At 46.1% G+C, this 144179-nt stretch overlaps 1 protein-coding gene across 2 annotated transcripts; it reads left to right on the forward strand.

Annotated features, from left to right (window-relative positions):
* The first annotated feature begins 25618 nt into the window (after positions 1 to 25618).
* Positions 25619 to 119746, forward strand: tprn (taperin). Of its 2 annotated transcripts, XM_038781612.1 has the most exons (4): positions 25619 to 28233; positions 110304 to 110502; positions 114551 to 114678; positions 115857 to 119746. In XM_038781612.1, the coding sequence occupies exons 1-4, from the start codon at positions 25672 to 25674 to the stop codon at positions 115917 to 115919; spliced, it is 2952 nt and encodes a 983-aa protein (XP_038637540.1). In that variant the 5' UTR covers positions 25619 to 25671; the 3' UTR covers positions 115920 to 119746. The 2 variants fall into 2 exon arrangements, with proteins under 2 accessions (XP_038637540.1, XP_038637541.1); XM_038781613.1 differs by lacking the exon at positions 114551 to 114678.
* Positions 119747 to 144179: the final 24433 nt, after the last annotated feature.

Raw genomic sequence — 144179 nt, forward strand, 5'->3', positions numbered from 1 at the left:
GCTCAGACCATTGTCTGCTATGGGCGGGGCTCGCCCTGTCTCACCCTAAGTCGTGGTCCGTATTACTTGCTGCAGGACGAGCGGTTCTTGGGCTTGTTTCGTCACTTCCGGACCGGCTGGAGAAGGACGAAGTTGAGTTGATGCCCCCTCCTTGAGGCTTTGGTAGGACATGGGAAAGACTCGTGTGCGTACCTTCTGTCAGGAGGTTGTGAGAGGGTTAACAAAGAGGCAGAAATACAGGATCGAGGAGTTGGAGAAGGAGGCGCTTGACCTGGAGTCACATCTCGGTCAGCCCGATGAGGACCCGGCCCTGCGTCTGGTGTACAGAGAGAAGAAGGACCGCTGCGGGATCTGCAACTTGCCGCGTCCTGCAGCGCTTACGTGACGTCGCGTGTCCAAATTCTCACGGACATGGACCGCAGCGCCCCCTTTTTCTGCTCGCTGGCAAATAGCCGCAGGGTCCGTCAGCAGCTCCTTATGCTGCTGGTTGTCGATGGGTTCCTCGTCTCAGATCCAGGGGGAAGTGAGAGCCCAAACCCAAAGCTCCTACAGCACCCTCTTCTCCCCGGATCTGTCCAGCAAGGGTGCTTGCAGAGTTTTGTGAGAGGACCTTGTGTTCGGTGTTCGATGTCGAGCAAGGAATCTACCAAACAACTTGACTTGTCCAAACCAGGGTTTTTATTGAATCATACGTGATAAGATAATGATCTGTTACCGAGCAAGTTATCAAGGAGTTTCTTTGCACTCCTCTGGAACGACCCTCGGCACGCCTGTCCACTTGTACGTCTTACAACCATCTGGTGATGGCCAGATGTGCCCCCACTTACATTGGAGGGCCTTGTCATATGACCACTGTCTTGATACCACACAGAGTGCCTGTACCGCCACCTGCTGGTTGGAGGTCGCACCACCAACCATCTATGATATTGCTTACAGGCATATCATCACAGACCTACCACAGGTTGGCCCGGAGGGAGCCAGGGGGCTTAATGCCCCTATAATACCGGAGGACCTGACTGGCACCCTCTACATTCTTTCGAGGAACAAAACCCCAGGGCTGGGCAGGCTGACCATGGAGTTCTTCAGGACGTTCTGAGATGTCCTGGGGAGTGACTACGCAGGAGCCTGGGGGAAAATATCACGACCAGGGAGATGCTCTTCTCGTGGCACCGGGCCATGATGCCAAAGAGGGGGCATCTGCACCACCTTAAAAACTGGCGACCAGTCTCCCTCCTCAGCACGGATTATAAGATCTTCGCCAAGTCGTGTGCTGTGCCTTGGCACAGTGCAGGACCACCCTGACCAGTCCTACACGGTCCCGAGCTGCATTATCCTCACCAACATTCATCTGGTCCGGGACCTGGTCCATCATTCCCAGAGAGCTGCTCTGTCGAAGGGACCTTCCTGTCCCTTGATCAGGAGAAGGTGTTTGACACGATGGATCACAAATATTTATTCGGGGCTCTGCAAGCATTCGGGTTCAGGGCACATTTTGTTACCTGGATCCGACTTCTGTACACTGCCGCAGAGTGTCTCGTTAAGGTTAACGGGTCCCTGATGGTGTCCTTTGCTTTGGGAGGGGAGTTCGTCAGGGTCGCCCCTTGTCTGGCCATCTCGATTTCATTTCCATGGAGCCTGTCCTGCGCGTCCTGCAGAGGAGGTTTTCAGGACTGGTTCTGCGCGGGCCGGGCATTGGGGTGTTCCTCTTGGCTCAAGCTGATGACGTGCTCTTCATGTTCACCGACCATGCTGATCTATGGAGGATGAGAGAGTGCCAGGCTGCGTACTCCGCCACGTCCTCTGCCAGGATGAACCGAGTCAAGTGTTCCAAACTCCTGTTGGCAAATGGACCCCCCTCCCAGAGGAGCTCAGGCCTTTCACCTGGAGCAGGACCAGGACCAGCATCCTCGACTTGGGAGTCCACCTTTGCCCAGCTGAGGAATCCTGGCCGGCTAACTGGCAGGAGCTGGAGACCAATGTCACCGCTCGCTGGAGACAGCCCCCCCCCCCCCCCCCTCCCCCCGGTTGTGGCTGTGGTCAGGGAGCCGCTGCTCAGGAATCCGCACATCCACCAATAACATTTTGGTGGAGAGCGAGCTGTGGCTGCCGGGGTGACCAGGATCAGGGAGTGGCGGAGGAGTGGGCTGGATGACACCCACGTGCTAGCTCGTGGCCAATGCCATCCAAGACCTCAAAACGATCCTGCTCGGACCAGATGGTGTTCGCGGTCTGGAGGATATGCAGATGTGCGGTGAAATCCTATCTGCGGTGGTATCCTGTCTGAGCAAACCCCTACTCAGACGGAATTCCACATTGGGCCAATCCCTGAATCCTCTCTGGGTGGCTGGTGCCCCACAATCCTAACCACCTCACGGAATTGCCCTCCATGCCTTGTCGCTCTGCGCAGAGGGGTTTCATGTACGGGCTGCTGCTGGACACCCTTCACCTCCTTACCCACGCCCGTTGCCCGGACACACTATGGCATGCCTTTTCGCCGTCCGGCGGAGGAAGACCCCAACTGGAGGACCCTCTATAGAGCTCTTATTTACTGTGCCTCCTATTTTAATATCGTCTGCAAATTTGGACACCTCTCCCTCCAAACGTATATTCAAATAATTGATTTGCACAGTGCACAGAACCAGTCTTAGAACAGCCCACTCCAATTACTCTGAGAACGCGCCCTTAACACTTGCTAATCTGGTTCCTCACTTCTAGTCCATTCTTAATCCAGTTTTCTACTCCCTCGTATTCTTCAGCATTCTGTGTGGTAGCTTGTCAAAGGTTTTCTGGACGTTTGTGAACACTACATTCAGTCCATTTCTCCCACTAGTGATCTCCTGAAAGACTTCCGCAGGTTTGTGACGTACAATAGCTCTTTTGAGGCTTACTGGCTGTTGGCTACAAACAGAATGGCGCCCATGTTTCGTGGAAGCCTTCCTCCGAACCCCAGAGTCTGCATTTAATTTTCTCCATCTGGAGAAATTCCGATAGGTCAGACAGCCAGTCTGCAGCTTTAGGTGGAGCTGTTGACCGCCAGCCGAGCAGGATTCTCCAGCGGGCGATTAGGGAGGCAAGGGCGTTGGCCCTCCTCCCCATGAAGAGATCTGGCTGTTCCGAGACTCCAAAGACTACCACTCTTGGGCAAGGCTCCACCCTCATCCCCACCACCTTGGACATTGCCTCGAAGATCTGCATTGGTGTTGGTTGAAGTGCGGGGATACTGTTTTCCCTGTATTAGCGGGCTATTTCGAGTAAAGGAGCCTATTTTCGGGTCCATAGGAGGAGAGCCACCAGATGTGCGACTACTCAGCACAACCCAATCATCAGAAGTCACAAGTTACTTTTAATACTGGAGTCACCCTATCCCAAGCTCCTTTTCCTATGTAACATGGAAGCAAAATCCTTGCTGAGTGTTTATCCTCCCTCCACTATCCTCGCCTCTCAAGTCTCACCTCGCATTTAACTTTTTACTGATATTTTTGTTCAGTATGTCACTTTTTAATGATTTTTGAGATGCTCTTCTCATGATCCTTCCTTATATTGTTTAACTCCTCTCCTAACCTTCTTCTCTCATCTTCTTATTTTTGATCATCTTATCAGATGCCTTGGTGGCTAGTGTGTGGATTAACACCAACAGGAATCAATCCCTGTGCCATCATTCGACAAAATAAGGACCGAGAAGCCCGCCTTCAGATGGAGAACCATATTTATAGGCCCCAGATTTCCTCCTCCTTCAATTTTAGTTGGTTTCAAACCTCTTTATTTAGCCGCAGCATTCTCAGACTTAAAGTTTTCTCATTTTAATTGTATGTATTTATTCTGAGGAGCCAATTAGCTCAGCTGGCGAGACAGTTAGCACATGGGTCAGATTAACACAATCCCCATTCTAGATGAGGGATCCAATTCAGGGCTTACTTCCCTACCGGACCCACAGTCAAAAAAAAAATCAGAGTGCCTCGCCGTCGGTTCAGTGAATAAACACCAAGGACCTGCTTTTAAACAGACAATCTCAAAAATAAGAAGATGTTTATTCTGCAATTTTCCATTTTCCTTTTTTAAAAATATCCCATTGTTGATCTGCTCACACTGACACTTTTTCTATTTGAAATGTTGACTTAAATCATGACGGGAAGTTGCACAGGAAGTGCGCGCATTCACATGTTTTTAATAATAAATCAATGTAAGTAATTATATCCAGATTTCTGGGCGATTCCAGTGCCCAGCCCATTCTAGCTCACCACCATGTCCATGAATTCAAAAATAGAGGCATTTTCCAGTTGACTATTTGTACTCTTTCAGCTGAGGTTTCAAAAATAGCGTTGAATGTTATCAATCTTTACACAAACAACTTTGAATGTCGATGCAACTGGGGAGGGATTGACGGTAACAACCCAAACAAAAGGCAAACCACTTAATATTAGAGCTAGGCCCAACAAGATTAGTGTCAGGAAATCCATCTTCAGACAAAAGTCTGGAACACTAGCCCCATTTCCCCCATCTCCACTGTGGAGGCTGGGGGTAAATTGAATATTTCAGAACTGAGATTGTCAGATTTTTCTTGGCTAAGGTGTATTAAAGGTTATGGTCCAAGGCAGGCACTTGAAAGGTATAGTTCAGCCATTAACAAATGTTTTATGTATCTGAGTAATACCATTGGCTGGTGCAATGTCACATGTTACGCAATGACATCACCAGAGCATTTTGCGGGCTTTTGGGGCGTTCACAGTTTTACCAAGTTCAAGCAGCACCTTGTTAATAAACCCCTTACCCCATGTTATACAAACCTGAAGTGTGCCACCTCTGATTCATTCTCTTTGCACCGGCAACAAATAACAGAATTGAATGGCAAGGTCGGCTTGAGGGACATGAACAGCGTCCGTCTGTTCCCATGTTAATAGTTTTCTAGCTGAACATCAAATAGCTATGAAGACAAGTGAGAATAAACTCAAACCTCAACAAAGCCACATGGCCTATGTTACAGCATGCTAATATCATGTGACAGTACTGATATCTCCGTGAATGTACTGGTATCTGATCATATTGCTGATATCTCACTGAATGTACTGGTATCTCATCTAAATGCTGATATCTCAGTGAACAAGTGGACATGTCCCCAGGTTCGGATGGGATCTATCCCAGGTTACTGAGGGAAGTGAGAGAGGAAATAGCTGGGGCCTTAACAGATATCTTTGCAGCATCCTTGAACATGGGTGAGTTACCGGAGGACTGGAGAATTGCTAATGTTGTCCCCTTGTTTAAGAAGGGTAGCAGGAATAAGCCAGGTAATTATAGACCGGTGAGCCTGACGTCAGTGGCAGGGAAGCTGCTGGAGAAGATACTGAGGGACAGGATCTATTCCCACTTGGAAGAAAATGGGCTTATCAGTGATAGGCAACATGGTTTTGTGCAGGGAAGGTCATGTCTTACCAACTTAATAGAATTCTTTGAGGAAGTGACAAAGTTGATTGATGAGGGAAGGGCTGTAGATGTTATGTACATGGACTTCAGTAAGGCATTTGATATAGTTCCCCATGGTAGGCTGATGGAGAAAGTGAAGTCTCATGGTGTCCAGGGTGTACTAGCTAGATGGATAAAGAACTGGCTGGGCAACAGGAGACAGAGAGTAGTAGTGGAAGGGAGTTTCTCAAAAATGGAGAACTGTGACCAGTGGTGTTCCACAGGGATCCGTGCTGGGACCACTGTTGTTTGTAATGTACATAAATGATCTGGAGGAAGGTATAGGTGGTCTGATTAGCAAGTTTGCAGATGACGCTAAGATTGGTGGAGTAGCAGATAGTGAAAGGGACTGTCAGAGAATACAACAGATTGGAAAGTTGGGCAGAGAAATGGCAGATGGAGTTCAATCCGGGCAAATGCGAGGTGATGCATTTTGAAAGATCCAATTCAAGAGTGAACTATACGGTAAATGAAAAAATCCTGGGGAAAATTGATGGACAGAGAGATCTGGGTGTTCAGGTCCATCGTACCCTGAAGGTGGCTGCGCAGGTCGATAGAATGGTCAAGAAGGCATAAGGCATGCTTTACTTCACCGGAAGGGGTGTTGTGTACAAGAGTCGGCAGGTCATGTTACAGTTGTATAAGACTTTGGTTCGGCCACATTTGGAATACTGCGCACGGTTATGGTCGCCACATTACCAAAAGGATGTGGATGCTTTGGAGAAGGTGCAGAGGAGGTTCACCAGGATGTTGCCTAGTATGGAGGGTGCTAGCTATGAAGAGAGGTTGAGTAGATTAGGATTATTTTCATTAGAAAGACTGAGATTGAGGGGGAACCTCATTGAGGTCTACAAAATCATGAGGTATAGACAGGGTGGATAGCAAGAAGCTTTTTCCCAGAGTGGGGGACTCAATTACTAGGGTTCATGAGTTCAAGGTGAGAGGGGAAAAGTTTAAGGGAGATGTGCGTGGAAAGTTCTTTACTCAGAGGGTGGTGGGTGCCTGGAACGCATTGCCGGTGGAGGTGGAAGAGGAGGGCACGATAGCGTCATTTTGTTTTTTAATATAATTTTTATTGGAATTTTTTACAGAAAATATAAAACATAACGACAAACAATGAAATGCAACAAAATAACCCATAATAACTGTAACACCCCCAGACCGTATCGACGCATGTATCCCATCCCCCACCCCCCCAACCCCAATGAACAACAAAAGAACTTAAAAATAAATTTAAATTAAATAAACAAACATAGTCATCGTCCGCCCCCCCCCCTCACCTTTTCCCTCCCCCTTCCCCCCTCCCCCCCGGGTTGCTGCTGCTACTGTCCCCTTACCCTATCGTTGAGCCAGAAAGTCGAGAAAAGGTTGCCACCGCCTAAAGAACCCTTGTACCGACCCTCTCAGGGCGAATTTGACCTTCTCTAGCTTAATAAAACCCGCCATGTCATTGATCCAGGTCTCCACGCTTGGGGGCCTCGCATCCTTCCATTGTAGCAAGATCCTTCGCCGGGCTACTAGGGACGCAAAGGCCAGCACATCGGCCTCTTTCGCCTCCTGCACTCCCGGCTCCACCCCAACCCCAAAAATCGCGAGTCCCCATCCTGGCTTGACCCTGGATCCCACCACCCTCGACACCGTCCTTGCCACCCCCTTCTCGATAGCGTAATTTAAGATGTACCTAGACAGATACATGAATGGGCAGGGAGCAGAGGGATACAGATCCTTAGAAAATAGGCGACAGTTTTAGATAGAGGATCTGGATCGGTGCAGGCTTGGAGGGCCGAAGGGCCTGTTCCTGTGCTGTAATTTTTCTTTGTTCTTTCTTTGTTCTTTGAATGTACTGGTATCTCATCATAATGCTGATATCTCAGTGGATGTATTTGTATCTTGTATTTGTATCTCGTAATACTGAAATCGCACTGACTGTACTGGTATCTCATTGTAATGCTGATACCTCAGTGGATGTATTTGTATCTTGTATTTGTATCTCGTAATACTGAAATCGCACTGAATGTACTGGTATCTCATCAAGGTACTGACATATCAGGCGGCACTGTGGTGCGGTGGTTAGCACTGTTGCCTCACTGCGCCGAGGACCCGCGTTCGATTCTAGCCCCAGGTCCTATTAAATGTGGAGTTTGCACATTCTCCCCATGTCTGTGGGAATCTCTCCCCACAATCCAAAAAGATGTGTAGGGTGTTGACTTCTTTATTTCTATGTGAATCACAAGCTGTTTCTTGTATTGACCGAATGACCACACAACCAGTATATTCGTCCAAAATACAGTTTATTAACAAACACACTTGTTCTATATGCAATGATTCATGCAGCTACGCACTAAACTAAACCTAATAGCTAAGATGACCTTTACTTAATTTCGGAGTGACCGGCTCTAGGCGGGAGATAGGCCTTTATCTGTGTCCACGTGGGTCGGTTGGAAGTCTTCAGGTTCGTCTCGGTTGGGCTCGTCCTTCAGGTAGCGATCGCAGGTCCTTGAACTTGGCTGGTTGATATGCTGCAATTGGTCGCACACAGGCCGGTCCAAGAGGCCGTTCCCTAGGGCGCAGGGCTTCTTCTCCTTCTTCTCGTTCGCGTCCTTATGGGCGGTTCTATCTCTAGCTCCAATGGATCGATAGGGTTTCGATCACCCTCATTGATCCTGGCCAATTAGGGAGCGGATACCTCGGTGGCTGGGCAGGTCCCAGCTATCATTGTCATTGGCCTTTCCAAATAAGGGGAAGTGGCGCCGGTTAGTCTGCTACTGCTGTACCTCATTGATTCAAACCCTGTTATCCTGGGGGAAATGGTGATTGACTGTTAATGGTTGCAAGTGTTGGTCAGGTTGGATTCTTTGCACAATATACAGAGGCTGTGTACTTGGCTGTGTCCAAGCTGACCACAATGACTACAAGGGTATGTGAATGGGCCACGCAAAATTACCCCTTAATTGGTAAAAAAGAATTGGATAATGTAAATTTCTTTTTAAAAAAGGAAGAGGCCAGTTAATATTTTGGGTGTCAGCCTGTGTCACTGTAGTTGCGTGGACGAGTCACACCCAGAACATGAAGAAAGCTGTGTCATTGCATGTCATGAAACTAAAATTGTAAAGCTGACCGACCAGTTGCACATTCTCAGCATTTACTATCTGATTTTTCAGTTCTTTTGACGTTGGATTGAGGTCCACCTCATGTGGGATGGGCTGCAGTTGGAACAGCCGGAGGCCATTCAGCCCTGTGAACACTTAATTCCACAGCTGATTTTTATCTCCATTTACCCTCAACAAACAAAATAAAGTGAGATTTTTGATGACGGTTCTCATCAGGCAGATTTCAGGGCTATGGTGGTATAGTGGTTATGTTACTGATGGAGTCTGCACAGTTAGCGACAGCCAACCTTGTTGGGAGCAATGGTGGAGCCTGACCTTCTCCTGTGCCAGTGCCCAATCCTCGGTCGGGAAGTCCGGGAGCATCTCCCCATGGAATGGTCGCTGCTGCCCGCTCCTCCTGTGGCCAATCAAAATGGCTACCGCCACCTCACGATTTCGGCCCACGTGACACTGACGTCTGACGTCATGCCACCGGTGGCGTGCTCCTGACCACCAATCAGTGACAACCTCAGTCCCAGCGAAGACCAATCAGGGCCTGGCAATGCAGTGAGAATAAGACCAGTGACATCATGAGTGTATGAACTAAGCGCGCAGACAGCTCTGTCTCTCTTGCCTTGGGAACAGCTAAAGAAGTGTAACTGTGCTGCACCTTTGGGTGCTGAATAAACCCATTGAAATTTGAAACCAGACTCGACTCTCTGTGGAAACTAAGAGATCTAACATTCTGGCGTAGTCAGCAGGATCGCAGAGGACCACACTGGCTCAGACAAAGGACCCCATCTTGGTACATGAGGTCAGGACTCCTCTGTACTTAAAAGTCATCGGTCCCCAGAAATAGTCTGTGTAACCCTCTTGCAATTCAAAAATCGCGACCCCATTTATTAAGCTGATCGGCAATTCGGCGTCATTGACCCAGCAATAGTGCCTCCGGCGATAGTGCCTGTGGTCGCAGATGAAAAGGGAACTTGATGGTTTGAGTTATAAGGAGAGGCTGGATAGATTGGGACTTTTTTCCCTGGAGCGTAGGAGGCTTATGCATAATCTTATAGAGGTCTATGAAATAATGAATGGTATAGGTAAGGTAGATAGTCAACATCTTTTCCCAAAGGTAGGGGAGTCTCAAACTAGCGGGCATAGGTTTAAGGTGAGAGGGAAAAGATACAAAAGGGTCCAGAGGTGCAATTTTTTCACACAGAGGGTGGTGAGTGTCTGGAACGAGCAGCCAGAGGCAGTAGCAGAGGCGGGTGCAATTTTGTCTTTTATACAGCATTTAGACAGTTATATGGGAAATATGGGTATAGTGGGATATGGGCCATATATGGGCAATTGGGACTAGCTTAGTAGTAAAAACTAGGCGGCATGGACGCATTGGCCCAATGGCCTGTTTTCATGCTGTAAACCTCTATGACTCTATGTCTGTGGTCCCCTGTTGGCCCCATTCAAAATGAAAAAAGTTAAGTCAAAACGGAACAAGGAACAGACACAACCATAGTTCATAGAATTTACAGTGCCATTCGGCCCATCGAGCCTGCACCGGCTCTTGGAAAGAGCAACATACCCAAGGTCAACACCTCCACCCTATCCCCATAACCCAGTAACCCCACCCGACACTAAGGAGGAAACCGGAACACCCGGAGGAAACCCACGCACATACGGGGAGGATGTGCAGACTCCGCACAGACAGTGACCCAAGCCGGAATCGAACCTGGGACCCTGGAGCTGTAAAGCCATTGTGCTATCCACAATGCTACCGTGCTGGGGTAACAACTCCGAGACTCATGCAGGCCGATCACTGAGCACACATTCCCGCAGATCCTGAAAGAAAATCGATAAATGGCCCAAAATCCTACCACATCCCAAAAAGGGGAGTCTCTAAACCTGGGAAGAGTTGAGTCGACTCTGACATATCTATAGCCTGCACCCCCAAGATGGCGTCCAAATTCTGTCTGTGGTGGTGACAGGCCCTCGGATGGGGAAGTTGCGTCAGAGCCATAGCACAGTGGGCTAAATCGCTGGCTGGTAATACGGAACAATACCAGCAGCGGAGGTTCAATTCCAGTACCAGCCACCCCGAACAGGCGCCAGAATGTGGCGACTAGGGGTTTTCCACAGTAACTTAATTGAAGCCTACTCGTGACAATAAACAATTATTATTATTATGGAGGCCACATGTCGCACTGTAATGGCCATCACAGGTCTGGTCCTTGATCAAAAACTGATTACCATGTGGTGTGCACACACTGCTGTCCATGAACAGGGTGTCTCTCAGGTAACAACAGCTAGGTGGATCCGGTGAACAGCGATCCTGGAGACACCCAACCTCCACATTGTCTATGCTAGCCCAGTTAACCCTGCTACCATGCCCCTGCCTTTGGAGGAGCAAAGGGGGGAGGAAGATGAAGATCATGACTGTGTGGAAACCTTGAAGGAAATAGAAGAGGCCAGCCTCGCCGCCGAAGAACCACTTCCCAACACTGACCTTGTATTGTAGCCCAATGGTTCCTCCATTATCCACAATGGACCCAGGAAGGTTGAGTGGGCAGTATGAATGAAACCGTGGTGAAGGGATGCTTGCCTGCGGGAACTTCCGCCCAGCAAGCAGAACTAAGAGCCCTATCAGAGGCTTGCAAGATAGACATCTACACCGTCTCGCGGTATGCATTCGGGGTTGCCCATGGCTTCAGTCAGTTATAGCAGATGAGAGGATTCCTCATGCCTCCGGACTGCCTATCCGAAAGGGGAAGCAGGTCCGAGACCTGTTGGAAGCCTGGCAGCTACCCCAAAGAGGTACCATTCTAAAATGTAAGGCCCGCTCAAAGGAGAACACCAAAGAGGCAAGGGGAAAGGGGAAACGCGATGATGGACCAGCTTGCCTCGAGCACCGAACCATCGGTGGGAGAATCACGGATACGTAAACCGGAGGAACTGACTAAAGATCTGCAAGTTATGCAGGTGGAGTCCCTGAGGGAGGAACAATGGACTTGGATGGAAGAAAGTATGAGGATGTGTGAAGATGGTCTGTGGAGACAGAGAAGAATTGATATACCGGAAACTCCTCCAGCATGAATGCCATGTCCAGTCCCGGGCAGCAGATCCAGTCATGGGGACACCTGGCTCCACAACAAATGACAACCCGATTTCAGAAGAGCTGGTGGCGCCGGGGATTTAAGAAGTTTGCCCAGACGGTATCGGATAGGTGTGTGATCTGCCAGAAGAATAATGACGGACCCATAACCACCATGCCCCAGCTGATGCCACCGGTCCCGGCGGGATCATTCCTAGAGTTACAAATGAATTGTATATCGCTACCTGGGGGCCAGGAATACCCAGACATATTGGTCACTGTTGATCGATTCTCTCGGTGGGTAGAGGCAATGCCCGTGCGAAGGGGTCACAGCCACACATTGCAAAAGTGCTACGCAAGGATTATTTTCCACTGTGGGGATTTTCCCGATACATAGATTGGGACTAGGAAACCTATTTTACCTGTTTGCCAGCAGGTTGACTATTAAATGGAGTCTGCATTGCCCTCACCATCCGCAGTCATCCGGTCAAGTAGAACAAACCAATCGGACCCTGAAACGACTGGCCAAATGTCAACAGGAAGGTACCCCATGGCTCCAGGCCCAGCTCAAGATACTGTGCAGTATTCGGGCCACCCCAACAGGATTACAGGCCTGAGCCCTTTTGAGGTTATTATGGGGAGGCCGATGACCCTGCCCGGGAGCCATCAATTTATGAAAGCCAATTGCCAACTATTGGGTGATGCGTTGCGAGAATATTGTCAGAAATGAACAAATGCTGTTAGTTCTGCCTCTCAACTGGTATCCCCCACGTGGGGCAACTTGGTCACGGGAGAACGAATGTATGTCAAGAAACTCTACAACAAACTCTTGGCACCAAGTGGGAAGGTCCCTACACGATACTGCTAACCACGCAGTCGGGGGTTAAAAGTCGGGGGAAAAAGACCTTGATCCACACATCACATGTCAAGATGGTGTCCAGCAACTGAATCAGCAAAAAACCCTAACGTTGAATCAGCAAAGTGTCATGGGAGAGGTGTTTTCAGAACCCCAAAATGTATCATGGAGTTTAACCAACCCCCACCTTTAATGGATTGTTGCTTTTGAAACACACGGCTTGTTCCCCAGGTGTAGTATTACATTTATGGACACATGGTTTTAAAAACAAAACAATATTTATTCCATGAATTCAAATTAACCTTTTAAATAAACATTGGATCTCTTAACACCCCTTACTTCAAAGATAACCCCAAAAATAATACAACACTATCCAATCCTGCAAACTGTTCCTTTACACATCCAAAAGACTTAACAAAATCCTTCAAACAGAAGCACATTAGATTTATATTCAATACTGAGATCTTTTTACAATTCCGATTTCACCAAAGGATTAAGAGATAGTCCTTCATGGCAGAGATCACCAGCAATGCAGCTCACAACCACACCCAAGCTTTCTTCAAACTGAAACTAAAACTCCCAAAAAGCAGAAGCGAGCTCAGCCCCCCCCCCCCCCCCCCCCCCCCCCCGTGACATAACTTCAGTAATATGATTAGCTTTATTTCTTAAAGGTACATTTCTTAAACATCCTATTCTTAAAGGCACTCTCACATGACAAAAGAAACAGAACTTTGCAAAATGAAAATTGTAATTTCATCCATGTGTTTTTTGTCACGAAAGAGCCAAGCTCTGCTTAGGGTCAAATGGAAGGCACGTGTCAACACCTTTTTGGATATGTCCTATACCTACGCTAGAGAGGCTAATGTCTCCAGCTGTTGGGTGTTTGCGCACGTGCCAGTGCTGGGCTTCTTGGGAAGCTTCTCGTACAAGGATCGATTTTGTTCTTTGTTATTATTTTTAATTTGTATCTAATAATTGCATTAATCAAATGTCTCGTGACGTGCACAATGTCATACAACATGAGCCCCCAGGTGAGCAGACTGGAGGGGGAAACCAGGTAATCCCCACCTTTTGTAATTCTAGTTGTGAAAAGTATCAAAGGGGGGACTGATGGAGCATACGCAGTTAGCGACAGCCATCTTTGTTGGGGCAATGGTGGAGCCTGACCTTCTCCTCTGCCGGTGGCCGCATACGCAGTTGGTGACAGCCATCTTTGTTGGGGGCAGTGGTGGAGCCTGACCTTCTCCTCTGCCGGTGGCCGCATACCCAGTTGGCGACAGCCATCTTTGTTGGGGGTAATGGTGGAGAACGACCTTCTCCTCTGCCGGTGCCCACATGCGGAGTTAGTGACAGTCACCATTGTTGGGGGCAATGGTGTAGCCTGACCTTCTCCTCCACCGGCGCCGATCCTCGGTTGGGACGTCGGGGAGCATCTCCTTGTGGAATGGCCAACCCCCTCCTCCGGTGCCCGATCAAAATGGCCACCGTCACTTCCTGGTTTCGGCCCGGTGGCCCACGTGACAACGACGTCTGACGTCATGCCACCGGTGGCGTGCTCCCAACCACCAATCAGGGACAATCTGAACCCCAGTCCCAGTGAAGACCAATCAGGGCCTGGCAGTGCAATTTAAATGCACCAATGAGGTTAGGACCGGTGATGTCACGGATATATGAATTAAGCGCACAAACAGCTCTGTCTCTCTTGCCTTGGGAGCAGCTAAAGAAGTGTAATTGTGCTGCACCTTTGGGTGCTGAATAAAGCCATTGAAATTTCACAACTGGACTCGACTCTCTGTGGAAACGAAGAGATCTAACAGTTAATGGATTGATAATCCGGAGATCGAGAGTTCAGATCCCCCAAAACAAACCTGGAAAAGACAGATAAAAGCAAATACTGCGGATGCTGGAATCTGAAACAAAACAGAAAATTCTGGACAATCTCAGCCGGTCTGACAGCATCTGTGGAGAGAGAATGGAGCTTAATGCTTTGAGTCTGGATAACTCTGTCATTCGGAAAAAGACATAATCAATAAAAGTGCCTTTGACACTTCCAGATTGTTGTTGAAAACCAACTGGTTTGGTGATGTCCTTTAGGGAAGGAAAACCCAGTTGCCCGCCCTGGACTATGTGTGACTCCAGTCCCATACCGACACTCTTAACTGGCCACTGAGGTGATCTAGGAGGACACTCAGTTGTATCATATCCACCTCCAAGGGCAATTGGGCAATACATGCTGACCTTGCCAGTGATACCCACATTGCCAGATGAGTAATATGGTGCCAGAGTGGGCCTCTTACACTCTTTTATTCATCCATCATAACAGGAGGGATAAACCACAAACAGTGGATACTATAACATTCTTTCCCTCTGTGCAGACTGGAGTATGTGACATTTTAATTCGAGGGCCCTTTAAACACAGTCCATTGTGTGTGTGTGGGGGGGGGGGGGGGGGGGGGGGGGGGTTGGGTTGGGGGAGGGCTCTTTTCACCCTGTGACCATTACTTTTACCCATTGCATTTGGTATATTAAATCTCGTGCATACCATGGCACCACACTCAGCTCAGCACAACATGCACAATTCCAAGCAAGCAGCAACATCTTTCACGGCTGAGGGACCATAGAAACACAGGCTATCCACTCATAACATACACACGTGTCTGTAGCTGCCTCATGTGAGTCACTCAGCTCTGCTATTCATGACTTAATCGCAAATCTAGATTTTCTATTGTTCACAGTATAAGAAGAAACTAGTTTTTCGAATGAACTGTTTCTATTTTTTCATTACTGCATATATAGAAACAGATTACAGTAAATTCTGCGCAGGGAGTGAATAAGGATGTAACTGTGTGAATGCCATACAGGGGTGGAACTCAGTACAACCTAAAGAGTTCAGCATTCCAGGTTGTTTGGTCATTTGTACATGTTACCAACAGCATTGGGTTGGCAAACAATCTGTTGCGAAGCAGAACTGAAAACATTTAAAGGAGTGAAAAGAGGGTGGATAATTACTATGTGACATAACCTCGCCCTCTATTGCATGATGAGAAATCTCTTAATATTTTGCAAACATCTTAAGGGTCATGTTATAGCAGTCTGACCTCTGACTCAGCAGGTTCAAGCTCTAATTTAGGATTTGAGCATATCATTTAGGTTGTGTGGTCATTTGTAGTGACTGTGCATTTAAGGGCAACACAGCACAAGAGGGTCACCTGGCTTGAGGGACCAATTGGGACTGAGAGTGGGAAATCACCCCAGGAGGTGGAGTCTTCTCTTAGGAGAAGACATAAAATCATTGAATTACTACAGTGCAGAAGGAGGCCATTTGGCCCATCGAGTCTGCACCAACCCTCTGAAAGACCACCCCGCCCTATCCCCGTAACCCCACCTAGGAGCAATTTAGCATGGCCAATCCACCTAACCCGCACATCTTTGGACTGTGGGAAGAAACCGGAGCGTCCGGAGGACTACTAATAATCTTTATTATTGTCACAAGTAGGCTTATATTGACATTGCAATGAAGTTACTGTGAAAAGCCCCTAGAAACCCACGCAATCACAGCGAGAACATGCAAACTCCACATAGACAGTCACCCAAGGTCGGAAATGGACCCAAGTCTCTGGTGCTGTGAGGCAGCAGTGTTTTTTTTAAATATTTTTATTCTCCTTTTTCACATTTTCTCCCAAATTTACACCCAACAATAAATAATAATCAGTAACAAATGCAATGTCAATCCCAATATCAATAACAACGATCCCATCCTCCCACCAAACCCCCAAACATTATCCCGCATGTTAACATAAACAAATGACAAAAAGGAATCAGGAATCACTCATAGTCTCCATTGACACATCCTGTCCCCCTCCCCTCAGTGAGGCAGCAGTGTTAACCAAGGTGGGTGAACTTGAGGCATGGGTTGGTATCTGGGACTTCGATGTTGTGGCCATTTTGGAAACATGAATAGAGCAGGGACAGGAATGGTTGTTGCAGGTTCCAGGGTTTAGATATTTCAGTAAGCTCAGGGAAGGCAGTAAAAGTGGGGGAGGGGTGGCATTGTTAGTCAAGGACAGTATTACAGTGGCAGAAAGGACGTTTGATGAGGACTCGTTTACTAAGGTAGTATGGGTTGAGGTTGGGCGTTTTCTATAGGCCTCCGAAAAGTTCCAGAGATGTAGAGGAAACGATTGCAAAGATGATTCTGGATAGGGGCGAAAGTAACAGGTTAGTTGTTATGGGGGACTTTAACTTTCCAAATATTGACTGGAAACGCTAAACTTCGAGTACTTTAGATGGGTTTGTTTTTGTCCAATGTGTGCAGGAGGGTTTCCTGACACAGTATGTAGATAGGCCAACGAGAGGCGAGGCCACATTGGATTTGGTACTGGGTAATGAACCAGGACAGATTTGGAGGTAGATGAGCACTTTGGTGATAGTGACCACAATTCGGTTATGATTACTTCAGCGATGGAAAGGGATAGGTACTGCAGGGCAAAAGTTATAGCTGGGGGAAAGGCAATTATGATGCGATGAGGGAAGACTTAGGATGCATAGGATGGGGAGGGAAACTGCAGGGGATGGGCACAATTGAAATGTGGAGCTTGTTCAAGGAACAGCTACTGCGTGTCCTTGATAAGTATGTTCCTATCAGGCAGGGAGGAAGTGGTCGAGCGAGGGAACCGTGGTTTACTAAAGTAGTTGAATCACTTGTCAAGAGGTAGAAGGAGGCTTATGGAAAGATGAGATGTGAAGGTTCAGTTAGGGCGCTTGAGAGTTACAAGTTTGCTCGGAAGGACCTAAATAGAGAGCTAAGAAGAGCCAGGAGGGGACGTGAGAAGTCTTTGGCAGGTAAGATCAAGGATAACCCTAAAGCTTTCTATAGGTATGTCAGGAATAAAAGAATGACTAGGGTAAGAGTAGGGCCAGTCAAGGACAGTAGTGGGAAGCTGTCTGTGGATTCCGAGGAGATAGGAGAGGTGCTAAATGAATATTTTTCATCAGTATTCACACAGGAAAAAGACAAAGTTGTCGAGGAGAATACTGAGATACAGGCTACTAGACTAGGAGGGCTTGAGGTTCATAAGGAGGAGGTGTTAGCAATTCTGGAAAGTGTGAAAATAGATAAGTCCCCTGGGCCGGATGGGATTTATCCTCGGATTCTCTGGGAAGCTAGGGAAGAGATTGCTGAGCCTTTGGCTTTGATCTTTATGTCACCATTGTCTACAGGAATAGTGCCAGAAGACTGGAGGATAGCAAATGTTGTCCCCTTGTGCAAGAAGGGGAGTAGAGACAACCCCGATAACTATAGACCAGTGAGCCTTACTGCTGTTGTGGGCAAAGTCTTGGAAAGGTTTATGGATAGATAGGCTTTATAATAATCTGGAAAGGAATAATTTGATTAGCGATAGTCAACATGGTTTTGTGAAGGGTAGGTCATGCCTCACAAACATTATTGAGTTCTTTGAGAAGGTGACCAAACAGGTAAACGAGGGTAAAGCAGTTGATGTGGTGTATATGGATTTCAGTAAAGCGTTTGATAAGGTTCCCCATGGTAGGCTATTGCAGAAAATACGGAGGCATGGGATTCAGGGTGATTCAGCAGTTTGAATCAGAAATTGGCTCGCTGTAAGAAGATAAAGGGTGGTGGATGATTGGAAATGTTCAGCCTGGAGTTCAGTTACTAGTGGTGTGCCACAAGGATCTGTTTTGGGGCCACTGGTGTTTGTCATTTTTATAAATGACCTGGAGGAGGGGTAGAAGGATGGGTGAGTAAATTTGCAGATGACACTAAAGTCGGTGGAGTTGTGGACAGTGCGGAAGGATCTTGCAAGTTACAGAGGGACACAGATAAGCTGCAGAGCTGGGCTGAGAGGTGGCAAATGGAGTTTAATGCAGAAAAGTGTGAGGTAATTCATTTTGGAAGGAATAACAGGAAGACAGAGTACTGGGCTAATGGTAAGATTCTTGGTAGTGTGGATGAGCAGAGAGATCTCGGTGTCCATGTACATAGATCCCTGAAAGTTGCCACCCAGGTTGATGGGGTTGTTAAGAAGACGTATGGTGTGTTAACCTTTATTGGTAGAGGGATTGAGTTTCGGAGCCATGAGGTCATGTTGCAGCTGCACAAAACTCTGGTGCGGCTGCATTTGGAGTATTGCGTGCAGTTCTGGTCGCCGCATTCTAGGAAGGATGTGGAAGCATTGGAAAGGTTGCAGAGGAGATTTACCAGGATGTTGCCTGGTATGGAGGGAAGATCTTATGAGGGAAGGCTGAGGGACTTGAGGCTGTTTTTGTTAGAGAGAAGAAGGTTAAGAGGTGACTTAATTGAGGCATACAAAATGATCAGAGGATTAGATAGGATGGACAGTGAGAGCCTTTTTCCTCGGATGGTGATGTCTAGCATGAGGGGGCATAGCTTTAAATTGAGGGGAGATAGATATAGGACAGATGTCAGAGGTAGGTTCTTTACTCAGAGAGTAGTAAGGGCGTGAAATACCCTGCCTGCAACAGTAGTGGACTCGCCAACATTAAGGGCATTTAAATGGTCATTGGATAGGCATATGGATGATAATGGAATAGTGTAGATGGGCTTTAGAGTGGTTTCACAGGTCGGCCCACATCGAGGGCCGAAGGGCCTGTAATGTTCTATTGTGCCACCGTGCTGCCCATGTAGGGACTGGTGCAGCCGTAGGGGCTGCTCTGCGACGAAGGACTGCTCTAGGGCAGCTGGGAAGGGCTGCTGGCCTCTTTACAGTTTTTCTTATTGATAAATATCCTTTGCGTTTCTAAAGCCGTCTGTGAGCGTGCATCATTACAGTATGACATTATGCTGCCGTACTGAGAGCATGGCATGCTGAGAGAGCCCCGCACTGTCAGAGGGACTGTCTTTTAAATTAAATATTTGACCAGGATCCCATCTGGCTATTGAAATGATGTAATCGGTACTATTTGAAAAGAGTAGTGAGTTCAACCAAAAACAGGTCATTTGTCTCAATTGCTGTTGTGTTTGACTGCATAATAACTGACCAGACTTCAGAAGTATTTTTTTTATTTCTGAAGTGTCTTCAGGACATTCTGAACATGTAAGAGACTTGAATAAAGGCACATTCTTTAATTGTCAGTACTTGCTTTCTCCTTGCCTGCGGAGACCTGCAATTTTGATGCATCAAGAAAATGTGAATTGATAATATCAACTGGGGACAGGTCGGGAACAACTCATTCGGGAAAGCAGGAGGTTGGCACTTGGTACCAGATCTTTCCATCATGATTATCCCTTTCAGGTAGGATACAATGCCAGAGAGTGGATCAGGCAGTCTATTGGGCTAGTCAGACACTTTGTATTTAATAATTTGGGATGCTGCAAACAACTTGTGATCAATATCCAAAGTACACAGGCCAGGAGTGCAACTCTGCGTCCATTTGGCCATGCTCTCCCTCAGCATCTATGTAGCCTGCTGCCACTGGCTGCAACTTGCTGTCTGCAGTATTCCTGCAGTGCATACACTAATATATGGGCTGTTCTGGGATGAGTATTGTTGGGACACCAGGGATGTTTGGTGTGAACAAAGTTCAATAATTAACCTTTGAATCTCATTACTCAGGAAAGTCAACGGCTGAAGGAAGTTTCTTCACGGCAGCATGGTGGCACAGTGGTTCGCATTGTTGCTTCACAGTGCCAGGGTCCCAGGTTCGATTCCCGCCTTGTGTCACTGTCTGTGCGTTCTCCTTGTGTCTGCGTGGGTTTCCCCCCCGAGTGCTCCAATTTCCTCCCGCAAGTCCTGAAAGGCGTGCTGTTAGGTGGCTTGGACATTCTGAATTCTCCCTCCGTGTACCCAAACAGGGGCCAGAATTTGGCGACTAGGGGCTTTTCATAGTAACTTTATTGCAGTGTTAATGTACTACTTGTGACAATAAAGATTATTATTATTATTTTCGACAAGTTGTCAGCACTCATAAATTGGTGTCATGTTAACATTCCTGCCTCTGAATTAGAAGGTGCAGTGTTTGATCCCTGCTCAGACAGGCCCGAATGAAGAGATTACATAGAATTTACAGTGCAGAAGGAGGCCATTCGGCCCATCGAGTCTGCACCGGCTCTTGGAAAGAGCACCCTACCCAAGGTTAACACCTCAACCCTCTCCCCATAACCCAGTACCCCACCCAACACTAAGGGCAATTTTGGACACTAAGGGCAATTTATCATGGCCAATCTACCTAACCTGCACATCTTTGGACTGTGGGAGGAAACCGGAGCACCCGGAGGAAACCCACGCACACATGGGGAGGATGTGCAGACTCCACACAGACAACGACCCAAGCCGGAATCGAACCTGGGACCCTGGAGCTGTGAAGCGATTGTGCTATCCACAATGCTACCGTGCTGCCACTTTTTTTTTAAACAACACATTTAACACATCTGGCTCACGACCTGAGTTGGTAGAGTGCTCTTTCGGAAGGGTGATACAGACTCGATGGGCCGAATGGCCTCCTTCAGCTCTGCAGGGATTCTCTGGACATCCTGAGGGATATTTATGTTTAATGGATAGGAGGGGGCTCCTCTTCTCGTCGCATGTGTTGTACCTACCAGTGCCCAAAACTAACCATTGGTTGGCTGGTATAAAGATGCTAAGGCCATGATAGGAGTATTCACGGCAATGCCTGTCAGACTGTCAACCTATAACCATTCCATTATTTCTCACTACATTCCAAGGAAGTGTGTGAGAATTACACTTGGTGTAATTTCTGACTCTGTCAAGATGCTTTTCTTGTGAATTTCTCATAGAATCAGAGAATTCCTGCAGTGCAGAAGGAGGCCATTCAGCCCATTGAGTCTGCACTGACCTTCTGAAAGAGGACCCTACTTAGTCCCACTCCATTCTCCTACTCCATAACCCCATAACCTCATCCAACCTACACATCGTTCGACGCTGCAGGGCAATTTAGTATGACCAATCCACCTAACTTGCACATTTTTGGACTGTGGGAGGAAACCGGAGTACCCAGAGGAAACCCATTCAGACACGGGAAGAACGTGCAAACTCCACACAGACAGTCACCTGAGGTCGGAATTGAACCCAGGTCCCTGGCGTTGTGAGGCAGCAGTGCTGACCACTGTGCCTCCATGCCGGCCCCTGCATATGTCATGGCCGTCTCCAAACTTTCTTGAATTGCTTTTCTGAGTCTTGTTCTGTTATGTTACATCCTTTGCCTGTGTCCATCAGATTGTAAAGGTGTGAACTGTACCAATGAATACACATGGTGGGAGAGCAAGGGAGAGAACGTCAAAGGCAGAGCTGTTGAGCAAACCAACAGAGACACTGAGGGTCAGGGGAGAGGGAGTTGATAAAAGATCTGTGGTGAAGACCAGTTGGATTATAAATACATCTGGAGATATGGGGGTAAATTTTCAGGTCCTGCCTGCTGCAGGAATTGTCATCAGGGTGCAGGAATTGTCATTGGGGAGGAGAAGGGAGGCACCATTTAAAGTTCCATTGACCTCCGGTGGATATTTTCTTGGGGCAGGCGTGCCCGGAAAATGCCTTGTAAAGGAGAAGAAGTTAAAGGCAGCTGAACACTGATCCTAGGTATCATTTGAACATTGGAGAGGTTCCACTAGTTTGAAGAATTAGATTAAAATTTATTTAGGCTATCTTTAAAATTGACCAGACCCCAACAGTGACTGGACAAAACCCCAATATGTTATTTAATTTGTAAGACTGTGAGGAAAGGATACGTCGCTCCAGGAGTGATTACATGAAGAAACAGGGATATGATGTATTAAAACAACCTTTATTACGAACACAGTATTAAAATATTTAACATCACACCAGAAAATAACTTACAATTACACCTGAAACAATGCTACTCAACCCTTAACTGCTATCTTTATTCCCACTTAAGCAACAAGACAAAAAATTGTATCAGCTCTTGATCCACTGTTAAATACCACTAACATTCAGGAATACTCTGTTTACAGAGATGTTCTTTGAGATAGAGAGATCTCTTGACACTACTTTGAAGAAAAGATCTGACTCCTGTCAGAACCATGCAGAAACTCTGGCTGAAAGCAAATTACTGCGGATGCTGGAATCTGAAACAAAAGAGAAAATGCTGGAAAATCTCAGCAGGTCTGGCAGCATCTGGAGAGAAAAGAGCTAGCGTTTCGAGTCTGATGACTCTTTTTCAAAGCTGACAGAGAAAGTGGGAAATATTTAGACTGTGGAGTGAGAATGAAAGATGAGTCATAGCTACAGAAACCCAGGGAAACTGGGTGCTAATAGCCACAGAAAGCAAGGGGAAAGAGTGTGATGGCAGTCCCCAGAGAGGACAAAAGGTGTGAAAGGTCAAATAGCAGGGAAACTAACATCAGAGGATGAACTGTAGATGTGGGGGGGAAGGGCAGGGAGAAGCAAAGAGTGGAAAGGTGGATAAGATTGGGGGGCGGGGGGGGGGGGGGGAATTAAATATATATTAAGAAAGAAAGAAATGGTAAAAGACAGTAAAATGAAATGAAAGCAAATGGGTCGAGGTGGGGTAGAGCTGATCATCTGAAGTTGTTGAATTTGATGTTCAGGCCGGAAGGTTGTAGCGTGCCTAACTGGAAGATGGGATGTTGTTCCTCCAGCTTGCGTTGAGCTTCACTGGAACATTGCAGCAGGCCCAGAACAGACATGTGGGCATGGGAGCAGGGTCCTTTGTTAAAATGGCTAGCAACAGGAAGGTCAGGGTCCTGAATGCGCACAGACCGAAGATGCTCAGCAAATCGATCACCCAGTTTATGTTTGGTCTCTCCGATATAGAGGAGACCACATTGGGAGCAGCCAATGCAGTAGATCAAATTGGAAGACATTCAAGTGGAATGATGCTTAACCTGGAATGAGTGTTTTGGGCCTGGGATGTTAAGCATGGAAGAGATAAGGGGCAGGTAGAACATAGAACATAGACCAGTACAGTACAGAACAGGCCCTTCAGCCCTCGATGTTGTGCCGAGCCATGATCACCCTACTCAAACCCACGTATCCACCCTATACCCGTAACCCAACACGTCCCCAGAACGAGGGGGACTCTTACCCTAGTTCTGGGAGGGAGTGGAGGGGGCGAGGGTCGTGGCGTAGGGCGTGGGAGATGGACCGCACACTGTTGAGGGCCCTGTCCACAACTGTAGGTGGGAAATCACGGTTGAGGAAAAAGGAACACATTTTTGAAGCACCATTTTGGAAAGTGGCATCATCGGAACAAATGCGACGGATCAAAGGAGTTGAGAGAAAGGGATGGAGTCCTTATAGGGTGTAGGGTGCGAAGAGCTGTAGTCCAGAAACTCTGGCTGTCTGTCTTCAGAAGCTGTCTCAGCTGCTTTCTTCACCTTTGCAACCGCACTGCTCTTCTGTCTGCAGAAATATCTTTTAACTGAACTGCCAGGAGAAAACAGCTTGACTTGTGGTTGCAGCTTCATCCAGCTGACAACTCCACTGACCGCAAAATGCCTGATAACTTAGCTTTGCCTCGTAATGATGTCATCTTACCAAGCTGAAAGCTTATTAACCCCCACGGGGAATCCATTTAATCAAAACAATATTCCATTAGCCCAAGCTTTTTACGATAGTTTAATTGCACCCTGGCTCCTAAAATATACATGTTTTCCAAACTCGGATTTATTTTAACACATGATTGCAGCAGTCACACACACACACTAACCCTTACTGCAACAAAAACCTAAAACACAATATATTTAAAACTCCTATATTAATCACAGAGAGAACAGATTGGAGGGGTTGAATGTTCTCTTCCTCTGCCCAACTCGACTCAAAATAAGAGAGGCAAAGAGAGAATATGGGAAGAAAATGACAGCTAACATAAAATCCAGACGTCTTCTGTCGAAATAGAAACACCAAAAGGGTGTAAGGATAAGCCCAGCAACTCAGGCCAGTCAGTTTAACAGGTGGCAGGAAAGTTTTTTAGCCAGGACAAATTAACAGTCATAGGGCAGCATGGTAGTACAGTGGGTAACACTGTTGCTTCACAGCTCCAGGGTCCCAGGTTCGATTCCCGGCTTGGGTCACTGTCTGTGTGGACTCTGCACATTCTCTCTGTGTCTGCGTAAGTTTTCTCCGGGTGCTCCGGTTTCCTCCCACAAGTCCTGAAAGACGTGCTGTTGGGTGAATTGGATATTCTGAATTCTCCCTCCGTGTACCTGAACAGGCGTGGAATGTGCTGACTAGGGGCTTTTCACAGTAACTTCATTACCGTGTTAATGTAAGCCTCCTTGTGAAAATAAAGATTATTATTAGTGTTGAATAATTAAGGGAAGCCAGTGTGGATGTATTAAGGACAAATCTTGTTTGACTAACTTGATTCCATGTTTTGAAGAGATAACAGAATTGGTTGGTGAGGGTGCAAAAGGCAGTTGATAAAGTACACATAAGGTTGAAGTGCTTGGAATGCCAGGAACATTGGCTTCATGAGTTGAAAGTTGGCTGAACGACAGGAAATAACAGTGGTTGGCTATTTGTCAGGCTGCAGTGGGGTCACCAGGGGTCAAGCCTAGAACCACTGCTCTTCTGTGAAGTGATTCAATTTAATAGGAAGAATGAGGGACAATTTCCTATCTCTGCGTTTTCTCCCAGTGGCTGAAATGGGCTTGCTTTCCAAGGAGGACCATGGTGTTTATCAGTGGTGGGCAGACATAATGTGGCATGGTGCTGGCATTGGACTGGGATTAGCACAGTAAGAAGTCTTACAACACCAGGTTAACCTGAGGAAGCTGAGGAAGGAGCAGTGCTTGGAAAGCTCGTGATTCGAAACAAACCTGTTGGATTTTAACCTGGTGTTGGAAGACTTCTTTCTGTTTATCAGTGGAGGCTTTGGAGGGAATTGGAGACGCAACTGACCTCTTCTCTAACAGATGCAGGGCGACAGGAAAGTACGGGGGAGTAGGACGAGCAGAGTTAATCTGGCAGAGCTGTCATGTACACGAGGGGCCGAATGGTCACCTCCTGGGATGGAATCATTCCGAGTTGCTATGCGGGTCCCTTCCGGCAGGTGGCGCGGTCTGAGCCCCACCCCCTTCTGCCGGCTTCTTGCGGTTTCCGTGGAGACGGAGGGGCGTGTCGGGGCGCGGTGGCTGGCGGGACGGTGGAGGACCGCCCGCCCGCCGGCCAGTCAGTCAGTCAGTCAGCGAGCTCGCGGTCGGCATGTCGGTGAGCGAGCAGAGGCCGGCACCGCCGCCGTTCTCCCCTCCTCAGCCGCGCAGACAGGAGGAGGCGGCGGCCAGTCACAGCGCCAGGATGCCGGCCTGGAAGAGGGAAATCCTGGAGCGGCGGAAGGCCAAGCTGGCGGCGGAGAGCCGGAGCTGGACCCCGAGCCGGGCGGCGTCCCATAGCAACCGGGCGGGGGAGGCGGAGCGGGCCCTCGCGGGCGGTGAAACGGACCCGGGGGGCGCCGTGCTGCTGGAGAGCATCGCCCCCATCCAGGAGAACCCGTTCATCCAGCGGGAGCGGCGGCGGAGGCGGCTGGCCGAGCGCGAAGCCCCGGGCGCCGGCGGCGGCTCCTCAGCCAAGCAGCTGCTGGAGCTGTACAGCCACATGCCGGGGGTCCGCACCATCCAGGCCGACAACATCATCATCATCGAGTCGGACCCGGACTACTTCACCGAGGCCGGCCCGGCCCGGCTCCACACCGTCAACGAGCTGGTATCCCGGGCCGGCCAGGGCAGCGTGGCCGAGATCCGAGCCGCCGAGGTGCTGGTCTACCAGAGCCCGCTGAGCCGCAGCGAGGACAACCTCAGCACCCTGGCCGCCGACGAGCCCCGGCCCGCCGAGCTGCAGGGCAAAGTCAGCCGCCTGCTCGAGAAGTTCGACCAAAACTACGTGAAGCCAACTCGGTCACGGAGCACGGAGAATCTGCTGGACGGCTTCTCCCCCTCCCAGGGCCGCCACAGAAAACCACTCCTGTTGCCAAAACCCCCCTCAGTCAGCCAGCAGGAAGGGCCGCCCCCCAGGGGGCTGAGCTCTCTTGGCCCCCACTTGGGCAGTGTGTCCCCGCCTCAATCCAAATCCTCACCGCTGTCTTCGCCCACCAAACCCTCTGGTCCTTTGTCTCCTGGCCACGCACCTCCTCTTCTCACTGTCTCTTTACACGATCAAGGGAACGCTAAAGCGAGTGTCAGTGAGAGGACTGTGCCTGAAGATAGACCCTTTGCTGTGTCCTCTTATTCGAATGTCAGTGATGGGATTGTGCCTGAAAACAGACCCTTTTCTGTGTCGTCCTCCTCGAATGTCAGTGATAGGACTGTGCCTGAAAACAGACCCTTTTCTGTGTCCTCTTACCGTAAGCAGTTTGAGAATGTACCCCCTGATGGGTGGCAGCTCAGGCAGAAAGAGTTGCCCCCAAGGAAAGCTCCGTCTCACAGGAGCCAGGAGAACACCTTGAAGGATTGGACCACCAAGGAAGATAAGTTAGTAGAGAATGGTCACCTGGATCTCGATTTAGTGGGGACTGATTCATGCTCTGTGAATGAAGGAGTGATGGACACTGAATATAACGTGGATGGATTTGGGAGTGGCCAGGTGCCTCCTTCTGTCAGTGCTTCAAGCAGCGATAGTACGTGGAGGCCAGAGTATGAGGTAAATCAGAGGAAAGCTTTGAAATCGAGTCCTGAGACGCCCCAGCCTGCTGCCGAAGATGGTTCCAGACCATCGTCTGCAAAACCCAGTGCCACTCCCTCTGGGAAGTTGAAACCGAACCACAAAGTGGAAGGTTCAGCCAAAGTATCTCCAAACCAATGCAATGGTGTGTCTGCTTCCACCAGCCTGAACAACTCCTTTGCAATCGTACCTGCCAAACCTCCAGATTTTTCAACCATTCCAGAAGATGATATCCAGGCAAGAGCACTAGCAAACCTCAAAAAACAGTCCAAGAACTCCTTTATTGTGATTCCAAAGAAGAGAGTAGATGCCTCTGTGGCAACCAGTGAAGTTCGTGATACTAGGGAAACGAGCAAAATTTGTGAAAAGCCAAAAGTTGAAAATGGTGCTTCCACTACTAATGCTGAAACAAGTAGAATTTCAGCTGTTTCTTTGGAAAGGATCAGCCCATCTAATAAGCAGAGTAAAGAAGGAAAATTACCTGTCGGAGAGTTGCTGCTCCCGAAAGTAGATTTCAAGCCAACGGTGGAAGGGACCGTGACAAAATCTGCATCATGTGGTAGCTATGATGTCTCTTCTAAACATATGGATGCTCAGCCCTCAGATTGGAATGAAACAACAAGCGTGTTACCAACTGAGATGTCCGAAGCAGAGCGGAATGCTGAATCCACTGTAATCATTCGAAAAGTGACATATATTGACGAAGACCTCCCCATCACTAACATAGATGATGTCTTGGTAACAGAAGAGAAAGAAACTTCCAAGCAACCAACCAGGGCCAAATCAGCTGTTGCAAAGGACAAGCCTCCCGAAGAATCGTTTGGTGGCCCACAGCAGCCCTTTGTGCAGCGTAAGAGTGGAAACACCTTCACCATTGTTCCTCAGCGGAAACTAGTGAGCAAAGACCGGCAATCCTCTGACAAAGCAAAGGAGATTTCTCAGGGAAATAGAACTGATGAGCAGTCAGTGGAAGATTCTGAACCATCGCTTGCCAAACTGGGGGTGTTATTAAAGAAGCGTTATCCACTTGCTGAGGAGATACAGGTGATTGGAGGGTACCTGTCTTTGGAGAGATCCTGTTTGTCCAAGGCTGGTTCCACGAGGAAGAAGGTAGGCTTACTCTAAATAACATCTTGGCATAAGAACACAAGAACTAGGAGTAGGCAATTCAATGCCTCGAGGCTGCTCTGCCATTCACTATGATCATGGCTGACCTCATGGCCTCAAATTCACTGACCTGCCTGTTTCTCCATAATCCTTCAACTAATTAAAAATCTGTCTATCTCCCCCCTCAAATTTACTCATTATCCCAACATCCACCACATACTGGGGGAGTAAATTCCACAGATTTGCGAGATATAATTTCTCCTCCTCTCAGTTCTAAATCTGCTACTTATCATAAAACTATGACGTCTCGTTCTAGATTTGTCCACAAGAGGAAGCATCTGCTCTACGTCTACTTTGTCAATACATTTCATCATCTTGTATACCTTAATTAGATCGCCTCATTCTTCTAAACAACAGAATATAGGCCTAAACTGCTATGTCTCTCTTCATAAGGCAAACCCATCATCCCTGGAATCAATCTAATGAACTTCCTCTGAACTCTAATGCAACTACATCCCTCCTCGAATAACGGAACCAAAATTGTACATAGCACTCAAGGTGTGCTCTCACCAATGCTTTGTACAGTTGCAGCAACACTTCCCTCCTATAATACTCTATTCCTTTAGCTATAAAGGCCAACATTCCATTTGCATCAATTTTTAAGGAAGCAGAATGGAGCTGGCACCAATTCTCATGGATTTTCCCCACAGAAGACTTCCTGGGTGAAAGGTTGCTCATTTTCTTTTCACTGTATCCTTGAACATGCTAGAGTGCAGCAATCAAAGTGGTACTCATTTGTGAAACATGTAGCATGCAGAGTAGAGCTGTAGCTCATTATTACTCTTTAACCTTAAGGTAAGACCCCTGCTGCTCCCCCCATCCTGTCCCATGCAGTAGCGAGCATTAGTTAGATCCCACATTATACTTGTTTTGTGCTAACGGCCAATGGGTCAGAAAGACGCCATTCTCACTTTTTATTCCTACATCAGTGTTTTTGAAAGTACATACCTAGATCAGTGATTGATATCCAATGAGTAATAGAGTGAGGTGTTTGTTATGCATGACAAGACCATTATGGTCAGCAATCCATAAAGATCAGGAGACAGCCTGGGGGGAAACCTTTTTTAACAAACTGAGGTGAGGACTTGTGATGCGTTATCTTAGAATGTGTTGGCGGCAGATCTTGTGACTTTGAAAAGGGGATTGGTTCATTTTTTGATGAGAAGAAATTTGCAGGGTAACCGGGAAATGGCAGGGCAGCTGCAAGGGACCCAGCATGGACATAATAGGGTGAATGGTCTACTTTTGTGCTGTTAGCATTCTATATGACTATGTAAGGGGAGCACAGTGGTTAGCACTTCTGCCTCACAGCACCAGAGTTCAATTTCGACCTTGGGTGACCATGTTAGAGTTTGTATGTTCTTCTTGTGTCTACATGTACTCCGGTTTCCTCCCACAGTCCAAAGATGTGCACATTAGGTGGGGTTAGGGGAATAAGGTGGGGGAGTGGGCCGAGGTGAGGCGCTCTTTCAAAGGGTTGGTGCAGATTCAATGGGCCAAATGGCTGCCTCCTGCACTGTAGGAATTCTTATGATGTCAATCGTTATTTGAGCAGTATCTGATTTCACCCGTGAAGGGGAATTTTTTTATTTGAATTTGAATATTGACTGTATTCTATGACTGCCTTTACCAGGAAGACAACTTGGAGCCGCTCAAAGTTCATCTTTGGTCACTTCAGAAACTGCAATTTTATTTGAAATGCAGTGGCTTTTTTTAACCTCTCTGAACAGTTTGCATCGCTGTTGCTGCACGACTTCTTGAGAGAGATTCTTTCAGAGCAGTCAGAAACTGGGACTGAACAAACTTGCCTCTATGTATTAGATGTTTCAGGGATTGTGATTCTTGTGGATTCTTAGAAACTGATTCATGAGTAGGATCATCGGGAGAGCTAGCATTTATTGCCTTAATTGCCCTTTACCCAAGTGATCTGTGTAGTATCAGTGCTCCCACAACAGGGGCCAAAATGACACTCTCAATGGCTCTTTTGGAGATTTGTTCGGGGACTACCTTTTACTTTTGCAGGCGCTCATGACTCGGATTTGCAAACTTGCCCTATGCTTCCATTAAAGATGATGTGGAGATGCCGGCGTTGGACTGGGGTGAGCACAGTAAGAAGTCTTACAACACCGGAAAGCTCGTGTTTGAAACAAACCTGTTGGACTTTAACCTGGTGTTGTAAGACTTCTTACTGTCCTCCATTAAAGGATATTAAAGCAAGGAAAGACTCTGTGTTGGGCACGTAGCTAAGAATCCAACAGCAATTAAACATTTTCCTTCATTCCCTCGCTCCCACTTCTCCACGTCGACCTCCTTCTGCGACTATTAAAGTGCACTCGGGGTTGGGCTCTTCTGGGTCGACTGGACTCCCAACTTTTTCTGTACATCAAAATGTTATTTTTTTAAAATGGAAAACTGCCAAAAACGTCTGTATACAGACAGAGGGCTCGCGAGCAGGAATGTTTACAGAAAAGCCTGTGGGCAAGAAAAAAAACCTGATTTGCCCTGCAAAAGGTTTTCTCCCACTATCCCAGATGTCTCTGTTAAACTTTAATTGCAAAATAGAAGAAGAAGAAAGCCATTTTGTTTGGTTGTTGCTCCAGCAGTGGTTTGCACACTTGAAAGCCAGGCAGGAGAAGGGTTTTAGAAGGAGAAATAAAAAACTTTAAAAACAAAATGTTGGGAACTCCTATCCACACATAACTAATTTGTCCCATATGTTAGGGATTGTGCCCTTTTCCCTGAACACAACAAGCAGTTAAAACTGAGACAAAGTGTGATTCTCATTGTTGATGCTATTCTTTACTTGCACCAAAGTTCTTTGAGAATGGACTTTACCAATAAATAAATAATAAGGAAGGAAACAAGTGTCAACTATCCGTTGGCTTCCAAGTTCCGAGGCTCTGCTCCGACAAGAATTGTTTCTGCCTTTTTCTCCCCCTCTTCAACTTGCTGAACAGTTGGTTTTGATTCTCCAGTTTCCCACGTTCGGTACTCCAGCCTCGTTCAATCACAGATTTTCTCCACCCTACCCTTGCGGCAGAGCAATAGGAGCAAGGAAAGTCAAAATCTGAGATTGGAGGGGCATCTCCTCACAGATTCTGTCTGTCCTACACTTGCTGCTTCACTCAAACGCTGCTTCCTGCTCCCAATGAGACATTTGTGCCTGCAGTTCTTCAGTCCTGTTCAAACAACAAAGCCATAACGAAAGATAATATTGCTTGAGGATGGCCTTTCTTGAATTTTTCATCCCGTCTTGTTTCTTTCGGGCTATTGACGTTTTGAACTGCTGCTCCTGTGTTTTTTGAACCATGTCCCACGCTGCAGTTAAGAAGGGAGTGCCAGGATTTTGATCCAGACACAATGAAGGCATAGTGATATAGTTCCAAGTCAGGATGATGTGTGGCTGAGAGGGGAAATTGTAGGCGGTGGTGTTCCCCTGCATCTGCTGCCCTTGGTGGTAGAGGTCGTGGCTTAGTGAGTTGCTGCGATGCAACTTGTGCACACTGCTGCTACTGTGTGTAGGTGGTGGAGTGAGTGAATACTAATGAAGCTTTCTGCCTATTTATAATCCGGTGAAATGTTAATAAGGCCAGAAGGGAAATTATGTGATGCCTGTGTCTGTCGGAAACTATTTAAAATTGGATTTCACCAAAGGGCTAAATAAATAGAGGTCATTTTGGAGGACTGAAATTTGGATTGAGATATTAAGGTTTTTTATTTCTGTTTTCCAAATTCAGGGTTCCGAAGCTCCCAGTGTAGAAAATTGTAGAAATTTTCCTTTTGCAGAGCGTATTATAGGGAATCTCACCATGCTCCTGTTGGAGTTCTCAACCTGACAACAGCACACACAGGGCGTCAAGTGCCCTTAATCCATTGTTCCTTAGTTTAACATTTGTATTGAGATGACCTGTGATATGGAATAAACCTGTACATGAGGTATGGTTGCCAAGCATGTGGCACTCTATGGGTGAGGGCCTTGCACTGATGCAAAGTAGATCTGCATGTGGAAAGTGTGTACTCAGCCATTTCATACACCAAGTATGAGGGACTGGGGCATATTTACTTCACAGGTATTCGGTGTATGCTGGGGAAATGCATTGAGGAGTAGGTATTGAGATATATGATATAGTTTGGGTTGCTATAAAGGGTGGGGTGGTAATATTGAAATCTTACTGGAAATGCTTCATCATTTTTTATGCTGATATGTAATACATTCGATTATTTTGATTTGGAGGTTATCTGCAGTTTGTTATCTTCTCACTGTGCCTCTTCCTGTTTGATCAATGTGCTTTGATATATGGAAAGACCATTTTATCCTTCCCATTGCCCAACTGTTTGAATATTTATGAAAAATATTCTGAAAATGTCTCAAAGTATTACTTCAGAAGATAGAGCAATGGTTTCTACATAGTCATTTATTTAACAAGGGCAGTTTGATCAGCTTTGCATTTCACCATATGCTCACGGGCAGATGAATTTCACTAGAGAAAATGTGAGCGTGCTAAAATCCTGTGCTATATCATCCTTCTTAACTAATCACTTAGTTGGATCTCATGGTGACATGTGGCAGGGTCAAAAACCATTCTGTTCATTATGTGTAACCAAAGCTTCAAGAGCAAAGGCTGTTTCCCATTGAGCTGATATAAATAACTGAGGCGTGGCTTCCTGGTTTGACTCTGTGAAACATCAGCAGTACTGCGTGGAGTCTGAGGGACCACCTTCAGTTTCTGGTTAACCTGATTTCAATGTGATGTTGAAGGGCTGGAAGCTTAAATCAGCAAAATGACTCGTCTGTTCTTGGTGCTGTCTACTGTCCATTTGTTGTTGGGATTAGGAAGGTGGAGCTTTTTTAAATATTCATTCATGGGACATGAGCACCTTTGGCCAGACTACAATTTATTGCTATCCCTAATTACTGTTCAGGTGGCGATGAGCCACTTGCAGTCAATTTGGTGCAGACAGACTGTTAGGGAGGGAGTTTCATGCTTCCGACCTACGAAGAGTGAAGGACCGTTATACATTTCCAAGTAAAGATGGTTTGTGAGCTGAAGGGGAACTTGCAGTTTTTGGTATTCCTGTGCATCTGCTGTCCTTGTCCTTCTAGCTGGTAAAGTTTATGGGTTCAGACCTAGAAGATTGTACAATCCACAGATTCAGCGGAAGCCTACCTGCACTCATCAGAGCAGGACAGAGCAACTACTTGGCCTAGGGACTTTGCATTCGCTAAATAAAATAAGTGGTTTTGAAGGTGCCTTGGCAAGTTGCTGCAGTGTAGCTTGCATATGGTGCACGCTGCTGCCACTGTGTGCTGATAATGATGGGAATGGCATTTAACAGGATTACAGAATTTACAGTGCAGAAGGAGGCCATTTGGCCCATCAAGTCTGCACCAACCTTTTGGAAAGAGCACCCCACCTGAGCCCGCACTTTCAATCCATCCCTGCAACCCCACCCAACCTATTTGGACACTAAGGGCAATTTAGCATAGCCAATCCAGCCAACCTGCACATCTTTGGACTGTGGGAGGCAACCGGAGCACCCGACGGAAACCCATGCAAGCACGGGGAGAACGATTAACAGTCATTTGGCAATAAATCAAATCAAGGCATTAATTAGATCTCAACAAGAATATTGTGTCCAGTTCTGAGACTACATGAAAATGCATTACAATTCAAATAGGCTGTTTCTATTTTTCAGAATAGTCATTGGAAACGAAAAGCTTGCAGATTATTAGGTGGCAGTGCAATTGCTGTCTTGTGCTTGATTGTGTTTCTACAAGTTGTAGGTGTTGTTTTCTTAGTGGGATCCAGACAGCACTTGTATGAAGCGACGCAGGCAAATATACTTTAGATTACATGTGATTGAGTGTCTCCATTGCTATCGTGATTCCTCTGCACATTCCATCTTTGTCCAAGTTTGGTTATGTTTCAGGTGCATTTCCAATGCTGTTCGCTGCAGCATGTCACAGCTCAAATCAACCGCTGGAAATTCAAACAGACTTCTTTCCTTTCCAATTAGAACATGCTGTAAGGAGAGGTGGTGGGATGAATGTTAAAATGGGTCAAAAGTTTGGTTTTATTTCCGTGAGACTGCTACCAGTTCCTGTAGATTGGTACCATAAATGTTTTCAATTCTGCAGCATTGGACACTGCCTCCTTGTTTATTTTGCTGGCCATTATAATCCTGTTCAACAGAACTTTATATTTAACAAAAAATAATTTTGAGAAATTCCATTACAGAACATTCTTGCCCTAGGGATCTGTAAGATGGGAATCAGTGTGGATTTGGCATCTCTGTTGGAGCAATTACTATCCAAATATAATACCCAGGTTGACATAGTGAGGGCACCTGACCAGTGAAGGTCTGCTGCAGCCTTGAACTTCTGGCCTAAAGCAAAAAGAAAGATCTTGTATTTATAAAGCACCTCTCTCAACCTCGGGACGGCACAAAGCACTTCATAGCCAGTGAAGTACTTTTGAAGTGTAGACATTTTTAGAATGTAGGTAAATGCACAGCCAATTTGTGCACATTTGGATTTCCCAATTGGCAATGTGATAGCAGCAATCTGCATTTATATATTGCCTTTAGTGCTAGTCCAAAGATGTGCAGGTTAGGTGGATTGGCCACGCTAAATTTGCCTTAGTGTCCAGGAAGGTTAGGTGGGGTTACTGGGTGACGGGTATAGGGTGGAGGTGTGGGGTGTTCTTTCCAAGGGTTGGTGCAGACTCGATGGGCCAAATGGCCTCCTGCACTGTAAATTCTACGTCTTAACGTAACACTACAGGGAGGCTGTGAACACATTGGAGAGAGTGCAGAAGAGGGGTACAGGAATGAGATGAGAAACTTCAATTAATGGGGATAGATTAGAGAGGTTGGAACTGTTTTCCATGGCGAGAAGGCTAAGAGGAGATTTGATAGAGACATTCAAAATCATAAGGGCTGTATTGTTAAGGAAAATGGGGCACAGTTTTAAAGTGATTAGTAAAAGAATCAAGTGTGATTCAGAATTTGTTTCATACGACTGGCTCGAGTCTAGAATGCACTGTTGGAAGTGTGATGGAGGCAGGTACAATCGAGGCATTTAAAAGGGCATTAGATGATTACTTGAATAGAGACAATATGCAGGGGTACAGGGAAAAGGTAGGAGAATGGGACAAAATCATAATAAACATTTGGCTAGTTGGTACAGACACGATGGGCCGAATGGCCACCTTCTGCAGCATCACAGTTCTGTGAAACACCCCAAGGCGCAGGATTGTCATCACAACATTGATCTTGAAAGTTTGTAAGCTGGAGGAAGTTACTTGGATGGGAGGGGTGAGGCTATGAAGGGACTAGAAAGCAATAATTAAAATTTGAACTTTGCTGGCCAGGGAGGTCAGTGAGCACAGGTGATGGTTGAACTGGACTGGGTGAGTTTGGATGCAGGCAGCAGATATTTGGAAGAGCTCCAATTTATGGAATGTGGAAATCTGGCCAGAAGTGCATTGGAGTAAAGTAGGCATGGATGAGAGTTTCACCAGCAGGGACCGAGGCAGTGTTGGGCAGTGATATCAAGGTTGTCTAGTTCTGCGTCAGGTAGTTGTCAGGAAGAGAGATGAAGTCAGTGGCTGGGAAATAATGTGTGTGGCAGGAAGGGAAGACAATGGCTTCAGTCTTCCCGATGGTTAGTTGGCAGTTCCTGCTTGGATGTCATACATGCAGTGTGACAAGTACTGTAGAAGGGTCAAAATACTGACCAGATAATCCACTGTGTTGGTTGTTGGTCAGGACATCCAGGAGTACATTGAATAGTGTCATGGGATCCTTTTCACCCACCCATGAGAACAGATGTGCTGTTAGTGTTATGCATCCTCCCAAAACATCTGCTCTGTCAGTGGAGTTCCCTCAGTACTGCTTATTACCCTGGGTGTTGTGCTCATCTCCCTGGAGAGGAACCTAAACCCACAACTTTCTGACTCTAAAATGAAGAAAGCGTTACCAACTGAGCAATGGCTAACGGAAATCTGAGGTTGCTAGATTGCAGGCGCTCACCAATGTCCGAGCATGAGGACGACATACTCAGGTTTTATCTGAAATGTTGGCCTTTTCCTGAGATCTCTAGAACAGGGCTTGAATTCATGGCTTCCTGCTTCAGAGGCAATAATGCCCTGAGCCTAAGCAAAGACCTCTTTGATATTTTAGACTCCCTTGTGAAACAGTTAAACAATGTGTTCACAATTCTCACCCGGCAACACTGCTAAGGGAACTTGTGTGCAATAGGAAGTAGTGAGAACTGTGTTGGGGTGTTGAGTCTAAACGCCTTTTTACTGCTGAAAGGTCATTGAAGTTCACATTTTGTCTAAATTTTTCTTCACTGCCATTTTACAGAAATAAGTTACAGCAAACTAATTATCAAAGCCAAGGTGGAACTTCACCAGTCTCTAGGTTCTCAGGTTAATGTGGAACAAACTGCAGTACTTCCTGCAGAACCTGATGACCTGTTGTTCTCAACCTTTGTCACCACTTCTCTTGTTTTGTTTCTTTGTATCTCTGATTGAATCATTGAAAATGATCAGTCCTGACTTTCTCGATCGAGTCATAAATTTCTGCTGAGTACGCAAAGTGCCCAACACCTGACTTTGTTTGTGATGACTCGCTTACTTTGGGTTAAAATTTCCATGCAGGGATGTGGTTTGAGGTTTGCAAATGCTCCTCTTGGACTTCTCTCGCTGAAGTTGCATGTGAAATGTTTCTGGAGGCTTTTTCGGATCGACTAGATTCCTGTGAGAGCACACATTGAATATCCCAATGTCTGCAGGGGAAACCTCCTTCTCAAAAGAACCCCACCAGCTGACACCTCGAAGCACTCCCATTGACAGACCTTAATTTAAAAATCCACACGTTTGTATTAATTCCGATAGCCTTACTGGCATACAGGCCACACCCTACAAACTGACAACAGTACCACCTCTCAATGCCTGCAACATCAACCACGGCCTGGTAACTGACCCAAGTGGTGAAGCCCCAAGTTTTAACCTTGCACAGAAGATCCAGTCGACCCTCGACAGTTTGAGGTCGGCACAAGGAAACTGTTGCTGCTTGATCCACAAGTGGAACATGAAGAACAGCTCAATTTGTGACTGTGGCTGCCTGAGTCTGACCGTTGCCCATATACCGAATTTGAGTGATCCATTCCTGGTGGTGTCATAGCCATTCGCACTGCGTGAGCTAACTTCAACGTCAAACTGACTGTTCCCTAGCCATGCGACTAATAAAACAAATTGTGCATCAGTATGGACAGATTTGGATTAGCCATGGAAAAGGACATGTCTCATTTTTAAAAAGTGCAGTGAGAGGATTGTTGGTTTTGCTGACATATTGAAAGGAAGCTTGTGGTTGCACGCCTGCACAGAATAGAAATGCTGAAATGCTATTTTAAGATGTTATTTTTGCGTCTCTGGAATACTCCTTAGTTGTGTTGTCAGCTGAATACCTCCTTATTTATTTGTGTAACTTTGTGTCTGTTCCCCTCCCAAGTTTATAAACAGGAGGAGGCCATCTGCCACTGAATTGCATTCAGCCCGATTAGTAACTGAGGCCAACCTTCCCTTCATCCCTTCGTACTGTTGTCCCATTCCTTGTCCATTTCCAAAGCTCCATTGACATTCCGCTGGAATGGTTCACTTGACTCCGAAGCATCCACAATCTTTCGTGCAAGGTGCTTCCAAATTTCTGATTGTGGAAAAGGTGACTTCTGACTTCACACCTGAGTAACATTGCTCTAATTTTTGGATTGTCCTGTTCCAGTAAGCAAATACTGAAGTTATAGTCTCTCTAATATATCATTTTAAAAGAGCCAGATTAGATATTTCCTCAGTTTTCTGAACTGACAGGAATACAAGACTAGACACCCTCTCCAAAGACAGTATGTCAGCCCTGAGGTTTAGGTTCCCAAGTTCCTGAAGGATCATCTTAAGGCTCTGTACAAGTGAAGGGGAGTCTACCCGAGGCTCTGTGCAAGTGAAAGGGAGTCTACCCGATCCTCTGTGCAAGTGAAGGGGAGTCTACCCGAGCCTCTGTACAAGTGAAGGGGAGTCTACCCGAGGCTCTGTACAAGTGAAGGGGAGTCTACCCGAGGCTCTGTACAAGTGAAGGGGAGTCTACCCGATCCTCTGTGCAAGTGAAGGGGAGTCTACCCGAGCCTCTGTGCAAGTGAAGGGGAGTCTACCCGAGGCTCTATATAAGTGAAGGGGAGTCTACCCGAGGCTCTGTACAAGTGAAGGGGAGTCTACCCGAGGCTCTGTACAAGTGAAGGGGAGTCTACCCGAGGCTCTGTGCAAGTGAAGGGGAGTCTACCCGAGGCTCTGTGCAAGTGAAGGGGAGTCTACCCGAGGCTCTGTGCAAGTGAAAGGGAGTCTACCCGAGTCTCTGTGCAAGTGAAGGGGAGTCTACCCGAGGCTCTGTACAAGTGGAGTCTACCCGAGGCTCTGTACAAGTGAAGGGGAGTCTACCTGAGGCTCTGTGCAAGTGAAGGGGAGTCTATCCGAGGCTATGCAAGTGAAAGGGAGTCTACCCGAGGCTCTATATAAGTGATGGGGTGTCCTTTAACTGTAACAAGTGGCATTGAGTTGCAATGTCCAGAAAATAATGCTTTTTGGTAAAAGTCCTGCTGCCTAACTTCATGATTTTGGAATAGAACAATTGCAAGTTATTCAATGTTCCTGGTATCATTTTAAAAACAAAACATATATTGGAAATAGATGTCAGGTGCATGGACAAGTTGAGCCAAAGGGCCTGTTTTCATGCTGTAAACCTATAGGACTCGAGAGCCAATTATTGTCTCATCTGTAACTTTCCCAATTATACTTCCCACATTTCAATGTTTTAAGTAGGTAAATTGGTAGTGAACCAGTACCACATCTGCCCCAGGGACAATGTTTCTTTCTAAGGTGCTGTACCCAGAACAGAATTCAATTATTCTAGGCTGTCCCAGTGCGCGGAGACTGGGGCTCCTGACCCTGTATTCTGGATTTACATCGAGCAGCAGCATCATGTCCAGTGGGTGTGGGTGCCACTTCGTTGGGGTGTGGGAGACTAGAAACCCCTGCACTAAGCACTCCACTGACTGTATTAAAGGTGGTTAGGCCACGGAAGGAAATTTCATGTTGTGGCCTGACAGCCTGTGAATCCTGTCTCTACGTCACATTGTGAAGAACAAGGGAGTACAAAAATGGTTGCGTGTAATTTAGGCACTATTAACACAACAAAACATTTAGCAGCATTTAAAAACGATGGGCAGGAAAAGGCTTCCTGGTCCATCCAACCAGCCTAATCGAGACATTGTGCAGTCTCATGCACCATTAGATCCCCTGCCTCTGTCTCATCAGAGGCACAAAAGCGTAGATACCCAACCGTTACCTTGTTTAGGAAAAAGCTCTGTGAAATTCAGCGTGAAGCATTCTCCGAGAGACTACAGAATGGCTCCAAAATACCCTATTATCTTTAAATATCAACAGATGGTAACTGCCACAGGACCTAGTCTAGCTCCCATTAGATCACTGAGTGATTCTGCACTGACTGATCGGATTTCATTTAAAGGCCATTGTTGGAAAAGCTGGTTGCTGGCGCAGAATGAAATTTCCAGGAATTGCAGCAGAGAGAATCAACAAAGGCCAATGACTGCAGCAGGTCATAATGATGGGGAAGTCACATCTTGAGCTGGTAAACCCTGCTGTCACACTAGGATCAAACACACTGCTGTCACACTACGTTCGAACACACTGCTGTCACACTACGTTCGAACACACTGCTGTCACACTACGTTCGAACACACTGCTGTCACACTACGTTTGAACACACTGCTGTCACACTACGTCTGAACACACTGCTGTCACACTACGTCTGAACACACTGCTGTCACACTACGTCTGAACACACTGCTGTCACACTACGTCTGAACACACTGCTGTCACACTACGTTTGAACACTGCTGTCACACTACGTTTGAACACACTGCTGTCACACTACGTTTGAACACACTGCTGTCACACTACGTTTGAACACACTGCTGTCACACTACGTTTGAACACACTGCTGTCACACTACGTCTGAACACTGCTGTCACACTACGTTCGAACACACTGCTGTCACACTACGTTCGAACACACTGCTGTGACACTACGTTCGAACACACTGCTGTGACACTACGTTCGAACACACTGCTGTGACACTACGTTCGAACACACTGCTGTCACACTACGTTCGAACACACTGCTGTCACACTACGTTCGAACACACTGCTGTCACACTACGTCTGAACACTGCTGTCACACTACGTTCGAACACACTGCTGTCACACTACGTTCGAACACACTGCTGTGACACTACATTCGAACACACTGCTGTGACACTACGTTCGAACACACTGCTGTGACACTACGTTCGAACACACTGCTGTGACACTACGTTCGAACACACTGCTGTGACACTACGTTCGAACACACTGCTGTCACACTACGTTCGAACACACTGCTGTGACACTACGTTCGAACACACTGCTGTCACACGAGGATCAAACACACTGCTGTCACACGAGGTTCAAACACTGTCACACTAGGTTCAAACACATTGCTGCCACACTCGTTCACACTAGGTTCAAACACACTGCTGTCACACTTAATCACTAGGTTCAAACACACTGCTGTCACACTTAATCACTAGGTTCAAACACACTGCTGTCCCATTTACACAGTGAGTACAACACTGTTGTCCCATTTACGCTGGGATTCAACAAAAAGCTGTCCCACTTTGTTCGTCACTGTTGTCCTATTCATTAAGATTAAACACTAGTTGGCGATGTTGGTAGTGGTCTGCAGCAAAAGGCACCGACCCACCAACATAATGTGGATACAAACATTCCCTCCTATGAAATACACAATCAGGACAGAGTTGGAGCCAGTTTCTGAAAGGTAAGGTTGGACGTTTCCTACATGTGCAAAAGCTGAGTGGAATAAGGATGCATGCTGATTTATGATGTTGGGATACTTTCGTTCTTTGTTTATTCCTTGTTTTGCCTGTGAGATGTTGAAGATGTTTCATAGTTTCTGTTTAGTCAAAAGGCTACTTGCTCCCTGAGGGAAGTCCAAGTATAATGAGCTCAGTTGTGCGTGGAGCATGTCTGTGTTAAGGCGTGGCTCAAAGTACCTTCACCCTTGTCATTTAATGCCATCCTAAAATAGCCAAGAATTGTTCAGGAAATTGCTTTATAAAGTAATGGGTGGATTCCCATTGTACGCATCTATTGCTCTCTTGTTAATTCTTTTATGTCTGACATTTAGTGTCTGATTGTGGATTCTGCTTTGTTTCATTGACCCCATGCTTCTGATGGCCTAACATTTTAATTCTCCATCTTGCTTTGACTAAGATCTGTGATTTTGGCTTGCTTCTTGAGGAACAGAACCTCATCTTTGAATTAAGCACAATACAGGACTTCTATCATTTCAGATAATCTCTGCATCATTTAGTTTCTCTTTCTTCGCTTGTCCTGTTTATTTTCTTTCAGTAACATATTTGCTCCAGCCACGTTTTTCTGTCTCGGTTGCTTTTCTTGCCCCAACACAATTCCCTTTGGCCCTATAATTCCAATGCCTCTTCCATTCAATCCATCCCATTTTCCACCCTATCGCAGACCTTCCTTTGACCGATTCACCGGCCCCTGGCTCAAAGCCTATGAGATTTTACTTTTCCCGGTTCCGATTTAAAAGGCTATCAACCTGAGACTCTGACTCTAACTGAAACTCTGACTCTAACTGAAACTCTAACTCTAACTGGGGATGGTTTAGCACACTGGGCTAAATCGCTGGCTTTTAAAGCAGACCAAGGCAGGTCAGCAGCACGGTTCAAATCCCGTACCAGCCTCCCCGAACAGGCGCTGGAATGTGGTGACTAGGGGCTTTTCACAGTAACTTAATTGAAGCCTACTCGTGACAAGCGACTTTCATTTTCATTTCATAACTCTTGTTTCTATCTCCACCGACGCTGCCTGACCTGCTGAGTATTTCCTGTTTTCATTTTATAAAGAGCAGATGGACTAAGCTCAGGATATGCCTGTGATTGAACCAACGCCAGATGATTTAGCATAGCAGCTAAAAGTGTTGCCCAGGTGTTGCTGCTGTTGTATTAAATGTCAACTGTTGATGAATCGAGTCAGTGGAATGAGATACACTACTGATTTTAGGGATTGTTATTGTGCTGTTACGCAAATGAAGCCGGGTGGAGGACTAAGTGGGTGGCAGAGTAGATTGGAACAGCGTCGTCCAAAGGACTTACTTTGAATGAGATTCGGACTCTGAATAGAGCTTACTTTGTCAATTAAATTCAGTTATGCTTGGAGCCAACCTGATAAAGTTTTTCATTTGTTTTCAGGATGTGGGCAAGACTGGTATTTTTTTAAAAACCTTTCTGCAAGTGTGGGCATTGTTGGTTGGGCCAGTATTTTGTATTGCTACTTGTCTTAACTAAGTGGTGGTTGATGGTGTTGCCAAGTCGATAATTCCAGGACCATGATGATTCTTTGGCTCAAAGCCACAGTAAAAGGTCTGTTGATTGACATGACCTGAATTTTCCAGATTTCAGATCATCCCTGCGTCATTTGTTTTAAAGCTTGTGTATAACAATCATTTTCGACAACATTTTCCTGTCTTGCTATTTCCGTCCTGACTCTCAATCATGCTTACGCATTTTGGTATGAAATGCTCAGTCTCCGGGGTAAATGGTATTATTCTCCAGTGTAACACCAATTTCTGGTCTGTTTTCAAAACTTGCCATCCTATGCTTCTCTCAGCTGTTACTGCTGAAAATGTAGATGTAACATAATTTGAATCCTAAAATACACTCCCGTAATGATTAAATTACACTTTCATTGCAAACATCATAATCCTGATACTATAGTTCTGATACTATATTGCACATTTTATGTCTGATGTAAAACGAGCGTGTCCTCAGATGTTGTGAATAAATCATCAATAGTACATGTATTTCTATTTCCTTAATTTTTCATATGAATTTCTAGCTAGCCCTGTGTAGCATCTTTGGCTAACAGTTCCAAAGTTAAGTGCCTCTGCAGCTAGAAGTGGATAATTAGGCTTTGAAGGTTTTTAACTCTGTTGACCAAATTGTGGATTATTTTGAAGTACAATGTATAGTTACTTGTAGATCCCAATCTGAATTTTCGAGCCTGTTACACTTTTATTTCTTTGGCTGCACCTTCAGAAAATATGCTTTGTATTGAGGGACATAGGCCAGATGTTTTGATTTGTAGGTCAGCCAGTATAGAGCGTGAGTCTGATTACACCTCAAGCTACCAATTGGCTCGGAAGAGCTACACATATAAGAACATAAGAACATAAGAACTAGGAGCAGGAGTAGGCCATCTGGCCCCTCGAGCCTGCTCCGCCATTCAATTAGATCATGGCTGATCTTTTGTGGACTCAGCTCCACTTTCCGGCCCGAACACCATAACCCTTAATCCCTTTATTCTTCAAAAAACTATCTATCTTTACCTTAAAAACATGTAATGAAGGAGCCTCAACTGCTTCACTGGGCAAGGAATTCCATAGATTCACAACCCTTTGGGTGAAGAAGTTCCTCCTAAACTCAGTCCTAAATCTACTTCCCCTTATTTTGAGGCTATGTCCCCTAGTTCTGCTGTCACCCGCCAGTGGAAACAACCTGCCCGCATCTATCCTATCTATTCCCTTCATAATTTTAAATGTTTCTATAAGATCCCCCCTCATCCTTCTAAATTCCAACGAGTACAGTCCCAGTCTACTCAACCTCTCCTCATAATCCAACCCCTTCAGCTCTGGGATTAACCTAGTGAATCTCCTCTGCACACCCTCCAGCGCCAGTACGTCCTTTCTAAAGTAAGGAGACCAAAACTGAACACAATACTCCAGGTGTGGCCGCACTAACACTTTATACAATTGCAACATAACCTCCCTAGTCTTAAACTCCATCCCTCTAGCAATGAAGGACAAAATTCCATTTGCCTTCTTAATCACCTGTTGCACTTGTAAACCAACCTTCTGTGACTCATGCACTAGCACACCCAAGTCTCTCTGAACAGCGGCATGCTTTAATATTTTATCGTTTAAATAATAGTCCCGTTTGCTGTTATTCCTACCAAATGGATAACCTCACATTTGTCAACATTGTATTCCATCTGCCAGACCCGAGCCCATTCACTTAACCTATCCAAATCCCTCTGCAGACTTCCAGTATCCTCTGCACTTTTCGCTTTACCACTCATCTTAGTGTCATCTGCAAACTTGGACACATTGCCCTTGGTCCCCAACTCCAAATCATCTATGTAAATTGTGAACAATTGTGGGCCCAACACGGATCCCTGAGGGACACCACTAGCTACTGATTGCCAACCAGAGAAACACCCATTTATCCCAACTCTTTGCTTTCTATTAATTAACCAATCCTCTATCCATGCTACTACTTTACCCTTAATGCCATGCATCTTTATCTTATGCAGCAACCTTTTGTGTGGCACCTTGTCAAAGACTTTCTGGAAATCCAGATATACCACATCCATCGGCTCCCCGTTATCTACTGCACTGGTAATGTCCTCAAAAAATTTCACTAAATTAGTTAGGCATGACCTGCCTTTTACAAACCCATGCTGCGTCTGCCCAATGGGACAATTTCTATCCAGATGCCTCGCAATTTCTTCCTTGATGATAGATTCCAGCATCTTCCCTACTACCGAAGTTAAGCTCACTGGCCTATAATTTCCTGCTTTCTGCCTACCTCCTTTTTTAAACAGTGGCGTCACGTTTGCTAATTTCCAATCCACCGGGACCACCCCAGAGTCTAGTGAATTTTGGTAAATTACCACTAGTGCATCTGCAATTTCCCTAGCCATCTCTTTTAGCACTCTGGGGTGCATTCCATCAGGGCCAGGAGACTTGTCTACCTTTAGCCCCATTAGCTTGCCCATCACTCCCTCCTTAGTGATAACAAGACTCTCAAGGTCCTCACCTGTCATAGCCTCATTTCTATCAGTCACTGGCATGTTATTTGTGTCTTCCACTGTGAAGACCGACCCAAAAAACCTGTTCAGTTCCTCAGCCATTTCCTCATCTCCCATTATTAAAACTCCCTTCTCATCCTCTAAAGGACCAATATTTACCTTAGCCACTCTTTTTTGTCTTATATATTTGTAAAAACCTTTACTGTCTGTTTTTATATTCTGAGCAAGTTTACTCTCATACTCTATCTTACTCTTCTTTATAGCTTTTTTAGTAGCTTTCTGTTGCCCCCTAAAGATTTCCCAGTTCTCTAATCTCCCAGTAATCTTTGCCACTTTATATGCTTTTTCCTTCAATTTGATACTCTCCCTTATTTCCTTAGATATCCACGGTTGATTTTCCCTCTTTCTTCCGTCCTTCCTTTTTGTTGGTATAAACCTTTGCTGAGCACTGTGAAAAATCGCTTGGAAGGTTCTCCACTGTTCCTCAACTGTTCCACCATAAAGTATTTGCTCCCAGTCTACCTTAGCTAGTTCTTCTCTCATCCCCTTGTAATCTCCTTTGTTTAAACACAAAACACTAGTATTTGATTTTACTTTCTCACCCTCCATCTGTATTTTAAATTCCACCATATTGTGATCGCTCCTTCCGAGAGGATCCCTAACTATGAGATCATGAATCAATCCTGTCTCATTACACAGTGACATATGTTTCACTTTTGTTCCTGTTCTTGGTTGATTGACAGATCCATGCGAAGGCACCTCATCGGTTTTGGTTGTAATACTGTTGGTCATCTGAAGTTTAGTCTAATTGAGTTTCCCCAAGACTTTGAGGTGTAATTCTATTTTGCTTTCCTTTAAGATGCAATGAAAGACTTAAAATTAATTTTGAAATGCTTGATTGCAGATCAAGGTTTAAAGCATTGGTGCAAATTAAATACAGTATTTCTATTAATCTAGTGGCAGTTTAAATTAGTGCTTCAATTAAGTCAGGTTACCGTGTTAACCTGAACCATCTGGTCTGGCAGTCTGTTATTGCCTCTCCTATCATGGCATTTTGATGAATGTGGTATGTGTCCCAGGTGTCTTCAATTCAAAACAGCATTGGAGCAGCACTCTGCTCTCTCCAGTCTTCTCTCATTCAGTTAGATAAATGCTGATCTAAACCTCCATTTTCTTTACACACCTAACGCAATAGAGAATTCAGAAGAAACTACTTTATCCAAAGAGTGGTGAGAATGTGGAACTCGCTACCACAGGGAGTGGTTCGCATTCAGTAAACTCCTGTCATTTGTGACCCCCTCTATCACACATTTATTTACCTGCATAAATGTAGTTGTGCATATAGCCCCAAAACTTCTCTCATCCACAATCATTCCACGTCATTCTCACAATGAGAACGTGCACTGTGCATGTGTAGGTTTGCTGTTCGTGATTCCGCACATCGAGAATTTGCAGGAACTAGACAAGCACTGAGGATGAAGGGAAGGAGGGTTATAATGGCAGATTTATATCAGAAAAGATAGGAGGCTGCAGTGGAGCATAACGGCTGACGGACTGGTTGGACTGTATCTTAGAATCGCTAACGTGCAGGATGACCTGTTTGTGTGTAGTTTATTCTTTGCAAATCTGTGCAATTTCTGCTATTGCTCCATATTCCTGATATCTTTTCTTATGAATTTATTGATCTCAGCCTTAAACTCCAGCTTCCTTGCATCCGCAGTGCTTTGGGGGGAAGGATTCCAGATTACCGCAGTCCTCTGTTTTTAAAAAATAGTGATTTTTTTTTTCCCTTCCTAAATGACATGACTTTAATTTTAAGTTCATATCCTGAAATTTTTGATTTCCCCGCACCAATCTACCTGATGAAATTCTTTTAATATTTTGAACATTTCTATCAGATCTTTTAATCTTTTATACTCGAGGAAACAAACATTCGGGAAGGGACAGTTGCTAATCTTGTGGCACAATAACTGTACAGAGTTCATACATTAATTTGATAGGGATTGTGGGTTAGACTGTGGAAAATATGTAGTTGCTGTCGGTGTGAATTAAATTTCTGTGAGAAAGAAGAATGATAATGAGTAGTTTTCTTTAAAAATTGGACTGATGTACTAAATGGGTATCTCACTTGTACAATATAGGGTATCTGAGATTGTGGCTAATGCACCTTGTTTAGGGCATGGAGTAATCAGTATTGTTACTTGTTTCATCCCAGCTATACGTTGTGCTGGAAATAAATCTAATCAGAGTATGAAGAGAAGGAAGAAAATAAACCCAAGCTTTAGTTTAAGGGTCAGCACTTTGCTCATTCTAAATTCTGCATGGCGATTGATTTCGTCTTCGCAGCACTCAATGCTCCTCCCCTCCACCCCAACTATTTGCATTGCCACATGCATCTTACTTTCTTCTCCACGCCCGTTGTCTTCATTCTTCAGATCAGCCAATTGGAAATGGAAGCAAGTTCATCCTTTCATTAAATATAATGGATGTTGCACCGTCAGATAACTGTGCTTCAAGTGAATGTTTCTCTCCTGGGTTTAAACATTGTAATTAACATTTTTGCCCCCTTTGCTAGAATCTGACTTCCGACCAGTATGGAATGGATGAAGTGATATCACTTTGAATGGTGCCCTTAAGTTGATGCGAGGAGTCCTGATACGAACGATAGTAGGAGTCACTCAGTGAAATGAGATAAAAACATGGGAAATGGCAAATTGCAAAACAGGGCATTAGATTTGCATTAAACTTTGATATTTTGGAGTGTTAGCATTGATTTGCTCTCTTTCGATTGAAGAAATGACTTTAAGGCTGTATTTGTGAGCTATCAGGATCAAATTTAGGTTGTATTTATTCATTCAGTGACGCCTGCATCCTATGGCTGGGCCGGCATTTATTGCCCATCCCTAATTGCCCTGAGCTGAGTGGCTTGCTCGGTTATTTCAGTGGGTGTTTCAAAGTCACCACATGAAATGAAATGAAAATCGATTATTGTCACAAGTAGGCTTCAATGAAGTTACTGTGAAAAGCCCCTAGTCACCACATTCCGGCTCCTGTTTGGGGAGGCTGGTACGGGAATTGAACCGTGCTGCTGGCCTGCCTTGTGGATCTGGAGTCACATATAGGCCAGACCTGTTAAGAACAGCAGATTACCTTCCCTAAAGGGAACCAGTGAACCAGGTATGTTTTTATGACAATCAGCAATGATTTTATAGTCATCTTAAGATTTTCAATTCCAAAATTTTGTTGAATTCAAATTTCAGCATCTGCTGTGGTGGGAACCCGAACCTGGGTCCCCAGATTATTGCCCTGGGTCTATGGATTACTAGTCCAGTGACGATACCACTATGCCACTGCCTCTCCACTTTTTGATCAAAACTTTTGAAATTGAACTCGTTTTGCTTTGACCATTAAAAGACACCTCCAAATGTAGCTGCAGTAACTTCACTTTCACTGGGTCAAAATCCTGGAACTCCCTTAACAGCACCTTGGGTGTACCTACAGTACATGGGATGCAGCACTTCACATAGGAAGCTCACTGCCGTCTTGTTGACGATAATTAGGAATTGGCAATTAATGCTGGCCTAGCCAGCGATGCTCACATCCCGTGAAAATAATTGGTCACAACAGGATGGCCACCACTACTGGAATCCAAACTCCTGCTACCTTACTGCTCAGAACAAGCAAATATTGTTACATGTGAATGATTATTTCTGATACTTGGGTTTCTAGAGGAATTCAAGGCTCCAAATTACTTTCTATCTAATTCAGGCGCTTCTCAAGCTGTTTGATTCTGTCCAAGTGTGCAGCACTGGAGCACAATGGGTAGCACTATTGCTTCGTTGCTTCTGGGTCCCAGGTTCGATTCCCGGCTTCCTCCCACATGTCTTGAAAGACGTGCTGTTGGGTAATTTGAACATTCTGAATTCTCCCTCTGTGTACCCGAACAGGCGCCGGAATGTGGCGACTGAGAGCCTTTCACAGTAACTTCATTGCAGTGTTAATGTAAGCCTCCTTGTGATAAAGATTATTAGTGATTCATTGGTATTTTCCTCAGTAGGATAGGTTCTTTGTTTGGAGAGTGTGAACAGCTGAGTGACGTTAAGTATGTCAGCATGCTGTGTTTGGTAGCACACTCCTCTCTTGAGTCCCAAAGTTATGGGTTCAAGTACCGCTCCAGCACCTGGGTAACCAAAATCAAAGCTGATGCTGTGGTGCATTACTGAGGGAATGCTGCACTGTTTGAGGTGCAGTCTTTCTGAAGATTCTTTAAGCAAGGTCCTGTCTGCCTCCTAAGGTGGACATAAAATATCATGGCTCCATTTCAAAAGACAGGTAACTTGTTTCTGCTTATCTGGCCAATATATATCTTTCAATCAACATCATATAGATGGATTACTTGGTGATTATCACGGAGCTGTTTGTAGGATTTTGCTGTGTGTAAATTGGTTGCTGCATTTCCTACATTACAACACTGATTACACTTCAAAAATATTTACTTTGCTGTAAAACACTTTGGGATGTTTTGTGGTTGTGAAAGATGCAATAAAAATGCAAGTCTTTTATTGACTTGTGTCTCTATGATTATTCCTGAGTTTGACACAGCATCTAGGTTAATCAGCCAGCATGGTGGTGTTGGAGTGCTGCATTGTCAGAAGTGCCATCTGTGGAAAGATTTTAATGTCACTTTTTAAAAGACGAACAATGGAGCTCTCTTTGTCCGTGTTAACATGAATCCCTCAACCAACATTAGAAAAAACAGAGGAACTGGATAGTTACCTACAAAATATCAGCAATTGTCTCAAAAATAATTTGTTAGCTGTACGGCATGTTGATGCATATAAAGAACATAAAAGTTACAGTTATACTCTCCTTGCTACCTGTTTCTGGTTTAAATGCCACCAGAATAAATTTTATGACTGACTGACTTTGCCCCCACATGTTTCAAAATTCTGATTCCATGACAGCTACGAAATATAGCCTCCTGTGTTTCCCTTTATGTTCTTGCTTGTGTCATTCTGTTCCCTATTAACAATTATATCTTCATTTTCCCTATGTTGACTATCTCAGGTGTGGCAGTGTCTTATCTCACTTGGTTACTCAGAGCTCCTTGGTCCCTCTTTAGGATTTATTAAAGAAGCTTTTTCCCAAGGTGGAAAAGTCAATTACCAGGGGACATAGGTTTAAGGAGCGAGGGGCAAAGTTTAGAGGAGGTGTACGAGGCAAATTTTTTTACACAGGGTGGTGAGTGCCTGGAACTCACTGCCGGGGGAGGTGGTGGAAGCAGGTACGATGGTGACGTTTAAGAGGCACCTTGACAAATACGTGAATAGGATGGGAATAGAGGGATACGGGCCCGGAAGTGCAGAAGGTTTTTGTTTAGATAATCAGCATGGTTGGTGCAGGCTTGGAGGGCCGAAGGTCCTGATCCTTTGCTGTTCTTTGTATTGATTGTTGGTAATTAGGCTGGATGGAGTTGAGTTTTTGAAACTTCAGGTAAAGGGCTGAAATTTGTTTTTACCGTATATACTCGCGTAACATACGACCTTTGAAGACCTAAATTTTGACTTGAATTTGGGGGGTCGCATGATACGCGAGATACAAAATTTCGGGTGTGAAGTACTGGTCAAGATTAGGCTGTTAAGCAGACCGTATCCATTAACGGAAAGTCAAATGGACATTATTATGGACATAATGAAATATAAAACAGGAATACATATGTAGGTTAATTAACAAACTTTAATAAAACTTTAATAAAAAAAACTATTAAAACAAACTTTTGCAGGTTAACTAAAATCCGTCAAATTCGCTTTCATTGCTATCAGTGTCATCATCAAATAAAGCTTGGAATTCTTCTTCATCGAGGCAGTCGTCATACTGATCATCTTCCAGGTCTTCAATATTTTCATCCTCTTCTCCTGCATCTTCGAATATAGCATCATCTTCACTTCCATCCAAAGCATTTGCTACTCCACATTTTTTAAATGCTTTAACAATCAAATCTGCATCTATCTCAGCCCATGCTTCTTTTACCCAACGTCAAGTGGCTGAATGACGCTAGTCAAGCCAGCTGGACGATTGCTATATCGGTGTTTGATTCGCGAACAGCTTTCACAACAGAATCCATGCGATGTGACCTAAACATATCCCACACAAGTAAACTTTTTGGGCGTTGTAAACCACCTGCTCTTGATTCCCAAACTCTCTTCAGCCAAATCTTGCAACCATTATCGTTCATCCAACCTTTTTCATAGACATGGACAACGATACCATTTGGAAATTTTACTTTGGGCATTAATTTCCGTTTAAAGATAACCATTGGAGGAAGTTTCGTCCCATCTGCCATACACGTTAGTACAACCGTAAAATGTGTCTTTTCATGCCCTGTAGTTTTGATAAAAATACTTTTCTCACCGACTTTATTAACGGTTGAGTTTGATGGCATATCAAAATTCACGGGTGTTTCATCCATGTTTCCAATGCACGATAACTGATAGCTGTTAGCTTTGCGATGTTTGATTACAAATGTTTAAAAACTAGTCACTTTTTCTTCTAATTCTTTTGGGAGTCTCTGTGCAATTTTTGTTTTTCTTCTTAACACAGTCATGTCTTTTCATGAACCGCGTACACCATCCAGGACTTGCAGTAAACTCACGAATGCCCATGTTTCTTGCTTCTCGTAAAGCATAAAGTCTAATTTTAGATCGAGTTACAATATAACCATTTTCCCGATTTCCGGACACCCATTTTGAGACGTTATCTTCTAATTGCGGCCAATGACATTTCGACCCGCGATTAGCGCATTTATAGGAAGGACTTTCCATCAATTTCTCTTTCTGTTTTCTCCAGTTGCGGACACAGCTTTCTCCGACACCAAACAGCGTTGCAGCTTTAACGTTGTTGCTGTGTTCCGCTTCGGCAACGACTTGCAGCTTCAATTTGGCAGTATATTTCTTGGAAGATCTTTTCTCCATAGTGGCTAATGGTAGAATGTATTCTACCGTTATGTGTTGCGCGTTAGTTAACTGCTTATTACCGTGATTAGAAACCGCAAAACAGCTGGTTGTTTACGGCGGTTGTTAACTGCGTAATTTGGTATCTCATTTGGTGTCTCAAAAAAGTGACTCGCATGATACATGAGGTATAGCATAAAATCATGTTTTGGGGTCTAAAATTTAGGGGTCGCATGATACGCGAGATTGCATGATACGCGAGTATATACGGTAATTCTATTGCAGGTGAAAAGACGAGATCACTGGTTGAGCTGTAGCTCCGTGTTTTACAATACATCATTGATGAGAAAGGTACAGGACCAGTGTTAGAGAAAACTAGGACAGGTTCAAAAGATGGGTCAATAGTGGAGGTCATCATATCCATACAAAAGAACAGTTCCATCATCACAAAGTTCACCCACCGTTAAATGATGCCAGAATTTCTATCTGCTACATCGTCCTGAGACTCATTCAGGTGTTGATAACTCTGCATGAAGAAATCTTTCCTGACGTTAGTCCTGAACATGTCTTTTTAGCAACTTGTATTCCTGTTCCATTGTCTTACAGGTGTAGTCTTACTTACAAATCATCTTGCGTTAGGTTGCAAGAGTACTCCATGTGAAATCAGTCTGGATACTTCCAATCCAGTTTCTGGTGGTCATGTCCTCATGACTGAGAGCTGCTTAAATTTGGCTTCATTTTGAGTAAAATAACTACTGAATTATAAGGGCTATTCTTCAGTGGTTGAAGGAGAGTAACGCTCAAACTGAAGTAAAAGTAAAGTCGTCATAGTCCCAGATGACCATAGGCTGCTTTCCCCTTTGAGGAGAGAGGGTGGTGATTTAACCTGAGGATCACCACATTTCAGGTGAGGGGCAAGGTTGAATAACCCCTCTATTCGACCAAGTAATGCTTGATGTTGACTCTTGGTACCACAAAAGGGGAAATGTTTCATTTGCTACCAATATGCCTAATCTTAATGAACATTAAATTTACCAGAAAAATGATTATAAAAAAAGCACTAGCTCCCCATGCCTTTCTCACCAAATCATGGCTCAGTAAATTGAAGGTACCTGTTGTGCTTAATACAATTAATAATCAAGGTTCAGCCTTATCAGCATCTGATGAAATGGCCTCTCTATTATTCTCTTTGCGTTTGCCAGTTTTTCTAAATCATTGCAGTCTTGAATAAATGTCCCCTTCTGATGGAGCATTGATATCTTCCAAGCTCTCGTCATTTAAGGTTTGTCGACCCAAAGAGTACAAGGGCATCAATTTGTGTCCTGTGTCCTTGCAACCCCAATACAGTATGTAAATTTTACCTATAACAAACTGGGCATTGAGTTCATTCTGCTCTCATTGCCTTCTCTGAATCTGAACCTTGGTTTGTTATTTTCTCCCACATTAGTGTCCCCCAGCTTTTCCCAATCCTCGCAGAATAAGGATTTATTTCCTATATGACAACAGCCTTTTCCACTGACCGATTAATCGAGTTTAAATAAAAATGATTGAAGTACAAGTCACCAAAAACAGTTCCACCAAAATCCTCTGTGCTGTTTACTTGCCGTCACAAAAAAACGTCATTTCCACCCTATGAGCATGATGTGTGGGTGTTGAGTTGCTTACACAAGTGCTATATGTGAGAACATTTCTAAAGGAAAAAAATAAAGACTTGCATTTATATCGTCATTTTTACCATTTACAGTTAATGAATTTTGCAGTGTCGTCGCTATTGTAGGAAGCTCAGCAGCCATTTGGCAATCCTTCCAACTGTAGATAATCTATTTTTGTTATGTTGATTGACGGATAAATATTGTTCTGGACACTGGGATAACGTCCCTGCTCTTAAAATATCTGATCTTAATATTTTTATGCCCACCTGAGAAATGAGGGAGGTCTAGGTTTAACATCCCATCTGAAAGACCGCTCACCCAGGGCAGTACGGTGGCGCAGTTGTTAACACTACTGCCTCTCAGTGCTGAGGACCCAGGTTTGAACCCGGCTCCGGGGCACTTTGTGTGGAGTTTGCACATTCTGCCCATGTCTGTGTGGGTCTCAAATAATTGCGTACTCTAAATCTTTACAAAAAGACCACTCACCTGGCACCGCTGCTCCTTGGGCAGCCCCCCTGGAGATATGCGAGTCCTGGATTTGAAGCCATTATCTTCTGACTAAAAGGCTAGCACACTCCCATATGAGCTACAGCTGTCCCTCCATAATGATCATCTCACTCTTGAAACCCAATTCCTGACCACTCAACTGCCCCCCCCCCCCCCCCCCCCCCCCCCCCCACCGTGTCTCTCACTAGTTGCACTTGTTAATGATGCCGTTTGCTCCAGTCCTCTTCCTTTCAAAACCAATTCCATCATACCCTTCCTCCGAAAGCTCATCTCGGCTTCTTTAGTTATTGCACCACCTTGAACCTCCCTCTCTTTTCCAATTTATTCTTGCCACCCAGCATCTCTGCCACGACTACTGTCTGTATCCCTTCACTTTGGTTTTAACCTTGCGAATCATAAATTACAGCCTAAGTAACCGTAATCCTGGTGCCTTAGCTATCCTCGTCATCAACCACAACATCCTCCTCGGTAATTTCCCCTCAATTTTCTTTCTTCGTATGACTGTCCTAAAATGTTGCTGCGCCTTGCCTGTCTGAATGGAACCAATGTTTCTCGCGCAATGATTTTGATCATCCACTGCAATCACACCCAGAGTCCCCCAAAAATCCTGCCTTGGCCCCTTCCTGCTCCTTATCTTCCCTTTGGTCACATCATCCCTTGGTCTGGAACTGATTTATATGTATGTGTTGATGATGATCCCCTGGTGCCAAGTCCACATTGTGAGGTCCGACATCAGCGATTTCTTGATCTGAATATTGGGAAAGTTCAAAGCATCGCTTGCGCTTCCATAAGACATAGGTGCAGAATTAGGCCACTTGGCCCATCGAGTGCTACGCCATTCAATCATGGCTGATATTTTTCTCATCCCCATTCTCCTGCCTTCTCCCCATAACCCCTGATCCCCTTATTGATCAAGAATTTATCTATCTTTGTCTTAAAAACACTGTGATTTGACCTCCACAGCCTCTGCAGCAAAGAGTTCCACAGATTCACCACCCTACCATGGCTGAAGAAATTCCTCCTCATCTCAGTTTTAAAGGATTGTCCCTTTAGTCTGAGGTGTATATATACTGCTGCATTGAAGGCACATGTTCTCTCAATACAGCAGCTTCCAGATCCAGTTGAGCCTAGATGTGAGTATGGGCAGGTTATTTGACAATAAACGAGCATTTCTGTCAAGACGTAACTTTGCTTGATTTAACATTGATATGGGAGTATGCTGCTTCTGCTTTAGTTGTGTCAGCATCATAGATGTCAACATTTTCTACGGGTAGCACTCACTAAACCAGGCATTACCTGGTCAGATGGTGGCCCTGATAACAAAAACTTTTACATGGAAATAATCCAAAGATGGGTCATAAAGTTTTCAAGTGATGGAGCTGTGATAGTTTCTTTTGGCAGCTTGTTCCATTGTGGGATCGTCCTGGGGAAGAAAGATTGTTGATCTACTCTGTCTTGGAAACAAATGGGGCGTTGTAGTTTGAAACAAAAATAGAAAATATTGGACACTCAGCAGGTCTGATGGCATCTGGGGCGACCTCTCCACAGAGGCTGTGAGACCTGCTGAGATTGCCCAGTATTTTCTGTTTTTATTTCAGATTCCAGCATTTGCAGTAGTTTGCTTTTATCTTCAGGGCTTTGTAGTGTGTGTGGATGGCTGCCTTGTGTTTTATCATTGCTGGAAGGCACCAGGTAATCATTTGTTAATTCCCCCCAAGCCATTCCATATTTTGTAGAACATGGTCAGTGTTATTTCTCCCTCCTTTGATTTATGATCTGTGCAGGTTCGTGCAGCACATCTTTGAATTGATTCAACCTTATTATGTCTCTCACAATATGAGGGTCCAATACATAACTTGCATTCTCCAGGATTGGACAAACAAATGTTTGGGAAACTTTGACTCTAATATTGGAATTAAGATTCCTCCTCCAAAATCCAAGAACTCTGTTTTCTTTGCACATTTCGCAAATAACATCCAATCTCCATTGGCTATTGTTTTTTAGATGTACCCCCAGGTATGGTGTGCATCTGCCTGTTGGGAAGTTTGATTACAGAACTTAAACCTACCTACGCTTGGTGAATCCTTTTATTGGTGTTACACATTGTTATACTTCTGACATTGAATGCCATCTCTCATTTGTTCTGCCAGTTTTCAATTCCAACAGATCATCTTGTAGTGAATTGATATGTGTTTTCCCTGCTGCATGAACTACGCATTCACCAGCAAATAGTCGCATCCTGTGTTTTAACTTGTGGGAGGGTCGATCAAGACTCAAAGGCTCCAAAAGTGTTCCCTGGGGCACTGCGGAGTGGCCATCGCTCGGAGAGGATGATTCCCCATCACATGCCACTCTTTGCTTTCTGTTGTAAGGAAGTGCCGGATCCAATTTAATAATGTCCCTTGATTCTCCTGTAGTGAAGATTGGGCAAGAGCTTTTCATGAGGAACTTTGTCAAAGCCTTTTAAGAAACCTAGTGTTGTCACGTGAGTGGTTTAATCATGTGAAGCTAGGTGACGGTTTGTAAAAGTTGTGTTTTGGTGTTTTGTTTCACCCAAATACCATGCTGACTATCTACCATGGTATTATGAGCTTCAAAGTACTTTTTCACCTGACATTGAGCAATATGTTCAAGCAATTTGAAAATGATGCTGGTGAGAGATACCAGACTGTGGTTTTCTGGCCGACTTTTATCCCCATCGTCTGAAAATGCCACAGTTGTTATCGTGTCTCCAGCGGCCTGGTAAGTATTTTAGAGCTTAGGTCTTTGGATGGAGTCTGGGGATCCACTCCAGCACAGCCTTGGTGATCAAACCTGGAGCATCTGATGGATGAATCTCAGTAGGCAAGGTGTTTCCCTGGAGTTCTGGAAATGACCTGTTAGAATCTGTTCCCTGAGCTATTGCAGCAGAAGATTCACCTGCATTTAAAACCAGTTGTAAAAAATAATCAAAAAAATGCTCCTGATATTGTGACAGTAGCGTGGAGTTGAAGGGAAATATATTTGCATGGGCTAGTGTTGGAGGTATCTTCATTAATCATTTTAAGCCCTAACTATAACTAAGGGAACTTGCAACGGCTTGTTACTCTGAGAGGTACTTTAAAATAGTGCTACGTAGGTTTGAGTTAGGAGGGGTTTCTGTGCTTTCAGGTCTGAACACTTGCCCACTTTATTAGCAAATGTTTCCAACTGCAGCTAGTGGCAGTAAACTGTCCACATCAGGATGCATTTGCATTTATCAGAAACTGAGTAGTAAGCAGATGATGCTTCCTTCATACAACTGTTGTGCCATTAGGGATTTATTGATTGCATAAAAAGTTATGGATCCTAGCAAAGGATTATGTTATGACTAGGATATAATACAGTGAATACTGTTATCGGGACTTGGCTATCGTTCATCCTATGATATGTTTAATGAGCAATGCTGATAGAGAATGGAATAAGGAAGAATGATTAAAGTAAAAGGTGCAGTACAAGTGATCTCTATTCCCAAGTCTGTAACTCTAGCTGAAGAGATTGTAATTGTAGATAACGCTTTGTTTAAGCACAGCAATTTATATAGAAGTGCCCTACCCACTTAATAAAGACATTTATTTGTAATGGTTTACCAACACCGTTGTGTACCAGTCAACCTTTGCCATTCCTTTGTGCAGTAATTGCATTCAGCAGTTGCTGTTCAAAGTTCAATGTGGCTTCAAATCGTGAATGGAGGGCTGTGGGCATCAAAGGATACATTAAACCGTTCAAAATGATTTCGAGGCCTGCACACTCTTTCCACCACCCCCCTCCCCAATCCAAGGGACCCCGTGTTCTCAGGTGTAAAATGTATGTGCTCTCAAGAGTAACTTCCACAAATGTAACACTGGGTTTAAAATCATATTTGGATACTGTTCAGGGTGGGAGATATAGGAGGGATGTCCAAGGTAGGTTCTTTACTCTGAGAGTGGTTAGAGTGTGGAATGGATTGCCTGCTGTGATCGTGGAGTCGGACACTTTAGGAACTTTCAAGCGGTTATTGGATAGGCACATGGAGCACACCAGAATGACACGGAGTGAGATAGCTTGATCTTGGTTTCGGACAATGCTCGGCACATCGAGGGCCAAAGGGCCTGTTCTGTGCTGCTGTACTGTTCTAAATATTCCTTGATATCATGGAATCCCTACAGTGCGGAAGGGGGCCATTCGGCCTATCCGGTCTGCACTGACACTCCGAAAGAGCACCGTACCTAGGCCCTCGCCCTGTAACCTGCAAGGGCAGCACGGTAGCATTGTGGTTAGCACAATTGCCTCACAGCTCCAGGGTCCCAGGTTCAATTCCCGGCTTGGGTCTGTGTGGAGTCTGCACGTTCTCCCCGTGTGTGCGTGGGTTTCCTCCGGGTGCTCCGGTTTCCTCCTACAGTCGAAAGATGTGCAGGTTAGGTGGATTGGCCATGCTAAATTGTCCTTAGTGTCCAAAATTGCCCTCAGTGTTGGGTGGGGTTACTGGGTTATGGGGTTAGGGTGGAGGTGTGGACCTTGGGTAGGGTGCTCTTTCCAAGAGCCGGTGCAGACTCGATGGGCCGAATGGCCTCTTTCTGCACTGTAAATTCTATGATCTATGATCTTTGGCACAAGGTGCAATTGATCATGGCCAATCCATCTAACCTGCAAATCTTTGGACTGGGGTTGGGACCAGAGCATCCGTCCGCAGGTAATCCATGCAGACATGGGACAAATGTAAAAACTCCACACAGTAACTCAAGGCTGGAATTGAACCCAGGTTGCTGACGCTGTGAGGCAGCAGTGCTAACCACTGTGCCAAGAAAACAAATGACAAGATACGGCGAATATTCCTTGCCTTGAAGAAACATGAACTCTGTACAATTATGCATTAAGGCACCTTAAGGTTAAGCAGGAACTCTACATGTACTCTCTGATTTCATGTTGGAGTGCACAGACAGCTTGTTAAGTGTGCAGCCTCTTCAAATTTCTTTGGGCGGTAACTGAGAGGATCTGAATTGTGCAGGGCCTGCATGAGACCTTTCAGATTAATGAGCAACTGTGCAGCTTGGAGGAAAAGTGTTGCAAAGTATATGCAGTCACTACCCTCTAACCCAGAATATGTTTTCGTTGTCTAATTTAGTCACAAGTGGAGACTGCAGAAGCAGTATCAGTCCCAGTCTCAGAATCCTAGAATACTGTTTGACTCAGTATTAATCCTGGTGATACAGTATCCCATTAATACAGTCCGGCTCAAGATGTGCAGGTGAATTGGCCAAATTAAATTGTTCCTTAATTGGAAAAAAAAAAGAATTGGGTACTCTGAATTTATTTTAAAAATACAGTCTGGATCAGTATCAGCCCTGTCTTTTGGTATCCCATTAATACACTGGATCAGTCTCAGTCTCTCAGTATCCCATTGATGTAGTCTGGATTAGAATTTGTTCCTGGCAGACTGTAACTGTCGAGCACTGCCTTGTTGCTGAAATAACAGCGAGTATCACCCTTTCTAATATTTAGCTGCAAATGCTAGAGCACCGTCCGGTGAGGGATGACATGTTGAGTGTGCAAGTCCAAGTTGCTATTCTGGTGGAGCCCCTCCTCAGTTATATTTGTGAAAATGATATTTTGCTGTCTGCCATTGTTGAAAAGCATTGAATGAGGTGTCGTTCATTTCAAAGTATATACACAAGCTAAACTCGCCACACAAAGATGAATCTTGTCCATTTTAATCTGAGTACCCATTTATGTTAATAATGCCAGCCACTCGGGCACTGAAAATATTTACATGTGTGGGGTCTGATTTCTTGAGGTTTTAATTGCTGCAGATTTAAAAAATATAATTTTCCAAGTTTAAAAAAAAACTTTTCCCTTTTTTTCTCTCCTTAATCCAGTTTTTCTCTTCGTCTTCATTCCTCTGCATTATATTTGACGTTGAATTCACCCACTCTAACTTTACGCCCGTTTCTCAGTCCATGCACAGTTAATAACCTATTGATCTGATTGGTTGAGGAGCCTGTCCTGTTCATGCAGGCCCCAGATGCCCTGATTCACCTCGTTGCAAAATTGTTACTTCACTCAATCAGCAACTTGCCAAGCAAAGAATTTCCAAAACCTCAGCATGTAAGGACAAGCCTGTCGGCAGACAGTTGGATGCCCTACCATGGCAACTTGTGCCCCATCCTGTTTTTTATTTTACACGAAGCACCATGGCTACTGGTGATTGATTTGCTACAAAACTTGGAAGTCCTCTTTGCCTTGATTGTGGTTGCTAGTTGAGAGGAGCATGATTATGCCTGTTTCTTTGTTCCAGCTGAAAGCTGACTCGAGTGTCTTATTTGAAGTACATCATCTTTACAGTCTTATGTGGGAAATAGATTCAGATTCTCTCATTCCAGTCTTTCTCTCTCTCACCATCCAGTTCCCATTTCCTCTTCCAAAATAATTCGGCGAACACCTCTTCCCTTCAGTGAAAAATATTCCCAAAGGCAGAGGTTAATTGCTAAAATAAACATTGCAGGTTTTTTATGTCTTGCCTGGAGAAACGTGGAGACCTTTTAATTTAATGTTCACACGCACGCTGTTTGCCCAGCCTTGTACATGGGCCACTGTGTATTACATTCCTATTTAATGTGCCATGGCCTGCTGGAGTTGTACTTCTTCTACATGTGAACACAGTTGATGTGATTATGAGCTCTGACCTGAACAGAGTCCTGTTTTTTGATGCTTTTGCTTTTGTTTGTCTCATGCTCTGCAGCTGAAATTCAGAAGGAGCTGATTCATATGCAGCAATTGACAGGGTGACAGTGACTGAAATTGAACTGTCCTGACAGTTCTCCTCGGCTAGTGAGTGGGCCGCATGAGTGGCCCTCCTTCATCTCAGTGGGCCGCACGATTGAAATCAGTCTTTGTTCACTAACCGTGACCTCATGAACAAGATCAAATACGTTTAATACACACCAAGTATTTCATAACGAGTTATGGAAAATGCTTCATAATTTATATATTAATGGAACTATCATCAACTTCAAATGATAAAACTAGAAATATTTACCCTTCGGAAGCAGAGGGGAGTGCACGACTCTCACTGTTGTGTGAAATCCCCACGCACCTCACTTGCCCTTGCTTTATCTGCGTATCATAGTGGTGGGAATGAAACTACATGGATGGAAATCAAAAGAATGTGGTAACCGTGCGCATGGGCAACGGGTCAACAATATGCTTTGTGGGCCTCACTCAGAACCCAGACAGGTTGCATGTGGCTGCCGGGCCGTAGGTTGCCCACCACTGGTTCTGACTGCTGATTTGTGAATGCTGAGTGAATATATTTGTGATCTTTATGGATCGCAGGTTACTCTTCCCAACTGTGTTAAATTACCAGACCTCACACACAAGTGCTATAAGCTAAGCACCTGCAGTTTTTCCAATGTAGCTGGCTTTGCCTTGAAGGACTCTGAGGGGGAAGGTGGAGGACAGCACCTTGGCACAGAGGTTAGCACTGCTGCCTCACAGCGCTTGTGACCCGGGTTCAATTCTGGCTTTGGGTGAGTGTGCGGAGTGTGTACATTCTCACCGTGTCTGTGGGTTTCCTCCGGGTGCTCTGGTTTCCTGCCACACAAATGTTAAGTGGACCGGCCGGCCATGCTAAATTGCCCCTTTGTGTCCAAAAAGGTTAGGTTGGGTTACGAGGATATCGTGGGGGCGTGGATCTCTGTCGGGTGCTCTTTCGGAGGATTTGTGCAGACTCGAAGGGCCGAATGGATACATTCTGCGCTGTAGGGATTCTACGATTCTATAAAATAAATTGTGTGAGAGCCCCCCCCCCCCCCCAACCATTGTTAAACAGAACAAACACCAGCTCAGCCATCTCATAAGACGGAGCAGGTTTGAGCACCCTGACAAAATTGGAATGTCATTGTAAACAGTTTGTGGACATGTGATTTGATTGCGTTTGTTACCGAGTGAGACTGACAGGAAGGTTCAACAGCATCACTGATTCAAGTGAGTTTGAAGGGTCGTCTTCTCCAGATGAATTGTCTAATAGCAGATTAAATTACACTCACTGCTCTGTATTTGTATCATGGCTGCAGATGAGGGTTTCTTCTTCTTCTTTTCTCTCTCTCTCTCTATCTCTCTCTCTCTCTCTCTCTCTCTCTCTCTCTCTCCCACTACCACCACCAAAAGTGGGATATTCAGAAAAATAAAGACTACATTAGTGGATGATTCATGTCAGCTCCCTCCTGAGGTCTCTTACCTGACAAATCTTCAGCTAATTTGATTCACTCCAGCTGATATCAAGAAATTGTTGAAGGCTTTGGATACAGCAAAGGCTATGGGTCCTGACAACATTCCATAACCAAAGTGTTGTAGTCCAGCTACAACGCTGGCATCTATTTGATAATGTGCAAAATTGCCCAGATATGTCCTGTCCACAAAAAGCAGGGCAAATCCATCCGACCAGTTATTGCCCCACTGGTCTGCTCTTAAACAACAGCAAAATGATGGAAGCTGTCACCAATAGGGTTATCAATCAGTGATTATTCAAAAACAACCTGCTTACTTGGGCTTTGACAGGTTCACTCAGCTCAAGACCACATTACAACTTAAAAGAGAGCTGAATTTCAGGGGTGAGTTGCGAACATGGCGTCAAGGAGCTCTGGCAAATTTTAAGTTGATAAGAATAGGGCAAAACTCACCACTGGTTAGAGTCATACCTAGCACAAAGGAAGATGGTGGTTGTTTTTCTTTTAACATATTTTTATTCTCATTTTTCACATTTTCTCCCAAATTTACACCAACAATAAACAATAATCAGTAACAAATGCAATGTCAATCCCCATATTAATAACAACGTTCACATCCTCCCACCAAACATTAGCCTGCATGTTAACATAAACAAATGGCAAAAATAAATCCGGAATCACCCATAATCACCATTAACACATACAGTCCCCCTCCCCCAACCCTCCCAGCACCCCCCTAATGTTCGATGTATTCCACTTCTCGAAAGTGCATATTGAATAAAGCCCATGAATTGTAGAACCCCTCCATCCTTCCCCTCAGTTTAAATTTGACCTTTTCAAGAGTCAAGGATTCTAGCAGGTCCCCCCCGCCATGCCAGGGCACAGGGTGGAGAGGTTGATCTCCACTCTAACGGGATCTGCCGTTGGGCGATCAACGAGGCGATGGCTACAGCATCTGCCTCCGCACCCATTTCCAACCCCGGCTGGTCCGACACCCCGAATATGGTCCCCCGAGAGCCCGGGTCCAGTTTCACATGCACCACTTTAGAGATTACCCTAAAAACCGCCTTCCAGTAATCTTCTAGCTTTGGATAGGAAAGATGATGGTTATTGCTGGAGACCAATCATCCCGGCGTGAGGCCACAGCTGCAGCAGTTCGTTGGGGTTGTGTCTCAGGCCCAACCAACTTCTACTTCATCAATGATCTTCCCTCCAACATACGGTCAGAAGTGGGTATGTTCGCTGATGGCGTATAATGCTCCTGACTTTGCAGTTAATGAAGCAGTCCGTGTCCACGTGCAGCAAAACCCGGACAACATCCCGGCTTGGGCTGACAAGTATCAGGAAGCTTTGTGGCAGACAATGACATCTCCAACAAGAGAGAATCCAAACATCTCCCCATGGCATTACCATCACTGAATCCTCCACTATCAACATCCTGAAGGATACCATTGGTCAGAAACTGAACTGGACCAGCCATATAAATGTGGCTACAAGAGCTGGTCAGAGGACTGGAATTTCTGTGGTGAGGCTCTTGTTTCTTGACTCCTTCAAAGCCTGTCCACCACCAGGTACAAGTCAGGAATGAAATGGAATATTCTCCACTTGCCTGACTGAACACAGCTCCAATAGCATCTCAAGAAGCTCGACACTATTCAGGGCAAAGCAGCCCGCTTGATCAGCCTACACACTCTGTTAAATGCCATTCCCTTCATTATCAGCACACAGTGGCAGCAGCGTGCACCATCTCCAAGCTGCACTGCAGCAACTTGTCAAGGCACCTTCTAAAGCCACTTATTTTAATTTGCAAATGCAAAGTCCCTAGGCCAAGTAGTTTCTTGGGTCCTGCTGTGATGAGTGCGGGTGGGCTTCCGCTGAGTCTGTGGATTGTACAATCTTCTAGATCTGAACCCATAAACTTTACCAGCTAGAAGGACAATGGCAGCAGATGCACAGGAATACCAAAGCTGCAAGTTCCCCTTCAGCTCACACACCATCTTTACTTGGAAATATATAGCTGTCCTTCACTCTTGGTAGGTCGGGAGCATGAAACTCCCTCCCTAACAGTCTGTCTACACCACATTGAATGCAAGAGTGGTTCATCACCGCCTGCTGAAGGGTAGTTAGGGATGGCAATAAATTATGGTCTGGCCAAAAGTGCTCATATCCCATGAATTAATATTGGAAAAAAAGATGAGAAAAATTTGTCAATTCAAGGTCCATGCTGCACCCCCTCCCCGTTATTACATTAAAATCCTTCCCCTAATCTGGATCAAGAGCAGGAATAATTCCAACAGAAAATCCAGGAAATCTATCAAAAATTGATCTTCGCTGTCCCTGCAACGAGATATACCAGGCAAATTTACAGTGCTTAATATGAAGCACCTTAAACTGCTACATTAATCTCTCTGGCTGTGCTGTGTTGTCTCTCTGCACTCTGTTCACTGTAACCCTGATGATCCACAATTGGAAATACCACTGCAGGAACCTTCATGTGTAAAAGATTAGAATTGTGCAGGAAGATCATTCTTCTGTTGTGCCCTGAGCTTGGCCTGCTCGCTCAGCCCGTTCCAAAGAGCCTTTACTCTGGGGAGTGTCACCAACTGAACCAGACATGGGCCTCAGCAACTAATATTGTATTCATCCAGGAGCCTCTTAAATTAATGAGTTTCTTTGGACCCCAGAAGTGCCATGTTCCTCATCTGTGTTATTTAAAGGACGATGATTTAAATAAGGAAAACATCTGATCATGGTACCCATTTTGAGGGAGGATTCTGCACATGGTGTAATTCCAATTTGATCGTTTTGAATTTAAATATGATAGCATTTGGCAATTACATTACTGGTAAATCCTGTCTAAATTCAAAAAGATGCATCCCCATGCAATCACTTACTTTTATTTTTAATTGCACTATTGTCAATACCATTGAGCTATTTTAGTTGTGTGGAACAGCTGCTGCCTCTATCCTCCTGAGGATTGTGGTGTACAAATTGAAATAGCTGAAGTAGAGAGTTGAATTGCGCACTCCTGCACAATTGATCTCGGGGAAAGACGGTGAGTGCAAGGGGACTTGAACAAGAAGTTGGTTTTCTGAAGTGTGCTCCTAATGAGCACCTCGTCGCCTGGCATCTGACTGGTTATTGCAGATCAGAATCCTGTTTATCTCCATACTCCCAAAGTTTGCATTCCAGGAAATGCAATGCAGGAAATGCAATGTTGTTAGCATATGAAATGTCATAATTCTTGAGAGAAAATTCAGTTTCAGCTGAGGGGCTTCATTTTAGATGTTGCCACTCTGGCACAGTATAAGTGAGGTTCAGAAACTATCAGCTTGCTATCTAGGCATCCCTATCCGATACAGTAAATAATGTAAGTGTCCGTGAAACCTGCTGAATGGTAAAGGATCTCCCTGCAGGTGTTTGTGCTTTAGTGCCCATCTGTGTTAATGCATATCCTGGGTGGAATTGTCTTTCAGTTTGAAAGGTACTTGCCTGGGCTAATGAGATTCTGCTCCCAGATGCAAATTCAACCATCCAGTCCATCAGTAAGAGTATTCCCAGGCTACAGCCTCTTCACCTTCTTAGTGAAAGTGAATAATTAACAGGCTGAACCATAAGCGGCAGCCAACGTGCACCAGGCTAACAATTGACTACTTTCTCTGTGACTGTCGGTGTGATATTGTGTTTAAACTGGGTGAGATCATAACATTGGTGTTCTACTCAGCACCAGGGTTCAGCCTGTTGGAAATGAGATTAGCATTCCTTTCTTAAATCTAATCCCTGTTGGGTAATTAACGATTGCTTTATTGCCGCAGTCAGCTGAGAGCAATTCCTGCTCATTTGATACTCTCACGGAGAGCTGCCTTCTGGTTTCTACAAAATGCTTGACCCTGCAATCAGCTGCAGTTCTGGAGAGGCTGGTCCCATTCAGATGTTTCCTCTAAATCGTCCTAGACAAATGGAGAGTCTGTGTGGAGAAAATATATTATAAGAAACTCCACTCCACTAAAGAGTCCACCATCTTCCTTCCTCACCTCACCTCCCCAATGAACGCCATGAATTGTCTCAATACGAGTAGTAGTGGATGCTGGATTTGCTGGTGCTAGTGCACTCCTTAAAAATAACTTTGGGCTACTTTAGAGATTTTGTGATGTGGTCCAACTAAGGAGGGGCAGGGAGGCTGAGTGTGGCTCCAATTGGAGCCCTTGGTTTGGGTTTGAGTGATCTGAGCCATTTTAACTCTCCCTTTATCTGATTTCCAGCTGATTCTGAAATCTTATGTGGCTGGATCAGACATGAACACCACCCTGGTGCTAGTGTGCGGTCAATTCCAGTCCAAACACCCCGGAGTCCCAACATAAGTGAATTAACCAATAATGTGTGTATTTTCCTGAGATCTTTGATCCTTGACCGCTCCAATGAGTTACAGGCACCAGATTTGTAAGTATTTAAAAAGCTGTTTATTTATAATAAGGAAAAATATGAACATATAATACTAAGAATGGAACAATGTTCTGTTAATCTAACTATTCCTCAAACCCTGACCCACCCTCCACCGAGACACACACAAGACAGTTCGAGCAGGGAAAGGATTGAAAATAACAGGGATTAAACGGGCATGAGATGGCTGCCGAGGTAGCGTACTTTTTGCCAGTGATCTTCTAGTGGTGGTCTTCAACTAGAATCTGCAGGCTGCAGAGTTCTCTCTGGAAAGTTACTTTCACTTTTAACAATCAGGATATTCACACTGAGAATCCCCTATCTGAGATCGGCTCAATTCTGACGGGCCTCCATCAGCAGATTGACTCCCAGTTTCACTGAGACCATCTTAGAATTCTCTATCTGAGAATTTAAACAAAGGTTGTCCGTCCGCTTCACACACCGACTGCTTGTCTGGGGTGTTTGCAGATCAAGATCACTTCTGATGGAACTTACACGGGTTAAACTGACTGCAGAGAGGAAGGTCAGTTTCCGCTCTCACGCTTTTCAATCGGATTTAAACTTTCACAGACCTGATAGGGCGAGCGTTCCTGGTTGTTCTTGATGTCTGACCAGAACTGAGAGACAAACTGGAGCTTGCGGGCTTTCCAGAATCTTCTGACAGGCTCCACCAATTCCAATCAAGAACAGGAAGATGTCCCAGAATTTTGTGTGCACCAATTGCCTGCTTTCCAAGCCCATCAAAATGATATCACAGGTTATAGAATTATAGAACAGTACAGCACAGAACAGGCCCTTCGGCCCTCAATGTTGTGCCGAGCCATGATCACCCTACTCAACCCACGTATCCACCCTATACCCGTAACCCAACAACCCCCCCTTAACCTTTTTTAGGACACTACGGGCAATTTAGCATGGCCAATCCACCTAACCCGCACATCTTTGGACTGTGGGAGGAAACCGGAGCACCCGGAGGAAACCCACGCACACGGGGAGGACGTGCAGACTCCACACAGACAGTGACCCAGCCGGGAATCGAACCTGGGACCCTGGAGCTGTGAAGCATTTATGCTAACCACCATGCTACCCTGCTGCCGCAGAGTGTTAAGGGAGGTCCTGGGTCAGTACATGAGACCAGTTTTCAGTTTGACCAAAGTCTGTACTTTAAAACAAAATCCTTACGGTTGCAGGACAGGAATTAAAAAAGAGATGCACGAAGCAGACAATGATACATAGAACATAGTGTAGAAGGAGGCCATTCGGCCCATCGAGTCTGCACTGACCCACTTAAGCCTTCACTTCCACCCTATCCCCGTGACCCAATAACCCCTCCTAACCTTTTTGTTCACCAAGGGCAATTTATCATGGCCAATCCACCTAACCTGCATGTCTTTGGACTGTGGGAGGAAACCGGAGCACCCGGAGAAAACCCACGCAGACACGGGGAGGACGTGCAAACTCCGCACAGACAGTGACCCAGCGGGGAATCGAACCTGGGACCCTGTCGTTGTGAAGCCACAGTGCTATCCACTTGTGCTACCGTGCTGCCCATTGTGCTACCGTGCTGCCCAAATCTGATGTAGCAGGTTCCTTACAGATTCAAAGACTTTCAAATGCTCTGGGTGGCTAGTCTATCCTTTATGACACTATTTGCTTTTAAACTGCTGGTTACAACATAACAGTTAAAAAATTTATGTTTACGACCAGAAATCACTTTTACCAGTTATTTTTAAAAGGCAACCCTCTGGTCACTTGCCCCCTCCTGTACAGCTGAATGCCCATCTCCTCCTATCTTCACACTCTTAACACTAAAGTCTGTGTCAGTTGATTTTAGGATTCCTGTCTCCTTGGAGTCCATTCATGAAACTTCTGAATTTCATGGAACCAGTCCAGATCTGTCTGTTTTTAGCTTTAAACTGTGTCCACTTTTTCTTTACGCCCAATTTAAATTTAAGCAATTGGTAATAAAACTTTAATTTACCTTTTTCATTTCCGTAACTCATTTCTATAATTCTTTCAGATCTTCTCTCTTGTGACTCCTTTCTGCATGTGCTTCCCATGCCCCGAATGTGTCGCCATGACTCGGTAACCAAACTGGATGTAGCACTCGAGTTATGGTTTAACTAGAGTTCTGAACTGTTAACATAGGACTGGTATATTGATTTCGTTCTGGTCAGGGTTATCTAACCATTGATTTTTGTTTTAACCAACGTCTTAAATTTCTCCAATTAGTTTTGGTGCAGAAATGCTATTTTAGTCTATGAACAATAAACTCAATGAAGATAGAACCATAGAAAAGTTACGGTGCAGAAAGAGGCCATTCAGTCCATCATGTCTCCGCCGGCCAGAAAAGAGAAACTATCTGCTCATTTTAATCCCACGACCAGCACTGGACCATAACTTTGCAGGTTGCAGCATTTTAAATGCAGATCAAGGTACTATGAGTTGTGTTTTAGCCTCAGCGCATTCCAGACGCGCCACCCCCCCACCTCGTCTTCCACCCTCAACTGCCCCATCTCCTCTTCATGTCTCCTTTTTCTCTTGCTCTTTTTCTCGTACTCTTCCTTTTCTAGCACCCACCTCCTATATAGAGATTGGGGAAATAATGATCTGTGATGCTGCTGCCCAAGGTGGAGACTTTGTGATGGACAGGAGCCTGTAGGAAGTTGTGGTCTTGCCCAGGGAAGATGCTGAATGGACTCACTGATCCTGTTGTGTTTGGATGGTGTTAGAACAAGATTTAGCAATCAATTTATGTGAAGGATATTTTGAGATGAAATGGGTAATTGGAACCATCCTGTTTCTCGTTCATTCGATACTCCCAGCATTCGGGATCTTGAGTGTCAGTTTGATGAAGGCTACGTGGAGATCGTAATGTTGGGAAATGAGTGTTTATTGGTTACTCTCTATCCAGGTAATGGAGATCTCTGAAACTAATCAGGTGTGACCTCCAGCTATTTTCAGTGTAAGATTCTCTGATCTGGCAGAGAAGGAGGGTGTTGATTACATGAAGAACGAGCACAGAGTAAGAAGAAACTGGCTGAATCACTGGGATTGTGTAATTGGTCAATGTAGGCAACTGTCGGACACTAGGGTTCAGTTTGCCTCCTGGAGATAAACAGTGCAACCAACACTGGGAACTTATTGTGCCAGCAATGTAAGCCTGCAACAAAAAAGGAAGCATGTTTTCCAAATGAGCCAATTGAATGTATAATATGCTTTATAAACATTTTGACTGTGGTGTGCACGGTAATTGCCCTAAGAAACTCTCCAGTTTGCATCTCTCCCCGCAGGCAGGTTATTACAGAGCAGATCGGTTCAGTTATAGAAACAAGCCCAATTTGACAGTCCATGCTAAATCACCCTAAGACCATCAGAAATCAGATCTGCATAAATTGACGTCAGAGTAGAGCAGTGATTCCCAAAAGTGTGCCGTGAAAAAGATTCAAAATTCATGCAATGAAAGTAAAACTTACCTTTGTCTTCAGCTCTGTGTTTGGCATCTCTAAGATCCAATGAATCTTGGGCCACCCGTGCATCTGCTGGCCAAGAAACATTAAAAACATGTTTGAACCCGCTCCGCCATTCATTATGATCATGGCTGATCATCCAACTCAATAGCCTGATCCTGCTTTCCCCCATATCCTTTGATCTCCTTCGCCCTAAGTGCTATATCTAACTGCTTCTTGAAACCAATAGAAAGAGCCGCGCAGGCTGTGCTTTAGATGTTTTATGTTGGTCAAGCCCATGACCAACGGGATTTGGGGCTGAAGAGAAAATCCTATGCTCTTGCACAAAAAGTTAAAACTCAAAAAGGGCACCATAACCCTGGGAGAAGCGAAAGAGATGGGGAGAGTTTAAAAAGAAAAACAGGAGCGAGGTCAGGGTGGAATTAAAAACCAAGTTCCCAGTACATTGTACTGGAATAGGAGTGTACCTGACGTTCTGTATATGGCATATGGCTGAGTCTCCTGGGCAAAATAAAAGCAAAACAGGATCTCAGATGAAAAGATGTTCCTGGTAGGAACCTTCAGCCAAAGATGATCCCATCTTTTGCGCAGCTGACCCACTTAGTGAGAACATTTGCTGCTTAGATTTCAGATTTCGAGCATCTGTAGTTTGTTCTTCTACATTGATCCCCACGGGATGTGGACACAGGTAAAGAGGGTTCATTCAACATAGCGTAGCATCTAATTAGAGTTTTAATTTTTATATCAAGTTGTGCTGTAAACTTTTAAATAATAACACAATCTGTTGTCAGGGATTCATCCTGAGAAGAGATTTGTGGAGCGTCTGACGATTTAGTCAAAAACTCAAAAGTGGCTAGAAACTGAATTCCAACCCTCCCCCAGACTAACAGCAAATATCATCAGCATCACCACAGGGCCCTTTGAGTCCCAGAATCATTACACTCGCTCATTTATTTCTTGTAAATAGAAAGAGCGCAGGAGCAGAGGGAGGCCGTTTAGCTGATTGAACCTGTTCTGCTGTTAAGTGAGATCATGAGTGATCTACAACCTAAGCCACATAACTGCCTTCGCCCCATATCCTTAATACGTTTGACTAATAAACTTTATCAAAAAGCAAAGAACAACACAGCACAGGAACATGGCAGCATGGTAGCACAAGTGGCTAGCACTGTGGCTTCACAGTGTCTGTGAGGAATCTTCACGTTCTCCCCATGTCGGCCTGGGTTTCCTCCAGGTGCTCCGGTTTCCTCCCACAGTCCAAAGACATGCAGGTTAGGTGGTTTGGCCACGATAAATTGCCCTTAGTAACCAAAAAAGTTAGGAGGGATTATTGGGTTACGGGGATAGGGTGGAAGTGAGGACTTAAGTGGGTCGGCGCAGACTCGATGGGCCGAGTGGCCTCCTTCTGCACTGTATGTTTGATGAACAAGCCCTTCAGCCCTCCAAGCCCGTACTTGTCATGATACCAACCTTTGTCAAAACCTTCAGCACTTCCTTGTGCCATATCCCTCTATACCCATCCTATCCATGTGTTTGTCAAGATGCCGTTGAACGCCGTTAATGTATCTGCTTCCACAACCTCTCCTAACCCCTCCACCCTGGGAAAGAGTGCCTGCCCATCCACTCTATTCATGCCCCTCATAATCTTGTAGACCTCGATCAGGCCATCCCTCAACTTCCGGCTTTTTAAAAAGAAATAAACAATTTTATTGAGGAATTTTTGGCATATAAAACAATGACATTGTATAGTACTGTACAGATGGTTGCCACCTTCGGGCGAACCCCGATAGTCAACCTTTCAAGGCGAACTTAACTTTCTCTAGACTGAGAAAGCTCGCCATGTCCGATAGCAATACTTTTCCATGTCCGATAGCAATACTTTGGTCTTCGGGGGGCCTTGTGTCCCTCCATGTCAACACTATTCGTCACCGAGCTACCAGGGAAGCAATGGCCAAGACGTCGGCCTCCTTCTCCTCCTGGACTCCCGGGTCCTCCGACACCCCAAAGATTGCCACCTCAGGACTCATTGCCATCCCAGTTTTCAAAACCCAGGACATGATATCCGCGAATCCCTGCCAGTACCCCCTGAGTCTAGGGCACGACCAGAACATGTGCACGTGATTAGCTGGCGCATCTGGCACACTTGTCCTCCAGCCCGAAGAATTTACTCATCTGGCCCACCGTCATGTGGGCCCAGTGCACGACCTTAAACTGGATCAGACTGAGCCTGGCGCATGTTGCGGTCGTGTTTACTCTGCTCAGAGCTTCTCCCCAAATACCGTCCTCCATCTCTCCTCCTCTTTCCCCCCCCCCTCTCGAGCTCCTCTTCCCACTTAAGCTCCTGGTCTTCAGGCTGTGTATCCTCTGCTCCTATTAGTTCTTTGTAAATGTCTGAGACTCTACCCTCACCTACCTCTCCCTTCGATACTACCCTGTCCTACTTCCTCTTTGGCAGGAGGGAAGTACGGCACCAGCCTGCGCACGAAAACGCACACCTGTAAGTATCTAAAGTAATTCCCTCCCGCCAGCCCAAACTTCTCTCCAACGCCCTCGTGCTTGGGAAGCTCCCTTCCAAGAACAGATCACCCACCCTCGCAATCGCTGCCCTCCGCCGCAGTCAATACCCACTGTCCATGTTCCCCGGGGCAAATCGATTATTGCCGCAGATTGGGGTCCACACTGATGCTCTCACTTCCCTGATATGCCCCCTCCACTGGCCCCAGATCTGAAGAGCTGCTACCACTATAGGGTTGGTGGAGTACCGTGCCGGTGGGAGCGGCAGAGGCACCGTAACCAGGGCTGCCAAACTGGTGCTCCTGCATGAGGCAGCCTCCATCCGCTCCCAAACCGACCCCGTACCCACCATCCATTTCCTTATCATCGCTATGTTGGCCGCCCAGTAATAGTTACTAAAGTTCAGTAACGCCAGCCCCACTTCCCCTCTGTTCCTTTCGAGCATCACCTTCCTCACCCACGGGGACTTCCCCGCCCAGACAAATCCCAGTTTTTATACTCGATGCCCCGTTCAATGGAGGCAAGCATTCCGTCTGATTTCTTGATTACCTTTTTAAAATTAAAAAATATTTTATTGAAGCATTTGTAATTTTCACAGTTGAACACATTAATATTTCTTAAACAACCGCATGGGCCGACGCATGCAAAAAAACTAAAAAAAACAATGCCCCTACTGCCCATGCCCTATTCCCTAATTACCAGTATACTGAGTTCCCTGTCCTTATCTAGCACTGCCATGCCTCCTATTTCCCCCCCCCCCCCCCCCTCCTTACTGCTGACGTTAAATTTTCTTTGAAGTCGATGAACGGTTGCCATCTCTGGGCGAACCCTTGAGTTGATCCTCTCAAGGTGAACTTGAAATTTTTCCAGGCTGAGAACCCTGCCATATTGCTGACCCACACACCTGACTTCGGGGGCTCCAAGTCCCTTCATCCCAGCAAAATCCGTGTCCGGGCCACCAGAGAGGAGAAGGCCAGGACATGAGCCTCCCTCCCCCACTTGGCCCCCGAATCGTCTGATCTTTCTTGATTACCTTGTCCACCTGTGTGGCCAGCTTCAAAGATCTGTGGACCTGCACGCCCAAATCTCTGAATTTCTATATTCCTAAGAGTTTTGCCATCTTAGTTTTAAAATGAACAATTGATCTAGCATGAATTGCCCTCTGGAAGAGAGTTCCAAACATGGGAGAGCGTATTTAGAACTCTATCACCATCTTCAGGGTGACCCAAAGTGCTTCATAGTCGGTGAAGAATAATATTGCATGTGTGTCATTTTGTCCATTGGTATGCCTGGAGGATATGTCTTCGACTTACGGAATCTGGTGAGACTGCAATTGTGGCTGCTGATTTTTGATTTGTTTTAATATTCATTCTTGGGAGTTGAGTGTCACGGACTAGGCCAGCATTTATTGCTTATCGCTAATTGACCGTGAGAAGGCGGAGCTGAGCTGCCTTCTTGAATCATTGTAGTGTATGTGGTGTGGATGCCCCCACAGTTCTGTTGTGGAGGGAGTCCCAGGATTTTGACCCAATGATGATGAAGGAACGTCAATATGGTTCCAAGTCAGTTGATGAGTGACTTGGAGCAGAACTTGTGGGTGGTGGTGTTCCAATGTATTTGCCTCCCTTGTTCTTCTCCGTGTTAGATATTGTGATTTTGAAGGAGCTTTGGTGAGCTTCCTCTAGGTTGCTGCTGTCATTGCTGTGTTTTATTAACTCATTTGCTCTTCAGAAACAATTCTGGTGTATATTAGAATTGTCTTTGAGAGTCGACGGTTAAGGGTGTGCTGAGCTAGTGTGTTGAGCTAGTTAGTCCCCGCAAGAGTGGAAGGAGGAGTGCAATATTTGACTTCAAGTCACAGAATTAAGGTTTCGGTAACGGATGTGGTTTTCAATCTTGATCAGTAACTAGTGACGAAAGGGTGAGGCTGAATTTGGCAATGGTGCCCACTTCCCTCAACACCGACCAGATCGCCTGAGAGGACTACTTCATGTTCAATCTCCCCAGTTATTTTGTTTTTCAAAAATGTGTGTTGTAATAATGCATTATGACAATGAGAAAGGCTTGCTGGACTATTGCGATGCTGGCCCTTTGGGAAAGGATGTGTGTGGGGAGCTCAAGTGACGTACTATGGGCAGGGGATGTGTCTGTGGTGAAGTTTCTATTTGCGTTCAAAGAGAAATACTGAAAGTCTAAATGAGAAGAGGGAGAACTTCCAAGGATGTGTTCTGTGATCGTAAAATTGGAATGCTCCAGTTTTCAGTTGAACAGAGTATTTTTAAGGTGCTTTATATAGAAGGTGACAGCACCAAAGAGATTCCTTCTGAAAACCAATGCTGAATCAATTCATGCTATTTTGTAATATTTAATCTATTTTCCTGTAAATCAGTTGCTTATGATCAGCTTTTACGCTCACATTGTTAAATGTTCTGAAATTGCATACTTTTTTTTAAGAATATAAAAATTTGCATTAAGAATGTATAGAGAGACCAGATTGATTGAGCTGGTCCCTTCACAGTTTCCTAAAAATATCCACTTTCACGCATCAAAAATAATATCTTGCCCACCTGTCTCTGAACTATTCCTTCACTATTGTACTTGTTTTCCAGATCTAATCCACAGGGTAATAAAACATCAAGCCAGAGAATTAATCCTAGCAAGAGAACTTTGAGAGCCAAAAATGACCACAAGCTCTTTGTGCAATAAGATGGAATCTGTGGGAGCTTTGTTTTCCCCAGCACTGGCCCCTTGAGCACTGGTCAGCGATGCATAGAATTAACTGTCCATCTGCCTTGGGGTAATCAGTTTAAGGATCCTATTCCATGATTCCAGGAGGCCATGGGATGAATGGCCTCCTGCACCAAGAGGATTCTATTCCATGATTCTATGAAAGCCTATTTCTGACCATCTGTTTTGTGCACTGTAATTGAATGGGAGGAGCTCTATTCTGGACAGTGTTGCAAAAAGGGTGAGTATTAAGTTAATGGTGAGAGTAATGTGAAATTTAGCAGTATGTTTCCAGATGTGCACCACATTTTGCTGTTCAAAACACTGCACATTTTTGATGTTGTTAGGAGTGCTGTTTTTTCACGTTGACCTGTAACCTACGAAACAGGGTAGTAATTTTGAGATAGATGATAGTGTGTCAGGGCACTGCTCCTTATTCTCTTGCCTTGAATAAGAGTTGATAGTGTAAACTTATAAAATAAACCAGAGTTCACAGTTCATTGTTGACACGCTGCAAAAATGTCTGGGAGTGCCGACACCTTCCGAAAATAACTCCACCTACTTTGCATTGTTGAAATACCAAATGGTCAAAGTATAGTTACCTCATTACGGTTACAAAGTCTAGCTGGCATGACAGCCCTTGAGCCTTGTTAACTGGATTTGTGAAGCAAGTGCAGAGTTCATAGGTTGTGCCTCAATGCAAGCACTCTTGCACTCACTGACACAGACCCAGCAATATCAGAAACAGAAAATCAGGAACACAGCTGCTTAAAATGCAGATTGAAAGGTGTCTCAGATATCTTTTTGCATCACACTCATTCACAGGAAGTCCAATGCTGAGAGAGACCATTAGTGAACCTCAATATATTTCAGTCTGCATTTTAAGCAGTTGTGTTCTTGATTTTTTTGATTCTGATATTGCAGGGGTTGTGTCAGTGGGTGCGGGGTGCTTGCATTGAGGCATAACCTATGAACTCTGCACTTGCTTCACTTTTTATTTGTTTGTCTTAAGTGAATTGGAAGTGGCCAAATACAGCAGCTAATTGCTGACACCATTCTGCCACATTGAATTCCTCAGCTGCCTGATCTTCTTGCAGGAGTGAACTATATTGTTTACAGTAATCTAGATAGTTCCAATGGTAAGCACTACATTGGCTTGTTTCTTCATGATTTCCCTGATATGTCAGGAGAGAAAGTAGATATATACTCTTACTCTAACTTCAGAGCTCTGGTCAGAACTCGACTGCATAGCATGTTACTGGTTAACTGGGGGTAATGTGGGCTTCATCGTCAGTTTTGCTGTGTGTAATGTGCTGTTTGCAAATGTTAGGGCTAACGTGAGGTGCATTCAGTGTTGCAGAATTTCAGAATACTCTCCAGATTACTTCATTCAGAGGAACTCAAAGCTCCTGTGAAACAAGGGGAGGAGAATGCTGGCAAAGCCCAGTAACACCTCGAGCCTTTGCCGTAATCTTCAGCTAGAAATGTCGAGAGGATGAACTTAAATTCCTACGGTCCTCAATATGTCTTCAACCAACTGATTCACACCATTTGACAACAAGAAGTGGCTGTGCCGTCAGAGATGCAGCAAAGACACGGGCCCTGCCAAAATTACAGCCATAGTACTGAAGACTTGAGCTACAGAACTAGAACATAGAACATAGAACACTACAGCGCAGTATGGGCCCTTCGGCCCTCGATGTTGTGCCGACCTGTGAAACCATCTGAAGCCTATCTGACCGACACTATTCCATTTTCATCCATATGTCTATCCAGTGACCACTTAAATGCCCTTAAAGTTGGCGAGTCTACTACTGTTGCAGGCAGGGCGTTCCACACCCCTACTACTCTCTGAGTAAAGAAACTGCCTCTGACATCTGTCCTATATCTACCACCCCTCAATTTAAAGCTATGTCCCCTCGTGTTGGTCATCACCATCCGAGGAAAAAGACTCTCACTGTCCACCCTATCTAACCCTCTGACTATCTTATATGTCTCTATTAAGTCACCTCTCAGCCTTCTCCTCTCTAACGAAAACAACCTCAATTCCCTGAGCCTTTCCTCGTACGACCTTCCCTCCATACCAGGCAACATCCTAGTAAATCTCCTCTGAACCCTTTCCAAAGCTTCCACATCCTTCCTATAATGTGGTGACCAGAACTGCACGCAGTACTCCAGGTGCGGCCGCACCAGAGTTATGTACAGCTGCAGCATGACCTCGTGGTTCCGAAACTCAATCTCCCTACTTATAAAGGCTAGCACACCATATGCCTTCTTAACAGCCCTATTAACCTGGGTGGCAGCTTTCAGGGATTTATGTACCTGGATGCCGAGATCTCTCTGTTCATCTACACTACCAAGAATCTTGCCATTAGCCCAGTACTCTGCATTCCTGTTACTCCTTCCAAAGTGAACCACCTCACACTTTTCCGCATTAAACTCCATCTGCCACCTCTCAGCCCAGCTCTGCAGCTTATCTATGTCCCTCTGTATCCTATAACATCTTTCAGCACTATCCACAACTCCACCGACCTTCGTGTCATCTGCAAATTTACTAACCCATCCTTCTACACCCTCTTCCAGGTCATTTATAAAAATGACAAACAGCAGTGGCCCCAAAACAGATCCTTGCGGTACACCACTAGTAACTGAACTCCAGGATGAACATTTGCCATCAACCACCACCCTCTGTCTTCTTTCAGCTAGCCAATTACTGATCCAAACCGCTAAATCACCTTCAATTCCATACTTCCTTATTTTCTGCAATAGCCTACCGTGGGGAACCTTATCAAACGCCTTACTGAAATCCATATACACCACATCAACAGCTTTACCCTGATCCACCTGTTTGTTCACCTTCTCAAAAAACTCAATAAGGTTTGTGAGGCATGACCTACCCTTCACAAAACCGTGTTGACTATCGCTAATCAACTTGTTCTTTTCAAGATGATTATAAACCCTATCTCTTATAACCTTTTCCAACATTTTACCCACAACCGAAGTAAGGCTCACAGGTCTATAATTACCAGGGTTGTCTCTACTCCCCTTCTTGAACAAGGGGACAACATTTGCTATCCTCCAGTCTTCCGGCACTATTCCTGTCGACAAAGACGACATAAAGATCAAGGACAAAGGCTCTGCAATCTCCTCCCTGGCTTCCCAGAGAATCCTAGGATAAATCCCATCTGGCCCAGGGGACTTATCTATTTTGACATTTTCCAAAATTGCTAACACCTCCTCCTTTTGAACCTCAATTCCATCTAGCCTGGTCGACTGAACCTGAGTGTTCTCCTCGACAACATTGTCTTTCTCCAGTGTAAACACTGACGAAAAATATCCATTTAACGCTTCCCCTATCTCCTCTGATTCCACACACAACTTTTCACTACTATCCTTGATTGGCCCTAATCTTACTCTAGTCATTCTTTTGTTCCTGATATACCTATAGAAAGCCTTAGGGTTTTCCTTGATCCTATCCGCCAACGACTTTTCGTGTCCTCTCCTCGCTCATCTTAACTCTCCCTTTAGGTCCTTCCTGGCTAACTTGTAACTCAAGTGCCCTAACTGAGCCTTCATGTCTCATCCTAGCATAAGCCTTCTTCGTCCTCTTGACAAGTGCTTCAACTTCCTTAGTAAACCACGGTTCCCTTGCTCGACAACTTCCTCCCTGCCTGACAGGTACATACTTATCAAGGACACGCAGCAGCTGTTCCTTGAAAAAGCTCCACATTTCGATTGTACCCATCCCCTGCAGTTTCCTTCCCCATCCTATATATCCTAAATCTTGCCGGATCGCATCATAATTGCCTTCCCCCAGCTATAATTCTTGCCTTGCGGTATATACATATCCCTGCCCATTGCTAAAGTAAACATAACCGAGTTGTGATCACTATCACCAAAGTGCTCACCTACATCTAAATCTAACACCTGGCCGGGTTCATAACCCAGTACCAAATTCAATGTGGCCTCGCCCCTTGTTGGCCTGTCTACATACTGTGTCAGAAAACCCTCCTGCACACACTGCACAAAAACTGACCCATCTATAGTACTCGAACTATAGTATTTCCTGTCAATATTTGGAAAGTTAAAGTCCCCCATAACAACTACCCTGTTACTCTCGCTCCTGTCGAGAATCAAACTAGCTGTAGCTCCAGCCAAGTTGTTCCAGTACAGCTACAATTCTGGCATCTAGTGGAATGTGGAACATTGCCCAGAATTTCTTGTTCATAAAAAGCAGGACAAATGTAACCTGGCAAATCTCAATAATCAGCAAAGTGATAGAAGGAGTTGGAAGTGGCACTTCTTCACAAATAACTTGGTTGCCAGTGGCCAATTTGGGTTCTGCTAAGGCCTCCAGGCTTCAGACCTTGCTGCATCCTTGGTTGTCACCATTGACCAGAAGCTCAACTCGGCCAGCCAGTTAAATGTCAAATTTGGGCATTTTCTAGTGAATAGCTCATTTCCAGGCTCTTAAAAGCCTCTACCACCTGAATCATAGAATTTACAGTGCAGAAGGAGGCTATTCATCCCATCAAGTCTTCACCGGACCTTGGAAAGGGCACCCTACCTAAGCCAACACCCTATCCCCACACCTCCACTCGTACCCCCACCTAACCTTTTTTGGGCACTAGAGGCAATTTAGCATGGCCAATCCACCTAACCTGCACGTCTTTGGACTGTGGGAGGAAACTGGAGCACCTGGAAGAAAGCCACGCAAACACAGGGAGAACGTGCAGACTTTGCACAGACAGTGAATCAAACCGGAAATGGAACCTGGGACCCTGGAGCTGTGCTAACCACTGTGCTACCGTGCCTGCCCTTCAGATTCCTGCCAATCAACAATGAATAAATCCAGGTTCTGATGAAATATTCTCAATTTCCCTGATTTTGTGTAACAGCATGCTCCCTACTCCAACCCTAAACTCAACATTATTCTGGACAATGCACTCAACTTAATCATCAGCCCATCCACCCTTTCAATTACTGGTGACCCTGGTTGCAGAATGTGCGATGGTTAGTAGCAGCCGCAACCTGCACCCTCCACCATCACCCCATATCAGGCCTACCTTGTGAGCTGCGTCCAGTTCTAGTCAGCAAGAGATGCGGAATGTACAAGATGTGGAGGCAGAGTAGAGAGAGCCATGAGTCTGATCACTAATCAAGGAATTGAGTAAGAAGAAAGCCTGGAAAAGCTTGTGTATTTTGGCTGTATGCGAGATAACCTGAAGGAGCAGGGCTTTCCAAACTTGGAGGGGGTGGGGTCTGATTTGGCGGAGCTTGGGTAGAGATTTGAGAGTGACATGGGAGGGGGGATTTGACCTTTGTGAGAGTGAGGGGGACATGAGGTGGATTTGGGTGAAGGGATTGGAGGAGGGTTTGGGGTGCCAGGGTTGTGACGTGAGGAATTGGGGTGGCAGGGATACAAGGGAAGGGATTGGAGTGGCGGTTGCGAGAGGAGTAATAGGAGTGGGGGTGCAAGAGGAGGCAATGGAGTGGCGGGGATGCAAGGGGAGGGATTGGGATGGGAGCGATGGGGGTGCGAGGGGAGGGGTTTTAGTGGGTAGCATGCAAGGGGAGGGGTTGGAGTGGGGAGCATGCAAGGGGAGGGGTTGGAGTGGGGAGCGTGCGAGGGGAGGGGTTGGAGTGGGGAGCGTGCGAGGGGAGGGGTTGGAGTGGGGAGCGTGCGAGGGGAGGGGGAGGAGGGGAGGGGTTGGAGTGGGGAGCGTGCAGGGGGAGGGGTTGGAGTGGGGAGCGTGCGGGGGGAGGGGTTGGAGTGGGGAGCGTACGAGGGGAGGGGTTGGAGGGGGGAGTGTGCGAGGGGAGGGGTTGAAGTGGGGAGGAGGGGAGGGGTTGGAGTGAGCCAAGTGTTCGTATACTGAAGGTTTTTAAAAAGAAAATCCTTTTTACTTTTTTGGGAGCAGGAATCAGGCCTGAAATTGATCAGCGAAGTCAGATCCACCATTAGAAAGGGTAAGCAATGATTTTATGGGGCTTCTTGGCTGTTAGTATTCAGTCTGACTTCCATGGCAGGTATTGCGGCCTCTGTTAGCAAAGCCAAGATGTCCTCAGCCCACAGTTTGGAAGGTCCTGTTTTGGAGCTATATCATGTAGTAATTCGAATGGAAATGGAAAATTTGAATGTTACTTTAAATTCATTTGTGTGATTGGAACAAGGGGGCATAGGATTAAACTGATGAATTAAATTTAGGGTTGATATTGTGAATTTCTTTGCGCATTGAATGAGCCCCTAGGTAAATTCAATGTCATAATTTAAGAGCTGATTGCTGCGCCTGTATAGCCAACCTTGTGTATGTTGAGGTAGATGACATCGGTGGACTGAATGGTATTTCTTCCCATTGATTGCCATGCTTACGTGTCCCAATAAATTCACTCTTCGGTTGTTCTGGTTCTAGTCTGTATCCACAGTGACAGAAATTAAACCTTTTGTCCAATCTTCCCACTCCTCTAGTTTCATTTTGAAAATTAAAAAAATGTTGAGCTGAATTGGAAAGCTGACCATTGTCCATTGGTTGGCTTTAGTTGAGCAGGTTACAGGCATGATGAAATGAAGTGACCACTGTATGCTAATACAACCTTGCATGGTTGATAGGTGGCACAGTGGTTAGCACTACTGCCTCGCAGGACCAGGGACCGGGTTTAATTCTGGTCTCTGGTGACTGTGTGAAGTTTGCACTTTCTCCCCGTGTCTGCATGGGTTTCCTCCGGGTGCTCCGGTTTCCCCTCACAGTCCAATGATATGTAAATTAGGTGGATTGGCTATGCTAAATTTCCCCTTGGCGTCCAAATATGTGCAGGTTAGGCGGGGTTACGGGAATAAGGTGGGGAAGTGGGCCTGGGTAAGGTGCTCTTTCAGGGGGTCGGTGCTCCATTGCAGACGGTAGCCTTGTGGATAGCACAATTGCTTCAAAGCTCCAGGGTCCCAGGTTCGATTCCGGCTTGGATCACTGTCTGTGTGGAGTCTGCACATCCTCCCCGTTTGTGCGTGGGTTTCCTCCGGGTGCTCCGGTTTCCTCCCACAGTCCAAAGATGTGCAGGTTAGGTGGATTGGCCATGATAAATTGCCCTTAGTGTTGGGTGGGGTTACTGGGTTATGGGGATAAGGTGGAGGTGTTGACCTTGGGTAGGGTGCTCTTTCCAAGAGCCGGTGCAGACTCGGTGGGCCGAATGGCCTCCTTCTGCACTGCAAATTCTATGATATCTTCCTCTTATTTGTTGGGATTCTATGATTCTATCCCACCAAAATATTTCCTGCTGTATAATTGTACAGTTAATTACCTGTCTGAAACCTGATGATTATTTGTTTGTAATTAGCGTACAAGCCGTTTAAAACTCATTTGGGCTATCTGCAGGGAAGCATGTAAAGGAAATCGCTTTTAGCTCAAATACCAACCTTCATTTATGCAATTATATGTTTCACAGCTGTCCGTTTTTGAATAGTTCTTGTCAGGCAGCTGAGGAGATTTAAATTCAGTTAATCAAGTTGTTAAATCTGGAATAAAAACCTTAGTCTCTGTCAAGATCATGGAACTACCAGATTGGTATTAAATCCACCTGGTTTACTGACGTGCTTCAGGGAACAAAAACTACCGTCCTTTGGCGAGGTGGACACGCGCTCCAGACTCTCAGCCCTGTGGTTGATTCTTAACTGTCCTATGAAATGGTCGAGCAAGTCACTTGCAATAGCAGCGACAGAAAAAGCTGAACAAGAATAAAACCAGATGGACCACCCCAACGTCCAACTTGGGCACCGGAAACAACTGAGGCACACCCTGCCTAGTCAACCCTGCAGAGTTCCGCGCACTAATATTTGGGGACCTGCACCAAAGTTGGGTGAGCTGCCCCACCCACTGGATATGGAGATGGCAATAAATGCTGGCCTTGCCAGTGACACATGAGCGAATTAAGAAAACGGCAGTGGGAAATTTCACGAATAGCCAATTTCTCATTCAAACTTCGCTTCACAGATGTTAGCCAGAGGTACACCTCAGAAACTAGCAGAATTTCAGGATGTTCATTTTTTGGGGGGAAGATTTAAAGTTTCAAAATCTGTGTTTGTTCATTTGAGTTTCCTTCTCAACAAATCTAAATCATAGACTTCCCAGGATAGTTGGAGAGTGTGAGTTTTCCAGTGATTTTGTCAGCAGTGTATTCATGCTTTTGTTTATATTTTGTATGAGTCATGCTTCAGTTCATAGAGGTCACGAGCTTGCTTATGGGGAAGGTGGTGTATGTGCATGAGTAATGTCACCTGGAGAACATTCAAATTGTGAGCACGGGACAGCCCTAAGACACAGTGGACATTGATTGAACTGCTTTCTCTCAACTGCTGAGCTTACCGAAGCAGAATGAAAGGGTTGCATGGGTATAAATTATTTTTGTTTGAATAGCTTGTGGTTAATCAGGCTAGCAGGGTTTTGTAGTTAATGCAGTTGACAAATAGGTAGAGACCTATAGGTAAAGATGAATGCTGCACATTGTACAAATTAGAATGTGATCAACAATTCCGTTATGATTTGAGGGTAGTCAATGGCCAAGGATAGTTCCCACAAAGCACCAACTTCATAAATCAGGGTTACAGGAGCTTGCTCAATGTACCGAGTAATTCCCGTAATCCTGGTACATATTCTGCAGGTATTTTCATTTTTAACAGTAGTGGTTTGACTCCGATTCAATGATGTGAAGAGTTTGTCCTCTGGCTTTTTGTGTTTTATATTTTAATTAGCTGATATAAAATCAGCCTTTGGTTTCACATTGGTGTGTACAGCTCTCTGCTTTTCATACTCTGGTATTTATATTGATGTGTTATTGTGTTTCATGACTTGAGTTCTTTGTTACTTATCAATCAGCTTGTTTGCATGTAGTACCAGAGCTGCTTCCTGAAGTTAATCGAGGTGCAAGTTCCTTGTTATTCTGCTGGATGATCAGCTGGCGACTGGAATTTCAGGTCCTCCAGACATGTACTGCAGTGTTTTTCTATCTCACTCCAATCAGGTTCACAATATGCAGATCAGGTGCAGAATTCAGCCAGTTCCTTTGTGCCATCTTCATATTTGTGAAAATGGAAAATCCAACTTTGCACATGTAGGTCGCCATGAAGGGAAATAGCAACAAAATGCTAGTTTTACTCAGTGCCGAATACTCCTTGGAGGTGCTGTTCCAGAAAACTGACAGACTCGTGGGCTTTTGATGTGTTTTTAATGTGGTATCACCGTTCAGGTACAACAGCATAGCTGCTTCATTTGGAGTCACCTGTAAGTTAATAACTGGCTCTGAAGTCTCATCCTTTTCTTTTGCGTTGTGGGGGTGAGACCCATGCAGGCACTGGGAGAGTTGCAAACTCCACATTGCCAGTGACCCGGGGCCGGGATCGAACCCGGGTCCCTGGTGCCATGAGGCAGCAGGGCTGACCACTGTGCCACCGTGATGCCCATTGTTCTCAGAGTTAATCATTTTGGTTGCTGTGACGCAGACTACTTGAAGAAATTGTTGCGTTATCAGTTTCAGATTTACCATGGTCAGTGTCTGGGATTCTTAAACTCTGCATCTGAATCTGTCCTGGTCCACTCACGTCGACGCTATCACCAAGAAAGCACAACAGCGCCTATACTTCCTCAGGAAACTAAGGAAATTCGGCATGTCCACATTAACCCTTACCAACTTTTACAGATGTACTATAGAAAGCATCCTATCGGGCTGCATCGCAGCCTGGTATGGCAACTGCTCGGCTCAGGACCGCAAGGAACTTCAGAGAGTCGTGAACACAGCCCAGTCCATCACACAAACCTGCCTCCCATCCATGGACTCCATCTACACCTCCCGCTGCCGGGGGAAAGCGGGCAGCATAATCAAGGATCCCTCCCACCTGGCTTACTCACTTTTCCAACTTCTTCCATCGGGCAGGAGATACAGAAGTCTGAGAACACGGACGAACAGACTCAAAAACAGCTTCTTCTCCACTGTCACCAGACTCCTAAATGACCCTCTTATTGACTGACCTCATTAACACTACACCCTGTATGCTTCAACCGATGCCAATGCTTATGTAGTTACATTGGATATGTGGTGTTGCCCTATTATGTATTCTCAGGTATTTTCTTGAATTTTGTTTAATTCCCTTTTCTTCCATGTACTGAATGATCTGTTGAGCTGCTTGCAGAAAAATACTTTTCACTGTACCTCGGTACACGTGACAATAAACAAATCCAATCCAATCTCAGAATATGGTGATAGGATTCCAGACAAAGGCATTTCCTCATGCAAGTGGGGCAGTGAAACTTTGTGCATTGAACTTAATCATAGAAGCCCTACAGTGTAGGCGGAATCCAATCGGCTCATTAAGTCTGCACTGATGCTGTAACCCCACTTGACCTTTTGGACACTATTTAGGGGACAATTTAGCATGACCTAACCTGCACATCTTTGGACTGTGGTAGGAAACCGAAGCACCTGGAGGAAACCCATGCAGACACGGGGAGAATGTGCAAACGCCACATAGTCACCCAAGGCCGGAATTGAACCTTGGTCCTTGACACGGCGATGCAGTACTGCTGACCACTGTGCCACCTAATAGGAGAAGGCCGAGGCTGTACAGTTACTCGAGGCAGCTCCATCATTCAATAAGATCATGTCTGATGCTTTAAACTCTACTTCTTTACCACATCCCAACTTCCTTGATAAAAGCAAATTACTGCAGATGCCAACTTCGTTCATTTCTTTAATGTCCAAACATTCATTGATCTGTCTTGAATAAGCTTCTCTTGCTCTCTGAAGCAGAGAATTCCAAAGATTTACTCCCCTCAGTGCAAAAATATCTCCATCTCTGTTCTCAACGGCCTATCCTGCATTCTGAGACTGTGGCTACTAGTTCTAGACTCCCCAGCAGAAATTTTCAAACTGATAATCATGTGACTGCTCGAACAGCCTTTGTGCATGCTTATAGACACACAAGTCTGACTGCAATAGCATGTGTTGTAGAAGATGCGGGTTTGTGGCCGACCAGGATTTCCTACAGATGCAGGTTCCTGTAAATCTGATACAAACGGCAGTATAGGTGGGAGATGAAGCTGCCAAAATTGTCAGCTTGGGTGGTGTATGAAACCAAGTCATATATTAATGGCCACAAGAAATAGAAGGGAAGAAAAGCAGTGGGGTATGCAGGTCAGTGTGCGAAGGCATTCAGCAAGGTCTCTGTTTGTCAGAATGATATCATTAGTTTGGAATTTTTCCGACTTTCTTTGTCTCAACGTTCCTGTGACCGGGCCGAGAATGTCACAGAGTTCCTGTGCGACATGAATCTGGTATTATGGCATTGAGTTTGGCAAGATTCAACCTTGGCACAAACAGATATGAAAGAAAACACAAACCAACAGTAATGTTAATCTACAGCAGCACAGGACAGATGCCTGTACTGTCTGTCTGTGGATGTTCAGTAAATCGGGGTACATATTCTGTACAGGTGGGATTTGAGGGCAGGCATTGTAAATCTAGAATTCTTTCATCCCAGAATCAGCAGAAATAGACCCATGGGATGTGTGCCTTTTATTTTGCAGGAACTGGAGAAGAAAGGGCAGGAGTGTGATGCATGCAAAGAGGAAGAGGGATGGGTCATACGTACTGGAGCTGAGCTCCTATCAGATTATAGTTCTGAAAATGTGGAGAATGTTTTTGGCTGCTTTCAGTTGTTCACTTAGAAATATTGTTGCTTTAAAACTATTTTTCCTAAAAAAGGAAATGTTGGCTTCGCACTGATGTCATCTTGTTAACAGCACAGACTTTCGAACAACCAAAGACTTCTATGGTAATAGAGTCTTTGCGATATTAGAAGTCTCTAAAATGCCTCTTGCCTAATCCCACCTCTGAAGTGGTGTCACACAGCTCGCCCTTTGTTTAGTGTTTTCCTTGTGGGGTTTTATATTTATTCATTCTCAGGATGTGGGTGTGGCTGGCTAGACCAGCATTTATTGCCCATTCCCAGTTGCCCGAAGGAAGGTGGTGGTGAGCCATTTCCGTGAACCCCGGCAACCATGTGGTGTAGGTGTATCCGCCATGCTGTTTGGAAGGGAGTTCCAGGATTGTGACCCAGCGACAGTGCCAAAACGGCGATATATTTCCAAGTTAGGATTATTATGATCCCAGATTATTATCTTTATTCCCACTTAAACAACAAGAAAATAGACATCTCCGCTGTCAATCCACCTTAAATATCAATGGCAAAGAAGAACACTTGCTTTACAAACCCGATCTGACTCCGATCTGAACCCCTGCAGAATCTCTGGCTGGATGTCGTCAAAAGCTGTTTTTAACTTTTCCTCTTGCCCTCAGGCAAGTCTGCTTTAAATATTGTTGATCTCTTTTAACTAACTTACAGTGAGAGCAGAGCTATTTAACTGTGCACACCTTCAGTGAGATCAGATCTAAACTGAAAATGCTTTCAAAAAATGCCTGATGCCATAGCTCCACCCAGCAATTATATCATCTCAACAAGCTGAAAACAAATTAACTCCCCAGGGAGTCCCCTTCATAGAATCATAGAATTTACAGTGCAGAAAGAGGCCATTCAGCCTATTGAGTCCGGACCAGCCCTTACAAACAGCACCCTACTCAAGCCCACATCTCTCCCCTATCCCCGTAACCCCCACTTAACCTTTTTGGACACTAATGGAAATTTAGAATGGCCAATCCACCTAACCCGCACATCTTTGGACTATGGGAGGAAACCGGAGCACCCAGAGGAAACCCACGCAGACACGGGGAGAACGTGCAGACTCCGCACAGGCAGTGACCCAAGCCCGGAATCGAACCTGGGACCCTGGAGCTGTGAAGCAACTGTGCTAACCACAGTGCTACAGTGCTGCTCCCTATGCTGCCCCCTGCCCCCTTAATGAAAACAAAATTGTATTAGCCCAAGCAGTATAATTTAGATAAGTGTGAGGTTATTCATTTTAGAAGCAAAAACAAGAGGGCAGATTACCACCTGAATGGTTGTAAATTGGGAGATGGGAGTGTGCAGCGGGACCTGGGTGTCCTTGTGCACCATTCGCTGAAGGTAAGCATGCAGGTGCAGCAGGCGGTAAAGAAGGCTAATGGTATGTTGGCCTTCATTGCGAGAGGTTTTGAGTATAGAAGCAGGGATGTGTTGCTGCAATTGTACAGGCCCTTGGTGAGCCCACACTTGGGAGTATTGTGTGCAGTTTTGGTCTCTTTCTCTGAGGAAGGATGTTCTTGCTCTCGGGGGAGTGAAGGTTTACCAGACTGATTCCAGGGATGGCGGGACTGTCATATGAGGAGAGATTGACTAGGTTGGGATTGTTCTCGCTGGAGTTCAGAAGAATGAGGATGATCTCATAAGCTTTTTAGGATGGTTTAATTGCACCTCAAGCTCCTAAAACATTTGTTATCTTTCAAACCATGATTATTTTAAGAACATGACTTCTACAGTCAAACACACTTTAATCCAGGATTTTAACCTTTCCAAATACTTATAGTCCAAAATATATCTGAAATTCCCACATTCATTCCAGGATGCTGAGTGTGTTGGAGGGGAAACTCCAGGTTGTGGTTGTCCTTTTAGGTGGTAGAGGTTGTGGTTGCGGAAGGTGCTGTCGATGGAGCCTTGGTGAGTTGCTGCAGTGCATTATGTCGATGGTACACACGGCTACCACTGTGCGTCGGTGCTGGTGATGAACGTATAAAATGGTAGATAGGATGTTAGTCAAGTGGGCTGCTTTGTCCTTGATTGTGTTGAGCTTCTCGAGTGTATTTGGAGCAGCACTCATCCAGGCAAGTGGAGAATATCCCATCAGCTCCAATTCCCAATTCCTCAAGCCCTGTCCACCATCTACGTGGCACAAGCCAGGCGCTACTCTTGTAGTCATTATTTTTTATGGTGAGTTCAGTTTCTGGTCCATGGTAACACTCACGTGGGGATTTAGTGATGTTAATGCCATTGAATGTCAGAGGACAATGGCTAGATTCGTACTTGTTATAGATGGTCATTACCTGGCACTTGTGTGATGCAAATGTTGCTTGCCGTTTATCAAACCAAGCTTGGTCTTGCTGCATATGGATTTCTTCAGTATCTGAGGAGTCACAAAATGGTGCTGAACATATTGTACAATCATCAGTGACTATCTCTGCTTACCTTATGATTCAGGGAAGGTCATTAAAGCAGCCGAAGATAGTTCAAAGAGTCATATCATCTACAGTGCAGAAGCGGAGTCCATTCGGCCCATTGAATCTGCACCAGCACTTGGAAAGAGCACACTACTTAAGCCCATGCCTCCATCCTATCCCAGTAACCCTACCTAACCTTGCTGACACCAAGGAGCAATTTAGTGTGACCAATCCACCTAACCACCACAGCTGAGGCAGGAATTGAACCTGGAACCCTGGAGCTGTGAGGCAACAGTGCTAACCACCGTGTCGCCCACAGCCAGTTTGGCCTAGGATACCACCCTGAGAAACCCCTGCAGTGATGTCCTGGCACTGAGATGATTGACCTCCAACAAGCACAGACAGTTCCTTTTGTGTGAGGTTATGACTCCAACCAGTTAAGAAGTTTCCTCCCGTGGGCAGCACGGTAGCACACTGGTTAGCACAATTGCTTCACAGCGCCAGGGTCCCAGGTTCGATTCCCAGTTTGGGTGATTATCTGTGCGGAGTCTGCATGTTCTCCCCGTGTGTACGTGGGTTTCCTTCGGGTGCTCCGGTTTCCTCCCACAGTCCAAAGATGTGCGGGTCAGGTGGATTGGCCATGATAAATTGCCCTTAGTGTTGGGTGCGGTTACTGGGTTATGGGGATAGGGTGGAAGTGTGGGCTTGGGTAAGTGCTCTTTCTAAGAGCCGGTGCAGACTCTATGGACCGAATGGCGGCCTCCTGCACTGAAAATTCTATGATTCCCATTGACTTCTGTTTTGCTAGGGCTCCTTGGTGCCACACTCCATAAATGCTGCCTTCATGTGAAGTGAAGATCACTCATTCTAACCTCACCTGGTGAGTTTAATGCTCATCAAAGTACTTTTAAGTTATCATAATGTTTTGTTTCTGCATTTTACATTTCAGACACGTGCTAGCTTCCCCAAGCATCTTCATGTTAGGTATAAGTGGTATTTGTTTCATAACACCCTTAGCTGCGACATCGGAAGAGAACCAACCCCCTGTACTGCATCAATGTGGCAGTTCCTTGACAAATCATCCTATGGTCTCGGAAATTAGCTGCCAACTTGGCACTATTTTAGGCTATTCGGTGGACACTGGCCAAATGTATTTCTTGCAGATAGAGGAGGCTTTCTCCCCCTCGGTCTTGGCTGAATTTGTACCTAGATCACAGAGATAGAAGACCAGTGTTTAAGCTGCTTTACTATTCATCCCTATTCCAATTGTATTCTTTCAAAGTATTGATGAAAGTGGCTCAATGATGTTGGAGACTGATGACTCCAGAAAAACGACCGCAGTGATAAGCATTATAATCGACCGAGTGTTTAAAAATCACAGTAACTCACTCCAGGATCTAGTGTGTCCATCCTCTTGTATCAACGAGTGTTGGTTTTGGATTTCAAGCGATCAATGAAATAAATCACTGTCTGTGTGGAGTCTGCACGTTTCCTCGTGTCTGTGTGGGTTTCCTACGGGTGCTCCGGTTTCCTCCTGCAGTCCAAAGACTGCAGGTTAGGTGGATTAGCCATGATAAATTGCCCTCGGTGACCAAAAAAGATTAGCTGGGGTTATTGGGTTATGGGGATAGGGTGGAAGTGGGGGCTTAAGTGGGTCGGTGCAGACTTGATGGGATGAATGGCTTCCTTCTGTACTGTATGTTCTATGTTCATTTTCTTTTTACAGCACCTAAGTAACGGGTGTATAAAATTGAGGGATGTAAGTAGGGTAGACAGGAAGACATTTTTCCCCTTATTTGAGGGGTCAATAACCAGGGGGCAAAGTAAGAAGCAGGAGGTTTCGAGGCGATTTGAGGAAAAGCTTTTTCACCCAGAGGGTGGTGGGAATCTGGAACTCACTGCCTGCAAGGGTGGAGAGGCAGGAACCCTCACCACGTTTAAGGAGTATTTAGATGAGTATGTGAAATGTAGCATAGAAGGCTATGGACCCAGTGCTGGAAAATGGGATTAGAATAGATTGGTGCTTAATGGCCAGCATAGGCACGATGGACTGAAGGGTCTCTTGCTGTGCTATAAAACTCTGAGGAAACTGGAGCACTCTGAGGAAAAACACGCAGACACGGGGAGAATGTGCAGACTCCGCACAGACAGTGATCCAAGCCGGGAATCGAACCTGGGACCCTGGAATAATGCTGCCCATCTCTGGCCTTTCTTTTCAAAGTTTCTGGTTTTGACTGACCGATACTGTGGCTCTGTTACTGCCGAGTAGGTAAAGTGACACTGGCATGCCACCGCCGGGAGAACCCCAGCAAGGACGCTCTCAAGGCAAACTTTATTCGCTCCAGGCTGAGAAAGCCAGCCATATCGCTAACCCAGGTCTCCATGCTCGGGGGTTTTGAGTCTCTCCACATTAACAAGATCTGACTCCAGGCTACCAGGGGGGCAAAGACCAAAACCTCGGCATCTTTCGCTACCTGCACTCCCGGATCCTCTGACACCCCAAAGATCGCTATTCCTGGACTTGGCTTCACCCTTGTGTCCAAAATCCTGGACATAGCCTTCGCAACGCCCTGCCAGAATTCTTTAAGCGCCTGGCATGCCCAGAACATATGGACATGGTTTGCTGGACTCCCTGAACATCTTGCACACCTGTCCTCCACTCCAAAGAACTTACTCATTCTCGCCATCGTCATGTGTGCCCGATGTACCACCTTAAACTGAATTAGACTAAGCCTGGCACATGATGAGGAGGAATTTACCCTGCCCAGGGCATCAGCCCACAGGCCCTCATCTAGCTCCTCACCCAGCTCCTCCTCCCACTTGCCCTTCAGTTCCTCCACTGGGGCTTCCTCCGCCTCCTGCAGTTCATGGCAGATGTCCGACACCTCCCCATCTCCTACCCAAATGCCAGACACCACCCTGTCCTGAATCCTACGAGGGGGTAGCAACGGAAATGTCCCGACCTGCTTTTTGAGAAAGTCGTGGATTTGGAGGTATCTGAAGGCGTTTCCATGGGGCAGGCTGAATTTCTCCTCCAACGCCTTCAAGCTAGGGAAAGTCCCATCTATGAACAGGTCCCCCATCCTTTTAATGCCTGCTCTGCACCAGCTTTGAAACCCCCTCCGTCTATCTTGCCCAGAACAAATCTATGATTATTCCGTACCGGGGTCCAAACTGAGGCCCCCTCCTCCTTCCTGTGCCTCCTCCACTGACCCCAGACCCTCAGTGCCGCAGTCACCACCGGGCTTGTGGTGTATCGTGCCGGCGAGGGCAGCTGTTACTAGTGCCCCTAAGCTGGTGCCTTTGCATGACGCCGATCCCACCTCCATTACCCATTTCCTAATCATGGCTATATTAACCGCCCAGTAGTAGCTACAGAGGTTCGCAAGCGCCAACCCTCCTCTCTCTTCCCCCCGGACTGTGCTCCAAAAACAGTCTTTTAACTCGCGGGGTCTTGTTGGCCCACACAAATCCCGTGATAATGCTGTTCACTCGCTTGAAGAAGCATTTGGGGATGAAGATGGGAAGGCACTGGAAAACAAACAGGAATCTGGGGAGGACTGTCATTTTCACGGTCTGCATCCCTCCCGCCAGGGAAAGCGGGAGCATGTCCAACCTTTTAAGTCTTCCTCCATCTGCTTTGCAAGCCGAGACAGATTGAGCCTGTGTAGGGCATCCCAGTCCCTGGCCACCTGTATTCCTAGGTAGCGAAACTCCTCTCCACCATCTTGAGCGGGAGCTCTCCCAGTCTCTCCTCCTGACCCCTAGCGTGGATCACAAACAGCTCACTTTTCCCCACGTTCAACTTGTACCGCGAGAAGCTCCCAAAGTCTCTTCGGCTCCGCATGACCTTCCCCATCCCCTCTAGCGGGTCCAAAATATACAATAGCAGGTCATCTGTGTAAAGCGAAACCCGGTGCTCCTCCCCCCGCACCAGCCCTCAGCGCTATGGCCAACGGCTCAATTGCCAGGGCAGATAGTAGCGGGGATAGGGGGCACGCCTGCCTCGTGCAGCCTAAAATACTCCGACCTCAGCCGGTTCGTGGACACGCTCGCTACAGAGGCCTGATACAGTATCTTGACCCACCCTATGAATCCCTCACCAAATCCAAAGCTACCTAGCGCTTTCCACAGGTACTCCCATTCCACCCAGTGAAAGGCTTTCTCTGCATCCATTACAGCCACTACTTCTGCGTCCCCTCCTTCTGAGGGCATCATGATAATGTTTAGGAGCCTCCTCACATTTACGTTCAATTGCCTGCCCTTGATGAAACCCGTCAGATCCTCATCAATCACTCCCGGGACACAGTCCTCTATTCTAGTAGCCAGAATTTTAGCCAGCAGTTTGGCATCCACGTTCAGGAGTGATATCGGCCTGTAGGACCCACATTGAAGCGGAGCCTTCTCCCTGGTCAGGATGAGCGAGATAGAAGCCTCCGACATCGTCGGGGGAGGGTTCCTCTCTCCTTAGCCTTGTTAAAGGTTCTTAACAGGAGTAGGCTTAGCAGCTCTGAGAATTTCTTGTGGAATTCTACAGGGAAGCCGTCCGGTCCCAGGGCCTTGCCCGACTGCATACTTTCTAGGCCCTTAACTATCTCCTCCAACTCAATCGGGGCCCCCAGTCCCTCCATCAGGTCTTCGTCCACCCTTGGGAACCTCAAGTGGTCCATAAATTGCTTCATCCCTTCCCGTCCCACCGGGGGTTCTGACTTGTACAGTTTACAATAAAACTCCTTGAAGACTTTGTTGATCTTCTCTGAACCCACGACCGTGTTACCTGCCTTATCCCTAACACCCCAATCTTCCTGGCCGCCTCTCTCCTGCAAAGTTAGTGAGCCAGCATCCTACTTGCTTTCTCCCCATACTCGTAGACTGCCCCTTTCACCTTCCTTAGGTGTGCCTCCGCCTTCCCCGTGGTCAGCAGCTGTTTCTCTTTATTAACAATATCCTGAGCTGGAAGCAACAAGATGCATGTAATTTGACTGATACTGGGAATTTTACTGAAGTTTTTGTTATATTAGTTTATTGACTCTGGTGGGGAAACCCACCTCACAGCCAAATGATACTGACTAGCTGTTCTGTGAATGATATCTGTTAGTTACCATAGATCAGATGCATTTTGTGTGTAAGTATCTAATCATTGGCATACGTATTCCATTGAATGAATTGTGTGTGTACAGCCAGTAATCTTAAGTTTCCCTCTTAACTCTTACTGTGATCATACCTTGGATCTTACTTTGGAAACATAAAACTCCGCCACTAAATTAAACATTTGTCTATCAATGTTGTTTTGATTCCACTTAAAATTAGGCTGGACCTGTATAGAGAATCATCCAAGCCATGCTTCAGTTGTGTTGAATGTGCCCAGTTGAGAATGTTTTGATCACATTGAATGGAGTCTGTATGCTTCCAAACATTGAGACACACGAGCACTGTTTAGCAGAAAATGATTAATGCTGTGTTTGTTTCAATTGATTTGCTGAATGAACAGTTATATGGACTGATATTACAGACAATTAATGTGCTGCTTCCTTTCCTCTTGGCTTGTATCAATGAATGCTTGGTTAGGATTTTAACCGTATCCCTGTTCATAACTCGCGTTTTGTTCAATATAATTTTTCATGCATTTTATGGTCCATCTCTAGTTGCTGTGAGACTGTTGCCTCAAAGCGATTGTTTCTACAATTTGGTGGTTTATTGGCTCCTTTCACAAGACATTCTAAGTAAACTGAAGTGTGGGATTAATAATGGGATCAGGGGTTATGAGGAGAAGGCAGGAGAATGGGGATGCCATTTGGGGCGGCACGGTGGCAGTGGTTAGCACTGCTGCTTCACAGCGGCAGGGACCCTGGTTCAGTTCCAGCCTTGGCTCACTGTCTCTATGGAGTTTGTACGTTCTCCTGTAGGTTCCCTTCAGGTGCTACGGTTTCCTCCCAAAGTCCAAAGATGTACACGTTCGGTGGATTGACCATGCTAAATTGTCCCTTAGTGTCCAAAAGGTTAGGATGGGTTCCTGGGATGGGGTGGGAACGTGGACCAAGATAGGATGCTCTTTCGGAGGGTTGGTACAGACTCAATGGGCCAAATATCCGCCTCCTGCACTGAAGGGATTTTATGATTGAATGGTGGAACAGACTAGATGGACCGAATGGCCTTATTCTGCCCCTCTGCCTTATGGTCTTATGGGACTGGAACTAGGTGTGGGCAGAGCAAAGAGTGCCTTTCCTGAAGGACATTAGTGAACTATTTGGGTTTTTTTTTAACAACAGTCCGGCTACCCCAGCATCATTTTCCGACGCCAGCCACGAATAATCAGTTAATGTTTGTTTCCTGGCTTGCTCCACATGTCATTGTGTTGCTGATTTGTAGCATTTGATATGCCAGAATAAGTCTTGATTATTGAGCGATTTTTGATTGCAGTGTCCCTGAGAAAAATGATTGGTGCACTAAATTGGAGACTCCTGCAGGGTGTGATGTACATTGTCTGGTCCAGTAGAGATCCCATGGAAGGGGTGGGTAAGCTGGTGAAGTTTGAATTTGAACATCCAGGTTATTGATGCTATTGAGCCAAATCTGCAGCGCATTCACTCCTGATATCCAATAATTATGTGGAAGCAATGTTCCATTTGTTTAAATGTGCTCATCACCCCCTTGGTTTTCCTTGCAACTTGATGTGAAATGTTTAAAATCGAAAATATTTTAAATACTCTCTCCTGTATTGTTTGAACAGGCTCCTGTGTTTATTAGCTTCCCTGAGCCATGTGATTGGATTAATGAGTTTGTTAATTGTTTGCTTCTGCTGATTTGCTGCTGTATTATTGCGTGCTGCTGAAAAGCCGGAGAAATCATGACAACAATCACTAAAACATTAACTTCCCTTCCTCACTCTCGTAAACTTCAACTTCCCAAAATCTGCTACCTGCATCCCATCATATCGCCAGTCCTACCTCCATATCATCACTGAGGAACAGGGAGGTAATGTCTCAAATTTAAAATTCTAATCTTCTGTTCCATTAACCTTGACTCTGACCGCCTGTGCCTCCAGTGCTTCGATACCTTCCCCTCTCCGCAAGCCTTCTCTCCCTCTTATGCATTCCCCTAGTTTAGTCCTGCTATTGGCAGTCATACTGTCAGTGGTCGAGGACCATCCTCTAGAATCCCCTCATTGAAACCCACTGGTTTGACCAGGTTTTTGGTGAACCACCAATGTCTTTTTTTTATTCTTCCATTGGATGTGGACGTCACTGGCTAGACCAGCATTTATTGTCCATCCCCAGCTGCCTTTGAGAAGTTGGTGGTGAGCTACCTTCTTGAACTGCTGCAGTCCGACAACAGTGAAGTAACGGCAATATATTTCAAGTCAGGATGGTGTGTGTGGCCTGGAAGGTGGTGGTCTTCCCAGGTATCTTCTTGTCCTGAATGTTAGTGGTCTTGGGCTTGGAAGGTACTGTCTAAGGAGCCTTGCTGAGTTGCTGCACTGCATCTTGTATTGCGGTATAGAGGTGTTGAATATTTGTGGAAGGGCTAGAAATTAAGCAGGCTGCTTTGTCCTGGAAAGTGTCAAGCTTCTGGAGTGTTGTTGGAACTGCATTCATCCAGATAAGTGGTGAGTATTCCACCACGTTCCTGACGTGTGCCTTGTAAATAGATGGTTGGTTTGAAATCTGCTTTGCTTACGCCTCTATGAAGCGTTTTGGGATGTTCAGGCAAGGCGGAAATACAAAGAAGAACAATGGAAATCAAGAATCAATGGTAGGCTGAGATAGCCAAGGAGCTGCAACTCCTCACTGACAAGCACGGCACCCAGGGATTCTTCAGTGTCACCAAGGCAATATTTGAACCTAACATCCTCTGCCTCAAACCGGTGTTAAGTAAGGAGACAGAGAAAACATCGGCCTTCAAAGAACACCCAAACGGTTATACAACCATAGATGAGGACGTGTTTGAGGAAATCCCTCAACTCCCGTCAAAGATTATCTTCTAATAATAATATTTTATAGCCACAAGTAGACTTGCATTACATTACACAACAATAAAGTTACTGTGAAAATCCCCGAGTTGTCACATTCCAGCGCCTGTTCGGGTAAACAGGGAGAATTCAACGTCCAATTCACCTAACAAGCACATCTTTCAGGACTTGTGGGAGTAAGCTGGAGCACACAGAGGAAACCCACACAGGCACAGGGAGAACGTGCAGACTCCACACAGACAGTGACCCAAGCCTGGAATCGAACCTGGGACCCGGGCGCTGTGAAGCAACAGTGCTAGGCGCTGTGAAGCAACAGTGCTAACCACTGTTACTGTGCCCCCATCTTGAACTCCCACCAAGCATGGACCAAATTGAAGCCGCCATTAAACATGTGAAAATGGAAAAGCAGCAGGAATGGACTGAATTCCAGTGGAGATTTTCAAACTTGGAGGAGAAGAGATCGCTCGTCATATCCATCAGCTAGTCCTGAAAGTCCAGGACTGAAGAGATTCCTGCCGACTTCAGGAATGCTCAAATCGGCACCATCTTCAAGAAAGGAGATAAAGCAGAGAACTACCGAGGAAACTCCTTTTCCATCGCCGCAAAGTTCATCGCCTGAATCCTCGCGAGCCATCTTCTCCCAGTCTCTGCAGAAATCCTTCCAGAAAGCCAGTGTGGCTTCTGACCAAACCGTGGAACAGCGCATATGGTTTTCACTGCTCAGCAACTTAATTTATTTATTTTTCCATTTTCTCAGCACCAGTGCGTATTGTTTTTTTTAATTAAAATTTTTTAAGGGGTAATTTAGCGTGGCCAATTCATCTACCCGCAAAATCTTTGGGTTGTGGGGTTGAGACCCATGCAGACACATGGAGAATGTGCAAACTTCACACGGACAGTGACCCAGGGCCGGGTTTGAACCCGGGTCCTCGGCGCCATGAGGCAGCAGTGATTACCACTGCGCCACCTACTGCTCAACAACTTGGGTGTCAGGAGCAACATCAACCACTCTACACGGCCTTCATTGGTCTGGCCAAGGCTTTTGACTCAGTCAATCGGGAACTACTATGGAAAACCAAGTCAAAGGCCAGCTGTCTAGAAAAACATCCTCTAACTCCTTGAGGGCAAGATGCTGGCGATGGCCCTCACCATTGGAAATAAGACAGAAACCCTTCAGGGATGTATCATCACTCCTCGCCCTCTTCTTCATTGCCACCATCCTTCAGCTTGTCAAGAGCAAGTTCCCAGTAGAATGGGTATCTACAAAATGTTCGGGAAACTTTTCAACCTCCACCAATCCAAGAAGAAACCTACACTGACATCACTGGTGGAACTTCAGAATGCATATGACATTACCATCTCCACTCTCTGAAGTGTATCTCCCAAGTCATGCTCGACACACTCGCGGAAGCATACTGAAGAAACGGTCTCAGCCTCACTTAAAGAAATTCAAGTCCTTTAGCAACACGCCCCAGGGCAAGATCTGCTCCCACCCTCCAACAAGATCAACGGAGAAACCCTACCAAACGTGGAACCCCTTACCTGGGGAACCACCTCTCCTCGAAGGTTGACATCAATGTGGGTATTCGACATGGTACTCAATCTGCAAGCACCTCCTTCAGACACAACGGACGAGAGTCTTTAATGACTGCGACATCCATGCTGACACCAAGATCCTCACGTAGTCATTGTCCCAACTCTTCTATATGGCTGAGAAACTTGGACAATGTACAGGCGTCACCTCAAGGCCTGGAGAGGTACCATCACCACTGTCTGAGACGGAATCTCTGCATCAGCTGGGAGGACGGACATACTAATATCGGTGTCCTTGAAGGAGCCGTTAGCACCAGCATCGAGGCCACAATCCAAAACCAACTCCACTTGGCCGGCCGTGCGCTTAGGATGTCCCGCTGCCAATACAAATCATCTTCACCCATCTCCAGTAAGCTCCTAATAAGAGGACAACAAAGTGCTTCAAAGATACCCTGGAGGTCTACCTCAGGAAATACAACTGAGATCTAAATGCCTGGGAGACCCTTGCTCAGTAGATACCTACTTGGAGTAACCTTCTGATTCAATGGACATATTTCTTTGAGGACACCCGATGGCAAGAGGAGGCCCAGTAAAGGAGCCTGGGAAAGGAATACCAACGATCTAGAGTCCAAGCACTGATCCCACTTCCCAGAAGTACCTGCCATGTGCGCAGTTGAACATGCGGCTTGAGGATCAGGCTCATCGGCACGCAAGGACCCATAGAGCCCATGACCAGTAACAGAGTTTGTTAGATGGGCAATCATCTTTAGCCATCACTCGATAGCGAGTAAGGAGCAATGAAGTGGGCTACTTTGTGGAGGGTGTCTTGTTGGAGCTGCACTCATCCAGGCAAGTTTTGTTTACTTATTTATTGTCACATGTACTGAGGTGCTGTGAATTTGTTCTGCCTACGGTCCAGATTGAAAAAAAACATAGCACAGGCATAAATACACAATGTAAATACATTTAGCACAGTGGGCTAAACAGTTGGCTTGTAATGCAGAACAAGGCCAGCAGCACGGGTTCAATTCCCGTACCAGCCTCTCCGAACAGGCGCCGGAATGCGGCGACTAGGGGCTTTTCACAGTAACTTCATTGAAGCCTACTTGTGACAGTAAGCAATTATTATTAAACACAGGCATCAGGTGAAGGATGGAGGAGTGTAGTACTACTCAGTAGAGAAGATGTGAGAAGAGATCAGATTGGTCCAGAAGAGGGTTGTTTAGGAGTCTTGTAACAGCGGGGAAGAAGCTGTTTTTGAATCTTTTAGTGTGTGTTATCAGACTTTTGTATCTCCTGCCCGAAGGAAGAGGTTGGAAGAGAGAATAACCTGGGTGGGAGAGGTCTTTGATTATGCTGCTTACTTTTCCAAGGCAGAGGGCGGTGTAGACAGAGTCAATGGTTCGGAGGTGAGTTTGCGTGATGGACTGGGCGGTGTTCGCGACTCTAGTTTCTTAGGGTCTTGGATGGAGCAGTTGCCATACCAGGCTGTGATGCATAAGATGCTTTCTATGTGAAGAGCATTCTTTCACACTCCTGACTTGTGCCTTGCAGATGGTTGGTTTGGAATCTGCTTTTCTTGTTATGCCTCGATGAAGCGTTTTGGGATATTTTTCTATTTTTAAGGATTATATAAATGCATATTGTTGCATCATACAAAAATGTGCCTTTCTGTTGAAGAAAATGTTATTTTTGTAACAAGAGTGTGAAGAGTCCCATTTGAGCAATTTATGTCTATTTTTAAAAGCCAACAGTTCTGCGCCCCCCCCCCCCCCCCCCCCCAGTCAAGATTTTTTTTCCCCGCGAGGACTTCCGGTGTGCACCATGGAGTGAGTGATCACAGAGGCAGCTCCTGCCCAAGGTTACAGAAAAGAGCTCTTTTTTGGGCAGCACGGGATGGAATTTCGATGAAAAGGCGTAGGTGAATGTTCGAGGAGTACTTTCCCCCAGGAATAGTATGTTTCTTGGTTATCAGACCCTCAGAAACAGTGCAAGATTGGGCTGAAGCAGCAGCAGACAAAAGCCTCTGCAAGCATGCAGGCGGGGGGAAGGGCCAGCTTAGAGGCCTCAAGCTGACTTGAGGGTCTTTATGAAAGCTGAATTCTAGCAGCAGAGGGTAGAACTGTGAAAAGATCTCACCAAGGCCATTGAAGAAGCGGGGATGGACTTCCGGTAGCGGTGATGCGGAGCTAAGCCGCACGTTCAGTGGCTCCCGCTATTTTCAGACTATGGGGCTCTTTTAAGGGCTCGTAGTGGTGCTGTTTGGACTTTTCCCCGTGTGGGAACACTCCTTCTCAGATTCTCCACCGGTGGATGGCCTGGACTAGGAGTGGAGCGGTCAGAAAATCAGCTTTGGAAACTTCCGGTTGCGGCTATGCGGAGCTAAGCCGCACCGCAGCTCCCGCTACTTACGGACTTTTGGGCCGATTTGAGGTCCCCAAACGGCGCTGTCTCGACGAATCCCGGTGGGGGAAGGTGTCTAGAGAAGCATTCCCCATAATTTATGGTGCTCACCCGGAGTGGGGCAAAGGAAAAAGCTGCAGCAGCTCCCCAAGAAAAGCGGGGGAAGAAGGACAAAAAGGCAGCCGGCAGAACACCCGAGGACTGGTGGAAGTGGGCGCAGGAGCAGCAAGCCTCTCTTCTGCGCTGTTTTGCGGAGCTGAAGGCTGAGTTGCTGGACTCCCTGAATGCGACTACCAACAAGCTGCTTGGGACCCAGGCGGCCCAGGAGGTGTCCATTCGGGAGTTGCAGCAGCAGGCCGCTGAGCGGGAGGAGGAGGCCGTGGTCCTCGTGGGGAAAGTGGAGTTGCACGAGGCACTTCACAAAAAGTGGCAAGACCGCTTGGAGGAGCTGGACGTTCACACGAGGCGAAAGAATTTGAGGATCCTGGGCCTGGCGGAGGGGCTGGAGGGGTCGGATCTCCCGTCGTACGTGACCACGATGTTGAGCTCGTTGATGGGAGCGGGGTCCTTCCATTTGCCCCTGGAGCTTGCTGGCCAGGAGGCCTAAGGCAAATGAACCCCCGCGGGCGGTGCTGGTGCGGTTCCATCGATTTAGTGACCGGGAGTGTGTGCTGCGCTGGGCCAAGAAAGAGAGGAGCAGCAAGTGGGAGAATTCGGTAGTGCAAATCTACCAGGACTGGAGTGCGGAGGTGGCAAAGCGGCGGGCCGGGTTCAACCGGACGAAGGTGGTGCTTCATGCAAAGCAGGTCAGATTTGGAATGTTGCAGCCTGCGTGCCTGTGGGTGACATATAAGGACCGGCACCACTACTTCGAGTCCCCGGAGGAGGCGTGGGCCTTTGTACAGGTGGAGAAGCTGGACTCGAACTAGGGTCTGGGGACACACTATGGCCGTTGCTGTTTTCGCTGTTGCTGTTCTTCAATTTTGACACGTGTTTTTTTTATGCTGGTTTTCTTTTTGCTCTGTTTCCGGGTGGGTTTGTCTGTTGGGGATGGGTGTGGGGTATGTGGGGAACGTTGGGGGTATGTGCTTTATATGTTCTCTTCTGTATGTGGCTGGGGGTTGGGGTGAAACTGGATTTTGGGGCGCTGCGTCAGAAGGCTGGGGTGTGGCAGTGTGAAAGCGCGGGCTTTCCTCTGGTTTCCCGCGCTGTGGGGCAGGGGGGGCGGAGCTGGAGGTGGGGGCGTGGCCTCTACTGGTTTTCTTTCCCGCGCTGAAGCGGTGCCAAGGAGGTGTGGCAAGAGGGGGATGACCCCATGCCGGGAGGGGATGGGTTTTGGCGGGAGCTGCCGGGTCAGCAGAAGTCAGCTGACTCACGGAGTACCATGGAGGGTTGGTCGCGGCTAGGAGGGGTCCTAGCCTGGGGGGGTGGGGGGGATACCGTGTTGCTGCTGGAATGGCCAGGAAGGAGCTGGTGTGGGCCGGGGGGGTAGTGGAGAGGCGTTATCGCCATGGGGAACGGGTCAGGCGGGGCGAGCTGGCCTGGGGCGAGCAGTCGATAAGCTATGGCTAGCCGGCGGGGGAGAGGGGTGGGTTGCCCTCTGATCCGGCTGATTACCTGGAACGTGAGGGGGCTGAATGGACCGGTTAAGAGAACTAGGGTATTTTCTCATCTGAAGGGGCTGATGGCGGACGTGGCTATGCTCCAGGAGACCCACTTAAAGGTGGCGGACCAGGTTCATCTGAGGAAGGTGTGGGTGGGGCAGGTTTTTCACTCGGGATTGGACGCGAAGAACCGGTGGGTGGCGATTCTGGTGGGGAAGAGGGTGGCGTTCGAGGCGGCTGAGGTGGTGTCGGACAAGGAGGGCAGATATATTATGATGAAGGGTAGGCTGCAGGGAGAGAAGGTGGTGCTGGTTAATGTATATGCCCCGAATTGGGATGATGCCGGCTTCATGAGGCGCTTGTTGGGCCGCATTCCGGACCTGGAGGCAGGGGGCCTGATCATGGGGGGGAGACTTTAACACAGTGCTGGATCCCCCACTGGACCGGTCCAGTTCAAGGACTGGTAGGAGACCGGCGGCGGCCAAAGTGCTGAGGGGGTTTATGGACCAGATGGGAGGGGTGGATCCCTGGAGGTTTGGGAGGCCGATAGCGCGGGAGTATTCCTTTTTCTCCCATGTCCATAGGGTCTATTCCCGAATAGATTTTTTCGTCCTGAGCAGGGGATTGATCCCGAAGGTGCAGGATGCCGCGTATTCGGCCATTGCGATTTCAGACCATGCTCCGCACTGGGTTGATCTGGAGATGGGGGAGGCGCGGGACCAGCGCCCGCTCTGGCGCCTGGATGTGGGGATGCTGGCTGATGAGGAGGTATGTAGGAGGGTCCGGGGAAGTATTGAGGGGTATCTTGATACTAACGACACGGGGGAGGTCCGGGTGGGGATGGTCTGGGAGGCTCTGAAAGCAGTGATCCGGGAGGAGCTGATCTCCATCCGGGCCCATAGGGAAAGGAGGGAGAGGAAGGAGAGGGAGAGACTGGTGGGGGAGCTCCTGGATGTGGACAGGAGATACGCGGAGGCACCGGAGGAGGGGTTGCTGGGGGAACGGCGTAGTTTGCAGGCCAAATTTGACTTGTTGACCACCAGAAAGGCGGAGACACAGTGTAGGAGTGCGCAGGGCGCGGTATACGAGTATGGGGAGAAGGCGAGCAGGATGTTGGCGCATCAGCTCCGCAGGCGAGATGCGGCTAGGGAAATTGGTGGAGTGACGGATAGGGGTGGGAATGTAGTGCAGAAGGGGACAGAAGTAAATGGGGTCTTTAGGGACTTCTACGAGGAACTGTACCGGTCGGAACCTCCGATGGGGAGAGGGGGGATGGAGAGCTTCATGAACAGGCTATGTTTCCCAAAGGTTCAAGAGGAGCTGGTAGAGGGGCTGGGGGCGCCGATAGAGCTGGAGGAACTAGTCAGGGGGATTGGACAAATGCAGTCAGGTAAGGCGCCGGGGCCGGACGGGTTCACGGTGGGAATTTATAAAAAGTATGCGGATCTGGTGGGCCCCCTGTTGGTGCGAGTCTTCAATGAGGCATGGGAGGGGGGAACTTTGCCCCCGACGATGTCGCGGGCACTGATCTCTCTGATCCTGAAGCGGGAGAAGGACCCCTTGCAGTGTGGATCATACAGGCCTATCTCGCTCCTCAATGTTGACGCTAAGTTGCTGGCGAAGATCCTGGCCACCAGGATAGAGGACTGTGTGCCAGGGGTGATACACGAGGATCAGACAGGATTTGTCAAGGGACGGCAGCTCAACATGAATGTGCGGAGACTGCTAAATGTTATTATGATGCCGGCAGTGGAGGGGGAGGCGGAGATAGTGGTGGCACTGGACGCAGAGAAAGCGTTTTATAGAGTTGATTGGGGTACCTGTGGGAGGTGCTGGAGCGGTTCGGATTCGGGGAGGGATTCATCAAATGGGTGAGGCTGCTCTACGCGGCTCCGATGGCAAGTGTAGTTACCAATGGAAGGAGATCGGAGTACTTTAGGCTCTACCGTGGGACCAGGCAGAGGTGCCCCCTGTCCCCCTTGCTCTTTGCACTGCCGATTGAACCTTTGGCTATGGCGTTGAGGGAGTCAGGGAGATGGAGGGGTCTGGTGCGGGGTGGGGAGGAACATCGTGTATCGCTGTATGCGGACGACCTGCTGTTGTATGTGGCGCATCCAGAAGGGGGAATGCCGGGGGTGATGGAGCTGTTAGCGGAATGCCGGGGGCTTCTCGGGCTATAAGTTAAATTTAGGCAAGAGCGAGGTATTTGTAGTACACCCGGGTGATCAGGAGGAGGGAATTGGGAGACTCCCATTTAAGAGGGCAGTGAAGAGTTTCAGATACCTGGGGGTGCAGGTGGCCAGGAGTTGGGGGTCTCTCCATAAGCTTAATTTTACCAGGCTGGTGGAGCAGATGGAGGAGGAATTTAAAAGGTGGGACATGGTGCCGCTACCGCTGGCGGGTAGAGTGCAGTCCGTCAAAATGACGGTTCTCCCGAGGTTCTTGTTCCTTTTTCAGTGTTTGCCCATCTTTACCCCTAGGGCCTTTTTTAGAAGGGTGACTAGCAGCATCATGAGCTTTGTTTGGGCGCATGGGACCCCGAGGGTGAAGAGGGTCTTCTTGGAGCGGGGTAGAGATGGGGGGGGCTGGCGTTACCCAATCTCTCGGGGTATTATTGGGCGGCCAATGTGTCGATGGTGCGCAAGTGGATAATGGAGGGGGAGGGGGCAGCATGGAAACGGATGGAGAGGGCGTCCTGTGGAGATACAAGCCTGGGGGCCCTGGTAACGGCGCCGTGGCCGCTCCCTCCTACGAGGTATACCACGAGTCCGGTGGTGGCGGCTACCCTCAAGATTTGGGGGCAGTGGAGGCGACATAGGGGAGAAGTGGGGGGCTCGATGGAGGCTCCGTTAAGGGGGAACCATAGGTTCGTCCCGGGGAACATTGATGGGGGATTTCAGGGTTGGCACAGAGCGGGCATCAGACAGCTGAGGGACCTGTTTATTGATGGGAGGTTTGCGAGCCTGGGGGAGTTGGAGAAGAAATTTGGGCTCCCCCCCCGGGGAACATGTTCAGGTATCTGCAGGTAAAGGCATTTGCTAGACTGCAGGTGGAGGGATTCCCTTCGCTTCCCGCGAGGGGGGTGAGTGATAGAGTGCTTTCAGGGGTCTGGGTCGGAGAGGGGAAGATATCTGATATCTACAAGGTTATGCAGGAGGTGGAGGAGGCGTCAGTAGAGGAGCTGAAAGCCAAGTGGGAGGGGGAACTGGGGGAACAGATCGAAGACGGGACATGGGCTGATGCCCTGGAGAGGGTTAATTCTTCCTCCTCGTGTGCGTGGCTTAGCCTCATCCAATTCAAGGTGCTGCACCGGGCCCACATGACTGGGACGAGGATGAGTAGGTTCTTTGGGGGTGAAGACAGGTGTGTCAGGTGCTCGGGGAGTCCAGCGAACCATGCCCATATGTTCTGGGCATGTCCGGCACTGGAGGAGTTCTGGAAGGGGGTGGCGAGGACGGTGTCGAGGGTGGTGGGATCCTGGGTCAAGCCAGGATGGGGACTCGCTATTTTTGGGGTTGGGGTGGAGCCGGGAGTGCAGGAGGCGAAAGAGGCCGGTGTGCTGGCCTTTGCGTCCCTAGTAGCCCGGCGAAGGATCTTGCTACAGTGGAAGGATGCGAGACCCCCAAGCATGGAGACCTGGATCAATGACATGGCGGGTTTCATTAAGCTAGAGAAGGTCAAATTCGCCCTGAGGGGGTCGGTACAAGGGTTCTTTAGGCGGTGGCAACCTTTCCTCGACTTTCTGGCTCAACAATAGGGTACGGGGACAGTAGCAGCAGCAACCCGGGGGGAAGGGGGAGAGGAAAGGGGGAGGGAAATGGGAAGGGGGAGGGAAAAGGGGGGGAAGGGGGAGGGAAAAGGGGGGGGACGATGACTGTTTGTTTATTTAATTTTAATTTATTTTTAAGTTCTTTTGTTGTTCGTTGGGGTGGGAGGATGTGATACATGCGTCAATATGGTCTGGGGGGTGTTACAGTTATTATGGGTTATTTTGTTGCATTTAATTGTTTGTCGTTATGTTTTATATTTTCTGTAAAAAATTCCAATAAAAATTATTTAAAAAAAAAAAAGATTTTTTTCCCGTGTGTGCACACCGTGCCATGGACAGAATGGCTCTAGGCTGAAAGTGCCACATCTTTGGGCTCTTCCTCACCCCACACTGTGGTGCGCCCCATTGATACTGTCAAACCTCTCGCTGATGGGGACGTACTTGCCCCTGTTCTGCATATTATTCATGGTATCGGATCCATTCCCATTGGAACCATCTTACGTTGCAGCCTTAGAATTAAACAAATCTCTATATTTAAGCCTGTCATGATGGGAAGATATTAGGAACTTGGGTTCAGAAATGGGGTCCAAGATGTAGTAGGCAATTTAGGGGTTAAAAAGACTGCTTTCAGCATAGTCAGAGGGATATACCCATAGCCTGAGTTACTTTGTCCCATTCGGACTTGACCTCCTCAGTAGCAATAAGCAGGATGATCCACCCAAGATCCATTGGTTTTTGGGACAACCTTGTTTGACCAACCATCAGCCCATCAGAGTCTGATGACCTATTTGCCCATCAGTGGAGGGTTAGTTGCATATGAATGGCATGGTTCTGTTCTTTTGTATAAACGGGGGTGGGCAATCAGCGAAGATAATAAGGGATTCAAGTCTGGCCATCTCGAGGTGCAACCTTTGTTTGCGGGGGTGCGCAGAGCTTAGAGAGAGGCAGCAAATTCAGTTCAAACAGTTGCAGGGAAGGCTGTGGAATCGACCAGGGAGATCACAAAAGTTGCCACAAGGCAGACTTGGAAAAAATATTCTGAACAAATGCCCCAACAGAAGAATGTGTTTCATAAATGCAAGTATTGTTTTTGTTTGTGTAAGTGGAACAAGAGCTGCATTTTCATGCTCAGTGTGGTTTAATAGGTACTTGTGAATTTAGGGATAAGAAACTGCATGTAATCTGTTAGTGTTACCCAAAATAGAAGTTTAAATATTGTTTTTTTTTCTTCTAATAAAGTTTGGTTTATAAAATAACCAAGCCCTATCTGGAACAAACTATTTTTTCTGCACAGTCTTAAAACTTTAAAAAGGTATGGCATCTGGTCCAGCCTCTTAGCCACATAACAAAAGTCACATAACAAAAGTCACAATTGATTGTTGAACCTTCAGCAAACATCATTTGTTGCATGGAAAAGAATAAATGATTATTCGACACCACTTGAGGCAGGACTGTTACAAGGGTCACTCTGTGTAGAAACCCAACGTTTTTATGTGATTTATTGCGAATCTGCACAGAAAAGTACAGTAAATCCCAATGCAAGGTGTTTCTTTGTTCTCGAAATGTGAATGATGGTGGGAAGCCTTTCAATCAGGGCCCATTCCTTGTCGAACTGACGGCCAAGTGCCTTGCTGGGTCATTGTAAAGGAGTGTCAGTCTGGGCGGCACAGTAGCGCAGTAGTTAGCACTGTTGCTTTGCAACACCAGGGACCGGGTTCGATTCGCCGCTTTTGTCATTGTGCGGAATCTGCACATTCTCCCCATGTCTGCAAAGGTTCCTCTGGGTGCTCCGGTTTCGTCCCACAAGTTCCGAAAGAAGTGCTTGTTAGATGAATTGGACATTCCGAATTCTCCCTCTGTGTACCCGAACAGGCTCCAGAATGTGGGGTCTCGGGGATTTTCACAGTAACTTCATTGCAGTGTTAATGTAAGCCTACTGGTGACAATAATAAAATATTACCAGAAGATAATCTTTAATGGGGAGTTGGGGAATTTCCTCATCTATGGTTGTTTAAGATTATTTTTATTTTTATTCGTGTCAGATGAGAGTCACCAATTGGACAGAATGTGTGGAATTGGAAACTTGTTTGTGAACCAGTTGGGTTTTCAATTTCCTGGTCTAGTTCACACTGTACCAGATTCAATAAATCTAGTTTTACAGCTTTAAATTTACAATCTCTGGTTTCTAATCTTATACTGCAGTGGCTCCCTACCTTTTTACATCATGGCACACCTTTATACAACAAAAGAAATTTGAAACATACTTCCTATTTTCTCCAACTGAAGTGCCCTCTCAGAAAAGCCCCTTATCTCATCTCTAAGGCCTCCTTAAAATCATGTCAAGCCACCATTTTAAATCATTTTCATTAGTTTAAGACGTTTACAATGATAGCTTATTGCCATTTGCATGTTAAATACAATATCAGAGCCTGTTTCTCCTGTTCTTCATTGGTTCCTGTTTCTGCTTTTGCCCCCTTTTATTTGTTTTTGCGCAGGCGCACTGAGCCTTTGCCTACAACTCCATGCTCAGCATCCCCATTCTCAATCTCCTGTGCGGGAAGGAGCCACACATGCGCAGTTCTGATTTATTTAGTTGGTCCTGCGCATGGATCTAACCAATGTTAAAAATTCCAAACCGCTCATGTGTGGCCAATTCCCAGCCGGTGCGTATGGGAGAGGCTCGAAGTTCATCAGGATATGGAGATGCTGACCAGGGAGCTGAAAACTAAGATTAAATTTAGCTTATTTACATTAATGAGCAATCATTTTGAACCTTATTTTGCGGCACACCAGTGTGCAATTGATAATCTCCGCTGTACTGTAACCACAAAGCCACCATCTCCTGTTACATGATTATTTTGTATATTTTTTTTAAATATTACTGACTGGACCCAAGTGAAAAATAGGATGAGAGCAGTCTGATATCTCTGCTGCCATTGTATTTTGTGTCGGTTGATGGAGAAGAAGTGGGATGTGCAGTGTGGGATAACTTGTGCAGTGGAGGCTAAATGAGGTCTGTCTGAGTCTCTGGGGTTTCGGGAAGGGGAATGTGTGAATTCCATCCCTAGTTTGCTAATCCATCTCTTTCTGTTGTCAGATGAAGATTTCTTTCAACGATTCCAGTCTGCACACGACATTTGAGTACCCGTCTGAGAATTCGCTCATTCAAGAGGGGGAATCTGAGGAGAGTGACGACGATGAGGAAGAGTCCTCAACATTCTTCTTTCCACGTCCCAGCTACACCAGCTCGCCCACATCACCAAGCAGCCCCTTACGGACCAATACCCTAGTCTCAGGTATGTTGTTGTGATGCCTGTAGAGACAAATAACGTTTAAAAATATTTGAATTTGCAGAGACTAACTCATGCTGTCAGATTTCAAGACATTTACTGTAACAAGCAAAGAGCAACAATGACTATACATTACTTATTAGGCAACTGGTACTCTAAACTACAGGCAAGATATACCTCTTTTAACTTTTTAACCATACTGATAACCCCAAAACAAAGTTGTATTTAACTCTCCACTCGCCACAGAACTGCCACTTTTACAGGAGCCACTCCAACATTAATTGGAGCTTTCAATGGGGTTCGCATCTCCTGTTTTGCTGAGGCCATGACATTGAGTGACCATCAAAAGTTGCTTCTCTCCCAAACCAATGACCATCAGTAATGCCTACTCGCCCGACTGCCCCTCGGGCCCTTGCTCACTTGCCTGACCACTCTCCCGGGCACTCGCTCACCCGTCCCCTCATCCGCTTGCCCTATCAGGCCGTCACTAGCTTGCATGCCCTCTCGATTGCTTGTCCACCACCTCGGGCCCTCTGATCCATCGCCCACCTGCCCCTTCGGGCCCTGGCCCAGTCGCCTGACCCCCCCCCCCCCCCCCCCCCCCGGCTCTCATCTCATAAAATATCATAGTATGATAGTCACGTTTTTATCTGTCACAGGGTCACCGTGCCTGTGGTGTATGTCCAGCATTTTCTGTTCCCTTTCTTGACAACTGAATGGCGAGTTCAGAAGAGCTTCAACCCTTTGCACTCATCATCCGGTTTTCAGATGGCCACCTTACATTAGTGCTCACAGTGGAGTTGTTGTAAACTAGGGGCCTCTGGGAACGAGCCAGGAGGGTGGCAGCTACATGAATAAAATATGTATTGAGGCAATCAGAATGCTTTCAATTGAGAAGAAAGAAAGCGCAGTGTTTGATAGATTAGAGGAGCACTGATGTTTAGATTCTGCCCTGGGCTTGCTTGTTGCCGGCATTAAATGTTGGATATGAACAGTTGTCAGATTTCACAGCACCAGCCTTCCTCACCTGATTGGATTTCATTTCTTAGTTTCAAAGCGGTGGATGGGAAAACAGCTTATTTGATTTGATTTGACTTGAGTAGCTGATTCCATCCTCTGTTGAGCGCTCCCTTGTAGTTACTCTAGTGTTGGAAAGAAAATATAACTTGGCCATCGTCCATCTTTTCAAAACCAGCACTTCCTGACTGGGGAGGGAGGATAACTCCTAGGATAAAGAATAGCTTCCAGTTAATGCCGCCAGCACATTCATAGTGAGACACAGGAGTCTAAAACTGAGAAAAGAAATTCGGACATGCTATGTCAAGGTATAGAGATAGGCTCTATCAATTAGTTACAGGCTGGAGCATTCAACTCTAATACAGCACAGTGATGGTGAGAAGAGAGGCTCTCTCTAATAGGCTACATCAAACTGGTTCATGCAGCACACTGCTGTTATGGATTTGGTGCAGTAAGGGTTAAAAGCCTGGGTTAGATTGCGTATGACTGCTGCAGTAGTGTTTTTGAAGAATCCTGGTTTGAGGTTTTGTTTGGATTGAGGGGGTTCCCTGTGGAGTTAATTAGATTTCAGCTTGGTAGGATTTATTGGGAGGAGCAACGGTCTCGGGCATTTTGCCGAAAGCTTTTGGATTGAGAGTGAGCAGACGTCAAGCATCTGTTCTCATCGCAGATCAGTTGAAAGATGTGTCTTTAGACAGACCAGCAATGTGATTAGAAGGTGAGCTGAATCAGCTGAGATGCAGCTTCTGAAGAAATACAGCCAGAGTTTCTGCATGGTTCTGACAGGATTCAGGTATTTTACTTTGAAGCAGTTTCAAAGAATCTCTCTTTCTCCAAGTAGAATGTCCAGACATCTCTGTACAGCAGGTATTCCAGAGTGCTAACTGTACTTGACAGTGGATTGAGAGCTGAGATTTTTTTGGTTGTTATTTGAGTTGGAATAAAGATAGTTAAAAGTTATCGTATTCACTGTATTGATTTAATTGTAAGTTATTTTCTGGTGTGATGTTAAAGATATTTGAATACTGTGTTAGTAATAAAGTTTGTTCTAATATTCCATATCCCTATTTCTTTGTGAAATCACTCCTTGAGCGAGATATCCTTTCCTCAGTTTTACAAAATTAAAATAAAACATTAGGGTTTCTGTCCCGTATCCTACCCACTGTCGGGGTCTGTCCTGGGATCGTGATACACTATTAAACTGATTTAGAGCAGACCGATGGCTAAAACTTCACGAGGTGGAGTTTGTGGGTAAAACAGGGAGGGTGCGGTATTAAAGCCACAGCATCACCCCGTTCACTTCCAGTTACCATAGTCTGTCTTGCTGTTGTACTGTTTAGAACTTTTAAGAAGTATTAATTTGCATCATAAAGATCTGGGTAGAATTATTTAATTGTCATTGTGTGGTTTGCTCTCTACATTTCATGCCACGAGAAATGTTCCCTCTGCCGGCTCCTGTTGAAGTTCTGGCTGAACTGGAGCAACAGTACTACCTAGTGGCTACTCCGGTGTATAGCAATCAGGAAAAAAACACTCAAAAATAGGAATGAGCTGATACATGCAGTGGGTTTATGATTGCTTTTCTATTCTTTATCTGGATTACAACAAAAAAAAATAACGATTGAGTGTCAAGTTTGTTGGCCAGGTCTTGCCGAAGTAAATCCGGATCGCTGACTGAGACTGAAATGCAGGAGGGAGAGTCAAGGGGATTATTCAAGAATAGCTGAGAGTTTATGGAGTTTGGGTGCAGTGGTTAGCACAAGGCAAGCAGTTGGATATAGCTGGTGGGCACATACAATAATATTTAACTAGGAATGAATCACATGTGAGAACTGGACAGTCGTTGATTGGGGCTGGTTGTATTAAACTGGGTCCGAGTTTGTGATTGGAGCAGGTAGTGTTACTTTGGGTATTGGTCAGTGGTTAGAACCAATGATCTGTCTCCATGACCAAGACTGCCTCCTTCCATCTCTGTAACATCATCTGACACCCCCCGCCCCCTCTCCCAAGTGCCTGCCTGGTGTGCTGCTGAAAGCCTAATCCATGACTTCTAGACTTGACCATTCCAGTGCTCTCCTGACCAACCTCCCATCTTCCACCCTGCAGAAAGTGCCCTGATTCCAATCTCTCCACCATGGGAGGCTCTGCCTTCAGTTGTCTTGGCCCAAAGCTCTGGAATTCGCTCAGCCCAAATTTCTCCAGTTCTGTCTCCAATTACTTTCAAGATGCTCCTTAAAACCTTCTTGGCCAAACTTCTGGTCATCTGTCCTCATCTCTTTTTTTTTGACTTGGTATCAAAATGTTTTCAGTGACGCCTTTGTTAAGCACCTTGTTAAAGGCACTAAAAGGCAGCCTGTAGGACGGACAGACTGGAGAACGGATTGTGTCGTAGTCACGATCTTTTCACGTCCTCCAGATGAGCGTATTGTTTGATTATTTTGGATATTGTTGAGCACTGTTGCTAAGGAGATACAATCCATTGGGTATTTTGGAACTTCAGGAGTTCAGTACTGTCATCACTTGCCTCCGTATTGGTTGGAAAACCTATAAAAATCAAGTTTTCTACCAGGAGGGAAAACGGTTGCCATTAATTTTCATCATGATCTGCAGCAGTCTTTGGTGTAGTGAGAGAAAAAGCCATGGGTTATGTAAAGATGGAATCTGGAGGTGCTTCTGGTGTGCGTGCTGCTGTCAGACAGATCAGAGCCTGGCACTGAACAATCCACAGACCACATCAATTTCCCAACTTCAATGTCATTTCAGCCCTGAGAAATTCAAAGGTTTTGAGCTGCTTTGCTGTAAAATTTCATAGGATGCATGGCAGTTCACACCTAGCCGAAGTACACTCTGGGTTGACTCCAAGGGATAATGTGCAACAAAGTTAGCTGGGCTCACATTATAGTACCCAGGTGAACATTTATGATTTATTATGATTCCAGGTGATCCATTCAGGATCAGATATAATTCCAGACTTCTAAAAGCTAATGATTTTTGTCCCTCCCAACTCCTGTCATTCTCCCTCCCACTTTTCATGCAGCCTTTACAAACTACACTCCTAAACATGCAATGTCATTCAACACATGGCAGGAACAGAAGCTCGATGAATCAGTTTCTGGGAAGGACAGCTCTCTGCTGGATACTGAATCCGCAACTGAAGATGACATGGTGAGCTTGTGCAATAATTGAGTTTGACAGCTGGGCTGTGTGTATACTCCAGGTTATCACGGTGTGCTTACCATGTGCTCATCGTATGAGCAATGCACCTGAGATACCTGGCAAGAGTACAACATGCAAATATGTATTCTGTAGTACACTACTCTGGTTTGCGACTGGGCTATTGAATGCAGGACCGTCTGATCACAAAGCTGTGCTCTAGTCCGCAATGGGCCAAGTGATGTAGCAGGACTTTGTCCCTGTTCATTCTTGGGGCAATACCAGGAGCTAAATTAAAAAGCAAAACCTTGATGGTGGTAATCTCAGGTTTGCTACCTGAGCCATGTGTTAATTGATGCACGGAAAAGCGATCAGGGCAGTAAATACTTGGCTGAAGACTGGCTTGGGAATTAGGGATCCATTTCATGGGACACGGGCACCAGAGTGATCAATGCCTGGGCATCCACAGCCACCTGGGATAGCGAATTCCAGCTTTGAGTGAGAACATTTCTCATACCAGTTCTAAATGGCCACGCCCTTCTCCTGAAACATGACCTGTTGTACTGGATTCTCTAGTGAGGCTAAGAAGCCTTCTGCAGGAAAAGGCATTTGACATTATGCACAAGAGGTTTCAGAACTGAAAGCACCAGAAGTTAGAGGTAAGCCTATGAATGGGTTGAAAATTGAGATATAGGTGACGATGAGCAGGAATAAAGGAAATAGTCTTGATTATCAGGATGTGACGAGTGGTGTTCTTCTGGGATCTGTACTGGGGTCTCAGCTTTTCACCATAATGTCCATGATTTGAATGAAGGAATAGAGAGCAGAGAGAAATGACACAAAGTTAGGAGGCAAAGTTATATAGAAGGAAGCAGGACCATACAGAGGGATATTGTCAGATTAAGTGTGCAGGCTAAATGAAGTTTAATGTGGGCAACACAAGGTTATTCAAGAAAAGCCAAATTCTATTTTCTAAATGGTGAAAAACTAAAAACTGTGGAGGAGGAAAGGGATTTGGGTGATCGACATCCACAGATCATAAAGGTGAGTTCAAAGTAAATCAAAAGCAGGCTGGATCCCAGATATAACCATCAAAGTTTCCTTTACCAACCCTGCTTCTGAATCCTATATTGTATTGTCATGTATTTACCTGTGCCCAGCCACTCATTTCTGTTCAATTCTTCCCTCAGCTCACACCAGCGGATAGCAGCTCGCACTCTGATTACAGCAGCGAGCCAGCACTGTACTTCTGACCTGCAGGAGACGGGATTTGGGAATGGTAACTGAGCACTCCAAAGAAGTTTAGGATTGGAAATCCTGGAATGGCAAAAGCTGGCTGCGTGCCATCAGAAATGTGGGCCAGTGGTCCTTTGAAAAGCCCATACTCCTCGCTGCAGAGGTTTGGGCCGTATCCCAGGACTGAGGTTTCTCTTGAGGGCAAGTTGAACTTTCATTCCTCCATGTCCCGTTGGATTTCTCCTTTGCACCTGAGGAGACCAGTCTCCAGTCTCGTGACGACCACACCGTATTTGTGGCAGCTTTTGAGGTTCAGAGACCAGTTGCCTGCACACTGAGTTTGCTATGTTTGCACTTGCTCTCAAAGGGCTGTGACCTATATTCCTAAATCATTCCTGAACACTGCCATGGATGCTGAAGTCTGTACACAGATGGTAATGACCATTCAATTCCTGACAGAAGACCTAACTTATTCTATGCTTTGGCCTTGGCCACCTTTGCCCTTATGTCCTGTATGAGGGCCAGACCCTGGACCGTGGATTTCAGGATTGACTGTGTTCAAGTTGCATTCCGATTTACAATGTTGTACACTGGGTCCTGGATGTATGTACTGTACTGTGATTGTGCGTCATTTCCACTGTGCCACAGTTTTTAACTGGTGGTGGTCCTGGTCACAGGGGGTCCCCAGGACTTATAACCATTTTCATTTTCTGCATTAATGTTCTCTTTAATATTGTAGTTTGTCCTGGCACTCTGAGTTGAGGGCCTCCTGGTGAGGTTGAGCTGGGTGTCGGGCAGTTTGAGTGAACTGTGAGAATGATGAACCCCTTCCAGAGCTCAAAGACGAGAGCGTCTCTGTGAAATGTATTTTGTGCCATGTATTCACTGGGCAGCTAGGACTGAGGGAGGGAGTTCCTAAATCGGGAAAGATGTGAGTGAGGGAGTTGGAAGTTTTGTGCATGCAGCGTTACACTGGAGTGAAAGCTTGATAGGCTGAGCCTATCAGATATTAAACTTTCACCTGTTTTAAATTGTCATGAACTTGTATGATCACATTTGTATGCAACATTGATGTAAACTCACACAGATGGATGTTATAACATAGGGAGTGTTGGAATTGAAGCAAAAACATTTTTAAAGTTTTGCCAGAATGTTAACAGCCATGCACATTCACCACCATATTAGAATCAGACATTGTTCCTGATCATCTACCTGGACCTCTGTTATTAGCGCAGGCACTAAATTTAATTTCCAGATCCTATCTGGAAGGTCCTGAGTTAATCAGAATGACTGGGGCTTTAAATCTGCTGTAACCCTTGTGTATTCAGACAATGTAATAAACTGCACCAACAGAGCATTTCACTTTCGTCTCCAGAGTAGAGCATAGCAATCCGAGCCTTGTCTCGGAGGCTGCACCTCAGCGTTTGAGCTCAAGTGCGACAGATGTGAGATTTGTTGGAGAGAGCGAGAAATATTCATTCTAATCTCGCCCCACAGCACCACATGTGTAGGCTGAATTGTGTACAGAATGGCATTTTTGTGTTTGCATTTTATGTTAGCTCTGAATGGAAATGGCAGAGAGAGAAAAGGTAGGTTTAAAGATGTAGAATTAGAGTTGTCAGGATGCATTGATTGTTGTGTCACTATTTTCAGATTATTTATAGGTGGAAATGATCTTTAACCTGTGGTGATGATTGAATCTCACACACGCACGCACACACGCACGCACATGTATAAGAACTGTGACTGGTTGATCCACAGAAACAGTGAACAGCTGTGAGCTCTCATTCCGCAGACAATGTAGTTTTCTGTTTGGAAAGGAGGTAACATTTTCTAGTCGCTGAGACACTTGTTATTGTTTTAAAATAAACCAAGTTCAAATCAGAAAATTATAAATCAGAAACTCGGGAGAGTGAAATAGAGCATTTACTGTGTTGGGAGACATGTCTGGATCACTAAATCAATTCCATGTACACTCCAGTAAAACATGATCATAAACACAATTTGCCTTGCTTGTGTCTGGCTGCAGTTTGATAGATTCATTACCTCAGGAATGTCTTCCTTTGACACCTTTATTCAGATTGGAATAGGAGCCTGCAGACCAGGCACAGCAGGGTTAGGACAACACTCCTTTTAGGCCTGAGTTCTGGCCAACCTGAGGTCATTAAACACTCCTGTCTATTGGCTGTAAATTGAAATGATTTCCACGTGGTCTTTGCTCAGTTTCCTGTGAATGAATGTCAATACAAAACACTTGATTCCCTAACACATACATCTCCCAAGAGATGAGCAAAGGTGCAGGATGAGAGCAATTAAATTATCCTATTCCTGTGGGGAGGATGGGGGAAAGGCACTATTGAGATTGCAGTTGAGTCAGTGTAGTAATTGCACAGAATCCATCAAGATTACTTACATTTCTTTATCCTACTGACCCACATAAAAGCTGCGCTTTGTTTCGCAAAAAAAATTAAGTGGGGTTACAACCTTACAAGTGTTAATTACTTTTCTTCCTGAGTTATTGCCGAATTTCAGAATGCATCTTTATCTGCCGATTTTTGTGGCAATTCCTTTGGATGATCCCAGCCAGGTATGTTGACCAGGCAGCTGGATAATCCTTTGCCCCAACCCCTCCACCACCCAGGTATTGCTGTTTCCCAGTAGGTTTTTGTGATGGTGCGATAGAGGTATTGAGGAATGAACTGGAAATGTACAGCAGATCTGCCATCGTCAGGAACGAAAAACAGGTTAACCTTTTGGGTCGAATGCCTTGGTCAGACTTTAGTTCACCCAAACTGTTAATGTGTTGTTTCTTCTTTGTTTTAGAAGCTGACCAGACTGCTGTATATTGCCATCATTTCAGTTTTCTAGTTATCAATAGTGCATTGTTCCTGAACCTCGGACTCGCCTCCAACCTGCAGGGCATGTGCCCACTCCAGGAGCACCTAGTCGACTGAAATATCTGCTCACAATGTACCCCACCCACACTCCGCGAGTTGGTAACCAACTCAGTCTCTGAAACCACTCTCCGAAGCAGTAGCAACTTGCTGGCTGAAGTGGGCACCAACACTCACGTGCAGTGGGTTCACAGTTCAGTGTGCGATTCATGGATGGCCTTGAGTGAACACCACTTTATGCAGCATCTGAACAACCGTTTGAATCTCTGAAGAGAATTAACTGTTTGCACTTAATACTTCATACTGCACACTCTGTATCTTTAGTGATAGAGTAACAGCATTCACTGAGAGAATCTCGCAATCCTGGCTGCAATGCAGACCTTTTTTATTCATGACTGAAACACTTATAAATTGAGTCTTCCATGACTGACACAAACCACTCAGACATCAGTTATTAAAAGTAAGGAGAGGGGAGATGAATTTTGAGTGAGTACATACCGGCCTTGTTTTAAACATTCCTGGCAGTGAAAGGCATTGCATTATAGTTGGAGAGGATTCCAGGTGAGGAGAATATTATTTAATAAAATTGCATATGCACTCTAGAATTTTGCACTTAGCGATTTAACTGAATGGAAAACTCCGAAACTTGCCAGCGTTCAGTCACATGGCCAAATGTATTGCTCCTTTGTAACATTCATCTTTGTTGCAAATACTAGAAATGCACATTATTGTTTAAAAGAAAACAGAACTTCAGATAACAATGGATATACAGAAGTGCTTCAGCCAGAGAGTCTTGTTCTGTACAGTGATACCCAATACAGATTTTGATATAATTTTCTTATTTTTGGTGGCGATGTAATGACTGTATAATTCATGATGGTTTAACATTCTCAGAACATGATCACTTATTGATTAATAAAAAATAAATAAAAAGATACACTGGCAATAAATTGTGTGAAAAGTCATTTTTAACACAGTTTAGTTTTAAGAATTATAGCTAGAAACGGAGGGAACCGTTCAGCCGTTGTCTGTTCCACCATTCAGTCAGATCAAAGCTGTTTTCTATCTTCGCTCCAACTACCTGCTGTAACTGTTACCCATTAACCTCAAAACTGGATGGATAGGATTTTTTCAGTTGATCCCTGATCTCAACAGCTTTTTGGGAGTGAAGGTTGCAGATTTCCAGCAGTTTTTGTGAAGAGGTCCTCACTGACAGTCGACTCTGCACGATCAAGCTTTATCTCTAAAGGTTCTACCTGTTTGTTTTGAGCTTCCCCACCACAGAAAGTAGAGATTTCTCCCTTTCTCCTGTCAAATCCTTTAATTATCTCAAATCTGGATATATATAACTAAATAGATGCACAGATTTATTTGTAAATGTCGCCAGAGGCTGTTCTCCCCTTTGAGATCTGACTGGTGGTGATTTAAGCTGAGGGTCACCACACTTCAGGTGAGGGGAGAGGTTGAGAAGGCGGGGCCTTGTCAATAACCTCAGCCGGTACGGCAATTGAACATACGCTGTGTTTTTTTAAAATGCATTTTATTACAAACGTGTATCAAACCAGGCTACAACAAATAAACACCCCGGGAAACATACTTCCCAACAAAACCAATTATTATCTGTACAGATTTTCGCCCTTCTTCACCCAGCCCCTCCTCCGCCCTGCGGCGAACAGCTTCTCAAACATAGAACGATACAGCGCAGTACAGGCCCTTCGGCCCTCGATGTTGCACCGACATGGAAAAAACTAAAGGCCATCTAACCTACACTATGCCCTTATCCATATGCTTATCCAATAAACTTTTAAATGCCCTCAATGTTGGCGAGTTCACTACTGTTGCAGGTAGGGCATTCCACGGCCTCACCACTCTTTGCCTAAAAAACCCAACTCTGACCTCTGTCCTATATCTATTACCCCTCAATTTAAGGCTATGTCCCCTCGTGCTAGCCACCTCCATCCGCGGGAGAAGGCTCTCGCTGTTACATGGTAACAAACATCCCCACATTTTCTTAAACACCCCTGCTGAGCCCCTTAACTCATACTTTATCTTTTCCAATCGCAGGAAGACGTACAGGTCACACAACCAAGCCGCTACCCCCGTTGGCGATGCCGACCGCCACTCCAGCAAAATTCGCCGCCGTTTAATCCAAGGCAAAGGCCACAAAATTGGCCTTCCGCCTATCTATGAGCTCAGCTTCTCTGAAACTCCAAATATCAGCACCAAAGGGTCGTAGTCCACTCCCTCCACTATCCTGGCTAAGACCACAAACAATCCCGCCCAGAATCTTCCCAATTTTTCGCAACCCCAAAACATGCGCGTGTGATTCGCTGGCCGCCGCCCACACTTCACACTCATCTGCTACCCCCTGAAAGACCCACTCATTCTTACCCAAGTCATATGCACCCTGCACCACCTTAAACTATCAGGCTCATCCTTGCACAAGAGGAGGTCCCGTTTACCCTGCGCAGTGCCTCACTCCATACTCCCCAATTTATCTCCCCTCCCAATTCCGCTTCCCATTTCTCCTTGAACTTCACCACCCACTCGCCTCCCTGCTCCCCCAGCCACTTGTGTATATCCCCAATTCTTCTCTCCCCTTCCACAGAACCTCGCTCTGGATCACAAACTTTACTTACTAAAATGTTTAAGCTAGCAAATCGCCCCTGGAATTGCAAATTTGCAATAAAAATGCGATGGAAGAAAATGTTGGGAAAAAAAGCAAAAGTTTTTTTAAAAAATCAATCTACTTATCAGTTCAAGAAATTATTCCAAATAATGAGAACTCGCCAACCTTCAGAGAAGCTGTGACAGGAGATGGAGATTGAAAGGTATCGTACTGAAGACCCAAAGTGGAGGTCACCTCACCTGCTGGAAAGAGTCTGGAATTTTAACAATGCATTTTTGACAGTGGTAGCTGAGAAATTGCCATTACAAATGGGAGGAGGTCATTTGGCCCATGGTTACAGTGCCAGCTATCTAATCCCACTTTCTGGATCTTGGTCCATAGTCTTGTAGTTTGAGACACTAGAACTGTGTGCCGAAGTATTACCTCAATGTCATTTTCTTGTGCTATCCCCATTTGGGCAGCATGGTAGCACAAGTGGATAACACAGTTGCTTCATAGCACCAGGGTCCCAGGTTCGATTCCCGGCTTGGGTCACTGTGCGGAGTCTGCATGTTCACCCTGTGTCTGCATGGGTTTCCTCCGGGTGCTCTGGTTTCCTCCCACAGTCCAAAGATGCAGGAAAGGATGTCCCAAAGCGTGGTACATTGGTGAGACACTGCGGCAACGAATGGACGGGCATCGTGCGACAATCACCAGGCAGGAATGTTCCCTTCCAGTCGGGGAACACTTCAGCAGTCAAGGGCATTCAGCCTCTGATCTCCGGGTAAGCGTTCTCCAAGGCGGTCTTCAGGACACGTGACAACGCAGAATTGCCGAGCAAACACTCATAGCTAAGTTCCGCATGCATGAGTGCGGCCTCAACCGGGATCTTGGATTCATGTCGCATTACATCCACCCCCCCACCATCTGGCCTGGACTTGCAAAATCCTACCAACTGTCCTGTCTTGAGACAATTCACACCTCTTTAACCTGTGATTATCCCTCTCATTGTCCAGCATTGTCCAGCATCTCTGACTTTGTCTATAGAAATGTTTCTGGAACATACCTCTTCATTCACCTGAAGAAGGAGCAGTGCTCCGAAAGCTCGTGTTTGAAAGAAACCTGTTGGACTTTAACCCGGTGTTGTAAGACTTCTTACTGTGCTCACCCCAGTCCAACGCCGGCATCTCCACATCATAGACAGGAACAGACAGCTGGGGCAAGTCTGGGTCTGTCCTGTGAACAAGGCATCGGACGATAATCCTTCAAATGGATCAATTGTTTTGGATTTCCCAGATGAAGCCAGACTTTCTGACACCTAGATTTGCCACCGTTACCATAAGTGGGATAAGGTTATGTGCAGTTAGATGGACCCCTTTGGGGGTGGGGTGGGGTGGGGTGGGTGGGGGGGGGGGGGGGACGGGGGACATTACCGGTGTCTAGCAGAGTTGCTATCGGCAACTCCATTGGGCACTGCAGCCCCCGGCCCGAGACCTCATTAGCTGAGGGCAAAGGAGAAAGAAACTTCTGGAAGGGTGCGAAGAGGGGGATAGGAATCGGACACCCAGGGTCCCTCCCCAGCGAACTCGACAGCGGACCTGAAAATGAACGGAAGAGGCGTGCGAGACCCACCTTTGCAAACGAGGGTCCTGAGATGACTGCGGCTCAGAGGATTAGACCCGCAGCTCGATCCAGTTCATTCGGATGGCCTTAGAATCTTGGACAGTTAATATTTGGGAGAGTAACTGTTTTGTTGTGTTTGTGAATAAACTTGGGTCGAATCGTCTGTCATTTGTTTAAGAGGACTTAGGTAAAATGTTTTAATAATAAACTGGTCAAAGTGTTTGATAATTTATAGACAACATTAGGCGCCCCTCTGGGTGGTCTTTGATAACAAGTGACCTAGTTGTTCCAAATTCAAACCCACCAACCTTGTATTCTCCAACAGTCCAAAGATGTGCAGGTTAGGTGGATTAGTCATGATAAATTGCCCTTAGCGTCCAAAATTGCCCTTAGTGTTGGGTGGGGTTACTGGGTTATGGGGATAGGGTGCTCTTTCCAGGAGCCGGTGCTGACTCGATGGGCCGAATGGCCTCCTTCTGCACTGTAAATTCTATGATTATCCAGCCTGAGCCTGAATTAAGAGGGCAGTCACCCCACGTGAAGGGCAGGATTCAAGTGGGTGGACTAGAATACAGGCAGCTGACGAGTAAATTGGGCCATAAACCAGTGTCCGCAACATGAGGTGAAAAAATTACGTAGTCAGAACTAGGATAGACAAAGGAGTGGGGTAATCTGGGAGAGAATTTAGTCCATTCCCACGACAAACCCTCCCTCTGAAGGTATCTTCAGAGATACCTAAACCAGAAATGGCCCAAATGGGTAACACCCTGATATCGGATCTGGCATCCAAAGGGAAAAATTGTTGGGACCGCTCCCGTAATGAACTGGGAAAATGGGCTTCCAAGTTAAGTAAAGCGATTGCTGGTTGTTTGGAGCAGCTCCACGGGAGAGAGGCGGAGAGTTTGAAACTGAAAAGGAATTAGGTGATGCTAGACAGTAGATCGATAAGCTGAAAGGTGAGTTAGAGGTACGAGAGCAGGGGAACTAAGCCAGCCTGTTGCATATGGGTCATTTTCAGGCTCAATGTGAGAAGTAGCATCAAAAGGAGCAGCGCGCGATCCGGGATCGAGATGCGGAGTAACAAATAATAGAGGAATTAGAACATAGAACATAGAACATAGAACGATACAGCGCAGTACAGGCCCTTCGGCCCTCGATGTTGCACCGACATGGAAAAAAAAACTAAAGGCCATCTAACCTACACTATGCCCTTATCATCCATATGCTTATCCAATAAACTTTTAAATGCCCTCAATGTTGGCGAGTTCACTACTGTTGCAGGTAGGGCATTCCACGGCCTCACCACTCTTTGCGTAAAAAACCCACCTCTGACCTCTGTCCTATATCTATTACCCCTCAATTTAAGGCTATGTCCCCTCGTGCTAGCCACCCCCATCCGCGGGAGAAGGCTCTCGCTGTCCACCCTATCTAACCCTCTGATCATTTTGTATGCCTCTATTAAGTCACCTCTTAGCCTTCTTCTCTCTAACGAAAACAACCTCAAGTCCATCAGCCTTTCCTCATAAGATTTTCCCTCCATACCAGGCAACATCCTGGTAAATCTCCTCTGCACCCGTTCCAAAGCTTCCACGTCCTTCCTATAATGAGGCGACCAGAACTGTACGCAATACTCCAAATGCGGCCGTACTAGAGTTTTGTACAACTGCAACATGACCTCATGGCTCCGGAACTCAATCCCTCTACCAATAAAGGCCAACACACCATAGGCCTTCTTCACAACCCTATCAACCTGGGTGGCAACTTTCAGGGATCTATGTACATGGACACCGAGATCCCTCTGCTCATCCACACTACCAAGAATTTTACCATTAGCCAAATATTCCGCATTCCTGTTATTCTTTCCAAAGTGAATCACCTCACACTTCTCCACATTAAACTCCATTTGCCACCTCTCAGCCCAGCTCTGCAGCTTATCTATGTCCCTCTGTAACCTGCAACATCCTTCCGCACTGTCTACAACTCCACCGACTTTAGTGTCGTCTGCAAATTTACTCACCCATCCTTCTGCGCCCTCCTCTAGGTCATTTATAAAAATGACAAACAGCAACGGCCCCAGAACAGATCCTTGTGGTACGCCACTCGTAACTGAACTCCATTCTGAACATTTCCCATCAACTACCACTCTCTGTCTTCTTTCAACTAGCCAATTTCTGATCCACATCTCTAAATCACCCTCAATCCCCAGCCTCCGTATTTTCTGCAATAGCCGACCGTGGGGAACCTTATCAAACGCTTTACTGAAATCCATATACACCACATCAACTGCTCTACCCTCGTCTACCTGTTCAGTCACCTTCTCAAAGAACTCGATAAGGTTTGTGAGGCATGACCTACCCTTCACAAAACCATGCTGACTATCCCTAATCATATTATTCCTATCTAGATGATTATAAATCGTATCTTTTATAATCCTCTCCAAGACTTTACCCACCACAGACGTTAGGCTCACCGGCCTATAGTTACCGGGGTTATCTCTACTCCCCTTCTTGAACAAAGGGACCACATTTGCTATCCTCCAGTCCTCTGGCACTATTCCTGTAGCCAATGATGACCTAAAAATCAAAGCCAAAGGCCCAGCAATCTCTTCTCTGGCTTCCCAGAGAATCCTAGGATAAATCCCATCAGGCCCCGGGGACTTATCTATTTTTACCTTGTCCAGAATTGCCAACACTTCTTCCCTACGCACCTCAATGCCATCTATTCTAATACCCTGGGTCTCAGCATTCTCCTCCACAATATTATCTTTTTCTTGAGTGAATACTGACGAAAAGTAATCATTTAGTATCTCGCTTATCTCCTCAGCCTCCACACACAACTTCCCACCACTGTCCTTGACTGGCCCTACTCTTACCCTAGTCATTCTTTTATTCCTGACATACCTATAGAAAGCTTTTGGGTTTTCCTTGATCCTACCTGCCAAAGACTTCTCATGTCCCCTCCTTGCTCGTCTCAGCTCTCTCTTTAGATCCTTCCTCGCTTCCTTGTAACTATCAAGCGCCCCAACTGAAACTTCACGCCTCATCTTCACATAGGCCTCCTTCTTCCACTTAACAAGAGATTCCACTTCTTTGGTAAACCACGGTTCCCTCACTCGACCCCTTCCTCCCTGTCTGACTGGTACGTACTTATCAAGAACATGCAATAGCTGTTCCTTGAACAAGCTCCACATATCCAGTGTGCCCAACCCTTGCAGCCTACTTCTCCAACCTACACATCCTAAGTCATGTCTAATGGCATCATAATTGCCCTTCCCCCAGCTATAACTCTTGCCCTGCGGGTTATACTTATCCCTTTCCATCACTAACGTAAAGGTCACCGAATTGTGGTCACTGTTTCCAAAGTGCTCACCTACCTCCAGATCTAACACCTGGCCTGGTTCATTACCCAAAACCAAATCCAATGTGGCCTCGCCTCTTGTTGGCCTGTCAACATATTGTGTCAGGAAACCTTCCTGCACACATTGTACAAAGAACGACCCATCTAATGTACTCGAACTATATCTTTTCCAGTCAATATTTGGAAAGTTAAAGTCTCCCATAACAACTACCCTGTTACTTTCGCTCTTTTCCAGAATCATCTTCGCCATCCTTTCCTCTACATCCCTAGAACTATTAGGTGGCCTATAGAAAACTCCCAACAGGGTGACCTCTCCTTTCCTGTTTCTAACCTCAGCCCATACTACCTCGGAAGAAGAGTCCCCATCTAGCATCCTTTCCGCCACCGTAATACTGTCCTTGACTAGCAGCGCCACACCTCCCCCACTTTTGCCCCCTTCTCTGAGCTTACTAAAACACCTAAACCCCGGAACCTGCAACAACCATTCCTGTCCCTGCTCTATCCATGTCTCTGAAATGGCCACAACATCGAAGTCCCAGGAATTGAAGGGAAGACAGAATTGAAGGGAAAATGTAGCAACCTGCAGAAAACATCCTGTACCAGGCAGGGAAAGAGAATAGATCCCGTGCCACTGACTATTCAATGTGCTTACGCGAGATTAGAAAGATAAAAGCGCAATTATCCATTTAAAAAAAAGGATAATGTTCATCTTCACAATGGAATCAGTGGATAGTGACACAGGGACAGAGTGGGCAGAGATAGAGGAGGAAGCCTCCTCTGATGTTGGGTGGGGTTACTGGGTTATGGGGATAGGGTGGAGGTGTGCAGTTGGGTAGGGTGCTCTTTCCAAGAGCCGGTGCAGACTCGATGGGCTGAATGGCCTCCTTCTGCACTGTAAATTCTATGAAAGCCCACGAATACACCGGCCCTGATAATGGGTGGGGACACCCCCGTCCAGAAAATTCCCCAGCCACGGTGAACCCATTCACCACGAGCTGGTGAGGCGGTCAGAATGCTAATATGTACGTAACACCGTCGCGCAACTCACCGACATCGCCAAGACAATTGAGGTTTTTGAACCAACAGGGGATCTAAGTACCTTCTTCGAAAGCACAAACCAACAAGAGGGTTTTACATGGGTTCGATGGGGTAGAGGAGGTCAAACTCATATTAATGTGCTTGAGCCCAGCGACACGCTCCGCCTTGTCCATTCCCCAAAATGCAGCCGGGGGACACGAGAAGAAATGCAGGCGGCAATTTTGACTGCGGTGGGGTATAATAGAGGGGACCCAGTGGATGGTATGAATAAGTGCAGACAAAAGAAAGGGGAACACCAGATGATATGAGGCAGGCCCCACACGGCACGTATTCCACGGTGCTGGACATCAGCAATGGTTTCTGATCTTTCCCCCTAGTCCATCAATGCCAGTATACATTTACCTTCCAGTGGCAGCAATAGCCTTGGATATGCCAACCACACGGCTTCCATAAGGGCAGGGCAGCATGGTAGCATTGTGGATAGCACAATTGCTTCACAGCTCCAGGGACCCAGGTTCGATTCCGGCTTGGGTCACTGTCTGTGCGGAGTCTGCACATCCTCTCCGTGTGTGCGTAGGTTTCCTCCGGGTACTCCGGTTTCCTCCCACAGTCCAAAGATGTGCAGGTTAGGTGGATTGGCCATGCTAAATTGCCCTTAGTGTCCAAAATTGCCCTTAGTGTTGGGTGGGGTTACTGGGTTATGGGGATAAGGTGGAGGTGTTGACCTTGGGTAGAGTGCTCTTTCCAAGAGCCGGTGCAGACTCGATGGGCCGAATGGCCTCCTTCTGCACTGTAAATTCTATGATAACTCACTCTCCATAATCCACCAGAGACTCGCAAAGGGTCTGGAAGGGTTTTCAAAACCCAAATGTCTGATGTAGTATGTGGATGATCTCCTGAAACCTGGGCGGGGGGACCACCTAAAACTGTTGAAAGAGTTGCTAGGTCTAAAAATCAACTCCAAGAAAGCCCAGATCTCGTACTTCGGGACAGCAGTGACCGAGGGGAAGCACAAAATAGAAAGAAAGTGGATCAAGTCAGTAACGCACCTTCCTCTGCCAAAGGATGTGAGATGGTTGTGCTCCTTTCTAGACTTGGTGGGGTACTGCCGAAATCACATTGATGGTTTCACCACCAAAACCATCCCCCTATCAGACCTGAAGAAAAATGTCCCGTGGGAGTAGACCGAGCACCACACACCGGCTGTCTTGGAGTTAAAACAGGCCCTAGCACAGGTCCAGCACTTCAAGTGCCTAACTCAAAGTCCAAAGATGTGCAGATTAGGGCAGCACGGTAGCATAGTGGTTAGCACGATTGCTTCGCAGCTCCAGGGTCCCAGGTATGATTCCCAGCTTGGGTCACTGTCTGTGCGGAGTCTGCACATTCTCCCTGTGTCTGCGTGGGTTTCCTCCGGGTGCTCCGGTTTCCTCCCACAGTCCAAAGATGTGCAGGTTAGGTGGATTGGGCATGATAAATTGCCCTTAGTGTCCAAAATTGCCCTTAGTGTTGGGTGGGGTTACTGGGTTATGGGGTTATAGGGATAGAGTGGAGGTGTGGGCTTGGATATGGTGCTCTTTCCAAGAGCCGGTGCAGACTCGATGGGCCGAATGGCCTCCTTCTGCACTGTAACTTCTATGATATCTATGATAGGTGGATTGGCCTGGCTAAATTGCCCTTAATGTCCAAAAAGGTTAGGTGCGGTTACTGGGTTGCCGGTTAGGTTGGAAGTGTGGGCTTAAATGGGGTGTTCTTTCCAAGGGCCAGTGCAGACTTAATGGGCCAAATGGCCTCCTTCTGTACTGTAAATTCTATGAGTCTATAACCCAGATCTCCCCTTTACGCTGGAAGTACTGGCCACAGACAGCACACTTGCACCCGCACTTCTTTTTAAAATAAATTTAGAATACCCAATTATTATTTTTCCAATTAAGGGGCAATTTTAGCATGTCCAATCCACCTACCGTGCACATCTTTGGGTTGTGGGGGTAAAACCTACACAGACATGGGGAGAATGTGCAAACTCCACACGGACAGTGACCCAGAGCCGGGATTCGAACCCGGGTCCTCAGTGCCGCAGTCCCAGTGCTAACCACTGCGCCACCATGCTCCAGGGCCGTGACATTGGTGATAAGGCAGACCCAGGCCCCCACCTTCCCAGCGGACAACTTGAGCTACAGAGAGGTACCTCATGAGTTCCCCAGGGGGCCATTTGTACGAAAACAAAAAGGGGGGAGGATCCAGAGAAGGAGACAGGCCCTAAATATATTTGTAGATGCTGAGTGGGAAAGCCTTAAAGCTTCCCAATCAGATGAGCGCCCAGGCTGCAGAGCTAGCGGCTGTAGCTTATGTGGTCAGCCACCCTGACCAGTTCCCCACACCGGCAGACATACACTCGGACAGCATGTATGTCTGTAATAGTTTAACTGACTTCCTGACACTGTGAGTAGCTAGAGAATTTGTCTCGGCAGCCAGGAAACCTTTACCTCCTGCACCTCTAATACAATTTATTTTTCAGATTGCCCAAAGACGTGAGTATAGCATCATTAAAGTCAAGGCCCATTATAATACTTCCCCGATTGGGAACATAAAGGCAAATGAATTGGCCAAGCACGGCGTCCGGTAGGGGGAACCATGGCAAACCCCCTTACCCTATGATGATAAGCCAAAGTAAGATCGAAGACCTTAAACAGGCTCACAGCAGCGACCAGGACCTGAAACAGATTCAGGAAGGAGCTCACCCCGCCTCCTTCGACAAATGATGGGATACAATTACCATACAGGAGAGGAACCGCAACCGAATCATTTATCAACACCATGATGTCCAGGTCCATCAAGGTGCAGGAGCCATGGGTGAACGAACTAAGGGATTGTGCTGGTGGCCTGACATAGACTCTAATAGGTCGTCCATGTGCTCAAGACAGGGCGACCTATGAGAGGGGTTGGACCCCTGCTGGGGCTGGATTTATCTGAACCCAAGCTCGCAGCCCTTCGCTTTGAGACCGCAGTCCAAACACTGCTGGAGAACGTTCAAGCTGCACAACTGGCAGCAGCTGTTAAAATGAGGAAAAGGAAGGAGCGGAGTAAAGGGAACTTTGATGGCAAAGTGAACCCCATTGAGTAGGAGGTCGGGCAGAAGGTCATGCTTCAGGTTTTCCAGTCAGGCACATTCCTGTCCCCCAGTCCCAACTCAGTGGTAGATATGGCGAGCACGTCCGTTTACCGGGTACTGATGGATTCTGGGTAAGCCGGATGGTACCATGTGAACCAAATGAAGGAATTTGGCTATCAAAACAACTACCACCAGTACCATGTATCAGTAAAGGGAATTGAGGCAGCAGACCCAGCCCCATTCCCGGGGTCCGGACCCTGACTCCTCCTTGCTACAAGTTACACCCCCTCAGACATAAAACTCTGTCTCATATCCGGAAGGAAAAAGCCACGTACACTCAATGGAACCTGACGCAGGGATCCCCGGAAGCCCCTGGTACAGCGCTCAGACAGGGAGGCAGTGGAAGAGCAGGTCCTGGGTAGCCAGAGCCCACCCACTTAAATAAATCACCACCTCAGGAAGAATACAGGGACCCTACCATCCCTAATTGTAAATAAAATGTAGAGTGCTCAATTCCCTCTGAACAGGCCCCTTGTCTTCTTTCCCTTGATTTTTACATAAGCTCGCTGCCTGTTACTTTGGAAGGTCAGTATAAATCTCCATGAGCTTCTACCTGCAGTGACCAAATATGATTGGTATCAATTCCCAGCAGCCACCTTACAATACAGTATGATTGGTAACCATCAGCGACCAACATACCCTCAGATAACCATTATCATCCTGCACTCTTCCGAGGTCTGTGAACCTCTACCGTCTTCTCTTCTCACACACCCGACTTCCGCAACTCTGCATTGTGGCATTAGCCACACAACTCATCGTCCCCATAAGGCGCTAAATTAAACACGACTGCCTAACCGGCTCACATTCTGGGACAAAGAATAAAAAGAATAATAACTCTTCATCTCAGTCCTAAACGTCTACCCATATCCGCAGACGGTGACCCCTGGTTCCAGACACACCCATCATCGGGAACATCCTTTCTGCATCTACCCTGTCTAGTCCTGTTAGAATTTTATAGGTTTCTATGAGATCCCCCTTCATTCTTCTAAATTCCAGCGAATATAATCCTAACCTATTCAATCTCTCCTCCTACATCAGTTCCACTGGGAATCAGGGAAGGGAACTTCGATGGCAAAGTGAACCCCATTGAGTAGGAGGTCGGGCAGGAGTATCAGGAATCAGTCTAGTAAACCTGTTACACTCCCTCTATAATTAGAACATCCTTCCTCATAAGCAGACCAAAACTGCCACAATATTCCTCACCAAGGCCAAGTATAATTACAGCAAGATATTCCGGCTCCTGCACGCAAATCCTCTCGCTATGAAGGCCAACATACCATTTGCCTTCTTTACTGCCTGCTGTACCTGCATGATTACTTTCAGTGACTGGTGTACAATGACACCCAGGTCTCGTTGCACATTCCCCTCTCTTAATTCCTAGCCATTCAGATAAGAATATTTTCCCTATTTTTGCTACCTCACGTTTATCCGCATTATACTGCACCTGCTATAGATTTGCCCACACACACAGCCTGTCCAAATCACCCTGAAGCATCTTTGCATCCTCCTCACAGCTCACCCTCCCACCCAGCTTTGTGTCATCTGAAAATTTGGAGCTATTACATTCAGTTCCCTCATCTGAATCATTTTTTAAAATATATTTTTTAATTCAAACAACATTTTCAATGTTACAAAAATAACTCCGACACAACATAACCCATCGCAACCCAGTTTTATACCAAGACTACATCCCCCCCCCCCCCCCCCCCCCCGCAAAGAAGACCCTGATAGGCTGACCAGGCCCCTCCTCCCCCTCTAATGGCTGCTGACATCCAACTCCCTACAAAAGGCAATGTACGGCTGCCACCTTGAGCAGAACCCGTCCACCGATCCCGTCATCGAATACTTGATCTTCTCAATGTACAGAAATTCCATCAGGTCCTCCAACCAGGCCGAAGCCTTAGGGGAGCGTGGTGAAGGCCGAGACATCTACCTTTGTCCCTACCTGCAGCACCGGCGAGTCCCACACTCCAAAAATGGCCATCAATTTTTTTTTAAGAGAATATTTTATTGAAGCATTTATAATTGTAACATATCAACATTCTAAACAATAGAGCAGTCCAACACACTCAACAGGATCACAATAACATACCCAACTTCCCTCCGCCCTACCTCCTGACTGTCCGTATATTAGATAACCTCTATCCTTATCCTACAATGCCATGCCTCCCTCCCCCCCCCCCCCCCCCCCCCCCAATCTGCTGACGGTCAGTTGTCCTTAAATAAGTCAATGAACGGCAGCCACCCCCGAGCAAACCCCTGAATTGAACCTCTTAAGGCCAATTTAATCTTCTCCAGCCTGAGAACCCCTGCCATGTCGAGTCTCCAAGTCTCTCCATTCCAAAAATGGCCACCAATGGAGGCATGGCTCCAGCTTAACACCCAGAATCGCAGACATTGTTTTAAAAAAGAAAATCCAAAAATTAACAGACTTGGGGCAGGACCAGAACACGTGCATGTGGTTCACTTGCCCCCTAGAGCATCGCTCACACCTCCCCTCCAACCCCGAGAAGAGCGCACCCTGTGCACCTTGAACTATATCGGACTTAACCTTTGTCATGTGTGTGTCCCTTTAAGAAAGGTTTGTGTCTTATCACATAACATAAGAACATAACATAAGAACTAGGAGCAGGAGTAGGCCATCTGGCCCCTCGAGCCTGCTCCACCATTCAATGAGATCATGGCTGATCTTTTGTGGACTCAGCTCCACTTTCCGGCCCGAACACCATAACCCTTAAGCCCTTTATTCTTCAAAAAACTATCTATCTTTACCTTAAAAACATGTAATGAAGGAGCCCTAACTGCTTCACTGGGCAAGAAATTCCATAGATTCACAACCCTTTGGGTGAGGAAGTTCCTCCTCAGAACTCAGTCCTAAATCTATTTCCCCTTATTTTGAGGCTATGCCCCCTAGTTCTGCTTTCACCTGCCAGTGGAACAACCTGCCCGCATCTATCCTATCTATTCCCTTCATAATTTTATATGTTTCTATAAGATCCCCCCTCATCCTTCTAAATTCCAATGAGTACAATCCCAGTCTACTCAACCTCTCCTCATAATCCAACCCCTTCAGCTCTGGGATTAACCTAGTGAATCTCCTCTGCACACCCTCCAGCACCAGTACGTTCTTTCTCAGGTAAGGAGACCAAATTTGAACACAATATTCCAGGTGTGGCCTCACTAACACCTTATACAGTTGCAACATAACCTCCCTAGTCTTAAACTCCATCCCTCTAGCAATGAAGGACAAAATTCCATTCGCTTTCTTAATCACCCGTTGCACCTGTAAACCAACTTTTTGCGACTCATGCACGAGCAAACCCAGGTCTCTGCACAGTGGCATGTTTAATATTTTATCATTTAAATAATAATCCCTTTTGCTGTTATTCCTACCAAAATGGATAACCTCACATTTGTCAACATTGTATTCCATCTGCCAGACCCTAGCCCATTCACTTAACCTATCCAAATCCCTCTGCAGACTTCCGGTATCCTCTTTGCTTTCTATTAATTAACCAATCCTCTATCCATGCTACTACTTTATCCTTAATGCCATGCATCTTTATCTGATGCAACAACCTTTTGTGTGGCACCTTGTCAAAGGCTTTCTGGAAATCCAGATATGCCACATCCATTGGCTCCCCATTATCTACTGCACTGGTAATGTCCTCAAAAAATTCCACTAAATTAGTTAGGCATGACTTGCCTTTTATGAACACATGCTGCGTCTGCCCAATGTGACAATTTCTATCCAGATGCCTCGCTATTTCTTCCTTGATGATAGATTCCAGCATCTTCCCTACTACTGAAGTTAAGCTCACTGGCCTATAATTACCCGCTCTCTGCCTACCTCCTTTTTTAAACAGTGGTGTCACGTTTGCTAATTTCCAATCCACCGGGACCACCCCAGAGTCTCGTGAATTTTGGTAAATTATCACTAGTGCATTTGCAATTTCCCATGCCATCTCTTTTAGCACTCTGGGATGCATTCCATCAGAGCCAGGAGACTTGTCTACCTTTAGCCCCATTAGCTTGCCCATCACTACCTCCTCAGTGATAACTATCCTCTTAAGGTCCTCACCTGTCATAGCCTCATTTCTATCAGTCACTGGCATGTTATTTGTGTCTTCCACTGTGAAGACCGACCCAAAAAAGCTGTTCAGTTCCTCAGCCATTTCCTCATCTCCCATTATTAAAACTCCCTTCTCATCCTCCAAAGGACCAATATTTACTTTAGCCACTCTTTTTTGTTTAATATATTTGTAGAAACTTTTACTGTCTGTTTTTGTATTCTGAGCAAGTTTACTCTCATAATCTATCTTACTCTTCTTTATAGCTTTTTTAGTAGCTTTCTGTTGCCCCCTAAAGATTTGCCAGTCCTCTCGTCTCCCACCGATCTTTGCCACTTTGTATGCTTTTTCCTTCAATTTGACACTCTCCCTTATTTCCTTAGATATCCACAGTTGATTTTCCCTCTTTTTACCGTCCTTCCTTTTTGTTGGTATAAACCTTTACTGAGCACTGTGAAAAATCGCTTGGAAAGTTCTCCACTGTTCCTCAACTGTTCCACCATAAAGTCTTTGCTCCCAGTCTACCTTAGCTAGTTCTTCTCTCATCCCATTGTAATCTCCTTTGTTTAAGCACAAAACACTAGTATTTGATTTTACCTTCTCACCCACCATCTGTATTTTAAATTCCACCATATTGTGATCGCTCCTTCTGAGAGGATCCCTAACTATGAGATCATGAATCAATCCTGTCTCATTACACAGGACAAGATCTAGGATCGCTTGTTCCCTCACAGGTTCCATTAAATACTGTTCTAGGAAACTATCACGGATACATCCTGTAAACTCCTCCTCAAGGCTGCCTTGACCGACCTGGTTAAACCAATCGACATGTAGATTAAAATCCCCCATGATAACTGCTGTACCATTTCTACATGCATCAGTTCTTTGTTTATTGCCTGCCCCACCATAACGTTACTATTTGGTGGCCGATAGACTACTCCGATCAGTGACTTTTTCGCCTTACTATTCCTGATTTCCACTCAAATGGATTCAACCTTATCCTCCATAGCACCGATGTCATCCCTTACTATTGCCCGGATGTCATCCTTAAATAACAGAGCTACACCACCTCCCTTACGATCCACTCTGTCCTTCCGAATAGTTTGATACCCTCGGATATTTAACTCCCAGTCGTGACCATCCTTTAACCATGTTTCAGTAATGGCCACTAAATCATTGTCATTCACGATGATTTGCGGCATCATTCATACCATCACTCATTTACTTTATTCCGAATACTATGAATATTCAGGTAAAGTACACTTATGTTGGTTTTTTTACCTCTGTTTTGAATCTTAACATCTCCAGTTTTATTCCTTTTAGTATTACTAGGCCTATTCACTGAGCTCCCCTCAGTCACTGTACCTTGTACTGTCGCCCTTTTTGATTTTTGACTATGTCTTCTCTGTCTTGCACTTTCCCCCTTACTTCCTTTTGCTTCTGTTCCTGTTTTACTACCTTCCAACTTCCTGCATCGGTTCCCATCCCCCTGCCACATTAGTTTAAACCCTCTCCAACAGCTCTAGCAAACACCCCCCCCCCAGGAGATTGGTTCCAGCCCTGCCCAGGTGTAGATCGTCCGATCGTCCTTTGAGGTCCTATTTTTTAGTTTAACTCCTAACTCCCTGAATTCAGCTTGTAGGACCTCATCCCGTTTTATACCTATATCGTTGGTGCCTATGTGCACCACGCCAGCTGGCTGTTCACCCTCCCCCCCCCCCCCCTCCCCCAGAATGTCCTGCAGCCGCTCCGAGACATCCTTGACCCTTGCACCAGGGAGGCAACATACTATCCTGGAGTCTCGATTGCGTCCGCAGAACCGGCTGTCTATTCCCCTTACGATTGAATCCCCTATCACTATAGCCTGCCATTTTTCTTCCTGCCCTGCTGTGCAGCAGAGCCAGCCACGGTGCCATGAACCTGGCTGCTGCTGCCTTCCCCTGGTGAGCCATCTCCCTCAACAGTATCCAAAGCGGTATATCTGTTTTGCAGGGAGATGACCGCAGGGGACACCTGCACTGCCTTCCTACTCTTGCTCTGTCTTTTGGTCACCCATTTTCTATCTCCCTCAGTAACTTTCACCTGCGGTGTGACCAACTCGCTAAACGTGCTATCCACGACCTCCTCAGCATCGCGGATGCTCCAAAGTGAGTCCATCCGCAGCTCCAGAGCCGTCAAGCGGTCTAACAGGAGCTGCAACTGAACACACTTCTTGCACGTGAAGGAGCCAGGGACAGTGGACGTGTCCCTGAGCACCCACATCACACACGAGGAGCATGACACGGGTCTGGGATCTCCTGCCATGTCTTAAACCTTAGGTAAACCTATACAACTACAATTTCAAAAAACGAAATAAAATTAAATAAATTAGACAATGAAAAGAAAAACTACTTACCAGTCACTTACCAGGGTTAAAAGCACCTCCTCCCCACCCAGCTTCAAATTCCCACCTAGCTTCAAATTCCCAAACTCACTCTTGGTTGTGCCTCACTCTGGCTATGTCTACTTTGGCTCACTGGGAGAACTCACCCAGGGTCTCAGATGCTCCCTGGTTCTCTCCCTGTGTCAATGCGTCTCTAATTCACTTGTCTCTCAGTCCGGGAGAAACGGTCTCGAACACGTCCGTACTTCAGAATATTCTTTATTGCGATCGGGGCAGCCCTCTAGGTATTCCAAAGAATCACCTCTGAGAGTGCCAAAGTTTTGCTCAAAACATCTTTTTTTTATATGTTTTTTTAAGGGGCTGTCTCTTACATTCACTTGAGCTCGCCCCTATTATTGCAAAGCATAAATTTGTTATTAATTTGTTATTGCAATAGTTCCAGTACATATTTATACAGACTTTAAAGTTATCTATTGGCACAGGAGTATGTAGCAGTCTTAGCTTAATTAGCAGGTGCTAGTTATAATTGCAAGCGGCTCCCATATTCCGTACCCTGTCACCTGGCCATCTTCCTTGTTTCTCAAGGCTATTCAACTCCCTTATTTCAGCAAGTTCGTTCTCCTTCAATAACAAACTTTTACACTTGTAATTTTCCACTAACATATCCCATATTCATTCTGGCTTGTTCTAGCTATTAACCCTTGCTTCACATTCTCACCTGCAGATTAAAATTTACAGGCCAGAAGAAAGAGAGAGAACAAAACATTAGAGAAAAAGCACCTTCTCCCACTCTACTCCGAATTACCTCACTGCACCAAATTACCAAGTACCAACTTCCCACTCTGGATGTGCATCACTCCGGCTGTGTCTTCTCGACTTGCGCAAAGCTTACTGAGTGCGCTTTCTGTCTGTCTTTTATACAGACCTCAGCTAACCAGGATGACTCACACTACCTAAACTTCAAAGAGAAGAATACAATGTGCACCTTTGTGCCCCTAAACAGGCCTCAGGTGACTGACAGATAACTGCCTCTCAGCAATTAGGGTGGGGGCAGCTTCAGCCAATCAGACACTAAGCTACACACTGCACTTTTAACTGAAAAACAGCAGACTAGACTTACCACTTACCTTTCCTAATGAAATGAAATGAAAATTGCTTATTGTCACGAGTAGGCTTCAAATGAAGTTACTGTGAAAAGCCCCTAGTCGCCACATTCCGGCACCTTTTCGGGGAGGCTGGTACGGGAACCTCACTGCACCAAATTACCAAGTTCCAACTTCCCACTCTGGATCAGCCTCCTTATAGCTGTGTCTTCTCGACTTGCGCAAAGCTTGGCTTCAGTGATGTGATTTTGTGGGTGGAGCTGGGCTGTGGCTGTGAGATTTTTGGTTTCAGTTCCCGTTTGACTGCTGTGGACTCAAGGAGAAAGAAGTGTTTTTCCCTGTCTTTCTATATTTTCATTTTAAAAACTGTTTCAGAAGTAAACAGATTGTGGCTAACTGCTTTGGTAACTTAAACGATATAGTTTGCTTTCCAGAAAAAGTTTGAATCTGCTGGTTAAGACTGGGTCAAAATTTCAGGAAAAAGACCAGTTCCCATTCAAGTGAGAATGCTGTGTGCTGGGCCACACCCTTGAATTGGGGTTTTTGTGTTTTTTTGGATTTTGCTATTGAATTGGAACAGTTAAGGGGGAATTCATTAAGTGTTATACATAGATTACTGTAGCTGTGTGGTGTCTTTCTATTTGTAATTGAAAAAACTTCTTGGTGTGTGTTTAATATATATATATGTGTTAACTATATTCTTAGCATAAAACTTGTTTTGATTAACGTGTCTAGGGAGTCTGATGAATCATACCTGAGGCAAAGGCTTTTGTGCTCATCCTAGCCAAATTTAACATAAAGGTTTGTCATGTGAGAGTACCTTTAAGAAATGAAGGTTTATAAAATAGCTGTAGTGGATGTACCTTTAAGAAATGGGTGTTTATCAGTGATGTCAGAGTGTGGGTGGAGTTGGGCAGTCTGTCTGCTTTTACTTTCGTTTTGGGCTATCTGCTACAGCAGGCATTGTCAAACACGGGGGCGCGCGACCCATGGATGGGTTGCAGGCGGGTGTCAGGAGGGTCATGGAGAAGTCCGTCATGGCGCCCGATCGTGCAAATCTGCGCGCAACAGCCGGCTGTTAATAACACGGGCTGCAAGCGGCCTTCAGAATGGCCATGAACATGTAACAAAAATGCGGCTGCACTGTGCATGCGTGTCAGATCATTGGTGCGATGCGCAGGACTATGCGCACACGCTCCGATGATCGGGCACACATGTGCACTGCGGCCGCTTTTTTCAAAAACGGTCACAGCTTTTTGTTTTACAAGTTCGGGGAGTTTTATTTGATAAAATTTTATAGGAAAAAAATGCAGAACTTTGGACAGATGGAGACTCCATACTTTCCGACACCAGAAGGCTTCATCCAACAAGTTCCATTGGAAGAGCGTGTACGAGGGCCAAAGGGACCCAAATAATGGCCTCCATTTTTGTCAGCAGCAAACAAGTTAAGAGAAACGGTGAGTCGCGCAGGTCGGCCGGCGTGGGTCGCGCAGGTCGGCCGGCGTGGGTTGGGAAGGTCGGCCGGCATGGGTTGGGAAGGTCGGCCGGCGTGGGTCGCGCAGGTCGGCCGGCGTGGGTCGTGCAGGTTGGCCGGTTGGTAAAAATGGATCCCCGGAAAAGACGTTTGAAGAACACTGTGCTACAGGGTGTGTTTAGTTTTGTTTTAGATTTGGAGAAGCTGCAGTCACAGCAAGATGTGTATGAATCTCTGCAAGCTTAAGAATGCTCATTTGGGAGGGAAGCACGGTGGCGCAGTGGTTAGCACTGCAATCTCACAGCGTCGAGGTCCCAGGTTCGATCCCGGCTCTGGGTCACTGCCCATGTGGAGTTTACATATTCTCCCCGTGCTTGCGTGGGTTTCGCCCACACAACCGAAAGATGTGCAAGGTAGGTGGATTGAAAACGCCAAATTGCCCCTTATTTGGAAAAAATGAATTGGGTACTTTAAATTTATTTTTTTTAAATGTTGATTTGATGATTTCAAAGTGGTAACTGCTCTCAGTAGAGAAGTTAAACCTGATGTCTTTCTGTAAAAAGAGTTCTTTTTGTCTTATGGATATTGCAAGGAAAGATTAAGAGTTACTGAGAGAGTAATGTATTCTTTGGGGGATTTATTGGTGTTGATAGTTGTTAAGATGTTTACTGTGGGTTTATAAAGTGTTAATTGGTTTCATAAATAAGGCGTTTTAATTTAAAAGTACTGTAGATCTCTATTGCATCAGACCTATAAAGTAGGCCCATGTGTTTCCCATAACCACGATCTATTAAACGTTGTGGGTCAGGTGAACTTCATAATTCACTTTGCAGTTTCCAAGTCCTGGCCCATAACATCTTATACATGAGGAATGAAGTTGACCCTATAAAGTCCTCATTCTATATACCCCTCCCCACGCCCCCCAAAGACCAAACCCTTGTCCTCTCCCATTTCCTCTTTACTTCCTCCAGTAATTCCTGCTCCGTCACCAACAACTGCCCATAAATGTCATAGATCCTTCTCTCTCCCAGCCCATTTAAAGACAGGACCCTATCTGTGGAAGGGAAGTTAATGTGAGGATTAGTTGCCCGCCTAGAGAATCCATTAATGTTAGTTGCTAATACAGAAAATGCACTTACTAAAGAATGATGGGAATGCTTGACTATATTTTGATGCTGTTTTTAAACAAAATTTAGAAGGTCAGGTAATATAAACAAAATACTGCTTAGAAACAGTATTTTGGACTTGGCCTTATTATGATGACAAGTTGTTTTAGCTAGGTCTAGAAATATGTACGAGATAATGAACCAAGAGCATTCTCAAGGTGTGTTTCTTAAAAAATATTTTTATTCTCCTCCTTTTTCACATTTTCTCCCGAATTTACACCCACCAACAATAAACAATAATCAGTAACGAATGTAATGTCAATCCCCATAACAATAACAACAATCCCATCCTCCCACCAAACCCCAAACATCAGCCCACATGTTTACACAAAACAATGACCAAAAGGAAATCAGGGATTACCCATAGTCACCCGTAATACACACAGCCCCCCTCCCCCTCAACCCTTCCACCCTACCCCCCCAACTAATGTTCAATGTTATCCAGTTCTTGAAAGTGCAGAATAAATAATGCCCATGAGTTGTAGAACCCCTCCGAGCTTCCCCTCAGTTCAAACTTAACCTTCTCAAGGGTCAAGTATTCCAACAGGTCCCCCCGCCACGCCAGGGCACAGGGTGGAGAGGCCGCTCTCCATCCCAGCAGGATCCGCCTTCGGGCGATCAATGAGGCGAAAGGCTACAACATCTGCGTCCGAACCCATTTCCAACCCTGGCTGGTCTGACACCCTGAATATGGCCACCCGGGGCCCCGGGTCCAGTTTCATGGTGCACCACCTTGGAAATTACCCTAACAACCTCCTTCCAGTACCCCTGTAGCTTTGGACAAAACCAAATCATATGAACGTGATTAGCCCCCCCCCCCCCACAAAGCTCACTCACATTTTCTACTCCTTCAAAGAATCGGCTCATCCTCGCCCTTGTGAGGTGCGCTCTGTATACCACTTTCAGCTGTGTCAGCCCCAACCTTGCGCACGAGGTGGAGGCATTCACTCTCCGCAGCACCTCACACCAGACCCCCTCCTCTATAACCTCTCCCAATTCTTCCTCCCACTTCGCTTTGATCCCCTCCAGTGGTGCCTTATCCTTTTCCAACATAGCTCCGTATACTGCTGACACTGTCCCCTTCTCCAGTCCCCCTGTCGTCAGCTCTCCTCCAGCAATGTGGAGGCCGGCTCCTCCGGGAAGCTCTGTATCCCCTTTCTGGCAAAATCTCGAACCTGCATGTATCTAAACATTTCTCCCTGTTCCAGCCCATACTTCACTCCCAGCTCCTTCAATCCTGCAAACCGACCCCTAAGAAACAAATCTTTTAGCGTCTTAATCCCCTTCTCCTCCCATTTCCGAAAACTTCCATCCCACCTCCCTGGCTCAAATCTGTGGTTCCCCTGAATTGGCATTTCCCTTGACCCTGCCCCCAACCCGAAGTGTTGGTGAAACTGCCTCCAGATTTTCAATGAAGCTATTATTACCGGATTCTCTGAGTACTTCCCCGGAGCTATCGGGAGCGGCGCTGTTGCCAGTGCTTTCAGTCCTGACCCCCTACACAAACTCTCTTCCATTCTGACCCACTGGGAATCAACCCCTCTGACCCAGCTCCGCACCTTCTCCACATTCGCCACCCAGTCAGGTTCGGGAGACCGAAACCCCCCTCTGTAGCAGCACCTTCCTCACTCGTGGCAACCTTCCCTCCCCATATGAACGAGGTAATCCTTCCCTCAATCTCCCTGAAAAAAGCCTTTGGCAGGAAAATTGGTGGGCATTGAAAATTAAACCGAAATCGCGGCAACACATTCATTTTACCGGCCTGTACCCGACCCGTCAGTGACAGAGGGAGACCATCCCACCTTGCCAGATCGACTTTCACCCTCCCCACCAAAGTAGTGATGTTGTATCTGCGAAGCCTCCCCCACTCCCGGGCAACCTGCACCCCCAGACACCAAAAGTGAGTCCCAGCCCTATGGAATGGCAGCCCCCCCCCCCCCCCCCCCCCCCACCCCTGCCCCCATCCCCGGCCGAGACACCACAAAATACTCACTCTTGTCCATGTTCAGCTTGTACCCAGAGAAAGACCCAAATACTCGCAGTAGCTCCAATATTCCTCCTATCGACACACTCGGTTCCGACATATACAGCAGCAAGTCGTCGGCATATAAGGACACCCTATGCTCTATCCCCCCCCCCCCCCCCCTCACTATTCCTTTCCATGCTCCCGAATTTCTTAATGCGATGGCCAACGGCTCAATCGCAAGTGCAAACAGCAGGGGGGACATTGGACATCCCTGCCTCATTCCACGGTGGAGGGAAAATTATCTCAAACTAATATTGTTCGTGCGGACACTCGCCTTCGGCTCCTCATATAATAGCTTTACCCAGTTCACAAATCTTGGTCCAATCCCAAACCGCTCCAGAACTGTCATCAAGCACCCCCATTCTACCCGGTCAAACGCCTTCTCGGTGTCCAATGCCACAACCACCTCTGTTTCCTTCCCTTCTGCCGGTGCCATAATGACATTCAATACCCTTCTAACGTTCGAAAACAGCTGCCTCCCACTCATGAACCCATCTGATCCTCATCTATCACCTTTGGGAGGCACTCCTCCAGCCTACCCGCCAGTACCTTCGCCAATACTTTTGCGTCCACATTCAGAGGTGATATGGGTCTATACGACCCACACTCCGTTGGATCCTTATCTTTTTTTCAGCAACAGGGATATCGATGTCTGCCCCAAGGTTTGTGGTAACACCCCCTTCCCTATCGCCTCTTTAAACATCCCCACCATCAGGGGTGCCAGCTTATCCTTGAATTTTTTATAATATTCCATCGGAAACCCATCTGGCCCTACCACCTTCCCCGACTGCATCCTCCCAATCGCATCCTTTATCTTCTGCTCCACTATTGCTCCTTCTAATGTTGCCCTGTCCCCCTCCCCTAACCTCGGGTACTCCAACCCATCTAGAAATTCCTGCATCTCACAGTCTCCCCCGGGTGGCTCTGACCTGTACAGCCTCTCATACAACTCCTCAAAAACCTTGTTAATCAGATCCAGAGCCACCGCCAACTTCCCTGCCCTATCCATCACCTGAGGGTAAATCTACATTTGAAATGTGGGAGTCTTTTAAGGAAAGGTTGATTAAGTGCAGGACAGACATGTTCCTGTGAAAATGAAAGATAGAAATGGCAAGATTAGGGAACCATGGATGACGGGTGAAATTGTGAGACTAGCTAAGATGAAAAAGGAAGCATACATAGGATCAAGGCAACTCAAAACTGATGAAGCTTTGGAGGAATATTGGGAAAGTAGGACGAATCTCAAACGAGCAATAAAGAGGGCTAAAAGGGGTCATGAAATATCTTTGGCTAACAGGGTTAAGGAAAATCCCAAAGCATTTTATTCGTATGCAAGGAGCAAGAGGGTAACTAGAGAAAGGATTGG

Source organism: Scyliorhinus canicula, chromosome 21 (genome assembly GCF_902713615.1).
Source record: "Scyliorhinus canicula chromosome 21, sScyCan1.1, whole genome shotgun sequence".
Lineage (NCBI taxonomy): Eukaryota > Metazoa > Chordata > Chondrichthyes > Carcharhiniformes > Scyliorhinidae > Scyliorhinus > Scyliorhinus canicula.

What these genes read in the sequence shown, in the direction of transcription:
- tprn (XM_038781612.1), top strand. Translation starts at nt 25,672, where the DNA reads ATGTCGGTGAGCGAGCAGAGGCCGGCACCGCCGCCGTTCTCCCCTCCT. An exon ending in CTGGTTCCACGAGGAAGAAG is followed by an intron (nt 28,234 to 110,303) that starts GTAGGCTTACTC and finishes TTCTGTTGTCAG; the next exon opens with ATGAAGATTTCTTTCAACGA. An exon ending in GACCAATACCCTAGTCTCAG is followed by an intron (nt 110,503 to 114,550) that starts GTATGTTGTTGT and finishes CTTTTCATGCAG; the next exon opens with CCTTTACAAACTACACTCCT.